Genomic DNA, 144,179 nt, shown 5'->3' on the forward strand with positions numbered 1-144,179 from the left:
GCATGGGTTGGTACTGACCAGATACACTGGGCAAGAGACAGTGTCCTAGGACTGCTGTAAGACTAGCCGGGTCCAGGCAAAGCGCCTAACAGTGTGAAGATGTAACCCATCTGTAAAAGGTGGACGGGGGGTGGTGGTTTCAGCTGGTTGAGCTGACTCTTTGTTTTGGCACAGGTCCATTCACCTGGCCCATTCACCTGTGCCTGCATGTGTTCTGTGGTGTGCTCTTTATCTCTCTCTCTTTCAAATAAATAAATCAAAAAAAAAAAAAAAAAAAAAAAAAGGAAGTCAGGAAGGATCAGGAGACCTGCTGTGAAGGTCCCAAAGATTCCACCCTCCTCAACTAGCCTCCGGAAATAAAGTAAGTGGATGCCCAGGAGCCTCCTGGACACAAAACTTTCCAAAGCAAAGCTTTCAATTTCATACTGGAGAAAAGGTTGCTGTGCAAATTCAAGACAAAAAAGCCGGCCATGGTGGGGTGGGTTTGGACAGGGTTGGTCCTGTAGGGCTCTGGCCACTAAATGCCCACTGCCCAAGCCAGGAGCCTGGAGTCTGTGCAGCCAGTGCTTCCCGAGGCTTCCACATCATAGCCTCACTCCGAAGTTTCCTCCTGGAAGCTCCTTACCCAGGGAGGCCACCTGTGAGCACCCCCTCACACACACCCCAGCTTCTGCCCCTCCATCCAGCTGGAGTGAAGGATCCCCAAGCCTGCTCTCTCTGGTCTCTCCTGCACAGAGAGGAGTATGTGCCCCGGAAAGGAGGGTCCCTGAGGATACCTGAGTCCTTGGCCCAAAGACAGCTGGCTTGAGAATGTGGGGTTTCGGTGCTCTAGGCACAGCAGTTCCTAGAGGAAACAGGGTAGGGAGCTCCAAGGTGGAGGGGAGTCCCGGGAGTCTGGGATCACAGATGCCAGTGGCCCCCAAGTGGAAGGGTTTCAGTAACTCCAGAGGTGAGAGGGGCCAGGGGTCAGGCCTGGAGGTGGACAAGGACCTGTGGGGTAGGGGGCCGGAGATGGAGGTGATCCCAGGGTGGTTGCAGGCCGAAAGTAGAGGTGTGGGGTGGGGGTGGGGAAAGGGTTCCATGGGCCAGAAAAAAATGGTATCCTGGGGCTCCTGGGTAAAAGGCACTTGAGGTGGAGGGGACCCAGTGGGGCCCAGGCTGCGCGGGCAGAGCCAGCGCCTCTCAGGCTGGGGAGCCCAGCGATTCTGAGGGACAAAATTTTCCATCAAGTTCTGGAAAAGAAGCCTGTCAGCACAGGCGTCTCTCCGGGGTCCAGACGAGCCCAGTGGTGCTGGGCCCCTTGATGTCAGTAGGGTCCCACGGGTTCCCTGGATACCGAGAAGTGGAGCGAGGGCTGTGGGGCAAGGGCTATGGGGCGTAGGAGCACCAGGCCGCCAGGAACTTCTCCGCCAGGCCCCCTCCCGCTCCCTTGGACGAAGGAGCAGGTGGCAGCGGGCAGCAAGGCCCCAGTCTCCCTCTCTGCCTAGCGCCCCTACCCCTCCCCAGCCCCTCAGTACCTGAGTCAGCGGGGCACCGATGCACTCCCCCGCTCCTTGCCCAGCCAGCCCAGAACCCCTGCCTTCCCGGGAGGCGCTACTTGCACAGTGAGTTTGCTGGGCCCACAGCAGGTGGTGGGTGGGGCAGGCAGGTGCGGGCGAGCTGTGGCGGGTGGGGGGCGGCAAACAGCAGTGCAGGCCTCTCTGCAGGCCCGCGCGCCCTCGCCCAGCCTCCTGTTCTGTCCTGTCCGGTGAGGGGGCTGGCTGCGCCCCCTGCTGGTTCCCGCTGCTCTTCTGCTGACTCCAGGACCACAGTCCCCAGCCCAGTCCTGGCCTCCCTGCAGCTCCCTGCCACTGCTTGAGCTCCAGGCTAGGCCCGCTGCTGCTCCTGGGCGGCCGAACTTTGGCCCCGGTGCGGTGTGGCTGGCCCTTTTCTCTCCCCAGGGCACAGTGGAGCCGCGAGGGAAGGCCTGAGGGGATCTTCCGTCTGCTCAGTGCCCGTGGATACTCTCCAGGGGCCTCTCTACCTGGTGGGCTCCACCCATGGCCATCTTGGAACCCCTGGAATCCCATTCAGAGACCAGGTGAAGCCCTCCTTGGGGAATCCAGGCTCCTGGGACCAAGGCGAGTTGATCTTGTGTACTGCTGGGTTTGTTCCCTGGCCTGGCATGGATTGACAGTTGCTGAATTGATCTATTCTGGGGTCATCAAGGGCAGAGCAAAGAGTTCAGGGCTGGGATCCCCAGGCCTGGGGTCCACACAGGCTTGGAGCCCTCTTGGCTGTCCCTGACAGAATGACCAAAGAGGAACCCTCAGAAACATGGATCTTCCTTGAACTGGCAGAGCCTTCAGTGACAGGAAGGGGAATGTCTCCTTTGCAGAGTATCTGGAAGCCTGCAGTGGAAGATGGATTTGTCTGAGCCATGGTCATTAGTGTTGGGCCAAGGAACCCCTGGCTTGCTTCTCCTACCTGCATCCTATGTCTAAAAGGGTCTCTGGGTGGCTCCCTCAGTGCAGCATCTGTCCAGGGTCCTGGGATCCAGCCCTGCATCTGGCTCCCTGCTCAGTGCAGATCCTGCTTCTCTTTCATCCTCTCCCTCTACTTGTGCTGTCAAATAAAATTAAAAAAAAAAAAGTTAAGTGGGGGGACAAAATGGCGCGGAAGTAGGAGGCGTCTTTTCAACTTGTACCCCAAAATGAGCTGATTACCTACCAATCACCCATGAACTCCAATCACCCATGAAATCAGCCTGATATCAGAATTATACACATGTGGATCTCTACAGGGGGAGAAGAAGCCAGTGGGCAGGTAAAGCGGAGTGGGAACTGTGAACTGATATCAGAAGATAAACAAAAGGGGGAGGGAGCTACCAGAGGCAACCAGTTGGAAAGTAAAACCCCAATACAAGCGAGAGTGCCCTGCGTCTGGGGACCAGCATTAACTCGGAGACTGGTTGAAAGCACTCCAAAAGAGCAAAGCATCTCTGGGGAAATTGTGGGAATCGGGGCGGCTAGGGACAGGGGCTTAAGTCCCTGGTCCCAGGACAGCCTCCCTTGGCACTGAGTCAGAGAGAGTGCGGCAGAGAAACCAGCTCTTGGTCCCTAAGCTGCCAGCGCAAGGAGAATGCATGAGGTCCGTTTCCTGTGAGGGGATGGGAGCCACACCAGGCGGCAGAATGCAAGAGTCCTGCTATAGAGCCTGAGATACTCCCCTGAGAGAGGTATAAAGGCCCAGCAGGTGCCCTTTGATACACGCCCTTGTTTCAGAGCCTGCACCAAACTTTCCCCCCAGAGAGGTGCACGAAGGCCCAGCCTGGTCTCTGGGACCTGTGCCCCATTCTCAGAGCCTGAGACCCGCGCGCGAACCTCTGCCTTCCTTGAAATTGGTGCATGTAAGGTGGGCGCTCTTAGACCCAGAAAGACCGGGCACTCGCAGCCCGGGCCAGCGGGAAAATCTCAGTGTGCGATTGCTGCTTGGAACCTCTCTAGCAGTCTAGAGGTGCCCAAAAGCTGCTGCCGTGCTTTTGGGTACAAGCAAATGATCCTCCATCCCCAGGGACAGCGACTTCGAACCTGCTCTGCCAGCAGCCAAGGGGGAACTTATTTGGGCTCTGCAGCCAGACTGAGGCTTCTCTCTGAGAGGGAGATCAGGGTGCGGTTTGTTTTCCTCTAAAACTACAAAAACCATCAAAAGCGGTCAAAGTGAGAAAAAAAAAGTGAACAAACAAAAAACCGCCAGAGAACAAAAGCCTGAAAAAAAAAAAAAGTTTCCTCAGAGCCCACCCCCTTGAGGGGGGCGGTAGGACTTAAGTCAGGGAACATCATTGACTGAAAACCCACATGGCAGGCCCCTTCCCCAGAAAACAAACCAAGAAAGAAAAAAAAAAAAAAGAGAGAGAGAGAGAGAAAAAAAGTACTACAAGAGAACTACCGCTACTACATAGGACACTTTTATCTTTCATTCATTCCCACTATTCTGGTTCTTTTTTTATATATATAGGTAATTTTTTTAACCCCAGCAGGATGGTGGAAGGGGTACATGGCTGAGTGCCTCACGGGTCTGACCCTGTGTGACGCCACCCGGTGCCTGCAGCTGCCCTCTGGAAGGTGTTGCTTTAGTGGCAGAGCCGGAGGGCACCAAGCGTGTGTGTGTCTCCAAAGTCCTGGGTACCACATCACAATGCCTTCCTGAGAAGCAGAATCAAGGACAGTTGCTGATCTTCATTCCTTCCTACCAAAGGTATCTCATACACCATCTTTGGAAGTTGGAGCCAGGGGGCGCATGGGTGGCTCAGTTGGTTAAGTGTCTTTCTTCAGCTCAGGTCATGATCCCAGGCTCCTGGAATGGAGTCCCACACATTTGCCTCCCTGCTCAGCTCCCCTGAGCCTGCTTCTCCTTCTCCCTCTGCCATTCCCCCAACTTGTGCTTTCTGGCTCTCTGTGTGTCAAATAAGTGAATAAAATCTTTTTAAAAAGTTTGGGCCAGGGGGTGCCTGGGTGGCTCAGTGGGTTAAGCCGCTGCCTTCAGCTCAGGTCATGATCTCACGGTCCTGGGATCGAGTCCCGCATCGGGCTCTCTGCTCGGCAGGGAGCCTGCTTCCCTCTCTCTCTGACTGCGTCTCCATCTACTTGTGATTTTTCTCTGTCAAATTTGCCACCTCCCTGAATTTACCTGCATCTTTTCCAAAATCTACTTATCTTCCTGCCTTCGTGACCATAATGAGTCTATAAATTTTCAATAGACAGTGTGAACTCACATTGCTAATATTTGCATAACATGCACCTCTTTCAATCTCAAAGAAAAGCTTCACACCACAATGGTCTCTAATCTCCAATTAGTTTCTGTTCTGGGATCCCACTGGAATTCTATGCGCCTGTCCCCTAAGATCCCGTAAATTGTGGTCCAGTTTCCCAGCCAGCCAAGGAAAGCACATGGGAAATCTTGCTGAAGTATGAGTAAGAGCCAACGAAAGGGAACATATTTATCTGCCTCGAATGCTGGGACCTGAGGAAAGCAAGTTTCATTACAGACAAATCAGGAAGGAGGTGCAGATTGCTTTTTATGTCACTCTGGAGTGGAGGTCTGCTCACTCACAGAAACTCAAAATCTTCACAAAGGACAATGTCCCCCACCCCCAAAGTCAGCTGGGGATTCTCAGGAAAACTTTAATTGAAAGTATTACGGATTCTCCAACTTCCCAAAATGCAGGAGGAACATCTACAAGCAAGACTGTCACCACTTTTAGGCAATTACACTTATTTACCTTTTTTCTTCCTAGAAAATCATCCCCTCTCCCAATCCATGATCTTCTTTTTGTAACAGTTTCCTAAAGAAGGAAACAGATGTCCTCCCATTCCAGTTCCATCCAAAATAATAAAATAAAAATCTTTAAAATTTAAAAAAAAATTGTGATTTGTTGAGACAGAGCACATATGCAGAGGGACAAGCAGACTCTCCCACTGAGCAGGAAGCCCGATTTGGGGCTCGATCCCAGGACCCTGAGACCATGACCTGAACCGAAGGCAGATGCTTAACCAACTGAGGCACCTAGGAAGCCCCCAAATAATTCAATTTTTAATCACTTTGCCATAGACACTTTTGGGTGGCTTTGAAACACCAGAATCTCATGGACTTATCAGTGTCCTCTTCACCATCTCAGAAAAGGACTGGGTGCCTCTCAGAGGCCTCTCTCCCCTCCTGACCCAGGTCCCAGCCAAAGGTCCTTCACATTAGAGTATGAGGAACTGAGCGGGATGGGGTGTGGAAGCACCCTGGGGTGGGGGGCTCTGGGGCCCTCCCACTCCCAACTTCAAAGACAGCGCCTGCTTTCCCCTGCCTCATATAGGTACCCTGGGTTTGCCCTCTTTAAGGTTCCTGGTTGCTGCAAAGGTCTGAAAATCTCCTAAGTAGCACAAAAGCCATCATGTGCATTTTGGCCACACAGGACAGAGGGAGTTTAAAGGAAGAAAGATAAAGGTCCCCAGAATGAGCCAGCAGCTCTGGGCTTCCCCGCACATCTTTCCTGACCTTCAGAACCCTGGGAAGGAGCCCCTTGGTGCAAAGTCACAGGGGGAGCCCACGCACAGCCCAGGCCTCCTGCCCCAGGTCCTCTCCAGCCATAAACTGACCCCCTAGCCCCTTCCAAACCATCTACAGCCTCAAACCACTGACGTGCGGTTCAGCACCCATCTCCAGAGCGCAGGATGCACGTGGCTTCCCGGCACCCTTCCGTGGCCGCTCCCAAAATCACCGTGGGAATGTCGCAGCAAGGAGACAGGGAATCGATTTTTATCCTCTGGGTTGTCTTCCCTCGTAGCCCCTCAGGAGTCCCCACGCAGCAATGCCGTGTGGGCCCTACTGCTCTGAATCCACTTCCCTGGAGGAATCCGCTTTTCTTCAGCGTCTGTGTCTGCAAACCTGGCTCCTCTAACACCCCCCACCAAACGTACCAAGAACCAACGGGGGAAGAAGTTCATTTCTGGCCGAAAAGCCTTTAATCCCTGAGAGCTGTGGCTGATGCAGGAGCAGCTTTTCTCCAAATGGTGATTTCGATACGAGGTCGTTTTACCTGCTGGCCCCCAACATCCCTGACGTGTGGCTCCCAGGGGCCTCCCCGCGGCCAGGCCTGAGAGTGGAGCCCACCCTTGGGCTCATTTTCCACTGCGCTGAATCCAGGCAGCGGTCCCGTCTCACTACAAAGGGTGCTGAGTAATGAGGTGCTGCCACCAGGAAGAGAGGCAGCAGGTCAGACAGATCTGGAGAATGACACTGGCCTTCAATGGCCCCTCACAAGGGAAATACCATTAAGTAGCAGATCTGAACAGATATACTGTGTTCCACATTCACGCCGTAAGGATGGGGTTTCCTCGAGCCCTAATCAAAGGAACTCTTTCACCTGAGATCACTTGACCAATCGGTGACTCAGTTTCCTTATACTAAAAATGAGGATAACAATACATCACAAGATTGTTTTGAGGAGTACACACGTTACAAAGTGTTTAGAGGCACCTGGGTGGCTCAGTGGGTAAGCATCTGACTTCAGCTTAGGTCATGATCTCATGGTCCTGGGAGAGGGCCGTGTCAGGCTCCTTGCTCAGCGAGGAGTCTGCATGTCCCTCTCCCTCCCTCTTCACTTCCTGCCCTCTCTCTCTCTCTCTCAAATATATAAATAAAATCTTTAAAAAAACCGAAGTTCTTAGAACACTATATGCACATAGTACAGGACACACAAGCACTTGTTAAACAGATAAAAGGGTACAAGAGGCTGGCTTCCCTTCAGATTTCTAATAGGCTCCTGTCTGGGGGTCTCTAGCTCTTAGGAAGTGGGGAGGCCACAGAAGCCCAAGATTGTAGAGTTCCTCCGAGGCCAAGTTCAGTTTTCTATGCAGGACAGAAAACCTGTAAAACACATCCCAGACTTGCTTCGCTGCCTTCCTAGTAGGGAATCCGTTCCCTCAAGAGTGGTCCAACCTCTCTTCCACTATTTGGGATGTAGAAAACGTTTAGACATTTCTCCATTGGTGCTCATTCCATCCTCATTTTTAACAATCTAGCTGTGTGTTCATCTGGTCTTCTGTTAGTTCCTTTATCCAACAAACATAGAGGACTCACCGTGTCCTAACTGTGACCAAGACATCCAGCATCTCATCCCACAAAGGAAACATATTAGCAAATGTGGCAGCAAAGAGGGATGGGGTAAGGCAGTGACATCTGAATCAAGATCAAACTAACAAGCAGAGCCTGCCATGAAGAACATTCCAGGTATGGGCCCCATAGGCATGAAGGCGGAAATGAATAGATTATGTGCAGACAGCAGGACAGGGGACTAAGGGGACACTGGAAAGGAAGGCTGCGGAGCAGCTGTTGGCATTGGAGGCCTTGCGAAGGACTCTGGAATTCCCTTTGGTTTCAGCCAGAAGCTACATGAAGGTTTAAGCAGGGAATCATCAGATTAGCGTATATTTGTAAAAGATCGCTCCTCTTCCACAGAAGACATGGGGATGGGGTGGGGGTGTCCACGAGCCTAGAAGCTGGAAATGGAAGCAGATGAAGTTTCCAATATCCTGGCCAAGGAGTGAGTCTGTCGCAGTGAGAGTGTCAAGATTTGCAGTTCTAAACTTTTTAGTAAAGTGGCTTATTAAACACACAGCTAACTATTGCCCGGGGTTCCTACTTTTGTAATAAGTTTTTTCTGAAACTCAAAAAGGGGAGAGGGGCTCTCTGCACCACGTGCCAGTCGGGGCAAAACATCATCGTCACATTACAGGGTGTTTTCAGAGCCTGTTATCCTTTTAGTACGACATCCCTCCCACCCTGAGACAACACCGTGCCTCTTTCCGCCAACAGAAGTTGAGTTTTTCCCTTTCCCTCTTCCTTCTTTCGAGGGCAGAGCTCAGGGCTTCTCCAGAGATTCCATCCTAAGTTCATAGATCTCACCGAGCCGACCACATTCCCATCCCTGTGGGCGCCAGGAAACACTGTAAACATCTGTATCTGCACCTGAACATGGGACCTTGGATCCCAGCTACAGTTACTTGTGCTGTGGTAACAAGGACATCATGTCGTGTTTCAGGACATTTTCGTATATAAGGCCTCGGGTCGGGATGCTCAGGGTAGGAAAAGGGTGGGTTCACACCTGGGCAGAGTTGCATACCTTCTCTCTCCTCCTGGCCTTTGCCCGAGTTGGAGATGCCCTGTTCCTTCCTCTTCACCTGAGTAATCATTATCTCTGCTTCCAGAAGCAGCTCAGGGGGCCACCTCCATCCGAGGGGCCACCTCCTCCCCAACCCCGCTGGACCAGGTGACCCTCCCCAGAATTCCATATAAATCCCTGTTAACGTTGATCCCACTGCTTCCCAGAGGCTCTTTCTCCTTGTCTTTACTTTGTCTCTCCTGCTGGACCCCAGGAGACAGGTCTCACTCATCATTTTATCCCAGCAGGGTTCAGTATGTTGCTGAATTAACACATGGCATGTCCCGCACATCGCTGGCAGCTGGATGAACTGGAACACAGTGTGGCAGCATGTACTGAAGCAGGGGTTCTCAGAGCACCAGGGGATTCAGTCGGTGAAGCATCTGCCTTCGGCTCAGGTCATGATCCTAAGGTCCTGGGATCCAGGCCTGCACCGGGATCCCTACTCAACAGGGAGTTGGCTTCTCCCTCTCCCTCTGCTTCTCCCCTCCCTCTCAAATAAATACATAAAATCTTTTCAAAAAATAAATTTTAAATAAATTTTAAGAAAATTAAGCAGTTGTTCTCAGCTGCAGGTGATTTGGCTCCCCAGGGGACATATGGCAATGCCTGGAGAAACGTTTGGTTGATGTAATTGGAGGAAAGGGCGCCACTGGGCATTTGGTGGGGAGAGTCCAAATGGAGGTGGCCAACATCTGGCCATGCACAAGACAGGCCTCAGCAAAACATCACCCAGTCCACGAGGTCGACAGGGGAGACCCGCATCTAATCTAGGACCTGGAAAACCTTTTCCTAGCTTTACATGATCAAGGGAAATGTATCTGTCCATCAAAACCACAGGAATGTCTAAAGCAGCTTATCCTCGGAAGCCCCAAACTGGATGCCATGTAAAAGACCATTAACAGGAGAACGGATAACTGACTACAGTACCTACGTGATGGAAGACAACAGACGATAACGAAATTTAAGATGCCACATACGCGACAACAAGAAGGAATCCACAGATGTCCTGAGGAACTGAACCACCAGAGCAAGGTAACAGGCAAACTTGATCGCTGGTGATGGAAGAGAAGCAGGGGGCAGGGAGTGACTGACTGGGAAGGAGCAGGAAAGAACCTCTGGTGTGCTCAGTATGTTCCTGATCCTCATCTGGGTAGTAGTTACACACAGCGTGCCGCATGCTAGGACTCATGTGCTGTGTGTGTGTATTACACCTCAGCAAGCTTTACCAAAGGCAACGGTCCTCCAAGAGCCCCGGCGGGCAGGATTCACACACTGGAGCAGGTCCTCCGAGCATGACTTTCTAAGGATTTCGGTGCACAGCCGGCAGGAGCATTGTAGATATGTTTATGGAGACCTATTTCACCACAGACACCAAAAACCTTACAGTGGGTCCTTGATTCAATTCTGCTTCGGTCATTTTCTGCTAAGGATTGTGCTACAGATGTGCACACAGACTTAGGTTTCAAGAATATTTATCACAGCAGAACAAATACAAGAGGGAGGCAGCAACAACACGGACCCAGAGGAAACTGTGTGATACCGCGGACTCATTAAAATCGACATTTAAAAATGTAAATGGAAAACGACTACAATATATTAATTACAATTAAAGAGCAGGTCACCCAACAAGCTGACACCTAAGATATATGAAGAATATACTCAATATGATTAACTATGATTAGCTAAGGTCATGAGGGGTTATGGGATTTCTTAAAATTTTATCATTTTCCCCTAAAATGTACATATATTACTTATTAATAAGAAAAAATACACAATCACACTTCTTAAAAATAAAGGTGAGTTTTCAACTCTAAAACTGAGTACCAGGGGCGCCTGGGTGGTTCAGTGGGTTAAAGCCTCTGCCTTCGGCTCAGGTCATGATCTCAGGGTCCTGGGATCGAGCCCCGCATCGGGCTCTCTGCTCAGCAGGGAGTCTGCTTCCTCGTCCCTCTCTCTGCCTGCCTCTCTGCCTACTTGTGATCTCTATCTGTCAAATAAAATAAATAAAATCTTTAAATAAATAAAATAAAACTGAGTACCAGACCCCACACAACTCCCAGATTCCCCATGGATTCAGAGCCCTGCTGCCTGCAGAAGCGCTCTATCGACGCTCATCACAGTGGCTGAGACAGATTAAATAAAGAGATAACATTGCAGATTTCCTGTCTCTTATCCGACTGTGCAGATTGGTTAAACAAATCCAAATCCATACATGCATTAGATCTCACTGAACTGCATACGCCCTGAGAAAAAGACCCTGTAAAGCAATTCCCTGTAAAAATACGAAAGTATTTCTGACAGCAAAAGTTTTCAGATTGCTGTAACGAAAAAAAAAAAACTAAAAAGGCACGACCTTCCCTGATTAATAAAGTCTCCCTCGAGAGAAGGCTACCACTTCCCCAGGTAATCTCATCGCCTCAGACGAATCCATGTTTCTCTGTGAAGTGGAGGTGATCGCGGCTCTCTCGGAGTACTCACAAAGGTTTGGCGTGATTATGAAACGGAACATTATGACCGGGGCCCGCTGGTTGTGGTCACCGTCATGCCCACAGCCTGAACACCACCTCCCTCCAGGAAGCTCCCTTCTCTGAATACTGTGTGGTAGGGGCACGTGGCTGACTATTAGGGAGCACTGCATAAGGCGTACCCTGTCGCTCGCCCAGACGCACAGCTCCTCCCGGAGCCACCGAATGCCATACAGAGCTAAAGCTGGGAGCAGTGGCTCACCGTGGACACCAATGATGAGGGCTCAGGTACCTCAGCTCACAAACCCATTACAAGCATATACATTTAACTCTAACTTTAAGATGTTTCTCCTCTTACTTCTCAGTCAAAAAAGACTTTAAGCTGAGTAAACCAACAACAAACCCTAAGATAAAACATTTAACCCTGTTAACTTCCTAAGGCCTACGGTCGTCTTCAGCTTCTCAAGGTCACACCACCCTGCTGAATGATTACTGAGGGTTGCTGACACGGTACACAGAAAAAAAAAAACTCTTAGGATGTCCAGCCTCTAAGAGAAAAAGCAAACAGCTCAGAATGCAGCCAGCCATGGCAAAGGAACCACCGACAAAGCCAAACACAGAGGGGCCCCTGAGCATCTGGGAAATCTGCCTGTTCCTTTGCCTCCTCAGAGGAAACGAGTCACAAGACTGCTCAGAATGGGAAATGAGAAGGGCAGAAGCCCAGAAACCAGCGCGTCCTGAATTTCGTGCTGCTTCCAAGGAGTGAGCCCGCCTGCTGTGCTGCTGTGTCAGTTATTTACACAGTGGGCAGGTGAGGCTGACAGCTTGAAGGGGTTATTTTAGAGGGAGAGCTGTAAGTCTGATCAGGAGAAGGTTCTGGACCCTGGGGTCCCAGCACGCATCTCCAGCTTCCAAGCTGACCCTCCCTTCAGACAGGGTTTAAGAGGCAGCAGGGCAAGCATGGTCTTTGTATTTAAATCACCTCAAGGGGGCCCATATCTCCAGGCACAACCAGAAGCCAGGGAGGAGAGGGAAGGGGGAGAGGGAGAGGGTACCTCCACTCCTATCTGCTGGCTGCACTTCTGGAGCGCCTGATCCAGGAAGCTAAATGTGTGGACAGAACAGAAGGAAGAATCTGGGAAGACTGGAAGACTAGAAGAGCTGTTCGTGGACTAGTCTCAACCTGAACCACAGAAACACCTCTGCCTCCCTGCCCTCCTCCCCTCGGCTGGGCACCAGGTGCCTCCCTACTGCACTCCAGATGCAGATCCAAGCTCAGGGGTGCCCAGTGCCGATGCCTCTCTCCGGCGCAAGGACTCTAGGGCATCAGCGGGACTCCTAGACAGCACCTGTGATCTCTAATTTAAAACCAAAACCAAAATCCCCAACCAGCCCAATCCAGCACAAGCAATACATATTTATGTGTAAGACACCTATGCACACATACACATTCACTTATCTACACACACACACACACACACACACACACACACACACGCTTTTGCAGCAGAAGGCAGGCATGAAACCTGTTCCCTAAGTCCTTTGCTTTCCTCATCTGCTTCTAGCAGCAACAGCCATTTCTGCTACGGATTTTCCTATTCGAGGGTTGCTCACAGATCCAAATGCCACCATCCTGTTTGCCACCCTTTCCTACCCCACCGGCCCACTGACGTCTGTCAGTGAACCAGGGAACAAAGATGGAAGACAGGCCCAAGCTGCCTTCCTAAAGTGGGGTTATATTTGACACTTTAATAAACCTCAGAGCCTGAGCCTCTCTGCTCTCAGACTGGCCAGGGTGCAGCTCTCACTCTTACCAATCCCGTCCATCTCTCCTCCCCCCACCGCGGGGCACAAGGGTTTTCTCTGCCCGGCATCTATTTCCAGGCCCCATAAATCATATCCCATTGTTCCAGGCCATCTGAACTCATGCTTAATAAACCATCCACCTCACCCTTCCGCCACCACCCCGAATTTCCCACAGGGAAAGACTGTTTCAAGAAGAAAAGGAAATTCTTCATTAGGGCTGGATTTTAAAAGCAAGCTTCCACAAAAAACCAGAAAACAAAATTGGGTATAAATACCATCCAATAACCACTAAATGTCTTTGGTTAAAGCACCTGCCTGCCTGTGATTCTCAGGTCCAGATGTGAGCTCAGTGCACATCCAAAGGAAGCAGAATTTGAACCTGATGCTAAATGACAAATGATCCTGAACTTCATGACCATTTAAGTGCCACAGTGGCTAGACTAAATTGCTCTGATGCAGAATTTCTCCCAAGTATAGGTTACTGAGAAACAGAATATTGCTTGAAAATGTATTTAGGTGCGCTCATCCTTCTCAGACCAACACTCATGGGCTCTTAGTCATAACCAGGCTTAAGCTAACACGATTCCCCTATTTTCCCCAGAGAGGGAGGGAAACAAGAGGACATGTCTCTCATGTTCCAAGATCAAAAACTGGATCACAGCACTCACAGCATCAAGTCTGCCAAACCAGAGCTCTGGGTACGTACAATTCTTAAAGAGCTAATTGAATGGAAAACAGCCATCTGGGGCTGGAAACCCTTATGACATTCTGGGAAATGTATGGGCTTTAAAAGGATTATGCAGGGTGATGGGACTTTCAAAATTCCCAAACTCTGAACTGAAGCCTAAATGAGAATATGTTAAATTCACCCATTCCAAAACACAGCACAGTTGACTCGGACCCTAGAGCCCAGCTGTAGCTCAGGGTGTCCACACTGCAGCCTGTCTGTGGGAGGTCTGCAGACCACTCCCTGCTGAGAGAGTCCAGCCAACCCAATCAGCCTACCAGCAGGCTGTGGCACAAGGTCCAGATCCTAGCCCAGGCACCAGCCAGGGTTCCCTTTGGCCTGCCCTCTTATGGTTGAACAACAATCATGGAGAGCCACAGGGAGAGCGGCATTGGGTCCAGTATGGCCACTCCCTGGTCCTCCACAACACTGGTTGCACACTCTTCAACACAAGAAAATGGTGTGCAGAAACAAGGGCCTGCCACAGTAGGCTGTCGAGCAAGGAACAGAAAGCATCAGGGGACAGGTGGGACTGCTGGCTGGTCTCCACCTCTCCCAGAGGGCAGAGGCCGCAGAGCTTCTGCAGGCTAAGCAGAGACGTGTCAGAATTACCTTCCCAAAAAGTAGGCAGTAAAGGAGGATTTCAAGCAGCCACAACCACCAGCAGGCCTGCGACCTCCAGATATCAGGGGCTTGACCATGACCGTGTCGGTAAGCAGAACACACAAGTGCCTTCTGGAGCGAGAGAAGACAGCTTAACGCTGATAACTGGTCCTCTCACTCTTCTCTGCTCTCAGCAAGTGATCCTGAAAGGGATGGACAAAGTTGGTCAGATTCACTGGAGAAAACACGAGCCAGTGAAGACGTCCCGGCTCGCACTAGGCCTCCCTCCAAAGGCTGGCTGCCCCACCCCTGGCACCTGGGTAACGCTGCTCTGGGGCCATCCACACAAAACGATTTACGTACCCCCCACCCGCAACAAACAGACACACAGACACACACACACACACACACACAAGCTGCATCGGGCTTTAGGAACCTAACTCAAACGCACCCCTAACAACAACCCCACAGGTGTGACTGGGTTGGACACTCCCAGCAAGGGAGGAAAGGCCCTCCCCTTGGGTCCTTGCCAGCGGCAGGGTGCCACCTGGGCCTCCGCCTCATCCTCTCCATCCGCGAAGAAGTCGGAGCGGCCCCCACCAACCACCACCACGCAACCAGATTCTCGCACTTCAAATCCCCGCTGCCAGGGCCCCATCTGTGTGCTGACCGAAAAGCCGCCCTCAAGCAGCCAGCCCGCGGAGCATCCGGAGTTCTCCCAGCCCCGCGCTCACGCCTCCCCAGGCAGCCCCCGCACCCGCGGGCCGCGCCTTACCGCCAGTGTCGACGAAGCGCGGGGGCGGGCGGTCCCGCAGCGTGGCACTCCAACCCGCGCTGGCCTCGTCCTCGTCGGACTCCTGCCCTTCGGGGGCGTCGGGAGGCAGCAGGGGGCCGGGGCGCTTGTGTTTGGCGTCCGAGGAGGCGGCGGAGGAGGAGCGCGAGACGGCGGACGTGGAGCGCGAGGCGGCGGACGTGCTGTAGAAGGCGTTCCCGCCGCTGTCCGGGCCGGACTCGCCGAACACTTCGTCCCAGATGTGCAGGCTCTCCTGGCGCGCGAGGGCCGCCTCCAGCAGCGCCGGCGCCCTCCTCCGCGCGCTCCCGCCGACCTGGGCCCTGGCCCCGGCCGCCGCCCGCGCGCCCGCCCCCCAGAGCGCCTCCCAGCCGCACGCGCTGGGCACCGGGCCACGCCGCGGCCCGCCGACCCCCACCAGCGCAGCCCGCAGCACAGCGCCTGCCGCCCCACGCCCGGCCGGCCCGCCATCTTGGCCGCCTCGGGCCCAGCGCCCTCGGAAGCGCCCTCGGAGCTCGGGCGCCGCAGGCTGCAGGCCGCGGAGGGACGCAGGGCGCGAGGGCGGGAGGCAGGGGCTCCGGCCGGGCCCAGGTGCCGCCGCTACCGCCGCCGCTGCGTCTCCTCCGCACCCGCTGCGTCCCCGCGCGCCCTCCCGCCGCACCCCGCGCTCCCTGGCAGACCTTCCCGGGCTTGAGCCGCCAGAGACGGCCCCGCCTCCTCGCACATCCGGCCGCCCGCCGGCCAATGGGGAGCAGGCCGGGGCGGGGCCCGCGCGGGGCACGCCCCACACCCCTCGGCCCAGCGGGGCAAGGAGAGCAGGTGCGGCGCCGGTGGCGGCAGGGGGGAGGGCGGCCGGTGGCTTCCTCGCCTGCGGGTCGTGTGGCCCGGGACGGCCACCCGCAGGCCCCGCGCGGCCCCGCAGGGGGAAGGGAGGAACCGAGTGGGTGTCGGGTGTTGGGGGGGACGCAGCCGGTCTTCCCGCCGCCCCAGCCGGCTCACGGAGCGTGAAGCCCGCGCTCTCGGTCCCCTTCCGCAGTCGGCACCGGCGGCGGCGGGGAGCTGTCCGCCCCGGTGGTTCTGAACCAGGCGCTGCGGAAATTCCAGGTAGGCGCCGGGCCTGAGGGTCACGATTCCCGTGGCTGCTGTGGCTGCTGCTGCTTCGGTGCTCCACAGCCGGCTGTACCTTGAGCTCTTGCAAGCACAAGGGCTATCTGGCTTCCGGGAGCCTTGCTCTAATAAGGAGCCCTCCTCGCTGGTTCATTCCTGGGGTCAGGTGGTGACTCAGTCTCGCTTCAATACCCCTGTAATTTGAGGGGGTCAACATCCAATCTTAGTCATTCCTTCCGTCTTTGACCTTTGACATCCTTAAACTCAAAATATTCATTCACATGACATTGCTTTGTATATGAATTGGCTGATATACGTGAAATTGTTTGCAAAGCATTTCAAATCCGTTGGAAGAATTGTGTCACAGAAAAGAACTGGTTTCCAGCACTTCTCTATACTGTGTTAACCAGGGAAAGATTCTGAAGAGAGTTCATACAGGTAATCAGACTTAAAAAGGTCATTGACACATAGATTAAAGACGAAAAGTAAGATTGCGTAGCTCAAGTTCAAATTCTGCAATTAGGAATTCTGTAATACTCCTGTAAAATTTAATGACATATATTTTAAAAAATAATTGAAAGGGATCAAAACACTGAAATACATAGGCAAGAACTCCTTCTCTTCTCCAGGCAGCCAATGAAAAAGTCAGCAGCTAAAGTGAGTATTTTAAAAACATTAGCTAGCTTTGCTACCCAGAGGAAGCAGGAAGTAGAGCAGTAACAGTTACAAGGATGGAATCAGTCTTCCATTGTGCCAAATCTGCATTTGTGTGGTGCTAATCCCAAAGAAACCTTGGAGTATTTGTGCTTATGAGCTCTCAAGTGCTTGTAGCTCACAGAGCATGCAACACTGGGAGAGGATTATATGGTCACAAAAGAAACAGACTGGCAAATCAAATTGTTATCCAAACCCTGGCCCAACAAAAATGAGATGGCTATGTCCATTTAGAATCAAGGGTTTAGCAACCAAGTGCTACTTTGTTTAAACAAATGTTTCCGACCAAGAACAGTAAAAATACTTCAGCCTTTAAAAACAGGTGGCTGATTCTCCTTGTGAAAGGAGGGGAGGAAAGGGAAGAAAACAACTGGAAAACAAAAACCAAAAAACTTTCCCATCTGCTTGGCAACCTCCTACTCGATGCAATGATTATGGTTCTACATCATTAAGTTTTACAAGTAATGTTTTCTGGGAGGATAATTATAGAACCAGCATTATACTGAGATCTTTTAACTTTGAGTCATTTAAACACATCTTCCAAATAATACAACTTTGTAATATAATTAATTTTAAATTTAATATTGAGCTTTTGGTTCATAGTCTGCACAAAAGGCTCCAGGGTAGTAAGAACGACCCATTTGTGTAGTAGATTCCTTAGGCTTTGTTAAGCCAGAGAGGTTCATGCTCTTGTGAAACTGGGGATAATAGCCATATTTCATTGAGTCTTGGCCTCCTTTCCTGGTATAGTTTAATAAGAAACAAAAAATGCTACCATTCAAACTATGATACAATGTTTTCTTTTTATTAATATTTTAATTTAAATGTATTCAAAAAGCTCTTTGGTAAGTATTTAGACAGATTTTTATTACATATGGCCTTAATGCATACATAAAATAAAAGTTAAAATTTTGGGTTAACGTTTTTCCAAACCTCACATTAAGAATCTCACTACTTTTATTTACTTTCTAACTGAGAGATTTCAGTGCCCAGATTTTTCTCACAATATGTTCCTCTGAGCCACCCAGAGCTTTTGTCATGCTGCACTTAAAAAATTATTATTAGACATATAGCTGACATTCAATGTTAAATTAGTTTCAGGTGTACAACATAGTAATTTGACAATTCTATACATTACTCAGTGATCACCACAGTAAGTATATCATCACGTCACCATATAAACTTATTATAATATCATTGGCTGTATTCCCAATGCTGTACTTTTCATCTCCAGATAAGAACAAGAAATTATTTTATTTATTTTATAACAGGAAATTTGTACCTCTTAATCCCCTTCACCTATTTCACCCATCCCCCATCCACCTTCCCTCCCATAACCACCAGTTTGTTCTTTGTATTTAAGAGTCTATTTCTGTTTTATTTTTTTGTCTGTTCACTTGTTTCTTTTTTTATATTCCATATAGACGTGAAATTACAGGGGCCCCTGGGTGGCTTAGTGGGTTAAAGCCTCTGCCTTTGGCTCAGGTCATGATACCATGTTCCTGGAATCGAGCCCCGAGTCGGGCTCTCTGCTCGGTGGGGACCCTGCTTCACCTGCCTCTCTGCCTGTCTCTCTGCCTACTTGTGATCTCTCTCTCTTTCAAATAAATAAATAAAATCTTAAAAAGAAAAAAAAAAGGAAGTGAAATCATATGGTATTTGCCTTTCTCGGTCTGACTTATTTCTCTTAACCTAATACCTTCTAGATCCAGCCATATTGTCACAAATAGCAAGATCTCATTCTTTTTTATAGCTGGATAATATTCCATTATATATCTATATACACCATATCTTTACCCATTCATCTACTGATAAACACCTGAACTGCTTCCATATACTGGCTATTATAAATAGTGCTGCAGAAAACCTAGGAGGGCATATATCTTTTTGAATCAAGTGTTTTTATTTCCTTTGGGTAAATATCAAGTACTAGAATTACTAAAGCATATGGTAAATCTATTTTTAATTTTTTGAGGAACCTCCATACTGTTTTCCACAGTTGCACCAATTTACATTCCCACTAAAAATGTACAGAGGTTCCTTTTTCTCCACATCCTGGCCAACACTTGTTCTTTCTTGTCTTTTTAATACTAGCCATTCTGACAAGTATAAGGTGATAGATCTCCCTGTGGTTTTGATTTTATTTTCCTGATGATGAGTGATATTGAGCATCTTTTCACATGTCTATTGGGTGTCTGTATGTATTTTTTGGAAAAATGTCTATTAAGTCCTCTGCCCATTTTTCAATTGGATTATATGTTGGGGTTTGGGTTTTTTGGGGGTTTGGTGTGTGTGTGTGTGTGTGTGTGTGTGTGTTCTTTACATATTTTGGTTATTAATTCTTTATTTTATTTATCATTCACCACTGTCTTCTCCCATTCTGTAGGTTCCCTTTTGGTTTTGTTGCGGGTTTCCCTTACTGTGCAAAAGCTTTTTATTTTGTTGTAGTCTTAATAATTTATTTTTGTTCTTGTTTCCCTTGCCTAAGCAGACATACCCACAAATAATGTTGCTAAAACCAATCTCCAAGTGATTACTGCTTATTGTCTTTTAGGAGTTTTATGGTTTCAGGGCTCTCATTTATTCATTTAATTTTTTTTTTAAGTAAGCTTTACACTGAATGTGGGACCTAAACTCACAGCCTCAAGAATAAGAGTCACATGCTGTAAAGGCTGAGCAAGACAGGCACACCTCACACTTCACATTTAGATCTTTGATCCATTTTGAGTTTCTTTACGTGTATGGTAAAAGAATGTGGTCTAGTTTCATTCTTTTGCAAATGGCTCTCCAGTTTTCCCAACACTGTTTTTGAGGAGACTTTCTTCTGTTACATATACTTGCCTCCTTTGTCAAAGATTAATTGACCATATAATTGTGGATTTATTTCTGGGCTCTCTATCCTGTTTCCGTTGATTTATGCGTATATTTTCTCCCAGTACCCTACTGTTTTGATTACTATAACGTTGTAGTATATCTTGAAATCCAAGAAATTGATACCTCCAGCTTTGTTCTCCTTTCTCAAGATTGTTTTGCATGCTACACTTCTTATAAAAGTATTCTGAGGTCATCCATTCTGCTTGGTTTGATGCTGGTAGGGTTTCTCTTTTTCTTTTTTCTTTTTTTTTTTTTTCCTTATCTGAGATTTTGTTCTCAAAATCTCTTGAGCTTTGTTCTCCTTTCTCAAGATTGTTTTTTTTTTCCTTATCTGAGATTTTGTTCTCAAAATCTCTTGAGCTTTGTTCTCCTTTCTCAAGATTGTTTTGCATGCTACACTTCTTATAAAAGTATTCTGAGGTCATCCATTCTGCTTGGTTTGATGCTGGTAGGGTTTCTCTTTTTCTTTTTTCTTTTTTTTTTCCTTATCTGAGATTTTCATATAATAACCAGTTTATTTTCTTTCTTTAAATGGTCCTCAAAAGGCCTGTGGCTTGGCATGCCAAGGGATGTAGATGATCAGTTGTGCCCTAGGAGCAGTAACCACATGGCACTGGGTCAAGCTGTGGTAACTTTATAGGGACTTCCACCTGCTCAGCCCCAACTATAAGACAATTCCTGACATTGGAGATGTGAAAGAAAATGGGAGGGGAGGGGCATCTTAAAATCCATAAAATATGGCATATTGTCTCCTGTTTGTACTTTTACAATTTCTGATTTTGCAAATAGCCAAGCTGCCGCAGGGAACAAAAATGAGGTCCTAAGGTGGCAGAGACTGACCTGGCCAGCCCTGTACTGCACAGGCTATGCGTTACTGGATCAGTATGAATGGAGAAAGCAGGGCTGAGTCAGGGAAGCTGCTGCTTCTCCCTACATTGCCTTCATCACTCACAGGGAGGGGGCCCAAAGCCAAGGAGGACCTCCTGGAACTGAGACAGGGGAGGGGAAAAGAAAGCTGAACGATGCCACAGCTGCTGAACCATGACCAAAATATGGGGGAGAAGGCTGGAGGCAAATGTGCATGGTACACCGTGACATTTGGAGTCCTAGGTGACATAGAAGCTTAAGGATCCAACCTTGCTCAAACTGATTTTACATGATGATTTTATCTACTAATCAACCCAGAGATGCAGAGGCTGAAATAGGGCAATACTATAGAAAATGCTTGAGAGAAATCTCTCTTATGATTGAGATAACCTGATATTTCCATTGATTCATTCATTCATTCATTCATTCATTCGTTCAACAATTATGTACTGAGTATTATGTATCAAATCCTCTTCTGAACACAGAATAAATAAGGAAAAAAACCCACAAATACCATTTTTATAGCACATGCATTCAAATAGAAGAGAGAGAACAGACAGTAAATAAATAAATATATAATATGTCAGCTGTTGATAAGAAGTCAAAAGTAGAGAGGGACAGAAACTATGTTGATTGTGATGGTGCTGGTGCTGGCTGTGTGTGCAGTTAGGGGAGATTACTCTGATAAGAAGACATTGGCAGATCCTTGAGTGGATTCAGAGAACAAGACGGGTACATTTAAGAAGAGGAAACAAGTGCAACGCCCCAAGAAAGGCACGCACTTGCTGTACTCTGTTAAACACTAAGGAGGCTGGTGAGCGGAGGCAGAGACAGCTGAGTGAAGAGGTAGGAGATGAATTGAGAAGGAAGTTGAGTGTTAAATTTTGTAAGACTGAATTTTGTATTGAGTGAAGTGGGGAGCCATTGGAGATCTTAGAGCAGAGAAATAACAAGGTCTGACTTTTGTCTTAAACGGATTGCTTTAACTGCTGAGTGGAAAATAAACTAGAACAGAGCAAAGATGGAATCCAGAAGACCAGATAGGAGACTATTACAATAACTCATAGAAGACGGTGTTTTGGACCACAGTGGGAGTAACTGAAATGTGGAGAACTGGTCAGATTTAGAATATATTTTGAAGATAGAATCCACAGTTTCTACCAAAGAATTAAACGTGGGCAGTGAAAGAAAGAGATGAATCAAGAATGACTCTACAGTTTCCTGTTTGAGCTATTGCAAGACCAGCAGAGCTCGAGAAGAATAAGAGCTTGGTTTTGAACATGTTGGGTTTAACTCATCTAGGTAGATCTGGAAAGCAGTCAGTGGAAGAAAGCTCAAAATCCAGGTCTGGACTGGAGGTGGAGATGTGGAGTCATCAGGAGATAGATGGTAGAAGAGGGACAGTCACCAAGGACTCAGTGTAGACAGAGGAGAAGTCTGAGGTTGGGTCCTGGAGCACATTCATACTCAGAGATCAGGGAAATGAGAAGAAATCCCAAGTGGAGGGGCATGTCCTCACTCAGAAGGGATTGGAGTAAGGGTTCCACCCAGGTAAACTTAGTGGGATTCTGTGGGTCTTCTTTCCTTACCGATTTTTCTTTTCAAGATTTATTTGAGAGAGAGAGAGAGAGAGAGAGAGAGAGCAGGAGCACACACTTGCAGGGGGAAGAGACAGAAGGAGAGGGAGAGAATCTCAATCAGATTCCCCACTGAGCATGGAGCCTGACATGGGGCTCGACTCCATAACCCTGAGCTCATGACCTGAGCCAAGATTCACACGCTTAACCACTTAGCAACCTAGACACCCACCCAGTTTGTTTTTCATTCTTTTTTAAAAATATTTTATTCATTTATTTATTTGACACAGAGAGAAAGAGAGAGAGAGAGATCACAAGTAGGCAGAGAGGCAGGCAGAGGGAGAGGGAGAAGCAGGTTTCCTGCTGAGCAGAGAGCCTGATGAGAGAGCCCGAGACCCTGAGACCAGGATCTGAGCTGAAGCCACCCAGGTGCCCTCAATTTACTTTTCTCAGTGAAGTCATCAGAATGGTCGGTCATCAGCTGTATCTGATGGAAGGTGTTCAATTCTCACTCTGAACAAAATGGCTGTACATTAGAATCACTGGGAGAATTTTAAAAGCACACTTATATCCAGACCCTAATTGGATATTAATCTAATTGGTTCTACACCAATTAGATCAGGTCCTTTGGAGGTGGGCACTCCTGTGTTTTAAAGTCTTCCAGGTGATTCAAAAGTGTGGCCAGTGTTGAGAAGCCCTGGCTTAAGGTTGGAGGAAAGAAGATGTGAAATAGTCAAAATATTTCACGAGAAGAATGGAGATTCTGTCGGTCAGAGAAACATACTTGGATTTGTGGCTGAGAATTTAATGTGAAAGGGGCGCCTGGTAGGCTCAGTGGGTTAAGCCGCTGCCTTCGGCTCAGGTCATGATCTCAGGGTCCTGGGATCGAGTCCCACATTGGGCTCTCTGCTCAGCAGGGGGCCTGATTCCCTTCCTCTTTTTGTGATCTCTTCCCTTCCTCTCTCCTACTGTGATCTCTCTCTGTCAAATAAATAAATAAAATCTTAAAAAAAAAAAAGAATTTAATGTGAAAGCTTCCAGCATTGTTGCTTTTCTCACCAACCACCTTCAGCTGCCAGGGGCAGACATAGGGTGGAAAGAAGGTTGGGTTTTTACCAGGGTGGGGTTTTATCAGGTATGTATGATGTATGATGGAGGTGAGAGTATGGGACAGGGATTATAGTTATGGGAGTGGACTCTGTGCCAGCTGCGGAGGCCTGTGAGAATTTGGGGTAAGGATCAAGAACCACAGAAAATGAAATAGGGGGATGCCTGGGTGGCTCAGTTGGTTAAGCAGCTGCCTTCGGCTCAGGCCATGATCCCAGCGTCCTGGGATCAAGTCCCACCTCAGGCTCCTTGCTCGGCAGGGAGCCTGCTTCTCCCTCAGTCTCTGCCTGCCACTCTGTCTGCCTGTGCTCGCTCTTGCTCCCTCACTCTCTCTGACAAAGAAATAAAATCTTAAAAAAAAAAGATTCTCTTCAAAAAAAGAAAATGAAATAGGTAAATGGATTCTTCTGAGTGACTTAGATAATTAATACTTCTTGAAATAATTTAGTGCAGCCAGACCCCTGCAAAGCAGCACAAACAACTCTGATGAGTGCTTCAATCTACCACTTCTTCCCAGGGCTTCAATCAATTGCTTTCAACAAGTGAACATTGAGATATTTAGAGCAAAGGAAAAAAAATAAATATTGGAAGTTCGCATGTTTTTAAGATTTTATTTATTTATTTGACAGAGACACAATGAGATAGGGAATACAAGCAGTGGGAGAGGGAGAAGCAGGTTTTTCCTCTGAGAAGGGAGCCCGATGCGGGGCTGGATTCTCAGGCCCCTGGGATCATGACCTGAGCCAAAGAGCAGATGCTTAACAATTGAGCTACCCAGGCTCCCCTGGAAGTTAGCTTTTTACATTCTTGGAAAATGGGATTTTGTACATTTATGTCCTTTTTCTGTCCCCTTGTGGATATTTTCCCTCTTGAAGCACACCCAACCCCTGCTCCACAGTTGTCCAGTAAAAGAAAGGGATCTGAGTGCCATCCCCAAAGTTCACTTGCGTTTAAAGGAGAAACAATCCTGGGAAGCTGTTTTACACAAAAGAGTAGATTGCTCAGTTGTAGAAACTCAGGTATTATAAGAAAACGGGAGAGATATTCGTTACTAGAAGGGGGACTTGCTCAGCGTTTCTAAATTCACATTGGTAGATTGTTGAACTGTTGTAGGCTGAGTGTTAAAATCACATCTTTCCCTCCGTTTTCTTACAGAGACAATGATGGTTCTTCCAAGATTGTCTGTGAAAGGCTAGGCACCTGCAAAACCACACATTTGACCTGAGCCATCACCCAAGTAGAATGTAATCCGCTCTCAGATCATAGGAGAAAAAAGAGAGAGAGAGAATCCCAAGAAGAAACACTCACGTCAGGATTTTCATCAAATTTAGTGCACGTCTCACCATTTATCTTCATTTGCGGTAATTTTTTAAATAAACACTAATGTCGAATTGCCCTGCGTTACAACGAGCAACTCAATTATCAGAAAATCACGAGTCTCCAACGTTTGTTCTAATTACTAAAGCAGAAGAGTGGACAGAGTTTAGAAAATTTTCAACAAGGCTTAAACAAGAGAGATTTTCCACTTTTTTCTAATCAGGTCAACATAGATACCACTTTCCCTACAACCTTGTAGGCAGTTGGTATTTTTCAGAGATATCATTTGGTTCTTTATAGAAGGCTTAAAGTTGGAGGTCCATAAAAACGATAATCAACTTTTGTGTGTGCCTTCTATAGGCCAGGAACTGTGCTAAATGAACAGTATCTAATTTAATCCTCCTAACAAGCCCTTTGAAGTCAATACTACTGACTATTCTCACTCCAAGGGGGGGGGGGGCAAAGCAGATGCTTCGAGAGTTGAACTCAGTTTTCCTAGTTCATACAGCTCGTATATGATGGAATCAGGACTTGAGCTCAGTCTAATGCCAGGTTGGACCCTCAGTGGCAGCTACTGTAGTTTTTTTGACCGTCACCTGCTTCCCTCCCCCACCCCCGCCCCCATCTCATTCCCATTTAGGGATAATCAGCCATACCTAAATGACAGTGGCCAGGCAGGAAGGGTGGCTACTGGGTTTAATTATTTATATCCAGGGGGAAGAGCCGCCTCGCCCCATACATTCTGCTTCAGCTCTTGCCCTTCCAGGGGAGTAGCCATCCTTCAAACCATCAGTGTTAATGGCTGGTGAGGGATGAATTAGGCGGCAGGGGTCACACAGAGTTTACTAGTCATGCATATTTCTTTCAGAATACCTAAGTACAATTCCCTTGAAGATGAGAAGAAATGATGGGAGGGATGTTAAAAGGGACTCCCAGAAATATTTCTGGACCAGTCATGATCACTAGCCCTTATGATACTCTTGGAGTCATTTTACTGGTTCTTGAAATGAGTGCACTTGCCCTAGGATGGCTTGGCCCCTCCCAGTAATCAGAAGCTCCCAGGATGGGTCAAAGATTACTTTATTTGCTATAATTCTGCAAGTTGAATGTATCTCTCAGCCATTTCCTGTGAATGCTATTATGGGGCAGGCACAGGGGGATGACTATGGGACAGAAACATATCAGGTGAGAGGGATCCTATGCTTTTGTATGAAGGAGAAGCCCATTCTCCTTGGTGATGGGAGTTTTCCTTCTGCTCTGACTCCTGCCCAGCCGGGATCAGTGGGGAGCCTCCTCCTTTGGGCGACAGGTCTCTTTCTTTCTAAATCTTCTTTTTTTGGGACAAAAAGCAAGACTACCCTTCTTTTCATCTTTCAGCTTTTTCATCCTGGCCAACGACACTCAAACACCCTCGCCCCCAATTTGGGCTGCTAGACTATACCAAGAGGCCACATACTGGATATATTACCTCAGGCCCAGTGTTTGGACTTCACTGAACCTTAATTGTAACATCTGATAAGGGTTGGGGAGGCGGATGTTGTGAGGATTCATTAAGACAATGTTAAATTTTTATCACGAATTCAAGAAAGATCTCTTGTTAGGAATGTGTTCAATCTTACCAGGATAGAGGGCAAAATAGCATTTTACATATATTTTTTTAATAAAGTATTTCTTTTTAAAAAATTATTTATTTGACAGAGAGACAGAGCAGGAATACAAGCAGGGCAGTGGGAGAGGGAGAAGAAGTCTTCCTGTTGAGCAGGGAGCCCAATGTGGGCCTCCATCCCAAGACCCTAAGATTATGATCTGAGTGGAAAAACGACGCTTTAAGGACTGAGCCACCCAGGTTCCCTGCAAAACAGCATTTTTTTAAAAGATTTTATTTATTAATTTGACCGACAGAGATCACAAGTAGGCAGAGAAGCAGGCAGAGAGAGAGGGAGAAGCAGGCTCCCCGCTGAGCAGAGAGCCCAATGAGGGGCTCCATCCCAGGACCCTGGGATCATGACCTGAGCTGAAGGCAGAGGCTTTAACCCACCGAGCCACCAGGCACCCCGGAAAACAGCCTTTTAAACAATATTTTTATTTTTATTTTATACATATATATGTAAACAGAGAATTGAATGTATACATATAAATATAACTTGTAAACACATTTGATATATATTTATGTTTATCCTAGGATGCAACACTGCCCTCCTGAGCAGCGCAAGAGGGTGGGTTTTTACAAAGAATCACCAAACAGCTTGACCCAACTGAACGGCCTGCCTTGCGCTGCTGCTTAAGAGAAAGCCTTGAGTTGGTTAAGGTTTGACAAATACTGAGAAAAACCAGTCAATTAATATGTTAAAAACACTACCCAACCACAGTATGAACCATTTAGACATATGGCTTTAATTTTGACTTTAGTCTCCAAAGCCTAGGGGTCCCTGGGGAAAGGGGGCAGAGGGAGAGAAAGGACCAGCTTCTCTGTGGGCCAGGTTTCTGGGGTTGCTCCCAGCCCTGCCCCCAGAGGGAATGCCCCCACCCAGGGCTTTGCTCCCAGAAGGGCCCCTCCCCCAGAAAGCCCCTTCCCAAATGGCCCTGACCTTTGGCCACACCCTCAGAGGTCCCATTATCCACCCCCAACCCCCTCACACCCCCCTACCCTGCCAAGCACCGCCCTCAGAAGGGTTCTAAGGTGAAGTCAGTGTGCTTCTCTCTCAATGTCTAGGAATTACTCAGTTTTATTTTTGACTTTGTGTTTTTTGAGCGAAGTGGGTGGTGTAAGGACCTACTTTATATTTTTATATTTTAGCCAGAGGCTTCCATTGAGGTTACACAATAACCTTGTTGTTTAACCCTTAAGCTGTCCCTGCTCCCCTTCTCCCAGGGGACTTACTTAAAAACAAGTCCCGGAAATCAACCTCAGGTAACAAAGCCCAAATACAAGGGTGGGTCAGGCCAGGTAAGACATCTGATCAGTGGAGGGCTGCATACTGTCTCCCTAGCTACCAAGGAGTATGGGTCCCGCCCTTTGTGAGTCTTTTGGGCGAAAATCCTAACCAAGGTGATAGGCTAGGTCAAATATCTACGAAAAGGTAAGTTGTAATTCAATTGGTCACCTAGCATCACTGTGCAGCTTTCTCTGTGTGTTACAATTTCATTGGCCACCTGTGCATGACCAGGCCCAACCGCATGGCCTATGTCCTTAAAAGCTAGTCTGTAAAGGAGAGAGGGGTTGACTTCTCTGTAAGAAAAGCGGCCCTGGCTGGTCAGTTTGATTCTTGATGCTTGGTGCAAAATAAAGCTTTGTTTGACCTTCGCTTTGTATCAGTCTCGCTCTTTTAATCATGAACCCATTATTGGGGCATAACAGGTGGGATAGTGGAGCATGTACATAGTGGAGGGGACAGCCCACTGTGGGTATCCACCATTCCTTGCCTGTACTGCTCATTTGCATGTACTGCTCGCCCTGCCCGGTGAGCACAGCATGGAAATGGACACCTCGTGAGTGGTGGTCAACGAGACTCACTGACCACGTGATGTCTATGACCGAGTCAACCAGAGCTCGCCTTCCCTACAGACCAGAGCTTGCTCTGAGCACCGGCAGGAGGCGGTGGCCTCTTGTGAGCAGCCCAGAACCCTGTCTTGTCCTTTCTCACTCATGTCACCTCCCTGTGTTAGCCAAGCCTTGGAAGTGGTGACTTAGGAGGGAAGGGAAAGAAAGGCAGCCCCTTGCTCCTGATCCTGTCAAGTTCCGTACTCATCAGGAAGCCGAGGGCAGCAGGGTTGGTGGAACAGGTGTGAGTCCCCAAGTGAGGTAAAGATGGCAGAGCTGGTCTTGTGCAGGATTTCTACGGTTCTGATAAGAAGAGGGCACGTGGGTGTGCCCCAGCTGTGGAATCCCTGTGTGAATTATTTAACACTGACATTGCACCCTGCGAAGATGAATGGCATAAATCATGCCCATAATCACATTATAAAATTTTTATTTGCTTGGAATGACATTAAATGCAAATAGAAAACAGCAGCCATGCCCCTTCAGAAGACAGATGGTGGAGAAAATGAGCTTTCTATTTTAGTACCTTTAATAAACACTTCCTCCCTGTTTTTGCCCAAAGGGCCCTATATCTTCATTTTGCATGGGGCTTGTAAATTATGTAGCCAGCCCTGGGGACAGCTGTGCAGTGTCTCAATGACCCAGTGCAGGGAATGGCAGGAGCCTCCCTCCTTGATACAGTAGTATTACACAAGCCCCTGAAGCTGAAACAGAACTTCAGGATAAAGTCTGGGGGGGAGGTCCTCAAATTTCTGAGTCATGGGCTGTCGTAAACAAAATAACAGCCGGGTGGCTTAGGCAACATACAATTTATTTTCTCATGGTTCTGGGCGCTGGAAGTCCAAGATCAAGGTGGCAGTAGGGTTCGATTCTTCAAATGTCTCTCCTTGGCTTGCAGATAGCTGTGTTCTCCACTCTGTCTTCAAACGATTGTCCTTCAGTCTGTACTGTCTGTGTCCTAATCTCTTCTTCCTTTAAGCACACCAGTCCTGTTGGCTTGGTGCCCACCCCCAGTGAGCTCGTTTTCCCTTTATCACCTCTTTAAAAATCCTGTCTCTGAATACTGCCACATTCTGAGATGCTGGGTGTTAGGACGTCAACGTAGGAATCTGGGGGCATCCAACTAAGCCCATAACAATAGTCAAAACTGGATCCGAAACTGAAATTTAGACACATTTTAAAATGCTAAAAGTGTATATATATAATTTTTGTGGTAGGCCTGAGATGGTTGGTAGGCTGAGATGTATTTGTAACCTTTGAGGGAAACATCCTTTGGAATGATCAAAGAGCGCTTCTATGTAATTCCATACATCCACAATTAAACCCCAGAGCTTTTTAATTTGGAATTTGGCTGTTTTGTGCTTGGTGGTAACCAAAACCAGCCTAGGGCTTTTCTTTTGTTTTGGCAGAAAAGTAGGAGGCAGAGGACTTGAGCATTTAGACATCTTGCTGCTCTTTGGTTTAATCATACTCTACTGAGTTGCCCGAAACTAATTAAGCTCTTGGCTCTGTAGAGGAGAGATGATGTTCCTTACATGTCATTGGCCACAATGTTCCTTTTTTAAATTGTTGTTAACATTTGTGTTATTTTTCAGTATAAGAGACAAGCTTTACCTTAGTTTGGGCTGATGTAACAAGAGCACCATAAACTAGGTGCTTTAAAGACATACTTATTTCTCTCAGTTCTGGAAGCTGGGAAGTCTACGATCAAGACCCTGGAAGATTCCGTGTCTGTTCAAGTGCCCACTTCCTGGGTCACAGATGACCATCTTCTCCCTATAACCTCCAAGGTGGAGGAGGCGAGGGATCTCTGTGGGGTCTCTCTTATGGAGACACTAATCTCGCCCATGAGGACTCCACCCTCATGACCTAAACATCTCCCAAGGACCCCATCTCCTAGTTATGTCCCTTTGGACATTGAGTTTTCAACTTATGAATCCTGGAGGGATACACTGTCTACAGTGAGCTTCGTCAAACATCTTTTATGTTCAAGGCACTGTTTTTTGGCAAAATTAATCATTTCCTACACATCCTTTGAAGCAAGAGTATTTCTGCACTTGCCTTCCTTTAGAACTTTTCTCTAGAGAGGATCCTAAAAAGTTCAGAAAAGATGCAGAAGAAACCTGCTGGTTAGCTCGTTTTTCACAGTAGAGCAGAATTCATTTTGAAGTAGGTTAATCTTAGAAATCCAGGCGAAGACACTTCGCTTGAAAATCATCTCAAATGATCAGTTAGTTTTGTTAGTAGGAGTAATAGTAACTATAAGATCAATAGAACAACTTTTTGTTCTACTGTGGGCCTACTGTGTGCTGGCTACCTCGGAGCACCTGAGTCGAACCATCTCGTGATCCTTTCAACAGCCCACTGAGGGTCACACTGTCTTCTCCTCCACGTTATGGATGAGCCTTAAGTCTGGGACAGAAATGACACAACTTTCCCAAAGCCATATTGCTACTGAGGGGCCAGCTGGGATCTACGCCCACTCTGGTGCCAGAGCCTGTGATTGCAAACGTGGGCTGCACTAGCTGTTCAGAACAAAGGACTGTTCATGGAGGTGACACAGCTAACCCGTGAGACCCACCACCCTTTTCCCTAAGGTCATCCCGGTACAGCCTGCAGTGATGGCCCGAGTTAAGCATTTGAACTTGGTGCTGCAGAGGGCGTGTTTTAGGGACAAGATTGGTGTTAAGGGGGTCTAATGAAGCCCAGAGGGAATGGAAGGAAACAGGACTTGGGGAAATATCTGGGTCCCTGGAGCAGTGATCTCCTTTTATTACTGTGCACCTCTCTTTCACAAAAATAAATACATACATACATACATACATACATACAAAAAATATTTGCGGACATAGCACAAATTTAAGCAAATTTTAAATTATAAACTCTACTACTCTACTAAATTATTATAAAAGGCATGCAAAAGCTAAACAGTTAAATGGATGACATGAAATATGAATAAAACTTATAATATTTTCTTCCAGCCCCTTACTGGACTATTTGTCAAACTCCCTTTGGAGAAGACTTTTTAAAGATTTGTTTATTTATTTATTGAGAGAGAGAGAGACAACACGTGTGTGCACATGTGAGTAGGGGGGGTGGGGCAAAGGGAAAAGGAGAGAAGCAGACTCCCCATTGAGCACAGAGGCCTCACTAAGGGCTCAATCCCATGACCCTGAGATCATGACTTGAGTCAAAATTTTGAGTCAGACATTTAATCAACTGAGACACCCAGGTGCCCTGGAGAAGACTTTTTAAGAAAGAGATAGGACACTGGATTTATAGCAATAATTCCTAGAATTAATCTTTAAAAGTGGGAAGATAGAAATGGTTTTTTTAATTTTTTTAAAGATTTTCTTTATTTATTCATAAGAGATGGGAGGCAGAGACAGAAGCAGGCTTCCCGCAGAGCAGGAAGTCCAGAGTGGGACTTGATCCCAGGACCTGGGATCATGACCCTAGCTGGAGATAGACGCTGGAGATACTGATAAACCAAACTTTAGGGAAAAATACTGAACTTTACTGGGAAGATGAAGCAGAACAACAGCATATGGCAGCAACATGAGTTTTAGATAGTTGTTGGTCGCCCAGAAGGCTTAAGGTGGAGAGAAAAACAAAAGGCTGTAGTGACCCAAAATTGTCCGAGTTGTGACCCAGGAACTTCCGGGTGACATAAAGATTTGTTTATTTATTACACGGACAGCGCCATGTGGGGACTGAGCGAGGGGGAATGAGAATTCCATACAAACGTGTGAGTGGCTCTTCTCCCATCTCCAGGGGGGAAGGAAGAGATTGGGTTTACTCCAGTAAGCATGGTGATGAGTTGGTGAGGTAGGTTGACTAGATGTCTGGACACCTGAAAAAGCCAGCTAAGGGGGCTTCCTGGCCATCTTGTCAGTGTCTTATTGAAAGCTTGTCATGTGCAAGACTTTCTTTTAACAGGTTGCCAGGTGAATTGATGTACAAATCAGACTACCGGCCGCCATGTGTCATTGCTCAGGTGGTCCATGACACAGTGCCCTGCCACTAAGGGGATGCACTTAGCATTACAGACATCGTTCTGTCTTTGTTATTTTGAAATTTAGAAAATATCTTATTAATTTGTTCACCCCAAAGAGGCAATTTATTGCTTACTATGACAGTCTTTTGGTAGAGGACACAAAACTGCTTTCTTTGTTATGAAAATCAATGTGTTACACCAATTTTCTGAAAGATAGAAATGAATTGCCTCCTTCCAGCTGGGTCAGGACATAAGTGTACCCTATGTACTGGTTTTTCAATAGATTCCATTTACAGATTGTACATGTCTCTCAATACAGAAGACATTTGCTCACATTTATGTGTAGAACATTCCCGAACCTGGTCCAGGTTGCGGATGAAACTGTCACTCTGACTGGCAAGGCATAACGAAGAAGAGTTTTCCTGTAAACAATATGTGGTCATGGAAGGAATCAGCACTGCAATTCGTGGCTGATTCCAAAGGCTCTAAGAGGTGGTAGATGCACAGGCAAAGTGGTGACTTTTGCAGAGGAAGCAGGCTGGGGAGAGATAGCAAAACAGAAGTTTGAGAGGGCCCTAAAATCTCCTCCTGTGGGATTATTGGCCATTGAGCTTGAGAAAGGCTATGGTGAAAACTTGAAAGAGCATCAGATCAAACCCTTGGCCACTGGAGGTTGAAACTGACATGAGCAGCACTATCTCTATTCTTGACCCAAGGCCACAGGATGACAAGCTTTGCTTTTTCAATGTGGTTTCAAGTCTCGATACTGCCCTATAAAGAAAATAATACAAATAAATTCTGAGAGTGTAAAGTGTAAGCAGAGCTCCCCTTGGCCATTTCCTAAGTTTTGTCCACTCCGAAGTGAGTATCACTTTGGTGAGTGCATTGCAGGAAATGGCCTTAATGATCAATGGCAGACCTCCACTCCAGAGTGACATAAAAAGCAATCTGCACCTCCTTCCTGATTTGTCTGTAATGAAACTTGCTTTCCTCAGGTCCCAGCATTCGAGGCAGATAAATATGTTCCCTTTCGTTGGCTCTTACTCATACTTCAGCAAGATTTACCATGTGCTTTCCTTGGGTGGCTGGGAAACTGGACGACAATTTATGGGATCTTAGGGGACAGGCGCGTAGAATTCCAGTGGGATCCCGGAACAGAACCTAATTGGAGATTAGAGACCATTGCGGTGCAAAGCTTTTCTTTGAGATCGAAAGAGGTGCATGTTATGCAAATATTAGCAAGTGTAAGTTCACACTGTCTATTGAAAATTTATAGACTCATTATGGTCAAGAAGGCTGGAAGATAAGTAGATTTTGGGAAAGATTCAGGTAAATTCAGGGAGGTGGCAAATTACCCCAGGGAAAGTAGAATGGCTAAAGAGTATGGCCCAAACTTTTTAAAAAAATTTTATTCACTTATTTGACACACAGAGAGCCAGAAAGCACAAGTGGGGGGAATGGCAGAGGGAGAAGGGGAAGCAGGCTCCCCGCTGAGCAGGGAGGCAAATGTGTGGGACTCGATCCCAGGACCCTGGGATCATGACCTGAGCTGAAGGCAGACACTTAACCGACTGAGCCACCCAGGCACCCCCTGGCTCCAACTTCCAAAGATGGTGTATGAGATACCTTTGGTGGGAAGGAATGAAGATCAGCAACTGTCCTTGATTCTGCTTCTCAGGAAGGCATTGTGATGTGGTGCCCAGGACTTTGGAGACAGACACATGCTTGGTGCCCTCTGGCTCTGCCGCAAAAGCAACACCTTCCAGAGGGCAGCTGCAGGCACTGGGTGGTGTCACACAGGGTCAGACCCAGGAGGCACTCAGCCACGTACCCATTCCACCATCCTGCTGGGTTTGGAAGAGCGCTATCTAAGTCCCTGCTGCTGAAGGACCATCCAGAGTGACATGTCCCATGGGGCATCCCGGCATTCCTTTACCCCTTCAGGTTGTTGTCAGCAAGGCTGGAAATTTTTTTAATTGCCTGGGAAAATGATAGCAAACAGCTCCAAAAAGGAGTTTCAGAACGCAGACTTCATACTATGTTTTGAGTACATTTCATTCATTTGGCAGGTACTGACAGGGTGCTTAAGTGCCAGGTGCTGCTGCATTAGAAACGGACTTGAGAAGTTAACAGGAGGGGGCTCCAGCCCTCAACCAGCACAAAGTTGATCAATGGATGCATGTGACAGACAGAGCACTGTGACGGGGAGTACTAGGTGCTGTCATAAGAAGGGTATGCCTGGAGTTAAAGGAACTCTCGGGGGGAGCCAGCACCAACACTCGGGGAGAGCTGTGGGAAATATGATGGATGCAGATGGCTCCAGGGGAAACCAGAGAACTGCTCAGATCCCTGCTTCTTAACAGCTCCAAGTGCCCGCCGCTTCAGAGTGGGGGCTGGGCGAGCAGGGAGCTGGGGTGGGCGCAGCGATGCCTAAGTTCCGACCTCAAGCCCCTGCGCTGTTTCACCTGTCCCTTTAGGAGTACAATGACATAGGATGTCACCAACGGAGGATCTACCCCTGCATCCTGGTACTGGGAAAGCACGCGAGGGCTGCGGAGCTGAAAGCAAGAGTTGGTAGTTCCAGTAATGTGTGCAGGGTTTTAAAAAACTATATACCGGAAAATATCCGGTCTTATTTGCATGTGTTTGTATCATGCACAATTTTTAACTGCAATCCTCCTTTTACCTTCTTCCCTGTTGTTAAGACTCTCCTCTAGTCACCGCTGCCTTTGTCCCTATAATACCTGTTGACAGCCTGGTGCTCATCCATGAGCTCATTCGCCTCTATCCACGCACGCATGGGGCTCTGTCACTGTTTAACAAATATGGGCTCATTTTATCTACCTCTTGATCTAGTGCTTCCCAGTTAATAATCCCTCCTGCATAACGTCCTTCTGTTTTTATCTTCATTTTTATAAAGAATGGTTGCTCACCTTTTATCAGGTGCCTTTATTTTTTTATCAAATGCATTTATTGCTATGGTCTTAAGAGTTTTTTCACAGTTAATTTAGTGATGAGGTAAATCTTATTGATTTTCTGGTCTTGAGCTCCCTTTATTTTCCTGGAATGAATCCAAGTTGGTCTCAGGATATAGTCCTTTGATAGATGCCTGACTTCTGTTATTTGCTAACATTAGTTCAGTTTCTGTTAACTAATCTGTCCTAAGCCAGATTTGTTAATAGCTTCCCCGTTCCTCCCTCTCAGGTTTGGGTATTAAAATTGTGCTCAGCTTCATCAAGTGAATTGACTTATTATTGTTTAATTGCCTGTTGCCATTTAACAGTAGAATGACAGTTATCCAGCTGCAAACCTGTCTGATCTTGGAACTCATCTTCTTAATTTTCCATTCTTGAATCATTTGGATGATTTTGTTTTCCTAGGAAATCATCGTTTCTTCTAGGTTATCAAATTGATTAGTATAAAGTGCCTTGCAGTTTAGTGATTCTTTTATATTATGCATTTGCTTTTATATCTCTGTTCCCAATCCTTATCTGTTTTGCAACTCTCTCCCTCTCTCTGTCCCCTCCTCCCTGAAACCCCCCTTTCCCCATTCCCCTTCCCTCTCCCCACCTCCTCCCACACCCCATCTTCCCCCTCTCTTATCCTTAATAGGGCATGTGAAGTTTTTTTTTATTATTATTATTTCATTAGTCTTTCATAGAAACAACTTTGAGTTTATTTGCCCCTGATATTTTTTATTAGTTTAAAAATTTATCTTTATTATAATTACTTCCTTTCTTTGGATTGAGCTGCCCTTTTCTGATGGGTTTAAATGAGTACTTTCTTTTATTTAAAAAAATGTTTGAAATTGAAGACATTTGACACTAAAGTCTCCTTAGAGTATAACTTCTGGTGTCTTCTGTAAGTTTTGGTATGAAATAGTCTCCTTTCCATTGCTTTCAAGATTTTCTTCAGTCGTCTTATGATTTCTTCTTTGACTGAAGACTGTATTTCTTAACTTGTATGTAGTTTCAATTTTTTGTTACCAGGTTATCTTATTCTGATTCTACTGGATTGTGATCAAAGAACTGTTCTTTAAATCTTTAATTTGGAAGGCTTGTAAAGGTTTCCTTTGTTGCCTAGTATGCAATTAATCTTTACAAATATGGCTTTCCTTAGGTGTAAGAAAGAAATGTTTTCCGAGGGAAATAAGGTAGTTTATTTTCTTTTTTTTTTAAGATTTTATTTATTTATTTGACAGACAGAGATCACAAGTAGGCAGAGAGGCAGGCAGAGAGTGAGAGAGAGGAGGAAGCAGGCTCCCCGCGGAGCAGAGAGACCGATGTGGGGCTCGATCCTAGGACCCTGGGATCATGACCTGAGCCGAACGAAGGCAGAGGCTTTAACCCACTGAGCCACCCAGGTGCCCCAGGATGTCTATTTTCTGTGTGTCCTTGTTTTTCCCTCCTTCTAGTAGATACTCCCATTTGAAAAGCTAAAATTTTACCTTGTTATTGCATTTTTAGAGTCTTCAGGTATTATGTTGTTAGATGTATACCTGCTTATACCTTTTACATCTTCTTTCCAAACTCTGCCTTTAAAAATGTCCCTCTTCATCTTAGTACCTATAACTTTATTTTTTTTTTAAAGATTTTATTTATTTATTTGACAGACAGAGATTACAGGCAGGCAGAGAGGCAGGCAGAGAGAGAGGAGGAAGCAGGCTCCCTGCTGAGCAGAGAGCCCGATTCGGGGCTCGATCCCAGGACGCTGAGATCATGACCTGAGCCGAAGGCAGCGGCTTAACCCACTTAGCCACCCAGGCGTCCCAGTACCTATAACTTTAGACCCAACTTGTCTGCGATGAATTTTGCCATTCCGGCTTTCTCTTTTGCATGGTATCTCCTCACCTGATACATTCTCAATCCCTTTTGCATTTTAAGTATGTTTCTTGAACAGCGTGGATCTGTAACCTCCTGATAGGCGCTTTAATAGAAAAAGTCAGTCTGTACACATTTAAATTAATGATAAACAGTCATAATTTTATTCCTCCCATCTTATTTTGTTTTTATTTTCCCCATTTTTGATGTTTTTAATCAAGTTCATTCTTTTTGTACTTGATAAATAGAGAAGTTCTTTGCATTTTTCGATGACAGCTTAATTGAGATATAATTCACAGGCCATACCACTCACCATCTAATGTGGACAATTTAATGGCTTTCACTATATTTAACTATACTATACTGAACTACCTACACATTTTCATCATCCTCAAAAGAAAACTTTAGCCATCACCACCAGTCTTAGGCAACCGCTAATCTACTTTCGGTCTCTGTAGATTTAGCTATTCTGGAAATTCCATATAAATCAAATTATGCAATACGTGGTCTTCTGTGACTGACTTCTCTCAATCAGCAGAATGTTTTCAAGGCTCCTCTGTGTCGTGGCACATATCAAAATTCTATTCCTTTTCAAGGCTGAATAATATTCCACAGGCTGGATGGATCACATTTTATTTATCTCTTCATCAGTTGATGAACATCAGGGTTGTTCTCACCTTTTCGCTATTACGAATAAACCCTAAACCTTCATGCACAAGTTTTTGTGTGGGCATAGTTTTTTTCTTGGCTCTATACACAGGAGTGATATTGGTGTGTCATATGGCAACTCTGTGTTCTGCATTTTGAGGAGCTACTAAACCATTTCTAATGTGGCTGTGCCATTTTCCAAGCCCACCAGCAATTTACAGGTTCCAGCTCTTCACATCCTTCCAACACCTGCTTTTGGGGTTTTTGATAGTAGCCATCCACGTGGGTGGAAGGTGGTATCTCACCATGGTTTTGATTTGCATTTCCCGAATGATTAGTGATGTTGAGCATATTTACACGTGCTTATTGTCCCATATATTTTATATATACCTTATATGTATCTTTAAATATATATTATATATTTCATATTTTATTTATATTTAAATACATATTTAAGAATGTAAATATATTTACATAAATATGTTTATATAAATATATGATCATGTAAAATATATTTATATATACATTTATATATTAATGTATACATTTGAATATTAGAGAAATGTATATTCAAGTTCTTTGCTCATTTTTTAAGAGATTTTATTTATTTATTTGAGAGAGATTTATTGAGAGAGATCACAAGCAGGCAGAGAGGCAGGCAGAGAGAGAGGAAGAAGCAGGCTCCCTGCTGAGCAGAAAGCATGGGGCTCGATCCCAGGACTCTGAGTTCAAGACCTGAGCGGAAGGCAGCAGCTTAACCCGCTGAGCCACCCAGGCGCCCCTCTTTGCTCATTTCTTAACTTGGTTGTCTTTTTATTTGAGTTGTAAGAATTCTTGTGTGCCTGGGTGGCTCAGTGGGTTAAGCCGCTGCCTTCGGCTCGGGTCATGAACTCAGGGTCCTGGGATCGAGGCCCGCATCGGGCTCTCTGCTCAGCAGGGAGCCTGCTTCCCTCTCTCTCTCTCTGCCTGCCTCTCCATCTACTTGTGATTTCTCCCTTTCAAATAAATATAAAAAAAAATCTAAAAAAAAAAAATAAGAATTCTTCACACAGTCTGAATGCATGTTCCTTATATATGACCTGCAAATATTTTCTCCCATTTAGTGGCTTGTCTTTTGACTTTGTCAATGGGGTCCTTGGAAGCACAAAACTGGGATATTTTGGTTGAGTCGCATTTATTTGTTTATTATTTTTTTTAAGTTGCTTGTACTTTGGTGTTTGGCTGAGGAGCCGTTGTTAGATTCAAGACCACTAACATTTACCTTTGTGTTTTCTTCTGAAAACTTTCTCATTTTACTTTATTTTTATTTTTTAAAAGATTTTATTTATTTGAGAAAGAGACAATGAGAGAGAGCATGAGCGAGGAGAAGGTCAGAGGGAGAAGCAGACTCCCTGTGGAGCTTGGAGCCTGATGCAGGACTCAATCCGGGATCTCCGGGATCATGACCTGAGCAGAAGGCAGCCGTCCAACCAACTGAGCTACCCAGGCATCTCGAACTTTATCATTTTAATGCTTACACTTATGTCTTTGATGTATTTGGGGTTATTTTCTCTGTATGGTGTTAGGCAGGACTCCTGTTTCATTATTTGCATGTGGCTGCTTGGGAGTAAAATACTGTTCTTACCCCCATTGAATTGTTTGGGAGTCTTGTCAAACATTAGTTGACTGTAATTTATTTTCCTTTTTTTTCCCCATTGAGGCATTTCACGTGCCATGTATATTATATTTCTAGGAAAAAGGAATCCCAGGATTTTCCCTCCTGCCTGGATTCTTCCTTCTTCATGGTGCATGATGCCAGAAGAATTTTTCCATGCAGTGAAACCAAACTGAGGGGATGGAAATATTCTGCCACTTTTCTAGATCTTTCAGTTATACAAGTCTAGGGCTGGTCATGCCACACTTGTTTAACTTGCCCGTGAGGTTCACAGCAGTTTTCCCAGCTCTGTGGTCATCAATAATTTCAAATTTGCCAATGTACTCATGCTTCGTCATCACAGTGAGGAAACGGGACGATGACTTTGGTGCAGGGCCTCCTAAGAACCTGAACTTCGCCCCCCCTTTCAGCAGTGTTAATGTTCTTGAGGGCATCTGTGGGACATTTGTTCACACTGTTACTGCGGCACGGAAAGATGGCAGAAAAAGCTTTTTTCCCTTTTATTAATATTTGGTCTTGTTCTCCTTCCCTTTCTCATAACCGAATGCGTATTTCCCCTTCGTCATTTGAAAACTGCATACTGTTCTCCAGCTGTTTTCCCCAGACGAGACCTTGTGTATCAAGAATCCTTATTTCACGGTTATTATACACAATCTTAAAGATTTATGACTGTCCGCTTATTTTACACATGCATACACACGAAGCACTAAATACGGACTTTATCTGAATGGCTAAATGTTGGCCAAGACAGAAGCCAGTTGTAGTGGGAACTGATAGGATAAAGATATAGTCTGAAGTTTTTGTTCTTTAAAAAAAGCCTTCATGGGTCGCCTGGGTGGCTCAGTGGGTTAAGCCGCTGCCTTCGGCTCAGGTCATGATCTCAGGGTCCTGGGATCAAGTCCCATGTCGGGCTCTCTGCTCAGCAGGGAGCCTGCTTCCTCCTCTCTCTCTCTCTGCCTGCCTCTCTGCCTACTTGTGATCTCTCTGTCAAATAAATAGGTAAAATCTTAAAAAAAAAAAAAAGCCTTCATGGGGCGCCTGGGTGGCTCAGTGGGCTAAAGCCTCTTGCCTTCAGCCCAGGTCATGATCCCAGGGTCCTGGGATCAAGTCCTGCATCGGATTCTCTGTTCAGTGGGGAGCCTGCTTCCCCCTCTCTGCCTGCCTCTCTGCCTACTTGTGATCTCTGTCTTTCAAATAAATAAAATCTTAAAAAAAAAAGGCCTTCATATTTTATTAAAAATTTTAGGTGTCCGAATTCAAAAGGTTAACAATATAGTATAATAATAATAATAATAATAATAATAGTATATCATCTAATAATAAAATAATAATAATTTCTCCTGCATAGTCACTGCTGCACACTAGTAAAATGAGATGTTTCTTTTCTCTTCTTTTTTAAAGATTTTATTTATTTTATTTATTTGACAGGCAGAGATTACAAGTAGGCAGAGAGGCAGGCAGAGAGAGAAGGAGGGAAGTGGGCTCCCCGCTGAGCAAAGAACCCGACGTGGGGCTTGATCCCAGCCAAAGGCAGAAGCTTAAACCACCCAGGCGCCCCGAGATGTTTATTTTCATTTGGGATTATGGAGGGGCAAGCTGTTTTTGGCTCTCCTGCTGAAGTAGGGACTCAGTCAGTATTGTCTCCACCTTTTTCCCTAATAGTAGCTCTGGAAGATGAAGACGTCCCTCCATCTCCCAGACATGAGGGTTTGACCAGGACATGGGATGTTATAAGCTCATTGACAGTCTCATGAACTAAGCCCTGGTTTATTGGTCACAGTCGTTCTCCAAGTATTTTCAGGAATAAACTTCAGGTGTTGCCCTTACTCTAATTTTTCTTTCTGAGATTTCTGACTGCAATCGCTACTTCCTGCAGTCACTCAAGGAGAAACGAGGCATGTGGCAGCGCAACAGTGTGTTTTTCTTTCAAGATGACAGAATCACTCTTGATTTCTGTACGCATCTCGGATTTTCATATAGGAACATGGATTTTGGTGTCTACCCTGAGGAGATAATACATATGGTGTGAGCTACACATGTATTCTCATGACACGTCACCTGGGTTACCCAGAACTTTCTGGGCCCGGCAGAAAGGCAGAAACCCAGGTGAATTCCTCATTGTTCCAGCAGGCTGTCAGCCCTCAAAGGCCTTCTGGATGTGTTTGTGCATCGCAGTGTCTGCTGTGTAAGATACAGAAAGAGCACAGTAGTTCAGGGGGAAAATATTTAGGAACACATTTTCCAGGAGGAACCAGGATTCAGTTTGGGTGACTCTTGACCATTTTTCATCTTCTGACGACTGAAAGTGGTAGTTAATCTACAGTCATGGTTTTAACATGCATTTCAAATGTAATGTGAGTTTCTATCAACATAAAACTATAAGAACTGCCTTCCTAAAGGGCATTCATGTAAGGCCCGTTATTTTCCAGCTTGATTAATGAAAACAAAATTTTTCTGTAATGCTTTCTTCCTACTCTGTATTAGTTTTCAGGACTGGATTGAAAGTGATTTATTGTGGATAGGGTTATACCTGCTCGTGGAATTTTTTTCTGTTCCTGGGTTTTTAAAGGTGGCAGAGTTGACTTTCTGATTTTAATTCATCTTCACTAGATGAAGAATTCACAAATAGGACTTTTTCTTGAAATAACCATAGCCTGGGGGCGCTTGGGTGGCTCAGGTCATGATCTCAGGGTCCTGGGATTGAGTTCCACATCGGACTCCCTGCTCAGTGGGGAGCCTGCTTCACTCTTTGCCTCCCCCTCTGCTTATGCTTTCTCTAATAAGTAAATAAATAAATAACCTAAAAAAAAAAAGAAGTTGTATTTGACTGGAGCTTCATGTGGAGTGACAGATCAACAGAAAGACAAAGGAATAAGAGACAGGAAGCAATGAAGGAAAACACAGAGGCGCACAGTATAGACAGATGTTCCTCGGCTTATGACGGCCTCGGCTTCTAATAAACCCATTGTTCAGCTGGAAATCTCTTTAGTTGAAAATGCATGGAAAACACCTAAGTGACTGAACATCAGAGCTTAGCCCCGCCAAACTTAAATGTCTTGAGAACACTTAAAGTATTGCACAGTTGGGCAAAATCCTCTAACACAAAGCCTATTTCACAATAAAGTGTCTGGTATCTCATGTAACTTACTGAACACTGCACTGAAAGCCAGAACAGGACGGTTCAAGTGTGTTGGTTGCTGACCCTCGTGATCACGTGGTTTGCCTGGGGGCTGTGCTCGCTGCCTCTGCCCAGCATTACAAAAGAGGACCCTACTGTAGATCGCCAGCCTGGGAAAAGTTCCAAACTAAATGCATATCACTTCTGCACTATTATAAAAAGTCAAAAAACCATAAACTGAACCAAGGTGAAGTTAGGGATCTTCTGTACCAGGTGTGTTAGGGAAGGTCAAGTGCTCCTGTCTGGCCAGGAACCATAGTGGTATGGGGGAAAGTTCCACAGTAGAAAGTTCTACAGCGGAGAACCACTAGGACTCAAGCACCAACGGTCACAGGTTACACCAGGAAGACTGGATGCTCTTCTGTGGGCGATGAGAAGCCACGAGCGACTCAGGAAGGCTGAAGAGCTCTGGGCAGGTGGGACAGCTGAGGGCTGCAATGAAGAGGGACAGGTGGAGCTGGGAGACCAGGTGGGGAGAGCCCGCTACCCTCGAACAAAAGGCAACAAAGGTCTGGACTGGGATGATGGAGATGGTGGAAGATAATGGGATATTCATGAAACAGAACTGGAAAGCCATGGAAATGAAATAAGAGAGGGAGGGAAAACCGTTCATGACTTTAATTGCCATCAGTATAAAACCTGTTGAATTAAAATGAATTGGTATTTCTAGACCGATGATGACATCACAATAATGGAAGGAAACCAATTTTGATTTTGAGCCTGGTTAAGGAGACAGTATAGACAAGAGAAAAGCAGAGTCTCTGGAGTCACACAAATGTCACCATTGAGATACGTCCCCACTCTTCATTCCCTTCCCTGTAAACCCAGGCAAGTGACACCTGCCTCACAGCACTGGTAACAAATAGGGAAGAGCACACGTTCCCACGTTCCTGGGTCAGACAGGACAGCCAGGGATCAGCGGCACATGAGGAGGTGACAGGTGGTCACTAAACTGAGCTCAGGTGCATACACAGCATTTTACGTCACCTTGAGATGGCTCCTCTTGTGACCTCTCGAAGAAGGTGGAAGTGGTGAGGAACAAACTCCAGGAGCTTATTAGCATACATGATCTTCAGGCCGTCTAAATGAGACTCAACGATCTGCTCTACAATCACCTAGCAGAAGGAAGAGCGTTTTATTTTTATTTATTTATTTGTGTGTTTGTTTGTTTGTGTTTTTGTTTGTTTTTAAAGCACCTAAAAGAGAAGTATGAACTATACACTACAGAGAAAAGAATCGTGTAAACCTTAAAAATGCACTTCGTCCTTCCTCCTCCCCACTCAGTATGCTTTCTAAACAGGAGGTAAGTAACATTGGCATGAAAATCTAGGTCCTGGGATTTGGGAATACTGCTCCAACCCTGGGGGACACAGAGGCTGAGGGACAGAGACTGGCCTGAAGCTAAAACATCACACACACTCATCTGCTTCCCTTCTGAGCTTAAAAGCAAAATACTGTATCTGCAGACAACAGCTCTGTATCATCTTCACCCTGGCCTTATCCTCTACCGTCTCCAGAACAGGGAAAGGGCTGAGATGGAAAGTGATGGAAGAAAACACATCTTATTTTGCTTTAGTATTTAATTTTTTTTGGTGAGGCTGAGTTGCAGGAGGTGAATGACAAGCATACAAACTTAAAATACAAACGTGGCCACAGTTCATTTAATGACATGGAAACGTAAAGTACTTCCCCAATTTAGCATATTAGATTCAGTTCAATGAAAAGGGCATAAATTAAATAACTAAAATATTTTCATTTAGTGACAAAGAATAATGTGATCTTTTTCACCCCCACAGAGAGAGCTATGAACTATAATAGGATACATACAAAGAACTGACAGATCATTTACTTTTAGTAGTCTTAATGAAGCTGAGAAGATTACTGAAATTAAAACTTCAATTTCATTTCTATCACTGGGATACTGTCTCGTTTTAAAACTGGAAGCCTTTCATCCTGAAGTCATGGTGGGTAGCTTTATACTTACCAGACAGAAAGAACACTCGCACTGGCAGGTGACTGGAAGAAAGCCCTCAAACGCTGAGACTGGCTTCATGACTTCTGTCCGCTTGAACTAGATGAAACCGACGCTCTCTAAGTTGGAAGCTGCTGATTGCTGGCGGCCTCACATGGTGCAGCCCATACTCCGGCCGCTCAGAGGCAGGATACACTGACTCCCTGTATGTTACTGTATCCTTATAGGTTAAGAACACTGGGTAACCAAGTTCTGGACTTAAGGTACTACCCCGCTAACTCGCCCTTCAAAGCCCTTTATCTTTGAATATTCCCTCCCTCCCACCTTCCTGGCCTGGCAAACTCCCCCATGGTCTTCAAGACTTAGGCCACATCAATTCTGCGAAGACGCTTCCCCTCATAGACTTTCCCTGCGCACAGAGCTGTCTTCCAGCTCCTCCAGTGGGCACGGGCGCCTTGGTGGGGTCACGCTTTTCGGCAACTTCATTAACGTATAACTTATGGAAATGGAAATTGACCTGAGAATGTTCTGATCCGTACCTTCTTCCTAGGCAAGTCCCTCACCCCTACTAAATTAAGATGATCCCTGAGTTATGGCATCACTGGAAGAGACCAGAGCGCATGCCTGATTCCTGCCATGCTGATGGGCACCAAGCGGGACCAACCTTTTCTTACAACCAGAAGAGCAGGAACAAAGAGCATCTTCAAGGAAGAGCCCTGAGCTCTCTCGCACCCAGTCAAGAAACAAAGCCAGATTAGATGCTCTGTGTTTGTGGAATGAGGTGCACGGGGGCACAAACCTCATCCATGTATTGTTTCACCAGTACTTGACCGACTAACGCCTCTGCATCCCGTGTCTTGTCAATTGTAGCGTAAGTCTGGAGGCAGTGCCGTATGATGTCCACATTGGAAGTCTGAAGCCCTTCTAGCAGCAGACCTCCCAGGGACTGCTGCAGCATGGCCGTAATGTGGGCTATACGCTGCAAGAACAGAGAGACCAGGAAAGAAGGTTCAGGTACCACAGTTTCTAAAAGCTCAAATATATGTGTATAATTTATATACATATGTGTTATATATATAAAGCGAGCCTCTAATTCTACCAGAATATATGTAAGATTAAAATCCCAACATTTCCTAGAGAATAACAATGAATCTCTTCTCCCCATGATTGCTTTCTTTCTTTTTTTTTAAAGGTTTTTATTTATTTATTTGTTGAGAGAGAGCACAAGCACACAAGGAGACACAGGCAGAAAGAGAAGCAGGCTTCCTGCCAAGCAAGGAGCCCAAGGTGGGACTCAATCCCAGGACCCTCAGATCATGACCTAAGCCAGAGGCAGTGGCTTAACTGACTGAGCCACTGAGGCGTCCCCTCCCTATGATTTCTTTGAAAGTAAGTCGGCTTCATCAAAGTGAAGTTCAGACAATTACGGAATGACAAAAAGTTATTTGCCTCTTAAGCTACGGAGTAAATCTGACAAACGTGCATTTAAACCCAGTCAAGGGCTTTGGATAAATGAACTCTGACTACATCATATGATGTGTCAAGTTACATGAAATTCAGAATTAATTTTACTTGCATAGTTTGGAGACTACGCTTGTGTCTTTACACAAAATCTATCTAGTGTGACATAATGGAAGCAGGGTCCCAAGCAGGAGACACTGAAAAAAAAAGAATTCAAAGCTAGCTTCAAAATCCTGTAGAGTAGCAATTATCAGGGGCAATGCTAGGTCAAACCAAAATCATCCAGGAAATTCGCAAACAGCAAATTGAAAATCGAAACCAACACTTGCTGGTCTTACTTTGTCCAGAAGAGGCATGCCTTTGCTCTGAACAGCATGAAAGTGTAACTGGTTAAATTCTGTGGCAATTCTCTCCAAAAACTGTCTAGTCCAGAGAGGGCTAGTAGAGACAATTAGAGAAATGTAATTCCCAAAGTTAAAAACCTGCCACCCCCACCGCCCCACATGCCTTACAGCGCTCAGGCACCTGCACCTGAACGCCATCAATTTTCATGACAAACTGTCTGTGCAGCAGGCCCCAGTGCAAGGGGTGAGGAGCGGGGAGGTCGTAGAAGCCACCGACGCAGCCTGGCCTGGGCCACAGGGCCCAGGCAAGGGGATGGAGCTATTTTAGGTCAGTGTGGGTACAACTGCATGATTCCTCCACGTTCCTCGGGCTCTCCCATTTGTGCCCTTCTTCTCCCTTCTTCTCCCATTCTCTAACCCACTCCTCTCTCTTTTTTTTTTTTTAAATATTTTATTTATTTATTTGTCAGGGATAGAGGAGAGAGAGTGAGCGAGCATAGGCAGACAGAGAGGCAGGCAGAGGCAGAGGGAGAAGCAGGCTCCCTGCCAAGCAAGGAGCCCGATGTGGGACTCGATCCCACGACACTGGGATCATGACCCGAGCCGAAGGCAGCTGCCTAACCAACTGAGCCACCCAGGTGTCCCCCCCCTCCTCTCTCCTGCCCTGTCCTACCGTTCATACCCGAAGCCCCCTCTTCTTCTCTGCCTGCCTCATTCTCCCTCCCAAGTACCTCCCCAGTACCAACTACTGCTGTCTCCTCAATCAGCTAAAACTGACCGCCTAGCAGCAACCTGGGAAATCGCTCAGAGCAGCGGACTCCAAGTTTAAATTTACCCAACGGCAGAAAGAGCAAGCTCGGTGCTCCGGGAGCTGGTGAGAAATCACTCACAGTGCATCTGCCATCAAGTGGACTGGATACACTTCCCTCTTGCCCCCACATTAGAAAGCGTCAACCCCATTCAAAAGGAAGTCGAATAGTGAAAGAAAAAAAAACACACAACAAAGGCCCCAAAGCCCCTGCTGGGCTCATCTACATCTGAGGATGGGCAGTCAGGTAGTAAGGAAACACACTGTAAGAAAACCCAAAATCGCTGGAGACCTGCCATGGTGTGCCCCGTCCCAGAGCATCAGAACTGGTGTGGAGGGAAGGCAAGCGCTTGGCATGACCAATGCAGAAGCCTAATCCCAACCTCTACTGACTGATCCCATGTGCATTTCCTATTTATCCTTTTCTCTGCATTTCTGGGCCTGGCAGAGCATGATGGATTTACTGTGCACTGACGCTGCTCTGGCTTTCCTGACTCTAGAGCTCAGAGCTGCTCTTCTGGAGAAAAAAGTCCTCCAAGGTAATTCTGAGCAAGAAAGCGCACAATGTCTGTTTATCAAGGACAGTGTTGCAAAGGGACAGGATTGTAGACACAGAGCTCACTGAGGTGTTTCTATCCGATGAGCACAGCAGCAACAGCAAAGACGGGAAGAACACTGGAGGGCCAGCTCCCCAGGGGCCGAACGTGGACATGGCTGGAGGGGCTGCAGGCGCTGCCAAGGGCCGCAGTGAAGCAGAGCCGCTGGAGACACACGGGCTGCAGAAGGGCCGCGTGCAGACTGTCTGCTAAGTGTGGACGAACGGGGCAGAAGCACGAGTGCAACGGGCTAGAGACACAAGCACAGTGGAGGCTGACCACTTAGTTGAATGCCTTGATGTGAAAGGGGACAGAGACCTAGGACCAGAGAATCGCTTCCTTTGGGATGTGTCCGTTCTTAATCTCCATCATGAGACATGCGGAGCATATGGTCTCTCAAGTTCCTTCCAAATCTAAAACCTTAATTCCTAAAATTTAGAAACCTAACTCCGCCTGCAAGGGGAGGGACTGTTAGCGTCACACAACAGAGCACTCAGGGCACCAGGCGACCTTGACGCAGGCAGCCCAGCTGGTATGTGTAGGACCAGCCCCGGCTACTCCCACTGCACCACTGTGCGTCTCACAGTGCTGACAGGACCTAACTACTCATTTTCTGAGTCACTCATCTACCCTGGATGATTGAAAATTCACACCAGGAAGGGAACAAGACAATCACAGTGTAACAAAGAGAGCCATCATCTTTTTCCTATTTCATAAGTTTTTCCTTTCCTGTTTGTAAATTTCAACTGGATATGTCCTATACTGTTTCATAATAATATAATGCTGGTGCAAAATACATCAATGGTAATACTCTGGGCATGTCTAGGAAAAAAAATGAGATGGAGAAAAACCAAGATGAATGGTAGGTATGCCTTAAAGATCAACAGGACTTTGCTAGTCCTCAGGGAAGGTGATTCCAAATATACTTTTACACTGCAAGCATAATGACGTGTTGGAACTGTGGTCTATAACCAAAGCGTTTATAGGAACGTGTTATAGATTTTACCATTTCATGCTCTCCACTCTCCTGGAGCTACATTCTAGCCACAAACCTGGATTTTCTTCTTGTTCAGAAATGAATTCTAACTAAGCCGTCCCCGCCTAATTAGATTGGATGTGAAGTATTAATTTATGTGCTACTTAGTTAAAAAAAAATGCTTACCTGCTTGCTTCTAGTGCAGAGGTTTCTTTCGAACTTTGTGAATTTAAGATTTTTTCATGGGTTTAAATGAGTACTTTCTTTTATTTAAAAAAATGTTTGAAATTGAAGACATTTGACACTAAAGTCTCCTTAGAGTATAACTTCTGGTGTCTTCTGTAAGTTTTGGTATGAAATAGTCTCCTTTCCATTGCTTTCAAGATTTTCTTCAGTCGTCTTATGATTTCTTCTTTGACTGAAGACTGTATTTCTTAACTTGTATGTAGTTTCAATTTTTTGTTACCAGGTTATCTTATTCTGATTCTACTGGATTGTGATCAAAGAACTGTTCTTTAAATCTTTAATTTGGAAGGCTTGTAAAGGTTTACTTTGTTGCCTAGTATGCAATTAATCTTTACAAATATGGCTTTCCTTAGGTGTAAGAAAGAAATGTTTTCCGAGGGAAATAAGGATGTCTATTTTCTTTTTTTTTTTTTAAGATTTTATTTATTTATTTATTTGACAGACAGAGATCACAAGTAGGCAGAGAGGCAGGCAGAGAGTGAGAGAGAGGAGGAAGCAGGCTCCCCGCGGAGCAGAGAGACCGATGTGGGGCTCGATCCTAGGACCCTGGGATCATGACCTGAGCCGAACGAAGGCAGAGGCTTTAACCCACTGAGCCACCCAGGCGCCCCAGGATGTCTATTTTCTGTGTGTCCTTGTTTTTCCCTCCTTCTAGTAGATACTCCCATTTGAAAAGCTAAAATTTTACCTTGTTATTGCATTTTTAGAGTCTTCAGGTATTATGTTGTTAGATGTATACCTGCTTATACCTTTTACATCTTCTTTCCAAACTCTGCCTTTAAAAATGTCCCTCTTCATCTTAGTACCTATAACTTTAGACCCAACTTGTCTGCGATGAATTTTGCCATTCCGGCTTTCTCTTTTGCATGGTATCTCCTCACCTGATACATTCTCAATCCCTTTTGCATTTTAAGTATGTTTCTTGAACAGTGTGGATTTGTAACCTCCTGATAGGTGCTTTAATAGAAAAAGTCAGTCTGTACACATTTAAATTAATGATAAACAGTCATACTTTTATTCCTCCCATCTTATTTTGTTTTTATTTTCCCCATTTTTGATGTTTTTAATCAAGTTCATTCTTTTTGTACTTGATAAATAGAGAAGTTCTTTGCATTTTTCGATGACAGCTTAATTGAGATATAATTCACAGGCCATACCACTCACCATCTAATGTGGACAATTTAATGGCTTTCACTATATTTAACTATACTATACTGAACTACCTACACTTTTTCATCATCCTCAAAAGAAAACTTTAGCCATCACCACCAGTCTTAGGCAACCGCTAATCTACTTTCGGTCTCTGTAGATTTAGCTATTCTGGAAATTCCATATAAATCAAATTATGCAATACGTGGTCTTCTGTGACTGACTTCTCTCAATCAGCAGAATGTTTTCAAGGCTTCTCTGTGTCGTGGCACATATCAAAATTCTATTCCTTTTCAAGGCTGAATAATATTCCACAGGCTGGATGGATCACATTTTATTTATCTCTTCATCAGTTGATGAACATCAGGGTTGTTCTCACCTTTTCGCTATTACGAATAAACCCTAAACCTTCATGCACAAGTGTTTGTTTGGGCATAGTTTTTTCTTGGCTTTATACACAGGAGTGATATTGGTGTGTCATATGGCAACTCTGTGTTCTGCATTTTGAGGAGCTACTAAACCATTTCTAATGTGGCTGTGCCATTTTCCAAGCCCACCAGCAATTTACAGGTTCCAGCTCTTCACATCCTTCCAACACCTGCTTTTGGGGTTTTTGATAGTAGCCATCCACGTGGGTGGGAGGTGGTATCTCACCATGGTTTTGATTTGCATTTCCCGAGTGATTAGTGATGTTGAGCATATTTTCACGTGCTTATTGTCCCATATATTTTATATATACCTTATATGTATCTTTAAATGTATATTATATATTTCATATTTTATTTATATTTAAATACATAATTAAGAATGTAAATATATTTACATAAATATGTTTATATAAATATATGATCATGTAAAATATATTTATATATACATTTATATATTAATGTATACATTTGAATATTGGAGAAATGTATATTCAAGTTCTTTGCTCATTTTTTAAAAGATTTTATTTATTTATTTGAGAGAGATTTATTGAGAGAGATCACAAGCAGGCAGAGAGGCAGGCAGAGAGAGAGGAAGAAGCAGGCTCCCTGCTGAGCAGAAAGCATGGGGCTCGATCCCAGGACTCTGAGTTCAAGACCTGAGCGGAAGGCAGCAGCTTAACCCACTGAGCCACCCAGGCGCCCCTCTTTGCTCATTTCTTAACTTGGTTGTCTTTTTATTTGAGTTGTAAGAATTCTTCACACAGTCTGAATGCATGTTCCTTATATATGACCTGCAAATATTTTCTCCCATTTAGTGGCTTGTCTTTTGACTTTGTCAATGGGGTCCTTGGAAGCACAAAACTGGGATATTTTGGTTGAGTCGCATTTATTTGTTTATTATTTTTTTTAAGTTGCTTGTACTTTGGTGTTTGGCTGAGGAGCCATTGTTAGATTCAAGACCACTAACATTTACCTTTGTGTTTTCTTCTGAAAACTTTATCATTTTACTTTATTTTTATTTTTTAAAAGATTTTATTTATTTGAGAAAGAGACAATGAGAGAGAGCATGAGCGAGGAGAAGGTCAGAGGGAGAAGCAGACTCCCTGTGGAGCTTGGAGCCTGATGCAGGACTCAATCCGGGAACTCCGGGATCATGACCTGAGCAGAAGGCAGCCGTCCAACCAACTGAGCTACCCAGGCATCCCGAACTTTATCATTTTAATGCTTACACTTATGTTTGATGCATTTGGGGTTATTTTCTCTGTATGGTGTGAGGCAGGACTCCTGTTTCATTATTTGCATGTGGCTGCTTGGGAGTAAAATACTGTTCTTACCCCCATTGAATTGTTTGGCACCCTTGTCACCATTAGTTGACTGTAATTTATTTTCCTTTTTTTTTTTCCCCATTGTGGCATTTCACGTGCCATGTATATTATATTTCTAGGAAAAAGGAATCCCAGGATTTTCCCTCCTGCCTGGATTCTTCCTTCTTCATGGTGCATGATGCCAGAAGAATTTTTCCATGCAGTGAAACCAAACTGAGGGGATGGAAATATTCTGCCACTTTTCTAGATCTTTCAGTTATACAAGTCTAGGGCTGGTCATGCCACACTTGTTTAACTTGCCCGTGAGGTTCACAGCAGTTTTCCCAGCTCTGTGGTCATCAATAATTTCAAATTTGCCAATGTACTCATGCTTCGTCATCACAGTGAGGAAACGGGACGATGACTTTGGTGCAGGGCCTCCTAAGAACCTGACCTTCGCCCCCCCTTTCAGCAGTGTTAATGTTCTTGAGGGCATCTGTGGGACATTTGTTCACACTGTTACTGCGGCACGGAAAGATGGCAGAAAAAGCTTTTTTCCCTTTTATTATTATTTGGTCTTGTTCTCCTTCCCTTTCTCATAACTGAATGCGTATTTCCCCTTCGTCATTTGAAAACTGCATACTGTTCTCCAGCTGTTTTCCCCAGACGAGACCTTGCGTATCAAGAATCCTTATTTCACGGTTATTATACACAATCTTAAAGATTTATGACTGTCCGCTTATTTTACACATGCATACACACGAAGCACTAAATACGGACTTTATCTGAATGGCTAAATGTTGGCCAAGACAGAAGCCAGTTGTAGTGGGAACTGATAGGATAAAGATATAGTCTGAAGTTTTTGTTCTTTAAAAAAAGCCTTCATGGGGCGCCTGGGTGGCTCAGTGGGTTAATCCGCTGCCTTCGGCTCAGGTCATGATCCCAGGGTCCTGGGATCAAGTCCTGCATCGGATTCTCTGTTCAGTGGGGAGCCTGCTTCCCCCTCTCTGCCTGCCTCTCTGCCTACTTGTGATCTCTGTCTTTCAAATAAATAAAATCTTAAAAAAAAAAGGCCTTCATATTTTATTTAAAATTTTAGGTGTCCGAATTCAAAAGGTTAACAATATAGTATAATAATAATAATAATAATAATAATAATAATATATCATCTAATAATAAAATAATAATAATTTCTCCTGCATAGTCACTGCTGCACACTAGTAAAATGAAATGTTTCTTTTCTTTTCTTTTTTAAAGATTTTATTTATTTCATTTATTTGACAGACAGAGATCACAAGTAGGCAGAGAGGCAGGCAGAGAGAGAAGGAGGGAAGTGGGCTCCCCGCTGAGCAAAGAGCCCGACGTGGGGCTCGATCCCAGCCAAAGGCAGAAGCTTAAACCACCCAGGCGCCCCGAGATGTTTATTTTCATTTGGGATTATGGAGGGGCAAGGTGTTTTTGGCTCTCCTGCTGAAGTAGGGACTCAGTCAGTATTGTCTCCACCTTTTTCCCTAATAGTAGCTCTGGAAGATGAAGACGTCCCTCCATCTCCCAGACATGAGGGTTTGACCAGGACATGGGATGGTATAAGCTCATTGACATAGTCTCATGAACTAAGCCCTGGTTTATTGGTCACGGTCATTCTCCAAGTATTTTCAGGAATAAACTTCAGGTGTTGCCCTTACTCTAATTTTTCTTTCTGAGATTTCTGACTGCAATCGCTACTTCCTGCAGTCACTCAAGGAGAAACGAGGCATGTGGCAGCGCAACAGTGTGTTTTTCTTTCAATATGACAGAATCACTCTTGATTTCTGTACGCATCTCGGATTTTCATATACGAACATGGATTTTGGTGTCTACCCTGAAGAGATAATACATATGGTGTGAGCTACACAAGTATTCTCATGACACGTCACCTGGGTTACCCAGAACTTTCTGGGCCCGGCAGAAAGGCAGAAACCCAGGTGAATTCCTCATTGTTCCAGCAGGCTGTCAGCCCTCAAAGGCCTTCTGGATGTGTTTGTGCATCGCAGTGTCTGCTGTGTAAGATACAGAAAGAGCACAGTAGTTCAGGGGGAAAATATTTAGGAACACATTTTCCAGGAGGAACCAGGATTCAGTTTGGGTGACTCTTGACCATTTTTCATCTTCTGACGACTGAAAGTGGTAGTTAATCTACAGTCATGGTTTTAACATGCATTTCGAATGTAATGTGAGTTTCTATCAACATAAAACTATAAGAACTGTCTTCCTAAAGGGCATTCATGTAAGGCCCGTTATTTTCCAGCTTGATTAATGAAAACAAAAATTTTCTGTAATGCTTTCTTCCTACTCTGTATTAGTTTTCAGAACTGGATTGAAAGTGATTTATTGTGGATAGGGTTATACCTGCTCGTGGAATTTTTTTCTGTTCCTGGGTTTTTAAAGGTGGCAGAGTTGACTTTCTGATTTTAATTCATCTTCACTAGATGAAGAATTCACAAATAGGACTTTTTCTTGAAATAACCATAGCCTAGGGGCACTTGGGTGGCTCAGGTCATGATCTCAGGGTCCTGGGATTGAGTTCCACATCGGGCTCCCTGCTCAGTGGGGAGCCTGCTTCACTCTTTGCCTCCCCCTCTGCTTATGCTTTCTCTAATAAGTAAATAAATAAATAACCTAAAAAAAAAAAGAATTTGTATTTGACTGGAGCTTCATGTGGAGTGACAGATCAACAGAAAGACAAAGGAATAAGAGACAGGAAGCAATGAAGGAAAACACAGAGGTGCACAGTATAGACAGATGTTCCTCGGCTTATGACGGCCTCGGCTTCTAATAAACCCATTGTTCAGCTGGAAATCTCTTTAGTTGAAAATGCATGGAAAACACCTAAGTGACTGAACATCAGAGCTTAGCCCCGCCAAACTTAAATGTCTATAGAACACTTACAGTATTGCACAGTTGGGCAAAATCCTCTAACACAAAGCCTATTTCACAATAAAGTGTCTGGTATCTCATGTAACTTACTGAACACTGCACTGAAAGCCAGAACAGGATGGTTCAAGTGTGTTGGTTGCTGACCCTCGTGATCACGTGGTTTGCCTGGGGGCTGTGCTCGCTGCCCCTGCCCAGCATTACAAAAGAGGACCCTACTGTAGATCGCCAGCCTGGGAATAGATCCAAACTAAATGCATATCACTTCTGCACTATTATAAAAAGTCAAAAACCATAAACTGAACCAAGGTGAAGTCAGGGATCTTCTGTACCAGGTGTGTTAGGGAAGGTCAAGTGCTCCTGTCTGGCCAGGAACCATAGTGGTATGGGGGAAAGTTCCACAGTAGAAAGTTCTACAGCAGAGAACCACTAGGACTCAAGCACCAACGGTCACAGGTTACGCCAGGAAGACTGGATGCTCTTCTGTGGGCGATGAGAAGCCACGAGCGACTCAGGAAGGCTGAAGAGCTCTGGGCAGGTGGGACAGCTGAGGGCTGCAATGAAGAGGGACAGGTGGAACTGGGAGACCAGGTGGGGAGAGCCCGCTACCCTCGAACAAAAGGCAACAAAGGTCTGGACTGGGATGACGGAGATGGTGGAAGGTAATGGGATATTCATGAAGCAGAACTGGAAAGCCATGGAAATGAAATAAGAGAGGGAGGGAAAACCGTTCATGACTTTAATTGCCATCAGTATAAAACGTGTTGAATTAAAATGAATTGGTATTTCTAGACCGATGATGACATCACAATAATGGAAGGAAACCAATTTTGATTTTGAGCCTGGTTAAGGAGACAGTATAGACAAGAGAAAAGCAGAGGCTCTGGAGTCACACAAATGTCACCATTGAGATTCGTCCCCACTCTTCATTCCCTTCCCTGTAAACCCAGGTAAGTGACACCTGCCTTACAGCACTGGTAACAAATAGGGAAGAGCACACGTTCCCACGTTCCTGGGTCAGACAGGACAGCCAGGGATCAGCGGCACATGAGGAGGTGACAGGTGGTCACTAAACTGAGCTCAGGTGCATACACAGCATTTTACGTCACCTTGAGATGGCTCCTCTTGTGACCTCTCTAAGAAGGTGGCAGTGGTGAGGAACGAACTCCAGGAGCTTATTAGCATACATGATCTTCAGGCCGTCTGGATGAGACTCAACGATCTGCTCTACAATCACCTAGCAGAAGGAAGAGCATTTTATTTTTATTTATTTATTTGTGTGTTTGTTTGTTTGTGTTTTTGTTTGTTTTTAAAGCACCTAAAAGAGAAGTATGAACTATACACTACAGAGAAAAGAATCGTGTAAACCTTAAAAATGCACTTCGTCCTTCCTCCTCCCCACTCAGTATGCTTTCTAAACAGGAGGTAAGTAACAATGGCATGAAAATCTAGGTCCCGAGATTTGGGAATACTGCTCCAACCCTGGGGGACACAGAGGCTGAGGGACAGAGACTGGCCTGAAGCTAAAACATCACACACACCCATCTGCTTCTCTTCTGAGCTTAAAAGCGAAATACTGTATCTGCAGACAACAGCTCTGTATCATCTTCACCCTGGCCTTATCCTCTACCGTCTCCAGAACAGGGAAAGGGCTGAGATGGAAAGTGATGGAAGAAAACACATCTTATTTTGCTTTAGTATTTAATTTTTTTTGGTGAGGCTGAGTTGCAGGAGGTGAATGACAAGCATGCAAACTTAAAATACAAACGTGGCCACAGTTCATTTAATGACACGGAAACGTAAAGTACTTCCCTAATTTAGCATATTAGATTCAGTTCAATGAAAAGGGCATAAATTAAATAACTAAAATATTTTCATTTAGTGACAAAGAATAATGTGATCTTTTTCACCCCCACAGAGAGAGCTATGAACTATAATAGGATACATACAAAGAACTGACAGATCATTTACTTTTAGTAGTCTTAATGAAGCTGAGAAGATTACTGAAATTAAAACTTCAATTTCACTTCTATCACTGGGATACTGTCTCGTTTTAAAACTGGAAGCCTTTCATCCTGAAGTCATGGTGGGTAGCTTTATACTTACCAGACAGAAAGAACACTCGCACTGGCAGGTGACTGGAAGAAAGCCCTCAAACGCTGAGACTGGCTTCATGACTTCTGTCCGCTTGAACTAGATGAAACCGACGCTCTCTAAGTTGGAAGCTGCTGATTGCTGGCGGCCTCAAATGTTGCAGCCCATACTCCGGCTGCTCAGAGGCAGGATACACTGACTCCCTGTATTTTACTGTATCCTTATAGGTCAAGCACACTGGGTAACCAAGTTCTGGACTTAAGGTACTACCCCGCTAACTCGCCCTTCAAAGCCCTTTATCTTTGAATATTCCCTCCCTCCCACCTTCCTAGCCTGGCAAACTCCCCCATGGTCTTCAAGACTTAGGCCACATCAATTCTGCGAAGATGCTTCCCCTCACAGACTTTCCCTGCGCACAGAGCTGTCTTCCAGCTCCTCCAGTGGGCACGGGCGCCTTGGTGGGGTCACGCTTTTCGGCAACTTCATTAACGTATAACTTATGGAAATGGAAATTGACCTGAAAATGTTCTGATCCGTACCTTCTTCCTAGGCAAGTCCCTCACCCCTACTAAATTAAGATGATCCCTGAGTTATGGCATCACTGGAAGAGACCAGAGCGCATGCCTGATTCCTGCCATGCTGATGGGCACCAAGCGGGACCAACCTTTTCTTACAACCAGAAGAGCAGGAACAAAGAGCATCTTCAAGGAAGAGCCCTGAGCTCTCTCGCACCCAGTCAAGAAACGAAGCCAGATTAGATGCTCTGTGTTTGTGGAATGAGGTGCATGGGGGCACAAACCTCATCCATGTATGATTTCACCAGTACTTGACCGACTAACGCCTCTGCATCCCGTGTCTTGTCAATTGTAGCGTAAGTCTGGAGGCAGTGCCGTATGATGTCCACATTGGAAGTCTGAAGCCCTTCTAGCAGCAGGCCTCCCAGGGACTGCTGCAGCATGGCCGTAATGTGGGCTATACGCTGCAAGAACAGAGAGACCAGGAAAGAAGGTCCAGGTACCACAGTTTCTAAAAGCTCAAATATATGTGTATAATTTATATACATATGTGTTATATATATAAAGCGAGCCTCTAATTCTACCAGAATATATGTAAGATTAAAATCCCAACATTTCCTAGAGAATAACAATGAATCTCTTCTCCCCATGATTGCTTTCTTTCTTTTTTTTTAAAGGTTTTTATTTATTTATTTGTTGAGAGAGAGCACAAGCACACAAGGAGACACAGGCAGAAAGAGAAGCAGGCTTCCTGCCAAGCAAGGAGCCCAAGGTGGGACTCAATCCCAGGACCCTCAGATCATGACCTAAGCCAGAGGCAGTAGCTCAACTGACTGAGCCACTGAGGCGTCCCCTCCCTATGATTTCTTTGAAAGTAAGTCGGCTTCATCAAAGTGAAGTTTAGACAATTACGGAATGACAAAAAGTTATTTGCCTCTTAAGCTACGGAGTAAATCTGACAAACGTGCATTTAAACCCAGTCAAGGGCTTTGGATAAATGAACTCTGACTACATCATATGATGTGTCAAGTTACATGAAATTCAGAATTAATTTTACTTGCATACTTTGGAGACTACGCTTGTGTCTTTACACAAAATCTATCTAGTGTGACATAATGGAAGCAGGGTCCCAAGCAGGAGACACTGAAAATAAAAAATATTCAAAGCTAGCTTCAAAATCCTGTAGAGTAGCAATTATCAGTGGCAATGCTAGGTCAAACCAAAATCATCCAGGAAATTCTCAAACAGCAAATTGAAAATTGAAACCAACACTTGCTGGTCTTACTTTGTCCAGAAGAGACATGCCTTTGCTCTGAACAGCATGAAAGTGTAACTGGTTAAATTCTGTGGCAATTCTCTCCAAAATCTGTCTAGTCCAGAGAGGGCTAATAGAGACAATTAGAGAAATGTAATTCCCAAAGTTAAAAACCTGCCACCCCCACGCCCCACATGCCTTACAGCGCTCAGGCACCTGCACCTGAACGCCATCAATTTTCATGACAAACTCTCTGTGCAGCAGGCCCCAGTGCAAGGGGTGAGGAGCGGGGAGGTCGTAGAAGCCACCGACGCAGCCTGGCCCGGGCCACAGGGCCCAGGCAAGGGGATGGAGCTATTTTAGGTCAGTGTGGGTACAACTGCATGATTCCTCCACGTTCCTCGGGCTCTCCCATTTGTGCCCTTCTTCTCCCTTCTTCTCCCATTCTCTAACCCCCTCCTCTCTCTTTCCCTGTCCTACCATTCATACCCGAAGCCCCCTCTTCTTCTCTGCCTGCCTCATTCTCCCTTCCAAGTACCTCCCCTGTACCAACTACTGCTGTCTCCTCAATCAGCTAAAACTGACCGCCTAGCAGCAACCTGGGAAATCGCTCAGAGCAGCGGACTCCAAGTTTAAATTTACCCAACGGCAGAAAGAGCAAGCTCGGTGCTCCGGGAGCTGGTGAGAAATCACTCACAGTGCATCTGCCATCAAGTGGACTGGATACACTTCCCTCTTGCCCCCCACATTAGAAAGCGTCAACCCCATTCAAAAGGAAGTCGAACAGTGAAAGAAAAAAACACACACAACAAAGGCCCCAAAGCTCATGCTGGGCTCTATGAGGCATCCCACATCTGAGGATGGGCAGTCAGGTAGTGAGGAAACACACTGTAAGAAAACCCAAAATCTCTGGAGACCTGCCATGGTGTGCCCCGTCCCAGAGCATCAGAACTGGTGTGGAGGGAAGGCAAGCGCTTGGCACAAACAGTGCCGAAGCCTAATCCCAACCTCTACTGACTGATCCCATGCGCATTTCCTATTTATCCTTTTCTCGACATTTCTGGGCCTGGCAGAGCATGATGGATTTACAGTGCGCTGACGCTGCTCTGGCTTTCCTGACTCTAGAGCTCAGAGCTGCTCTTCTGGAGAAAAAAGTCCTCCAAGGTAATTCTGAGCAAGAAAGCGCACAATGTCTGTTTATCAAGGACAGTGTTGCAAAGGGACAGGATTGTAGACACAGAGCTCACTGAGGTGTTTCTATCCGATGAGCACAGCAGCAACAGCAAAGACGGGAAGAACACTGGAGAGCCAGCTCCCCAGGGGCCGAACGTGGACATGGCTGGAGGGGCTGCAGGCACTGCCAAGGGCCGAAGTGAAGCAGAGCCGCTGGAGACACAAGGGCTGCAGAAGGGCCGCGTGCAGACTGTCTGCTAAGTGTGGACGAACGGGGCAGAAGCACGAGTGCAACGGGCTAGAGACACAAGCACAGTGGAGGCTGACCACTTAGTTGAATGCCTTGATGTGAAAGGGGACAGAGACCTAGGACCAGAGAATCGCTTCCTTTGGGATGTGTCCGTTCTTAATCTCCATCATGAGACATGTGGAGCATATGGTCTCTCAAGTTCCTTCCAAATCTAAAACCTTAATTCCTAAAATTTAGAAACCTAACTCCGCCTGCAAGGGGAGGGACTGTTAGCATCACACAACAGAGCACTCAGGGCACCAGGCGACCTTGACGCAGGCAGCCCAGCTGGTATGTGTAGGACCAGCCCCGGCTACACCCACTGCACCACTTTGCGTCTCACAGCGCTGACAGCACCTAACTACTCATTTTCTGAGTCACTCATCTACCCTGGCTGATTGAAAATTCACACCAGGAAGGGAACAAGACAATCACAGTATAACAAAGAGAGCCATCATCTTTTTCCTATTTCATAAGTTTTTCCTTTCCTGTTTGTAAATTTCAACTGGATATGTCCTATACTGTTTCATAATAATATAATGCTGGTGCAAAATACATCAATGGTAATACTCTGGGCATGTCTAGGAAAAAAAATGAGATGGAGAAAAACCAAGATGAATAGTAGCTATGCCTTAAAGTTCAACCGGACTTTGCTAGTCCTCAGGGAAGGTGATTCCAAATATACTTTTACACTGCAAGCATAATGACGTGTTGGAACTGTGGTCTATAACCAAAGGGTTTATAGGAACGTGTTATAGATTTCACTATTTCATGCTCTCCACTCTCCTGGAGCTACATTCTAGCCACAAACCTGGATTTTCTTCTTGTTCAGAAATGAATTCTAACTAAGCCGTACCCGCCTAATTAGATTGGATGTGAAGTATTAATTTATGTGCTACTTAGTTAAAAAAAAAATGCTTACCTGCTTGCTTCTAGTGCAGAGGTTTCTTTCGAACTTTGTGAATTTAAGATTTTTTCAATCTTTTCAACTGATCAAATAACTTGTATAAGCCTCAAAACACACATCTATAAAAATAAAAATTAAGCAAACAAAAAACTTCACCATCTTTACTCTTAATCATCTTTATTTCCCATGCTAAATGCAGGAAAATATAAGACCAAAAGTTAACTTCAAATATATAGGGCATGCTATATTTTGAATATTTCTATGAAACACAGACTTCTCAAGAATGCAAATCTTAGTTCTAGAATAAGCATACTTCCATATTCTATTGCAAGTTTATAGAGGAAAAAAAAAAAAACCCTAGATTTTGCTTTCTCATATTCTATACTCTTATTTCTTTTTTTCCCCATCCTGAATCTTTCTATGGGCATTTCTTTCCTATTTTTTTAAAAAAGATTTGTTTATTTGAGAGAGAGAGAGACTGCATGTGCGCGTGCAGGGGAGGGGCAGAGGGAGAGAGAGAATCTCGAGCAGACATCCTGCTGAGCACAGAGCTCAATGCGGGGCTCAATCTCATGATCCTGAGATCATGACCTGAGCCAAAATCAAGAGTCGGACGTTTAACCAACTGAGCCACCAGGCGCCCCTCCATTTGTTTTCTTATGGCCCTTTATTCATGTTTTAACTTTGGCTTCCGATTGTACTGGCCCTCTCAGTTTACATGTGCATATACCTATATGCCCAAGCACCAAATCATTAAAGACCTTTTACACTACAAATATTATCAAAGAGGTTGAGGGACATTATGAAAACTCTCATCCTTAAAGAACAAAAAAATACAAAGTCATCCATTCAATAAATAATAATAATAATGAACACCCCTGGGAGCTCGATATTCATTCCAACGGGGGGTGGGGGGGGCACGAGAAAATAAAGCAAGAAATACACCCTGCTCTCACAAAGCTTACTGTTTTGTCTGGAAGCGCACGACAAGCATTCTTTGGACAAAAGCTGTGAGGAGATCCAGAGGCGAATTAAACAGAAGGTCCCTCAAACAGGCTTCTCCCCACTGAGATTTTAACAAATATGCTAATAATACACATAGAAAACATTGTACAGAGCAGCAGGCGAGAGTCAGAAGCCCAGACTCCCAATGCCCGCTGTGCCCCTACATCGTTATGCTCATGAATGATATCGGGGACACTTGGAACTGGAGATAGCACTAAGGGGCACACTCCCGGGGTGAGCCCTCAGATGTACAGAGCCATTGCCTGTCTCACACACCTGAAACTAAGCCAAAACCGCATGCTAACTACTGGGAATTGAAAAAATTAAAGTGAACACCAGAACATAAAGAACACAGGATCAGAAAATAACAGCAAACCTACAGCAGAATCCTGAGTTTGCTTTGGAAAGCCCACTTCTCCCCTAGTCTTTAATATAGGCCTATTTTCTTTACAGGGCCGCTGACAATTTATACAGTCGTTAACTGTCAAGCGCTGCACCGACAACAGTTATCACTGTTTCTTGTTCTGGAAAAAGTGGGTGATATTGAGATCGTGTGGGTACCTCTGAAATTCTGTCTTCTTACTTCAGGTAGATAACGTGACATAATGCATAAAATGCACATGCGTGAGAACTTTAAAAAAAAGCTAAATTAAAAAAAAAGAAAAAAAGCTGAATAGTGCTGACAAGTTCACGGAGACAAGAGGAGAGGGCTTCAACTGGCATGCAGCATAAGAAATCTACTGGAGGGTACCTTTTTCTTCCTTATGTCCTCTTGTTACACATTCGTTCATCTACTGCCCGAATTCCTTCACTGACTGATGACCTGAGACTCTTTAAAAGAATAATAAAGAAAATGTATTACAGACACTGTTTTGTCACATTATCAATTTCCTACATCTCATTCAATTCCACAAAAATTAATACCTGTGCACCAGTACTATGCAGATATTGACAAAAAAAAAACATGATATACCAGACACAGTTACTGTTGAGGGGACTCATGACCTGGGGGCATAATGACACGAAGGCAGGGTCGCATGGCTAGAAGAAGAATGACATATACAGTGAAAGTTATGGGGATGAGGGGGCTTAGAATGGAGAACAGATAATATGAAGCAAAGTACAGGAGAGTCTGGAAATGCGACGGGGCTCGAATCGGACTCTGAAAGCCATGTGTACACAGCTGCCGAGGTGGGGAGGGGATGGGGAGCAGATGTAAGTGCACACACACTCAGGGGCTGGGTCAGACAGGCACACAGCCATGTGCACTGCAGGCTTCCTTCTGGAGAGAAGCAGAAATAGGAATGGAGGGCCAACTTCACTGAGATGAAGTCTTTAGATTCTGCATATTTTGGAGAACGAAAGAATGTCAAAGCACTGATGCATGATGATGAAATGTGGGTATGGAAATACCAGGAATCAAGAATGAAGAACAGAAGACCAGAAAAAGGCAGAGCACAGAGGTAGAGAAACATGTCCAGAAGCTAATGAATAAAGAGATAATTAGGAATTAGGGCCAAAACAAAGGTTAACAGAAACAACTAGAATGAAGTAGGCAGATCACAAAAATTCCACAGGAAGGTGAATTAATTCACTCCATCAACATTATGAAACACCTCCTGGACGTCAGTATTGTGGCAGCCTACAGGGATGCAATGAAGACAGATATAATCGTATCCCTCAGTGATCTGAGAATCTCACAGAACAGCTTCAGAGTTGGGACCAGAAAGGCAGGTCAGGCCTGTGGCTGAGCAGGACCAAAGTGGCCATAAAAACAGGCCATGGAAAAGGGAGGGTATATGGTGATGGCAGGGGGTGAGGTGGGACGGGAGCCTGTGTGAGTAGAGCAAATCTGCCTCCAGGGAGGGGGTTCGAGAGAAGAGTGGGAGGCCAAAGGAAGGCTAGGCTTGGGAAACAACACCACTATGAGGCCCCGGGAGGAAGAGGCACACCAAGGAGGCAGTGGGAGAGCCCCACAGCGGCTGGTGTGGAATCCAACAGCAGACCATGAAAATCCCTTCCATTCCAAGGAAAAGTATCTTTAACAAGATTTTGTAAAATTCAAATGAGACATAAACCATGGAAAGTATTGGCTACCTCAAGGCACAACTCAAGATTTTTTTTTTAAAGATTTTATTTATTTATTTGACAGAGAGAAATCACAAGTAGATGGAGAGGCAGGCAGAGAGAGAGAGAGAGGGAAGCAGGCTCTCTGCTGAGCAGTGAGCCCGATGCGGGACTAGATCCCAGGACTCTGAGATCATGACCTGAGCCGAAGGCAGCGGCTTAACCCACTGAGCCACCCAGGCGCCCACAACTCAAGATTTTTACCTTTTTCACGAACTCTTTCCTGCCTGCCCCTCCCCTAGACTTCTCAGCATTGATATTTCCATTACTTCGCATTTTTCTTGGTTCTAACCATGTACTGTGTCTTCCCTTAAATTAAGTTCTCCTTATATTCTCTGTTGGATGCAGGCACTGTCTTAGGGGAGGGACGCAAGAGGCCACTCAAGCTAGAGGAGACACACAAGGAAGGATGGTGTCGTTTATGACAAGTTTACGACAGGGCATCAGAATGAACAGAGGCCGTAAGTCAGGGCACCAGACACAGACGGGGGGGGGCGGCAGGGGAAACAGGGCAGCACAGTTTTCTGTTAGAAGTGATGCCACAACTGCCCCTCCACTGTTCACCAGGTGGAATTCCTATTCCCAATGGCTTAGAGGTGGGGAGTCCCATTCCCACAACAGAGATTTTTCTGAGAGAATATTCAAATGTAGCATTTATGAAGTATTACATTTTATTTATATTATCCTTCAGTTCCATTAGGGATTACACAATTTTTGTAGATCAGCCCAGGAACCTAACCACACGTAGATTACATGGGGTGGAGGGGGAAACTTTACAAGATTACAAACTGTTAAAATACAAGTCATTCGTAAGTTAGAAACCACTTACATATTACCAAAGTGGCATTAATAAGTTGAATTTGGAAATATGCTTCCTCTCCCCTGACATTTTAAGCTTGTCTACTCTGAGAATATGTCTTCTTCAAATCGAACATGTTTTTTTAGGTTGTTAGCATATGCAAAAACAAAATCATTTACAACTCTTCTGAAGGTGAATATTATAATCATGAACCGTTAAAACACAACCACCAGTACCAAAAAACTAACAGATGAAAAGAATTCTTAGAGAAAAGCCGACGAGGACAACAGGCGTCAGAGCAGACTGTTTTCATTAATTGGGGACTTACCAGAACTTCTCATAACTGTCGCAAAGGCACAGAAAGTTGATTGAGGGCTTTGTCCATGCCAACCTAAAGGGGAACTTCCCCTCTACCACTGTTGCCAGACTAACCTTACCTATCCTGCAGGGTCAGGTCGGCCTGGCCCTTTATCTGTTGCTCTCCTCTGAGTGGTTAGTTTTTCATAGAAACCGTGCTTTGCTTTTGTCAGGATTTACCCTGGATTATCAAAATCCTTTTCTTCTGCCAGTGAAGCCCAAGAAACAGTCCTAATGAGAGAACCAGGAACTCAAACAGATCATATTTATCCTGAATGTTCTGTCCAAAATGAAAAATTCATTTCTGAGGTGCCTCAAGATCTCTGAGAATGGAAGTTTCACCAACTCTGTCATGTAGGGCATCAATTCCGATTCTGTGTCAATTGTCCTACTTTCCCAGCTAGTAATTCTCTACCTCTCAAAGCACACTCTCAACCGTTTCCCCTTTCAAAGGCAGTTGCTCTTAGACTCTGCACAAGGCACTTGGGGCCTGCTGGTCATTGGCTACTGCCCTCTGTACCTTGGGTCTAACAGCTGCGGGGCATCAAGATGAGCACGTCTCTTGTTCTAGGACTTAATATAGTTTGGGGCACATGGTAAGCAATAATCACTTCTTTGGTTGATCCAAGTGTTGGATCTTTCTTAATTATTCTACTACCACAATTTACTTGTTTTAAGATTTGTCTGCCCCCCCATTTTAATATCTCTTAAGGTGGCACTCACCTTGCACTTGATGACATATCCTATTTTAACTGACAGCATTTCTCTATCTTAGTCGAACATAAACTATAGTGCATCTTACACTTGATAAAAGCTAGGATGCAATTAAATACTCTATTATGGTTACGATTCTGATATTTGAAATCCTCCGGTAGCTCCCTGTGCCCACACAGTGTAGTACCTCACCTCCTCGCCAGTGTATACAAACCATCTCACCCCCAGTGTTAAACCCGGGGCTCAGACTCCATCCCCAGGTGATGCTGCCAGATCAGCTGTCGGTTGTTATGAACTTGCTGTAGTTTCCCGAATGCACTGTGCTGCCTCCTGGCACTTTGAAACTTGACACACTCATCCTCATTCTTCGCTTTGCCCTTGTCTATCACCTCCCCTGAAAATCTGTTCCTAAGTGGCTTTTCCCAGCTCCCACCTACCCTTGGCAGTCTTTTATCTCCCTGTGGTAAAGCCTGTCACACTGCATTATGGACATGCCCGTTGTCTCCCTGAAAAGAGAAAAGGGACAATGAGGGCCGCCAGCATTTGCAGCTCTAGTGCAGAGCCCCATGCCTGGCTTGCAGGAAATGCCAGATCATGAAGACAAACGGAGATCATCCTCTGGCTAAAACCAGCACTTCTTTGCCTACCGCAGGATATGGATCAATAAAGAGCAGCCAGTTATTATTGCTGTTTTTCTAGGGATTCTTACCCCATATATTTCCCAGGTCTTTACTCGTTTTGTAGCACTTCAATTCAGGCTTCAACCACTTCCTAGTCAGATCAGGTGAAATCATTTTCCTTCCCATACCCTCGATGTATTTCACATCTAGTAATTCTTTTTTTAAAGATCTTATTTACCCATTTGACAGACAGATCACAAGTATGTAGAGAGGGAGGCAGAGAGAGAGGGGGGAAGCAAGCTCCCCGCTGAGCAGAGAGCCCGCAGTGGGGCTCCATCCCAGGACCCTGAAATCATAACCTGAGCCGAAGGCAGAGGCCTAAACCACTGAGCCACCCAGGAGCCCCCATATCTGGTAATTTTTAACCAACGTGGATTTGCTGCATCAAATAGTTCCTTCATCTTCAAATATAAATATATAAATAAAGTGATCAAGTCACTCGCATGTCTTAGGAGAATGTCATACCTTTAGTAGCAAACTTGAAATCTTGGCCATTGGTTTTGATTTTTGTTTTGGTTAGATTTGGTTCGGTTTTTGTCATTTTAAAAATCCCTCCAGCCCTTGGCTCTGTCTGACCTGATTGCTTTCAGCTGTTTCTGCAACAAAATTGTCCCGGCAGCGAAAACTCTCATTGTTTACAGTGGCGACCCTTCTGAACACTTTGTTATTGAAAAGCTTTTTTTGTTTGTTTGTTTGTTTGTTTGTTTTTGTTTTTTGGCTATGGTAAATGTGGAACAACAATGAGGTATTTCAAAGAGGTGAACCACAGATAAATTTCTCTAAGTGTGGGTCAAGGTTACTCAAAAAGGAACTTGACAAGGCTTTTAAAGATATCGACAATCATTATAACATAACGTGACTGATTGTTACCGTGCTCTTAACTGGGCAAACACTTGTTGGCTTCCAAGAAAGACTAACATAGTTGAGATGGTTCTAGCGGCCTTCTAGCACAGTGTCTCATGAGGCAGGGATTCTAGCCACTGGCTGTGCAAGGCATGAGGCCTGTTAGTGATTCTATTTTTTCCTCTGCAGAATAAGTCTTTCTACATTCCAGGTACTTTCTACTCCAATAAATAATGCGGCGATTCTCTCAGTGAGTTGTACTATTGGTTTAAATAGCCAACTGTCTCTTTAAAAGGACTTTTGATTAAATTCCTTTAATAAAAAAGTCCTTTCAAAGAAATCTTTTTTCTTTATTTTTTATTTTTTATCCCATATGTTTACTCTGATCATGGAACTTTGTCATTTTGACATTCTCTGCTGATTAAAATATTCTTAAATCATCAGCACCTACTGCTCTCCTCTCCTGGTGGTCTCTCTGGAAAGGGTCTTCTCTAGCTCTTCTAGCAGGAGATGGGCACTTCCCCTCTACCCCTGTTGCCAGACTAACCTTACCTATCCTGCAGGGTCAGGTCGGCCTGGCCCTTTATCTGTTGTTCTCCTCTGAGTGGTTAGATTTTTAAAGATCCCGTGCTTTGCTTTTGTCAGGATTTACCTGGATTATCAAAATCCTTTTCTTGTGCCAGTGAAGCCTAAGAAACAGTCCTAATGAGAGAACCAGAAACTCAAACAGATCATATTTATCCTGAATGATCTGTCCAAAATGAAAAATTCGTTTCTGAGGAGCCTCAAGATCTCTGAGAAGGGAAGTTTCACCAACTCTGTCATGTAGGGCATGAATTCTGATTCTGTGTCAATTGTCCTACTTTCCCAGCTAGTAATTCTCTACCTCAGAAAGCCCACTCTCAATCGTTTCCTCTTTCGAAGGCAGTTGCTCTTAGAGTCTGCACATGGCACTTGGGGCCTGTTGGTCATTGGCTACTGCCCTCTGTACCTTGGGTCTAACAGCTGCGGGGCATCAAGATGAGCACGTCTCTTGTTCTAGGACTTAATATACTTTGGGGCACATGGTAAGCAATAATCACTTCTTTAGTTGATCCAAGTGTTGGATCTTTCTTAATTATTTTACTACCACAATTTACTTGTTCTAAGATTTGTCCCCCCCCCATTTTAATATCTGTTAAGGTGGCACTCACCTTGCACTTGATGACATATCCTAGTTTAACTGACAGCATTTCACTTTCTTATTCGAACATAAACTACAGTGCATCTTACCCTTGATGAAAGCTAGGATGCAATTAAATACTCTATTATGGTTACGATTCTGATATTTGAAATCCTCCGTTAGCTCCCTGTGCCCACACAGTGTAGTACCTCACCTCCTTGCCATAGTATACAAACCCTCTCACCCCCAGTGTTAACCCCGGGGCTCAGCCTCCATCCCCAGGTGATGCTGCCAGATCAGCTGTCGGTTGTCATGAACTTGCTGTAGTTTCCCGAATGCACTGTGCTGCCTCCTGGCCCTTTAAAACTTGAAACACTCATCCTCATTCTTCGCTTTGCTTTGTTTATCACCTCCCCTGAAAATCTGTTCCTAAGTGGCTTTTCCCAGCTCCCACCTACCCTTGGCAGTCTATTATCTCCCTGTTGTAAAGCCTGTCACACTGCACCATGGACATGCCCGTTGTCCCCCTGAGAAGAGAAAAGGGACAATGAGGGCCCCCATCATTTTCAGCTCTAGTGCCGAGCACCATGCCTGGCTTGTAGGAAATGCCAGATCATGAAGACAAACGGAGATCATCCTCTGGCTAAAACCAGCTCTTCTTTGCCTACCGCAGGATCTGGATCAATAAAGAGCAGCCAGTTATTATTGCTGGTTTTCTAGGAATTTTTACCCCATATATTTCCCAGGTCTTTACTCTTTTTGTAGCACTTTAATTCAGGCTTCAACCACTTCCTAGTCAGATCAGGTGAAATCATTTTCCTTCCCATACCCTCGATGTATTTCACATCTAGTAATTCTTTTTTTAAAGATCTTATTTAACCATTTGACAGACAGATCTCAAGTAGGTAGAGAGGGAGGCAGAGAGAGAGGGGGTGACGCAGGCTTTCCGCTGAGCAGAGAGCACGATTTGGGGCTCCATCCCAGGACCCTGAAATCATGACTTGAGCCGAAGGCAGAGGCCTAAACCACTGAGCCACCCAGGAGCCCCCATATCTGGTAATTTTTAACCAACGTGGATTTGCTGCATCAAATAGTTCCTTCTTCTTCAAATATAAATATATAAATAAAGTGATCAAGTCACTCGCATGTCTTAGGAGAATGTCATACCTTTAGTAGCAACCTTGAAATCTTGGCCATTGGTTTTGATTTTTGTTTTGGTTAGATTTGGTTCGGTTTTTGTCATTTTAAAAATCCCTCCAGCCCTTGGCTCTGTCTGACCTGAATGCTTTCAGCTGTTTCTGAAACAAAATTGTCCCGGCAGCGAAAACTCTCATTGTTTACAGTGGCGCCCCTTCTGAACACTCTGTTAATAAAAAGTTTTTTTTGTTTTTGTTTTTGTTTTTCGGCTATGGTAAATGTGGAACAACAATGAGGTATTTCAAAGAGGTGAACCACAGATAAATTTCTCTAAGTGTGGGTGAAGGTTACTCAAAAAGGAACTTGACAAGGCTTTTAAAGATATCGACAATCATTATAACATAACGTGACTGATTGTTACCGTACTCTTAACTGGGCAAACACTTGTTGGCTTCCAAGAAAGACTAACATAGTTGAGATGGTTCTAGCGGCCTTCTAGCACAGGGTCTCATGAGGCAGGGATTCTAGCCACTGGCTGTGCAAGGCATGAGGCCTGTTAGTGATTCTATTTTTTCCTCTGCAGAATAGGTCTTTCTACATTCCAGGTCCTTTCTACCCCAATAAATAATGCGGCGATTCTCTCAGTGAGTTGTACTATTGGTTTAAACAGCCAACTATCTCTTTAAAAGGACTTTTGTTTAAATTCCTTTAAAAAAAAGTCCTTTCAAAGAAATCTTTTTTCTTTATTTTTTATATTTATCCCATATGTTTACTCTGATCGTGGAACTTTGTCATTTTGACCTTCTCTGCTGATTAAAATATTCTTCATCATCAGCACCTACTGCTCTCCTCTCCTGGTGGTCTCTCTGGAAAGGGTATTCTCTAGCTCTTCTAGCAGGAGATGGGCACTTCCCCTCTACCCTGTTGCCAGACTAACCTTACCTATCCTGCAGGGTCAGGTCGGCCTGGCCCTTTATCTGTTGTTCTCCTCTGAGTGGTTAGATTTTCATAGATCCCGTGCTTTGCTTTTGTCAGGATTTACCTGGATTATCAAAATCCTTTTCTTGTGCCAGTGAAGCCTAAGAAACAGTCCTAATGAGAGAACCAGGAACTCAAACAGATCATATTTATCCTGAATGATCTGTCCAAAATGAAAAATTCGTTTCTGAGGAGCCTCAAGATCTCTGAGAAGGGAAGTTTCACCAACTCTGTCATGTAGGGCATGAATTCTGATTCTGTGTCAATTGTCCTACTTTCCCAGCTAGTAATTCTCTACCTCAGAAAGCCCACTCTCAATCGTTTCCTCTTTCAAAGGCAGTTGCTCTTACAGTCTGCACATGGCACTTAGGGCCTGTTGGTCATTGGCTACTGCCCTCTGTACCTTGGGTCTAACAGCTGCGGGGCATCAAGATGAGCACGTCTCTTGTTCTAGTACTTAATATACTTTGGGGCACATGGTAAGCAATAATCACTTCTTTAGTTGATCCAAGTGTTGGATCTTTCTTAATTGTTTTACTACCACAATTTACTTGTTCTAAGATTTGTCCCCCCCCCATTTTAATATCTGTTAAGGTGGCACTCACCTTGCACTTGATGACATATCCTAGTTTAACTGACAGCATTTCACTTTCTTAGTCGAACATAAACTACAGTGCATCTTACCCTTGATGAAAGCTAGGATGCAATTAAATACTCTATTATGGTTACGATTCTGATATTTGAAATCCTCCGTTAGCTCCCTGTGCCCACACAGTGTAGTACCTCACCTCCTTGCCATAGTATACAAACCCTCTCACCCCCAGTGTTAACTCCGGGGCTCAGCCTCCATCCCCAGGTGATGCTGCCAGATCAGCTGTCGGTTGTCATGAACTTGCTGTAGTTTCCCGAATGCACTGTGCTGCCTCCTGGCCCTTTGAAACTTGAAACACTCATCCTCATTCTTCGCTTTGCTTTGTCTATCACCTCCCCTGAAAATCTGTTCCTAAGTGGCTTTTCCCAGCTCCCACCTACCCTTGGCAGTCCATTATCTCCCTGTGGTAAAGCCTGTCACACTGCACCATGGACATGCCCGTTGTAGCCCTGAGAAGAGAAAAGGGACAATGAGGGCCCCCATCATTTGCAGCTCTAGTGCCGAGCACCATGCCTGGCTTGTAGGAAATGCCAGATCATGAAGACAAACGGAGATCATCCTCTGGCTAACACCAGCTCTTCTTTGCCTACCGCAGGATCTGGATCACTAAAGAGCAGCCAGTTATTATTGCTGGTTTTCTAGGGATTTTTACCCCATATATTTCCCAGGTCTTTACTCTTTTTATAGCACTTTAATTCAAGCTTCAACCACTTCCCAGTCAGATCAGGTGAAATCATTTTCCTTCCCATACACTCGATGTATTTCACATCTAGTAATTCTTTTTTTAAAGATCTTATTTACCCATTTGACAGACAGATCTCAAGTAGGTAGAGAAGGAGGCAGAGAGAGAGGGGGGAAGCAGGCTTTCCGCTGAGCAGAGAGCACGATGTGGGGCTCCATCCCAGGACCCTGAAATCATGACCTGAGCCGAAGGCAGAGGCCTAAACCACTGAGCCACCCAGGAGCCCCCATATCTGGTAATTTTTAACCAACGTGGATTTGCTGCATCAAATAGTTCCTTCTTCTTCAAATATAAATATATAAATAAAGTGATCAAGTCACTCGCATGTCTTAGGAGAATGTCATACCTTTAGTATCAACCTTGAAATCTTGGCCATTGGTTTTGATTTTTGTTTTGGTTAGATTTGGTTCGGTTTTTGTCATTTTAAAAATCCCTCCAGCTCTTGGCTCTGTCTGACCTGATTGCTTTCAGCTGTTTCTGAAACAAAATTGTCCCGGCAGCGAAAACTCTCATTGTTTACAGTGGCGCCCCTTCTGAACACTCTGTTAATAAAAAGTTTTTTTTGTTTTTGTTTTTGTTTTTTGGCTATGGTAAATGTGGAACAACAATGAGGTATTTCAAAGAGGTGAACCACATATAAATTTCTCTAAAGGTGGGTGAAGGTTACTCAAAAAGGAACTTGACAAGGCTTTTAAAGATATCGACAATCATTATAACATAATGTGACTGATTGTTACCGCGCTCTTAACTGGGCAAACACTTGTTGGATTCCAAGAAAGACTAACATAGTTGAGATGGTTCTAGCGGCCTTCTAGCACAGGGTCTCATGAGGCAGGGATTCTAGCCACTGGCTGTGCAAGGCATGAGGCCTGTTAGTGATTCTATTTTTTCCTCTGCAGAATAGGTCTTTCTACATTCCAGGTCCTTTCTACCCCAATAAATAATGCGGCGATACTCTCAGTGAGTTGTACTATTGGTTTAAACAGCCAACTGTCTCTTTAAAAGGACTTTTGTTTAAATTCCTTTAAAAAAACTCCTTTAAAAGAAATCTTTTTTCTTTATTTTTTATATTTATCTTATATGTTTACTCTGATCGTGGAACTTTGTCATTTTGACCTTCTCTGCTGATTAAAATATTCTTCATCATCAGCACCTACTGCTCTCCTCTCCTGGTGGTCTCTCTGGAAAGGGTCTTCTCTAGCTCTTCTAGCAGGAGATGGGCACTTCCCCTCTACCCCTGTTGCCAGACTAACCTTACCTATCCTGCAGGGTCAGGTCGGCCTGGCCCTTTATCTGTTGTTCTCCTCTGAGTGGTTAGATTTTCATAGATCCTGTGCTTTGCTTTTGTCAGGATTTACCTGGATTATCAAAATCCTTTTCTTGTGCCAGTGAAGCCTAAGAAACAGTCCTAATGAGAGAACCAGGAACTCAAACAGATCATATTTATTCTGAATGATCTGTCCAAAATGAAAAATTCGTTTCTGAGGAGCCTCAAGATCTCTGAGAAGGGAAGTTTCACCAACTCTGTCATGTAGGGCATGAATTCTGATTCTGTGTCAATTGTCCTACTTTCCCAGCTAGTAATTCTCTACCTCAGAAAGCCCACTCTCAATCGTTTCCTCTTTCAAAGGCAGTTGCTCTTAGAGTCTGCACATGGCACTTGGGGCCTTTTGGTCATTGGCTACTGCCCTCTGTACCTTGGGTCTAACAGCTGCGGGGCATCAAGATGAGCACGTCTCTTGTTCTAGTATTTAATATACTTTGTGGCACATGCTAAGCAATAATCACTTCTTTAGTTGATCCAAGTGTTGGATCTTTCTTAATTATTTTACTACCACAATTTACTTGTTCTAAGTTTTGTCCCCCCCCCATTTTAATATCTGTTAAGGTGGCACTCACCTTGAACTTGATGACATATCCTAGTTTAACTGACAGCATTTCACTTTCTTAGTCGAACATAAACTACAGTGCATCTTACCCTTGATGAAAGCTAGGATGCAATTAAATACTCTATTATGGTTACGATTCTGATATTTGAAATCCTCCGTTAGCTCCCTGTGCCCACACAGTGTAGTACCTCACCTCCTTGCCATAGTATACAAACCCACTCACCCCCAGTGTTAACCCCGGGGCTCAGCCTCCATCCCCAGGTGATGCTGCCAGATCAGCTGTCGGTTGTCATGAACTTGCTGTAGTTTCCCGAATGCACTGTGCTGCCTCCTGGCCCTTTGAAACTTGAAACACTCATCCTCATTCTTCGCTTTGCTTTGTCTATCACCTCCCCTGAAAATCTGTTCCTAAGTGGCTTTTCCCAGCTCCCACCTACCCTTGGCAGTCTATTATCTTCCTGTGGTAAAGCCTGTCACACTGCATCATGGACATGCACGTTGTCCCCCTGAGAAGAGAAAAGGGACAATGAGGGCCCCCATCATTTGCAGCTCTAGTGCCGAGCACCATGCCTGGCTTGTAGGAAATGCCAGATCATGAAGACAAACGGAGATCATCCTCTGGCTAAAACCAGCTCTTCTTTGCCTACCTCAGGATCTGGATCAATAAAGAGCAGCCAGTTATTATTGCTGGTTTTCTAGGGATTTTTACCCCATATATTTCCCAGGTCTTTACTCTTTTTGTAGCACTTTAATTAAGGCTTCAACCACTTCCTAGTCAGATCAGGTGAAATCATTTTCCTTCCCATACCCTCGATGTATTTCACATCTAGTAATTCTTTTTTTAAAGATCTTATTTACCCATTTGACAGACATATCTCAAGTAGGTAGAGAGGGAGGCAGAGAGAGAGGGGGGAAGCAGGCTCCCTGCTGAGCAGAGAGCACGATGTGGGGCTCCATCCCAGGACCCTAAAATCATGACCTGAGCCGAAGGCAGAGGCCTAAACCACTGAGCCACCCAGGAGCCCCCATATCTGGTAATTTTTAACCAACGTGGATTTGCTGCATCAAATAGTTCCTTCTTCTTCAAATATAAATATATAAATAAAGTGATCAAGTCACTCGCATGTCTTAGGAGAATGTCATACCTTTAGTAGCAAACTTGAAATCTTGGCCATTGGTTTTGATTTTTGTTTTGGTTAGATTTGGTTCGGTTTTTGTCATTTTAAAAATCCCTCCAGCCCTTGGCTCTGTCTGACCTGATTGCTTTCAGCTGTTTCTGAAACAAAATTGTTCCGGCAGTGAAAACTCTCATTGTTTACACTGGCGCCCCCTTCTGAACACTTTGTTAATAAGAAGCTTTGTTTAATTTTTGTTTTTGTTTTTTGGCTATGGTAAATGTGGAACAACAATGAGGTATTTCAAAGAGGTGAACCACAGATAAATTTCTCTAAGGGTGGGTGAAGGTTACTCAAAAAGGAACTTGACAAGGCTTTTAAAGATATCGACAATCATTATAACATAACGTGACTGATTGTTACCGTACTCTTAACTGGGCAAACACTTGTTGGCTTCCAAGAAAGACTAACATAGTTGAGATGGTTCTAGCGGCCTTCTAGCACAGGGTCTCATGAGGCAGGGATTCTAGCCACTGGCTGTGCAAGGCATGAGGCCTTTTAGTGATTCTAATTTTTTCTCTGCAGAATGGGTCTTTCTACATTCCATGTCCTTTCTACCCCAATAAATAATGCGGCGATTCTCTCAGTAAGTTGTATATTTGGTTTAAACAGCCAACTGTCTCTTAAAAAGGTCTTTTGTTTAAATTCCTTTTAAAAAAAAAGTCCTTTAAAAAATTTTTTTATTTTTTATTTTTAAATCCCATATGTTTACTCTGATCGTGGAACTTTGTCATTTTGACCATCTCTGCTGATTAAAATATTCTTCATCATTAGCACCTACTGCTCTCCTCTCCTGGTGGTCTCTCCGGAAGGGTCTTCTCTAGCTCATCTAGCCAGAAATGGGCACTTCCCCTCTACCCCTGTTGCCAGACTAACCTTACCTATCCTGCAGGGTCAGGTCGGCCTGGCCCTTTATCTGTTGTTCTCCTCTGAGTGGTTAGTTTTTCATAGATCCCGTGCTTTGCTTTTGTCACGATTTACACTGGATTATCCAAATTCTTTTCTTGTGCCAGTGAAGCCTAAGAAACAGTCCGGATGAGAGAACCAGGAACTCAAACAGATCATATTTATCCTGAATGTTCTGTCCAAAATGAAAAATTCGTTTCTGAGGAGCCACAAGATCTCTGAGAAGGGAAGTTTCACCAACTCTTTCATGTAGGGGCATCAATTCCGATTCTGTGTCAATTGTCCTACTTTCCCAGCTAGTAATTCTCTACCTCAGAAAGCCCACTCTCAACCGTTTCCTCTTTCAAAGGCAGTTGCTCTTAGAGTCTGCACATGGCACTTGGGGCCTGCTGGTCGTTGGCTACTGCCCTCTGTACCTTGGGTCTAACAGCTGCGGGGCATCAAGATGAGCACGTCTCTTGTTCTCGGACTTAAAATAGTTTGGGGCACATGGTAAGCAATAATCACTTCTTTAGTTGATCCAAGTGTTGGATCTTTCTTAATTATTTTACTACCACAATTTACTTGTTCTTAGCTTTATCCCCCCCCCATTTTAATATCTCTTAAGGTGGCACTCACCTTGCACTTGATGACATATCCTAGTTCAACTGACAGCATTTCTCTTTCTTTTCGAACATAAACTATAGTGCATCTTACACTTGATGAAATCTAGGATGCAATTAAATACTCTATTATGGTTACGATTCTGATATTTGAAATCCTCCGGGGGCTCCCTGTGCCCCCACAGTGTAGTACCTCACCTCCTCGCCATAGTATACAAACCATCTCACCCCCAGTGTTAACCCTGGGGCTCAGCCTGCATCCCCAGGTGATGCTGCCAGATCAGCTGTCGGTTGTCATGAACTTGCTGTAGTTTGCCGAATGCACTGTGCTGCCTCCTGGCACTTTGAAACTTGACACACTCATCCTCATTCTTCGCTTTGCCCTTGTCTATCACCTCCCCTGAAAATCTGTTCCTAAGTGGCTTTTCCCAGCTCCCACCTACCCTTGGCAGTCTATTATCTCCCTGTGGTAAAGCCTGTCACACTGCACCATGGACATGCCCGTTGTCCCCCTGAGAAGAGAAATGGGACAATGAGGGCCCCCAGCATTTGCAGCTCTAGTGCCGAGCACCATGCCTGGCTTGTAGGAAATGCCAGATCATGAAGACAAACGGAGATCATCCTCTGGCTAAAACCAGCTCTTCTTTGCCTACCGCAGGATCTGGATCAATAAAGTGCAGCCAGTTATTATTGCTGTTTTTCTAGGGATTTTTACCCCATATATTTCCCAGGTCTTTACTCTTTTTGTAGCACTTTAATTCAGGCTTCAACCACTTCCTAGTCAGATCAGGTGAAATCATTTTCCTTCCCATACCCTCGATGTATTTCACATCTAGTAATTCTTTTTTCAAAGATCTTATTTACCCATTAGACAGACAGACCACAAGTAGGTAGAGGGAGGCAGAGAGAGAGAGGGGGGAAGCAGGCTCCCCGCTGAGCAGAGAGCCCGATGTGGGGCTCCATGCCAGGACCCTGAAATCATGACCTGAGCCGAAGGCAGAGACCTAAACCACTTAGCCACCCAGGAGCCCCCATATCTGGTAATTTTTAACTAACGTGGATTTGCTGCATGAAATAGTTCCTTCTTCTTCAAATATAAATATATAAATAAAGTGATCAAGCAACTCGCATGTCTTAGGAGAATGTCATACCTTTATTAGCAACCTTGAAATCTTGGCCATTGGTTTTGATTTTTGTTTTGGTTAGATTTGGTTCGGTTTTTGTCATTTTAAAAATCCCTCCAGCCCTTGGCTCTGTCTGACCTGATTGCTTTCAGCTGTTTCTGTAAATCTTACCCTGAATCTAACAGTGACCCGACCCTGACCTGAACACTGAACCTGACCCTGACTGTGAGCCTGACCCTAACTCTATCCCTAAACGTAACCCTGACCCTGACACTAACACGGGCCCTGACCCAAAACCTAACGCTGAACCTAACCCTAAAAGTAACCCCTAACATTATCACTGACCCTGACCCTAACCTGGTCTAACCCTAGCCCTCAACCTACCTCTAACCCTAACCCTAACCCTAACCCCACTTTAACAATAATCCTGACCTTCTCCCTGAACCTGATCATAACCCTAACTCTGAACTTTGCCTACGTCAGACCTTAACCTTAAACCTGACCATGGCTTTGACCTTAACACTGACCCTAACCCTGACTGTAAACTTAACTCTCACCCAATCCATGATCCTGACGGAATCATAACACTAAAGCTAACCCTGATCCTGAACCTACACATAAAACAGAACGTAAACATAAAGCTGACCTTACCATAACCATGAACCTAACCCTGAACCTGAACCTAACCCTGACACTAAACCTGTCCCAAACCTAACCCTGACCCTCACATGAACCTTGCCCCCAAACCTAAACTTGAACCTGACCCTAAATCTGACCATGACCCTGAACCTGAACCTAAACCTAACCATCACTAACACTGACCCTGACCCTGACTCTGACCATAACCTTAACCGTGACCCTACTGTGAGCCTGACCCTAAACCTAACCATGAACCTAACCCTAACCCTGACCCCTACCCTAAGCCTTACGCTAACCCTGACCCCAATGACGTCTAACCCTAACCCTGATCCTAAGTCTTTCTTAACCCTAACCCTAACACTAACCTAGTCTATACCCAGCTCTGTTGCCTCCAGCGGGGAGAACAGCTGCACCCAGGTCTCCCAGGAGCTTGGGGGAGGCTGTATGGGGGTCATTGGATTGGCACTGCATTAAGTGGCGGGTGAGCCTTGAGCAGCTTGGGACCGGTGGCTCAGGGAGCTCTGGTGAAGCAGGAAGTTTGGTAAGGAGCCCCCAGGCAGTGTTGAACTCACTTACCTGACGACAGAACCCAACAGAATTGGAACCTTTGTATCCAGGCACGCCATTACAGAGAAAATCCCCCATCCAAGCTCATTTCAAAGCAAATCCTAAAGGAAGCGACATGTTCTTCTGCTGTACTGAAGCCGAGAGGATGCAGGGAGAAGAGAGCACGCCCGCCAGATACATCCCCTCCATGGCAGTTCATATCAGGTTTCCCCAACGCCCAAGGCCCTTTGGCTAAAAAAATTAAAAGGTGACACCAGGGGGCTCAGAGACAGAGAGTCCCACACCTTATGATCAACCAGTGTAGACCTAGGTCTCCTCCAGATCTGTGTGTGTGTGTGTGTGTGTGTGTGTGTGTGTGTGTGTGCCTCTGGGTGTCCGTGTGTCTGTGTGTAAAGAGGACCTGGCCATGCCATCGTGGGTGGAGATGCCAAAAGCAGGATCAGGCTGATGAGGGTTTAGATGTCTGGTGGGCAAGTTATGTTCACACCCCGGTTTAAGGCTGGTTAAGGGGGATCGGGTGGAGGGTCTACACCCTTCTGCCCAGGGTTTATCCTGAGACCCTGAACGGATGGGTCCATGACCCAGGAGCGGGGCTAACCCTAACAGTAACCACTAATCCTGACCCTGACACTGACTATGAGCCTTCCCCAAACCCTAACCCAAACCTTGACCCTGACCCTGACCCTATCTGTGATCCTGACCGGAACCCTAAACCTAAACCTAAGCCTGACACTGGCCCTGATATGGTCCCTGAACCGAAACCTAACATTGATATTACTCTAACCAAGACTCATAACTAACCATGACCCTGACCATGACCCTAATCCTAACCCTGATGCTGACATAACCCTGACCCTAACCCTACCCATGACCGTGACTGTGAGCCTGACCCTAACCCTAAACCTAAATGTATCTCTAACCATGACCCTAATACATACCCTGAACCTAAACCTAACGCTGACCCTGACCCTAACACTAACCCCTACCCTAAACCAAATCCTAACCCTGACCTTACGTTGTCTAATGCTAACCCTAACCATAACCCTACTTCTAACTCTAACTCTAACCCCAATCCCAAACGCTACCGACAAACCTAACTGTGACACTGAACCAAACATTGACCCTATACCAAAGCCTGACCCTAAACCTGACCCTGGCCCTGACCTTCACCTGACCCTGACCCTGACCCTTATCCTAACCATGACACTAACACTGACCACTACACAATCCTGTCCCTGACCTGAATGTGGACTTTAAACCAATACCTATACCTGACCCTAAACCTGACACTGGCGCTAAACTTCACCATGACCCTCACCCAGACCATGACCATAAATCTAACCCTGACGCTAACAGTGACGCCAACCCTGACCTGAACACTAAACCTGACCCTGACTGTGAGTCTGACCCTAACACTAACCCTAAATGTAACCCTGACCCTGACACTAACACGGGCCCTCCCCCGAATCCTATCACTGGTCCCAACCCTAACACTAACCACTAACCCTACCACAGACCCTGATCCTAACAAGCTCTAACCCTAAACGTCAACCAAACGCTAACCCTAACACTAACCCTAAATTTAACAATAACCCTGACCCTATACCTGACTATGATTATAACCCTAACCCTGAACTTTGCCTATACCAGACCCTGACCCTATACGTGACCCTGGCCCTGAGCCTAAACCTAACCATGACCCTAACACTGACCACTACATAACCCTGTCGCTGACCTGAATGTGGACTTTAAACCAATACCTGATCCAGACCGTAAACCTGACACTGGCCCAAGACTTCACCCTGACCCTGAACCAGACCATGACCATAAATCTAACCCTGACCCTGGCAGGGACCCTGACCCTGACCTGAACGCTAAACCTGACCCTGACTGTCAGCCTGACCCTAACTCTAACCCTAAATGCAACCCTGACCCTGACACTAACACGGGCCCTCCCCAGAATCCTATCACTGAACCCAACCCTAACACTATCCCTAACCCTACCACGGACCCTGATCCTAACAAGTTCTAACCCGAACCGTCAACCAAACGCTAACCCTAGCACTAACCCTAAACTTTAACTTTAACTTTGACCCTATACTTGACTATGATCATAACCCTATCTCTGAACTTTGCCTATACCAGACCCTGACCCTATACCTGATCCTGGCCCTGAGCCGAAACTTAACCATGACCCTAACACTGACAACGATATAACCCTGTCGCTGACCCGAATGTGGACATTAAAACAATACCTGATCCTGACCGTAAACCTGACACTGGCCCTAGACTTGCCCCTGACCCTGACCCAGGCAAACACCAGAAACGTAACCCTGACCCTAACAGTGACCCTGACCCTGACCCTAACCATAACCCTGACACTGAATGTGAGCCTGACCCTAACTCTAACCCTAAACGTAACCCTGACCCTGACACTAACACGGGCCCTGACCCGAAACCTAATGCTGAACCTAACCCTAAAACTAACCCCTAACATTATCACTGACACTGACCCTAACCTGGTCTAACCCTAACCCTCAACCTACCTAGCCCTAACCCTAACCCCACTTTAACAATAATCCTGACCCTCTTCCTGACCCTGATCATAACCCTATCTCTGAACTTTGCCTATGTCAGACCTTAAACTTAAACCTTACCCTGGCCTTGACCTTAACACTGACCCTAACCCTGAATGTACACCTAACTCTGAACCAATCCAAGATCCTGAACAGAATCGTAACCCTAAAGCTAACCCTGATTCTGAACCTACTCATAAAACAGATTCTAAACATCAAGCTGACCTTACCATAACCATGAACCCAACCCTGACCCTGACCCTAACCCTGACACTAAACCTGTCCCAAACCTAACCCTAACACTGACATGAACCTTGCCCCCAAACCAAAACTTGAACCTGACCCTAAATCTGACCATGACCCTGAACCTGACCCTAAACCTAACTGTCACCCTAACACTGACCCTGACCCTGACTCTGACCGTTACGCTAACCGTGACCCTACTGTGAGCCTGACCCTAAACCTAACCATGAACCTAACCCTAACCCTGACCCCTACCCTAAGCCTTAAGCTAACGCTGACCCCAACGACGTCTAAACCTAACCCTGACCCTAAGTCTTTGTTAACCCTAACCCTAACACTAACCTAGTCTAAACCCAGCTCTGTTGCCTCCAGCGGGGACAACAGCTGCACCCAGGCCTCCCAAGGGCTGGGTGGAGTCTGAATGGGGGTCACTGGATGGGCACTGCATTGAGTGGAGTGTGAGCCTGAGCAGCTTGCGCACCGGTGGCTCAGGGAGCTTTGCTACAGCAGGAAGTTCGGTAAGGAGCCCCCAGGCAGTGGTGGCCTCACTTCCCTGACGACAGAGCCCAACGGAATTGCAACCCATGTATCCAGGCAACCCATTACAGAGAAAAAACCCCTGCCCAGCTCATTTCTAGGCACATCCTAAAGGAAGCGACATGTTCTTCTGCTGTACTGAAGCCGGGAGGATGCAGGGAGAAGAGAGCTCACCCGCCAGACACGTCGCCTCCCTTCAGGTCATATCATGTTTCCCCAATGCCTCAGACCCTTTGGCTAATAAAATCAAAAGGTGACACCAGGGGGCTCAGAGTCAGAGAGTCCCACACCTTCTGATCCACGGGTGTAGCCCTAGGTCTCTTCCCCGTTTCTGTGTGTGTGTGTGTGCCTCTGGGTGTCTGTGTGTCTGTGTGTAAAGAGGACCTTGCCATGCCATCGTGGGAGGAGATGCCCCAAGCAGGATCAGGCTGATGAGGGTTTAGATGTCTGGTGGGCAAGTTATGTTCACACACCAGTTTAAGGCTGGTTAAGTGGGATCGGGTGGAGGGTCTACACCCTTCTGCACAGGGTTTATCCTGAGACCCTGAACGGATGGGTCCATGACCCAGGAGCGGGGCTAACCCTAACAGTAACCACTAACCCTGACCCTGACACTGACTGTGAGCCTGCCCCAAACCCTAACCCAAACGCTGACACTGACCCTTACCCTGACACATTATGCCCCGCCAATGCTTAAGTACGAAGAGGGCACAAACTCGCATTGTGACCCTCAGCGTGAGTCCTGTCCTCTAGTAAGTCCTCTCAGTGGCTGGACCATTAGACGTCATAATGGGCTTGCCATGCCCCTAGGCCCCAAGTTTTAACCAGCTTTCTGGTTGTCCCCTCGCCCCTCCCCAGGGCTCTGCTCTGGAAACTCTCTTTTGGTGGGACACCTGAGGTAAAAACAAAAGAAAACCAACTCCTCCCATCTCAAAGAATAACCCCAAACTCTTCGGATCGGGCCAAATGCCCAGAGAGGAAGACTCGTCCATGGCCCATGAGGCCACCCGGACATTCCACGGCCATCAGTGAAACAATATCCAGAGACAAAATCTTGAGCAAGCGTCTCACACTTGCCCCCTTGTTCATATCCTGAAGAGTTCTCCTCACTGTCTGTAGATCAGTCCTGCAATACCTACGACCCGAAACCTAAGCCGAGTTTGTGTTTTCAGACAACTGTCCCCACAGCCCTGGCCCACAAAACCTACAGGCACAGGTTCTTGGAGCCAAACCTGAGGACTGTACCTGGGAATTCTGCACATTTCATTGGCCACAAACCTAGAAATAGGATGATAAACCTCCAAAGTGCCCGGGGCCATCCCAATAGTGTTGACTGCCCAGGAAAACAAGGGCGGTCTGACACCAGCTGAGCATCTACCTGCACTTAGACCCGTGGACAGATGTCCCCAGAGGTAAATTGCAGTGAGCAGGCCCCTAGATCCTAATCGGATCCATTGCTTTGTTGTCCAGGCCTCTCTCCTCAGAGGCCTGGATTCCAATAGCAGCATATGGCTGTTTCTTGAGGCACCCATCAGAAGAAATCTCGTCTCCACGTGGGAATCTTGCACGTTGGAGCTGAGTCAAAGCCTCTGGTTAGGAGAACCCTTCAGGGACCCTGTGCCACTGCCTCATTCCAAGTTCTCCATGGACACAAACCCACATTAGGACCCATCCACAAGAGAGTCCATTTCAACTCAACCCTATCAGTTTCTCCCCCTGATCCAGCATATCTAACCTGTCTTGTCACTAGGACACAAGAGGAATGAGAGTCGGGCTTCCCAGCCATCCATCCTTAGAAACCTACTCGGAATCGATCCGTATGAGAAGTCCTGGAGCCAACCAACAGGTCTCAATCGCTCTGCAGAAGAATCTTTACGGTTTGGAGCATCTCACAACTCCCATCGTGGGAAAAATTCCATGGCCTCGTGATCCACCACCTCTTCATGAAGAGGGCCATAAGGGACAAATACTCCAACCTGAGCGTTTCTCAGATCCTCACCTGATTTCAAATGCACGAGATCTTGTTTCATCTGCAGAGCGTACCTGCCATGCCCTTGCCCAGACCCTAAGGTTGCTTGTGTTCTCAGACTTCTGTCCTCAACTCCTGGCCCACAAGCCCTCCAGTTTGGCAATTCCAGAACTACAATGCAGCCCTCTGCCTGCCCTCCAGAAGAAAAATCATTGCCCTCTGGGGCTAACCAGAAACCCCTGAAATATATGGGGGAAATATCCCTAGAAAAACAGCTATAATAACTGGCTGTTCTTTATTGATCCAGATCCTGCGGTAGGCAAAGAAGAGCTGGTTTTAGCCAGAGGATGATCTCCGTTTGTCTTCATGATCTGGCATTTCCTGCAAGCCAGGCATGGGGCTCTGCACTAGAGCTGCAAATGCTTGGGGGCCCTCACTGTCCCTTTTCTCTTCTCAGGGGGACAATGGTCATGTCCATGGTGCAGTGTGACAGGCTTTACCACAGGGAGATAAAAGACTGCCAAGGGTAGGTTGGAGCTGGGAAAAGCCACTTAGGAACAGATTTTCAGGGGAGGTGATAGACAAGGGCAAAGCGAAGAATGAGGATGAGTGTGTCAAGTTTCAAAGTGCCAGGAGGCAGCACAGTGCATTCGGGAAACTACAGCAAGTTCATGACAACCGACAGCTGATCTGGCAGCATCACCTGGGGATGGAGGCTGATCCCCGGGGTTAACACTGGGGGTGACATGGTTTGTATACTATGGTGAGGAGGTGAGGTACTACACTGAGGGGGCACAGGGAGCTACCGGGGGATTTCATATATCAGAATCGTAACCATAATAGTGTATTTAATTGCATCCTAGATTTCATCAAGGGTAAGATGCACTATAGTTTATGTTAGACTAAGAAAAAGAAATGCTGTCAGTTAAACTAGGATATGTCATCAAGTGCAAGGTGAGTGCCACCTTAAGAGATATTAAAATGGGGGGCAAATCTTAGAAAAGTAAATTGTGGTACTAGAATAATTAAGGAAAGTTCTAACACTTGGATCAACTAAAAAAGTGATTATTTTTTACCATGTGCCCCAAACTATATTAAGTATTAGAACAAGAGACGTTCTCATCTTGATGCCGCGCAGCTGTTAGACCCAAAGTACAGAGTGCAATAGCCAACGACCAGCAGGCCCCAGGTGCCATGTGAAGACTCTAAGAGCAACTGCCTTTGAGAGAGGAAACGGTTGAGAGTGGGCTTTGAGAGGTAGAGAATTACTAGCTGGGAAAGTAGGACAATTGACACAGAATCGGAATTGATGCCCCTACATGACAGAGTTGGTGAAACTTCCCTTCTCAGAGATCTTGAGGCTCCTCAGAAATGTTTTTTTCATTTTGGACAGAACATTCAGGATAAATATGATCTGTTCGAGTTCCTGGTTCTCTCATCAGGACTGTTTCTTAGGCTTCACTGGCACAAGAAAAGGGTTTTCATAGTCCAGGGTAAATCCTGACAAAAGGAAAGCACGGTATCTATGAAAAACTAACCACTCAGAAGAGAACAACAGATAAAAGGCCAGAATGACCTGACCCTGCAGGATAGGGAAGGCTGGTCCGGCAACAGGGGTAGAGGGAAAGTGCCCATCTCCTCCTAGAAGAGCTAGAGAAGTCCCCTTCCAGAGAGACCACCAGGAGAGGAGAGCAGTAGGTGCTGATGATGAATATTTTAATCAGCTGAGAATGTCATAATGACAAAGTTCCACGATCAGAGTAAACATATGGGATTAAAAAATAAAAAATAAAAAAAAGATTTTTTTAAAAACACTTTTTTAAAGGAATTTAAACAAAAGTGCTTTTTAAGAGACAGTTGGCTGTTTAAACCAAAAGTACAACTCACTGAGAGAATCGCAGCATTATTTATTGGGGTAGAAAGGACCTGGAATGTAGAAAGACCCATTCTGCAGAGGAAAAAATAGAATCACTAACAGGCCTCATGTCTTGCACAGCCAGTGGCTAGAATCCCTGCCTCATGAGACCCTGTGCTAGAAGGCCGCTAGAACCATCTCAACTATGTTAGTCTTTCTTGGAAGCCAACAAGTGTTTGCCCAGTTAAGAGCACGGTAACAATCAGTCACGTTATGTTATAATGATTGTCGATATCTTTAAAAGCCTTGTCAAGTTCCTTTTTGAGTAACCCTCACGCTACCCTTAGAGAAATTTATCTGTCATTCACCTCTTTGAAATACCTCATTGTTGTTCCACATTTATCATAGCCAAAAAAAAAAAAAAAAAGCTTTTTATTAACAAAGTGTTCAGAAGGGGGCGCCACTGTAAACAGGGAGAGTTTTCGCTGCCTGGACGATTTTGTTGCAGAAACAGCTGAAAGCAATCAGGTCAGACAGAGCCCAGGGCTGGAGACATTTTTAAAATTATAAAAACCGAACCAAATCTAACCAAAACAAAAATCAAAAATCAAAACCAATGGCCAAGATTTAAAGTTTGCTACTAAAGGCATGACATTCTCCTAAGACATGCGAGTGACTTGATCAATATAGTTATATATTTATATTTGAAGAAGAAGGAACTATTTGATGCAGCAAATCCACGTTGATTAAAAATTACCAGATATGGGGTCTCCTGCGTGGCTCAGTGGTTTAGGCCTCTGCCTTCGGCTCAGGTCATGATTTCAGGGTCCTGGGATGGAGCCCCACATCGGGCTCTCTGCTCAGCGGGGAGCCTGCTTCCCCCCTTTCTCTCTGCCTCCCTCTCTACCTACTTGTGATCTGTCTGTCAAATGGGTAAATAAGATCTTTAAAAAAAGAATTACTAGGTGTGAAATACATCGAGGGTATGGGAAGGAAAATGATTTCACCTGATCTGACTTGGAAGTGGTTGAAGCCTGAATTAAAGTGCTACAAAAAGAGTAAAGACCTGGGAAATATATGGGGTAAAAATCACTAGAAAAACAGCAATAATAACTGGTTGGTCTTTATTGATCCAGATCCTGCGGTAGGCAAAGAAGAGCTGGTTTTAGCCAGAGGATGATCTCCGTTTGTCTTCATGATCTGGCATTTCCTGCAAACCAGGCATGGGGCTCGGCACTAGAGCTGCAAATGCTGGGGGGCCCTCACTGTCCCTTTTCTCTTCTCAGGGGGACAACGGGCATGTCCATGGTGCAGTGTGACAGGCTTTACCACAGGGAGATAAAAGACTGCCAAGGGTAGGTTGGAGCTGGGAAAAGCCACATAGGAACAATTTTCAGGGGAGGTGATAGACAAGGGCAAAGCGAAGAATGAGGATGAGTGTGTCAAGTTTCAAAGTGCCAGGAGGCAGCACAGTGCATTCGGGAAACTACAGCAAGTTCATGACAACCGACAGCTGATCTGGCAGCATCACCTGGGGATGGAGGCTGAGCCCCGGGGTTAACACTGGGGGTGAGATCGTTTGTATACTATGGCGAGGAGGTGAGGTACTACACTGTGGGGGCACAGGGAGCTACCGGAGGATTTCAAATATCAGAATCGTAACCATAATAGAGTATTTAATTGCATCCTAGCTTTCATCAAGGGTAAGATGCACTATAGTTTATGTTCGACTAAGAAAGAGAAATGCTGTCAGTTAAACTAGGATATGTCATCAAGTGCAAGGTGAGTGCCACCTTAACAGATATTAAAATGGGGGGGTTGAATAATCTTAGAACTATAAATTATGGTCCTAGATTAATTAAAAAAATGTTACAAGAACACTTGGATCAACAAAAAAATTGATTATTGCTTACCATGTGCCCCAAACTATATTAAGTATCCAAAAATTTTATATCATTTGATAGGTCAGATATATATAAAATTACATTTATAGTTTTAAAAATATCAGCAAATATTTTCATTTAAATGCAAATTTCAACGAAAATCTACTTTTCCAAACACGACTTTTTATCCTTTTGTTTTTTAATTTTGTTGACAACTGATAAAATGTTTAGCGAGACTATAAATGTTTGATCGAAAAAAATGATTAATAGATGTAGGTTCAAATTATTATGTTCCATTAAAAATGATTTAGTATTTGATGAACATCTGTTTGGTAATATGTTGTATCCAGATATAGTAAATTAATGACATATATAAAATTATAGGGAAATGACACCTTCCGTTCCATTATGAGTAGAGCTTTTAAAAAGCTATTTGTCACAACCTGTCATCTTGTCATTATGTAGCATTAGGTAACATTTAAAAAATGTATACTCTTCACTTTGAAGTCTTTTAGAAATCTAAAATATGACTTTCTATTTTTTGTGTTTCCATATTCCTTTATTGCCAGTTTGAACAAATCCACATGCTTTGATTCAAAGGTAATAAATTCCTCTTATTTGGAAAAATGATGTTTATTTTTGTTCTCTCACCCTTAGCAGGTGGTTTCATTTTAGCACACTTCAGAGTTATAATTTCATGCTTATTAAAAACATTTATTATGATCTATGTAGATGAATGAAACTTTTATTTATTAAAATATTTGCCAACAAAAATCTGTTATTTTTAAAAATGTATTTCCTTTGAAGGGTTATTTTAGAGCATTCAGAGAGGATCTAGGAGTGGGGTATTATGCAGTTTTTAAGTAGGTATGAAATGGTTATTTATATGATTGTTTCTTTAAGGCTTATGTATATTGTCCATTATATGCTATAAAATATTTTGAAAGTAAATTTAAGGTATGTTTTACATAGTTTATTTTTTGAAAAAAAATATTGAAATGACTTATGAAATTCAGTATACTCTCAACATTATTTTTTTCTGAAATTTACAAATTGTCTACTGAACCTATTATATGGCAGATATTTTCCAAAGTGGTGGTATCATGATATATGCCAACAACAGTTTAGATTGCTTCTCAATCTAGCTCAGACGAAGTACAATTAGCCTTTATAATTTTAGCCATTCTAATAGATATGTAAGCATGTCTCATTATGATTTTAATTCGTATTTCTTTAATGTCTAAATGTTGAGAAATTTGTCATGTGCTTATAAGCCATCCATATCCTTTTGGTGACATGTCTCTGCAATAATTTTCTTCACATGTAAAATTGGATACTCTGTGTGGTTATTAGTAAGGTTTTTTATTTTTATTCATTTTTTTAATAATCAGAGTAGATGTCCATTATCAGATATATAATTTGCAAATCCCTTCTCCATCTTTACGGTTTCTCAATGGAGCTTTGATAGCTGTGTCTTTCAAGATAGTGCTACTTCTTTCCTGGTACACGGAGGAATGACTAGAACATTATCAATGTTGACCTTTGCAAAGAAAATCATGGCTTAAGATATATGTAGTCTGCGGTTGTTGGGAGTGTTCTGTAATATCAAGCATATCTAGTTAGTTGATAATTTTGTCCAAGTCTTACATATCTTACCAATTTGATGACCATTTGTCTATATAATCTTAAAATAAAGGTGTTGAAATTTTTTTCCATTTCTCTTCTAAGGTAGAAGTTATGATTTTTGTTCTTAGTTTTTCCCTATATATCCCCAAATCTGTTATTAAGTATTAAAAGTCAAGAATTATTATACTCCCTGAGGAATTCATCCTTTTACTATTCTGTAATTTTGACTTGATCTTTATGTCTGATAATGAAATTTGCTTTAAAATCACTTTTCATTATCTTGATATAACCACCAAAGTTATAGTGTGATTAGTGTTAATATAGCATATTTTTTCTTTTACTTTTTAAAGCACTTCTATATTTAATCCTGACAAAAAAAAACAAAACAGCTTTTTAGCTCTGGAAGCACATTTCTAAATTATCTTTTTTTTTTTAAAAAATGAAGCAGTAGCAATTTTTGTTAAGGGACCTAAACTGAAAGTAGGTTTAGAAATTTATTTATTTATTTATTTATTTATTTAAGAAAAGATTTTATTTTGTTTATTGACAGCAAGAGAGAGAAAGAGAGAGAGAGAGAGAGAGTGGAAGCGCACAAGCGGGGGGAATCACGTGCAAAGGGAGAGGAAGAAGCAAGCTCCTTGGGGTGCAAGTAGTCCCATGCAGGGCTGGAGCCCTGTACACTGGAATCATGACCTCAGCCAAAGGCAAACATCTGCTTAAACAACTGAGTCATCCAGGCACCCCTAGAAAATTTTTTTAAAAAAAGACCTTTTAAAAACATTTTGTTTCTTCCTTTTTTTAAAATATTTTATTTATTTGAGAGACAGAGAGATAGGAAGAGGAACTATAAGCAGGGCAGAGGGAAAAGGAGAAGCAGGTTTCCCACTGAGCAGAGAGCCTGATGTGGGGCTCCATCCCAGGACCCTGGGATCATGACCTGAAAAGAAGGGACACTTATGGAGGAAGCCACCCAGACACCTCTTTTCTTTGTTTTTAATATATGGCAACTGATGCTTCCCAGCCACGAGGAGCATATTACCCATTGATTAAGTCTTTGATAACAACCTATTTAAAAAGGTGTGTAAATATATACTTACTCAGATTTATACACTTTGTGTTTTCTTCATAGTTTGGGGCTGGACCCCATGGTCACAACACTGCTTTCAGCCTTTGCCTTCCCATCTTTGGATACCAGATATTTGGTCAGCAAAGCAAATTAGTATCAAAATTCATAAGCCCTTGGCACCATATCTCTGGAGAAGGGGTTGCTCTTAGCCAAGGCCCACAGCAGTTGACCTCCCCTCGCTAGTGCTATAGCCCCAAGGACTAGGTCCCTGCCACCAGAACACAGTCTTACATGTTATGCTAAGCAGACAAAACCAAAACAGGAAAGCTCCAACAGCTTTGACTGGCATGCCTCATCTCCCACTCCCTCGACGTCCAGGCAGTACCAGATGCCAGGGAGGGGTCTTGGTCCAACATATGGGCGGGAAGGAAGTAGCCACGAGCAAGTACCTGCCTCTCTGTGCCTTTCTTTCATGAGCAGGTTGTAAGGAGGAGGAAGAGGAAGGGGAAGAGAGGTGAACTTCAAGGGGTGAAGGCCTCAGGTAGGCAGCTGGCTCCTGCCAGTAGGAAAGGGACAAAGGAGAAGGCAGTGAGTCTTGCAGGGAGGGTGGGGGGTAAGGGTTACAGCTTATGACGGAATCTGGACAGGAGTAATAGGGATACTAGTCATTTGAGTCCACCATTGGCAAGCTGGGCTGGGTGTCAGGGCAGATAGGCCTCCCTGGGCAACGGCACATGAGAGAAGGTGGAATTCTTCTCTGAGGAGCAGGTTGAGCTTCAGGTGTTGGGAAAGCATAGACAGTATTGTTCCAGGGCCAAGGACAGGTCCAGGTACTCCTGGTTGGAGGTCAAGGCCACAGTATGATCCAGGTCTTCTACCAGCAGCTTGAAGGAACCACATGCCAGCCACCCCTCATTATTGTGTATAACTCTCTGGTGCACTTATTGGCTTATCCATCAAATGACTCCTTCAGCAGCTTGAAAGCCACCTCCACAGGCACTCCAGGATATGGGAGGCTTCCAGATTGAAGATTTTGCACAGGATCACCCCAAAAGACCAGAAGTCACTCTGGTGGATGTAGCTCTGGTCAAACATGGCCTTAGGGACCATCCACTTCACAGGCAGTCCACTGTTGGTTGTCTTTTTATAGTAACTGATGTGGTGATATCTCTGGCAAGGCTGAAGTCTGAGATCTTTATCATGTTGTCCTTTGTCACCAGCACTTCCCTGGTGGCCAGGTCTTGGTGTATGCACTTCTTGGAGGCAAGGTACTCCATGCCTCAGGCTACCTGATAGGCACAGGATACCAGGTCCTTGGAGAAGAGTTGCTCTGCTGCATTGTGGCTGATATTGTAACAGTACTCCAGGTCAGGAGGCCTCTGGGCCTGCAGGTACTCCTGTATGTTGTCTTTGGAGGCATATTCCATGAAAGTGTACGAAGGACCATCCTGTGTGCAGGACCCAGCAGGATGATGGTGTCCAATCATCTTCATCATCTCCATTTCTGAGATTAGGTTTAACAGGTCTTTCTCTGTTGCATCTGACTTCAACATCTTCACAGACACTTTAGTCAAATGGTTGGATTTGTCTTTGTCCAGCCCAATGGCCTCCTCCAACACCACCTGCCCAAAGTAGGCCTGTCTTAGGGGTCTGCCTAAACTGCCTACAACCAGCCTGTCTCAAGGCAGTTATGAACTCTAGATTATCCTCAAAAACATTAAACCACAAGCTAAAAATTCTATTCACTAGGTCTCTCTCGCAGTTTTAATTTTCTTATCTTTCATCATTTATCTTTTTCCTAATTCTTATTTTCAGTATAGTTTATTTTGCTTCCAGGTGTTTCCACTGGTTTCTGTATGCTGTTTCATAGGGAAGAATTATCCTGTCATAAAATTATTTCTTGAGCATTCATTACATCTCTCAGTTAAAATGGGTTCTTTTATGGTATTGATTCATTTGAGTTTTCTCAAAATGGGAAGAATTTTCAAAATGGTGTTTTCCTCAAGGTTCAGAGTATGTCTTAGCCTCATCTTTAAGCTTTTTGAAATTCACTTTACAAATTCTTGTCCCTCTTTTTATCTTTTTAAAATCAAATGTTTTATTTTTACTATTTTTTTATTTGAGTATAGTGATATTCAGTGTTACATTGGTTTCAGGTTTTCAATATCTCCATACATTATTCTATGATTTCTATAAATATAGCCACCATCTGTCACCATATAACACTATTATAATATCATTGATTATATTCTCTACACTGTCCCAGATCTCTTTTTAAAATCTCTAATTTTTATGTTTTCTGTTATTCCAATTTTCAACCATCATTTTACATGGTTACTTTAATAAAATATGCCTGATTACACACTCTTTGCTGTAAACCTCTTTTTTTAAAATTAACATATAATGTATTATTAGCCCCAGGGGTACAGGTCTGTGAATCGCCAGGTTTACACACTTCACAGCACTCACCACAGCACATACCCTCCCCAATGTTCATAACCCCACCACCCTCTCCCTACCCTCCCCACCCCCGGCAACTCTCAGTTTGTTTTGTGAGATTAAGAGTCTCTTATGGTTTGTCTCCCTCCTGATCCCATCTTGTTTCATTTACTCTTTTCCTGTCCCCCAAGCACCCACATTGCACCTCCATTTCCTCATATCAGAGAGATCATATGATAGTGTCTTTCTCTGGTTGACTTATTTTGCTAAGCATAATACCCTCTAGTTCCATCCATGTCATCGCAAATGGCAAGATTTCATTTCTTTTGATGGCTGCATAGTATTCCATCGTATATATATATATATATATATATATATATATATATATATATATATATACCATTCATTTGTTGATGGACATCTAGGTTCTTTCCATAGTTTGGCTATTGTGGATATTGCTGCTATAAATATTTGGTGCACGTGCCCCTTTGGATCATATACTAGTCTTCTTTACCTCTATCAGAAGCCCAGGAAGCTTTATTTATTTATTTACTAACATAAACACATGATCCAACACAACGTTTTTTGTTGTTCAAATGTATTATAATGTCTTACCGCCTAACACTATGCTTACTGTTCTCTTTCACTGTCTGACTAAATCCTCATCATCACTATGCCATTTAATGACAAAGAACAATTGAACTCAGAGTTCTCTCCATATCAGGGAATGAAGACTCCACCCTTCTGTTTGTGCAGCTAAAATAAATGTTGATATTGTCTGTCCTGCACATACCCCATCCTGTTCACCGGAATATTCACCATCAAAATATATACAAAATAAAAACCATACCTCACCACTTCTATTACCACCCAGCATGCTAAAAACACCATCATATGTTCCTGAATTATTGACTTGATTGATAGCCCCACTTCCACACATACTGCACTCCTTTCTCCCTGCAAATTTATTTTGGTACAGCAACTTAACCTAAAAATCAAGTCAGATGATTTTATTCTGCTGTTGAAAGTCTTTTGGTATCTTCCCCTTTCACATTAAATAAAAACTGAAGGCGTTTCAATGTACTAGAAGGTACAATACGTTCTTCCTCTCTCCACCACTATGAACTCCTCATTGGCCTCCTTGCTTTTCCTCAAAAGTAACAGACAAGCTGTTCACACAAAGTCTATATACTTACTTGCTCTGCCTAGAGCAATCTTTTCCTTTAATATTTGTATAACACCCTCCTTCACTTCCTGGGTCTTTGTGCAAATAACATCTCCTAAATGAGATATAACCACCCGACACAAAATAAAATTAACTTTCATCCCAGCATTCTCCAATGGCTTTTACCTTTCTTGTATTTCTTTGTAACACTTATCACCATCAACCATCAATCATTATTCTATTACTGGTTTATTTCCTTATTTGAGACAGAGAGAGAGAGAATTGGGAGGGTGCGCAGAGGAAGAAGAAAACACCCCACTGCCTAGAAAGCCTGCTGGGGAGTTACATCCCAGGACCCTGAGATCATGACCCAAGCCAGAGGCAGTCACTCAATGGACTGAGCCACCGAAGCGCCCCTCTATTATTGGTTTATTTCACTATTATATTTCAAAAGAATGTAAGCTCTTTGTGGTCAGCTATTTTATATGTTTTATTAATTGAAGTATTCTCAGAAAGGTAGCTGGAAGATTGTAAGGGATCACTAAACTGTATTTTGTTGTTATTATTGGGCTCCTTTATGGGCTTTACCTCTTACGCTAGAAGTCTATCCTTCAGATGTAAGCAATAAGAATAGAACCCTGCTGCCGGGTTCAAATGAGTAAAAGGCCTGTATTAAGTGGATATTTTAAAAGCTAAATGAATGGCTTACTAGTTGTATATAGGGAGAAAGGGAACATATTTTCCACAGTTTAGAAGTGGAGTTCTTTTATAGAGTTCTTGTACAAGCCTACACTATTGAACGATAATGGGCAGTTGTACATTACAATTATACAAACACTTTGGTATTTATATCATTTTTTTGTAATTCATGACTGGATCATTTGATTCTTTAGGAGCATTACAGCATTTCAACTTTTCACGTTCAATAAACTTATTGGGGTTGCTACCTTTTTTATTCAAATGGAGAAATAGTTATGATTTAATCTAAATAAAGTGTTATTGATTGTGTTGTTTTCTAGGAATGAGTCGCACATGCTAGTTTAAAAGTTTTGTTAAATTCCCAAGTCTGTCACCGATAAAAGCCTTTTGTAGATTAGTAACTTGATCAAAACAGAAAAGTTATGTAACACTCAATTGTTATACTATCTTTGTTTCCATCTTGCATTGTAATAACGCCCATCTTAACTCTAAGACAAGTCATCGACAGATGGCTTTCTGGCATTGATGGCATGATATGAAATCTAGTATAACTAAAAGTTTTTGGTTTTAGTAGCATATAAATCAATTTAGAAAAATATATGTATTTGAATATAAGATAAAGTTTTAAATTATTTGGCAATAGTAAACTAAACTTTTTTTTGGTACATTTTTATTTTCTAAAATTTCATTGAGCTCTTTTGCATATTGAAACAAGTTACAAAAAGTTAAGGTTTATTTACCCCAATTCAAAATTATTAGGAATATAATCATAGAGGTTGAAGTATTTAAAATATTGAGCCCAAAATATTTTATTAGGTAAATTCATGAATGCTGAGCATTCACTGTTAAAATATACTAATACTATTGATAGGCTGGTAGAAGCCTAAAATCAAATATTTATTAAATATTTATATCCATATCTTTTCATGGCTTGGTAATTCATTTCTCTAGAATTAAATAATATTCCATTGTTTGCATGTACTACACTTTATTTGACCTTTCACCTGTGGAATGATATCCTGGTTGCTTCCAAGCTTTTGTCAGTTATGAATAAAACTACTATAGACCTCTTTGTGGGTATAGATTTCATCTTCTTTGGATAAATACCAAGAACTGCTACTGCTGAATCATCTGGCAAGAATATGTTTAGTTTTGTAAGAAACTGCCAAGTTTTTTCCATTCTTTATTCTCAATAGACATGGAAGAACATTCCTGTTGCTCCACATCCTCACCAACATTTCGTGTTCTGTTTTCAGTGTTTTGAATACGGGTGTCTCTTTTTTGTTTTAATTTGCATTTTCCTGATGACATATGATGTGAAGCATCTTTTTATATGCTTATTTGCCATCTGTAATATTTTCTTTTGTGAGGTATCTGCTAAGGTCTTTGGCTCGTTTTTAATCAGGTTTTTCCCCCATTGTTGAGTTTTAAGGGGTCTTTGTGTATTTTTGATTAACAGTCCTTTGCCAGATGTGTATTTTGCAAATTTTTTCTCATAGTCTGTGCTTTGCCTTTTCATTCTCTCGGCATTGTGTTTCACAGAGTAGACATTTTAAAATTCAGTGCTTGTGCTTTTGTAGCTAAAATTATTGCCAAAACCAAGGTCATTTAAATTTTCTCCTATATTACCTTCTACATGTTTCATGTTTAGGTTTATAATCCAATCTGAGTTAATTTTTGTGAAGAGTGTATGATATCTGCCTGGATTTATTTTATTTTATTATTTTATTTTATTTTATTTTATATTTTTACATTTAGCTTTACCATTACTCCAGAACCATTTGTTTAAAAGATTGTATTTTGCTCTCTTGTATTGCTTTTGCTTTTATATTAAATATAAAATATAATTGATAATATATATTCTGTTCCTTTAATCTAGTCTTTCTGTGGTATTACAATATCTTGCTTACAATTATCATTATGGTCAACTTTTTTTAAAAAAGATTTTATTTATTTATTGACAGAGAGGGATCACAAATAGGCAGAGAGACAGACAGAGAGAGAGATGAGGAGAAGCAGGCTCCCTGCTGAGCAGAGAGCCCAATGCAGGACTCGATCCCAGGCCCCTGGGATCATGACCTGAGCCGAAGGTAGAGGCTTAACCCACTGAGCCACCCAGGCACCCCATTGTTATGGTAAACTTTGAAGTCAGTCCTCAGTCTTTGTTCTCCTTCAACACTATGTTGACTATTGTGAGTCTTTGCCTCTTCATATAAACTTTAAAGTAAGTTTGTTAATATTAAAAAACAAAGAACTTGCTGGAATGCATTAATTGTATAGATAAATTTGGAAACCAGTGACCTCTTGAGCTTAGCAGGAGATAGACCATGGTCATCAGTTGTCACAGTGGTGCCTCTGGCAGAACCTTTTGCAAATCCCTAGGTAAAATGAGACCTCAAGGATCTGAGAGATGTCTAAGAAGTACTTGATACATCCCTTGGGTATGGTTTATTGAAGTGTCCACCTGTCTGAAAGCTGGGGAATCTAGATAAGGGAGGGAAAATTAGTTATGATAAAACATATCAACAAACATGAATAAATTTTGTAAAACTAATTGTCATGGCTCATATACAGTATGACCAACAGAGGGACAATCAAAAGGAAAGCATCAGTTATGTTTATTGTGAAATTTTTTTATTCAAAATAAAGCAATGTGAGGGGAACACACTATGAGAAAATTACCATTTTTAAATGGTAAATATCTTACCAAATGGAATAGGTTTTATATTCTAAGTAGTATATTGAACAGTAAAACATTGGGGCGCCTGGGTGGCTCAGTGGTTTGGGCTGCTGCCTTTGGCTCGGGTCATGATCTCAGGGTCCTGGGATCGAGCCCCGCATCGGGCTCCCTGCTCCGCAGGAAGCCTGCTTCCCTCTCTCTCTCTCTCTGCCTGCCTCTCTGCCTACTTGTGATCTCCATCTTTCAAATAAATAAATAAAATCTTTTAAAAAAAAGAAAAGAAAATTAAAACATTAAAACATAAAATTTTAATTTAAAAAATTATGTAATTTTTAAAAAAGGTTACAAATAGCAGAACCATTTTTCTTATAACTGGAAAATACATTGTATATATATCTATCAAAAATAACTTGTAATGGGGGCGCCTGGGTGGCCCAGTGGGTTAAAGCCTCTGCCTTCAGCCCAGGTCATGATCTTAGGATCCTTGGATCGAGTCCCACATTGAGCTCTCAGCTCAGCAGGGTTCCTGCTTCTTCCTCTCTCTCTGCCTGACTCTGCCTACTTGTGATCTCTGTCACATAAATAAATAAAATTTTTTATAAAAAAAATTAAAAAAAAATAACTTGTCATGTCTGGAATCAGGAGCATATGGAAAAAAAATAATATCTGAGGACAATACTTCTGCCGTTTTGTGCCTTGTTAATATTTTTAAACAGTCAGGCAACTTTTAGCTTTATTGAAATACCTGCTAAGATACCAGCAGTGCCTTTTGGAGCCCTATGACTATAAAAATTAATTGCAAATATTCAAAATGTTTACTATGGTGTCACTATTTAGGGCCACCACCAAGTATGTTTCAGAAGTAAGCATAACTGTTACTCTTCCGTAAGGCAAAAGGCATATTTTCAGGAGTTCCATCTGCTGTACCAGGAGGTGAATCAAGTAATGATTTTGTCTATAAAATAATTCACTTTTCAATCTAACATTCCTTATTCCACATTATAATAATAAAAACTAGGAGGAGACTAAAACAAACAAACAACTACAACTACAACAACCAGCTTTTCCTTCAGTGGAAAAGTAAATAGAACCTTATGAGTAGCCTGAAATTTATTTTTAAATATTTTTAAGATAAACGTTTTTGTTAGAAAACCATATATTTTATATTACTAAGAAATAACAGGCAAAGTTTTATTAACTTCTAAAAAGTCTAGTTACTTCTATTTATCTATTAACTCATCTCTTTTTGAAGTAGAACATGATCACACCTTTGGTTATTTTATGTTTGCTATTTCCTTGCTTAATTTTTACAATATTTGATACATAATAGTATCTTTAAGTCCATCGATGGTTTCACAGAATTTGTTTGAACTTCATAAAAATGTACCATACTTTTTGCACTGCCCTTGTTTTACTTCTCTATTAACTTTCCAAGATTTATTCACTTTAGAGTGTGTAGCTATCATTTATTTTTATTCCTCCATAATGCTATGTTTACAAATTTGTATTTATCTGTACTTTTAAAATTATCTTAATTATAAACCATTTCTCATCTCACGTAACACTCATGTTACTTCTACACTTATCAGATATTATGTAACTGAAAACCACAACTCAGCAACAATATAGCACCATTTTTCAAAATTAAATGGCTTACCAGAATTCTTTAATTCTATCCTTTATTTGTATTAGATGACCCTTTATTCTGGTATTTGGCATTGTTCATATGGAGGAAAGCTTATAAGTTGATATTCCATAAATAGAAGGATTTATTATGATTGATTAATTATTTTCATTTAGAATGCATAGAATATGGTTGATTTAATATTTCTTTCTTACTCTCTGCCTGGAACATAGTGCTATCTATGTAATAGCCACTAAAATATTAAGTTAATCACCTAGACTTTAAACTGCATATTAATAGGAATAACATACAGAACTCTTCTCAGATTGGGACACCTGGGTGGCTCAGTCAGTTAAACGCCTGAGCCTTTAGCTCTTTGGGTCCTGGGACTCAGTTCTGCAACAGAATCCCTGCTTAGCCGGGAGTTTGCTTCTCCCTCACCCTGCTGCTCCCCCTGCTTGTGCTCTCTCTCACTCACAAATAAATAAAATTAAAAAAACAAATTCTTCTCAGATAGCTAATATAGAATATCTTCTTTGTATTCATCAAAGGGAAAGTGCCATATAATAATGAAATTCAGACTACTTCAAATTAATTTTTTAACCAGTAAGAAAGTACTGGAAACAAGCCAAAAATGTCTTTAATGAATCAAAGAAATAGATTGATTTTCAATATCTTAATGTTTCTAAAATAAATTGCAAGATTTTTATACTAGATATCACTGTAAATATTCATTATACAAGGATATTCTAAAAATAAACGTGAGAAAACTACTTGTCATATATGATGACAAAAACGAGTTTGACAAAAGTCAGTTTGGGTAAAACTTACAACACCTACCACCTGAAACTCTTGTTCTATAATTTAATTATTTTAATTTACAAAAATACAAAAATAATATATCAGAGTAAGTCTATTGATAGCTTTGAAGGTATGCTCTGGTTGTGCACTGTTTACTATTGAAAGGGGAATCAAATATGTGATGCTTATGGTGTGACTATATTAAAATTCAACAAGTTCAGAAGCATGCGAGGAATAGAATAAAGACAAAAGATGACCCTTACTTATCCTAAAGATAGACAATGGTATATATGTGCTAGTTGGGGAGAGAATCCAGTCAGTAGATGGAGGATGTGGTAGTGGAAAAAAAAAAAGACACAACGTTTTGGTTGAACGTTTAGCACTATATTTAACAAAGTGAAATTGTGAGTTAATAGCCTTGAATAAAATCCAAAAAATATTTTCAATTCATTGAAGATTATTTAGGAAAAACTTGAAAAATACAACTTGATAAGGATTCCAATAAAAGATTCATAAGCAATACAAGTTTCAGAATTTTTAGTATATTTTCCCTAAAAAGCCATTTGATTTAAATTAAAAAGAATTCTATTTACCTGCCACTTAAATAAGAGGAAATTATTTGGTTTTGTAATAAGTCCATAAAATAAATTAACATATCTTTAGAAAACAGATATGCACACTAATTTAAAAATAATAGTGCTTAAGCTGTTCAGCAAACATTTGTAAAATTCCTTGCCATCAGCTAGCTCTGGAGTTCTGCTAGGTGAGTAAGGCCATGTATGTTACTGCTCAGAGTACTGACGCAAAGCAATTGTCCCCTTCACATCCATTTTTTGCTGTTGATAGGTCATGCTATGTTGTTTAGAGATACATAGATGGCCCTACATGAAGGTGACTGTGATTTAACTTTCAAATAAGATGGCTCCTGATTTACAATGATTCAACTTACAATATATTTGGCAATGATGTGAAAGTGAAAGTGATTCAGTAGAAACTGTACTTTGAATTTTGAATTTGGGTCTTTATAAAAAAGGGCTAGTGACATGTGGTATGGTGCCGTCTTGTGATGCTGGGCAGGGGCAGTGAGCCACAGCTCCCAGTCAGCTAGAAGATTACAGGGGTGAACACCTGATATTCTTACAACCATTCTATATATAACCATTCTTCTTTTTTGTAGTGTAATATTTAATAAATTGCATGTGATATTTGATACTTTGTTATAAAATAGGCTTTGCTTAAGATGATTTTGCCCAAATGCAGGCAAATGTAAGTGTTCTGAGTATGTTTAAATAAGCTTAAGGTAAGCTATGATATTTGATAGTTTAGGGGTATTAAATGAATTTTCAGTTTTTTATGTGTTTCTCTGTACATAGCCCCCTTGTAAGCTGAGGAACATCTCTATATGTATATGTAACCTTGGTATGGCTTACATATTATTGGCATGAAACATCTAGAACAGTACGTGTGCCATATAATTGTCTACAACATCCAACAAGTTTCTTGAAAACTTGTGCCAAAGGGGTTATGTCTTTAAGGATTCTTATTTCAGAAGGGTTCTCTCAAACGTAAGATTTTTCAGAAGTTAAGTGAAAATCTGACCAAACTAAACATTTTTCCATTTTCCCTAGTGAGCAAAGATAGCTAAAATCTATCTGCCATTTTCAACACTGTACTCAACGATTGTAATTCTAATTTAAGAACAGATGATTTATATCAAAACCACATGTTGGCCTAATCTTATACAATATTCATAAATCTCACTCAGAGCCTTGGACATTTTTTTTTAAAGATTTTATTTATTTATTTGATAGAGAGAGATCAGAAGTAGATGGAGAGGCAGGCAGAGAAAGAGAGAGAGAGCGAAGCAGGCTCCCTGCCGAACAGAGAGCCCAATGTGGGACTCGATCCCAGGACCCTGAGATCATGACCTGAGCCGAAGGCAGCGGCTTAACCCACTGAGCCACCCTGACGCCCCACCTTGGACATTTTTATTTGTTGAGTCTATATGGTACTACGGACATTCATCTTTTTTGACCTCATAGCTTCATGTATGTCTATACTTTTGAAAATACATGCATCATAGTTCCATTGTTAAATGTCTGGGTTATAAAATGTGCTATGCTATCAAAATGGTAATAAGAACATACAAATGACCTGATGTAATGAACTGGACCAGATTGCCAGATATCATATTTCATACCAGAAAGATTCAGTGGTAAGTTTTAAAATGGCCAGCTATACTTCGACTGAATTATAACTCATTTAACTTCTTTCTTTGTGTACAGTATTATACATTAGTCAGTATTATAGTAAATAAGTACTTTGGACAGATGTAAATATGCTGTAATAAAAAATGTTTTTCTTCTTTCTTTTAGTCCTTTTTACTTGTAAGACTAGCCACAAATACCATGCCTCCCCCCAAATAATTTGCAATCCAAATTTATCTCTAAATGAATTTATTGCACAGAAAAAAAATATATATATATATACACTTACAGTAGACATGTTTAAAAATAGTTACACAACAGCAGGGCCCTAAATGTAAGCAGTATAGTTTCTTTGTTTTGTTTTGTTTTTTTATTTTTTTTTTATAAGTTTTTTTCTTTTTTTTATTTAAGATTTTATTTATTTACTTGAGAGAGAGACAGTGAGAGAGAGCATGAACGAGAAGGTCAGAGAGAGAAGCAGACTCCCCATAGAGCTGGGAGCCTGATGCGGGACTCGGTCCCAGGACTCCAGGATCATGACCTGAGCCGAAGGCAGTCGTCCAACCAACTGAGCCACCCAGGTGTCCCTGTTTTGTTTTTTTCTTAAAAAAAAAAAAAAGAGGTTATGTGAAATACTGGAATTTTATTTCCAGGCCTAGTATTTCAAGACAGTTAACCACACTTACAGTGTCAACAGCCTCTTGTTGGCAGTATGATTTTATTGGCTCCATGGAATAACAGCAAGAATTTACTATTGCTTCTTTCTTTTATTACACACACAGAAAAAAAAAATTGACACATTTTCTCAAGACCATCCAGAATCATTTTAACCTATCAAAATTGATGGGAGGCCTTCACTGCCAAAGTCACTGCTGGGTTTTCACAATTCATTGCAGACAATCTGCTACTCCCATTATGATAAAGGAGAGAAGAGTCATAATCAGGGAAGAAAGCTAGATTAATACTTGTAATTATCATTGAATTATTTAGCCTGCTATAGGATTATTATTATTAGTGTCATTTGATAATTTTCTCTCATTTTATTAAACACAACTGTGAGTAATGACCCTACCTAATATTTCTCTGTATTGGCTGACTAGCTAGCAAACATTCATGAAAATATCCATTAGCCACACACATAAAATGCTGCATTATGATGCTGTTGAATCAGAACATACCACTACCTGATCCTGTAGCTCTTTGAGGATTTGCAAATCAATTAATTCTATGTTTCTTGGATTCTTCCCATACAACTAGAAAATTTATAATAGAGTCCATGAACATTATTAGTTTTACCATTTTAAACCAGCAATCACACTTTGATTTTTACAACAAAAGCAGAAATATAAACACACACATTTGGGTCAGTTTTCTGTTAGTCTGTCTGGACTTCAAAATTCTATTCCTCAAGATAATGCACACCAAAGTTCTGGATTAAACAAGAAATTAGATGGCACCTGAACACTTGGTTTCATATTCTCAAAAGGACTATGCAACCTATTTCTTACATTATGACATTGTTTTACAAAGATCCACACTTTTATAATGTACTAACATTATTTTTAATCATGATTAAAAATCAAACATAAAAATTTCTACTTTTTGCTTTTAGGCTAGTGCCTTCAGCACAGGAGAGAGGAGGCGACAGGATCCCTGCACCAGGCCCGTTCACTTGGATGGGGAACTGTGGGGGACAGTCTCCACTCCTTCCCCGCACACCCCCTGCCACCCACATCGCTGCCACATCTTGGTGGAAGACGGCATCTGACTGCCCGTTTCTCCATGGGGTTGTTTCTGTGAGTTGCGGGTATGGCACCTGGTGGCATGCCCAAGACTGCCCTTGGGACAGGTGGCCAAGGAGATGCTGTCCCCTTGGGTCCAGAGGCACAAGACAGGCCTGCCTTTTGCCCAGACTCCTTCCTCAGAGGGGAGCACACGCCCCTGCCCTAGTCGTCCCCTCATGTCTCCTTAGCAGCCAGGCTTCCATCTCTCCGCACAGGGAGCGGGTGAGACTTGTCTTGCCACCGGCCCGCTGTTCCTGCCAGGGCCAGCTCTCCAGCTTCGGGACCATTTCCCGACCACAAGGCCAACGGCTCCCTCTCTTCTCCTGTGCAGCTTGCTGCACTTTCCCCAGACAGGCTCCTGGGGAGCCCAGTGACAGACATGTCCCCTTCCTTAAGGCTCTTTCCACAGGCGCAACCATGGTTCTCTCTCAGGCAGTGGGGATGCCCAAGCAAAGAGGATTTCGCTCCATGCGGGTTTATTACACTGTGCTGTTGGGTCTTGCTTAGGCAAGCAGCAGCAGCATCCCACAGACCCGACTCTGATTTCCCAAAAAATGCTGTGCTTTCCCAGAGGAGATGCCCAGGCAAAGACCCTTTCACTGTATGAGGGTTTCTCCCGCCGTGCTGCGAATACTAGGCTAAGGCAAGCAGCAACAGCAGCCCACAAAAACGACTCTGATTTCCCAGCGACTGCTATGCTTTCACAGAGGTTTTCAGCTTGGCGCGAACGGCACTTCGCTGCTGCTTCCTCAGCAAGGCTTTGGGTGTTCGCTCTGTCGCATCAGGGAAGAAGAGCTGCGGGAGAGCTGGTCCCTCTTGGGCCTTGCTTTCCCGGGCTCTATGTTGGCACCCTGGGTTTACCCTGCCAGTCCGAACTAAGCAGACACAGCCACAACGCTGCAGCAGCGTGCGTGGCCTAGGATGGCACTCAATGCACACTACATTCTCCCAGTGTAGGCAACGCTTGGCCTTTTGCACAGGCCCTCAGGCGGACTCGCGGACAAGGCCAGTGCCTTCCACACAGGAGAGGAGAGGCGACAGGATCCCTGAACACCGCCCGTTCACTGGAATGGGGAGCTTTGGGAGATTGTCCCCACTCCTTCCCCGGCAAACCCCCTGCCACCGAAAACGCTGTCACATCTTGGAGGAAGATGGCATCTGACTGCCTGTTTCTCGAGGGAGCTATTTCTGCGAGTTCCGGGTATGGCGCCTGGTAGCTAGCCCAAGTCGGCCCTACGGACAGGTGGTCAAGGAGATGCTGTCCCCTTGGGACCAGAGGCACAGGACAGGCCTGCCTTCTGCCCAGACTCCTTCCTCAGAGTGGAGCATGCATCTCTGCCCTAGTCATCCCCTCATGTCTCCTTAGTAACCAGGCTTTGTCTCTCTGCACAGGGAGCGGGTGACACTTGTCTTGCCACCGGCCTGCTGTTCCTGCCACGGCAGGCTATTCTGCTTCCCGACCTTTCCCGACCACAAAGCCAACGTATCCTTCTCTTCTCCTGGGGTGGCTTGCTGCACCTTCCCCAGACGTGCTCTTGGGGAGTGCAGTGACACACGTGTGCAACCACGCTTCTCTCTCAGATCTCAAATACCCAACATAACCCTACACCTAAAGGAGATGGAGAAAGAACAACAAAGAAAGCCTAAACCCAGCAGAAGAGGAATAATAAAGATCAGAGCAGAAATCAATGAAATATAAACAAATAAACAAACAAATAAAAACCACAAAAAACCAACAACAACAAAAAAAAACAATAGAACAAATCAATGAAACTAGGAGCTGGTCCTTTAAAGAATTAATAAGATTGATAAAACTCTTTCCAGACTTATCAAAAAGAAAAGAGAAAGAACCCAAATAAATAAAGTAATGAATGAAAGAGGAGAGATCACAACCAACACCAAAGAAATACTAACAATTATAAGAACATACTATGAGCAACTCTACGCCAACAAATTCAACAATCTGGAAGAAATGGATACATTCCTAGAGACATATAAACTACCAGGAAGAAATAGGAAACCTGAACAGACCCATAACCAGTACGGAGATTGAAACAGTCATCAAAAATCTCCAAACAAACAAAAGCCCCGGGCCAGATGGCTTCCCAGGGAAATTCTACCAAACATTTAAAGAAGAATTAATTCCTATTCTCATGATACTGTTCCAAAAAAATAGAAATGGAAGGAAAACTTCCAAACTCATTTTATGAGGCCAGCATCACCTTGATCCCAAAACCAGACAAGGATCCCATCAAAAAAGAGAACAGCAAACCAATATCCTTGATGAACACAGATGCGAAAATTCTCACCAAAATACTAGCCAATAGGATTCAACAGTACATTAAAAGGATTACTCACCACGACCAAGTGGGATTTATTCCAGGGCTACAAGGTTGGTTCAACATATGCAAATCAATCAATGTGATACAACACATTAATAAAAGAAAGAACAAGAACCACATGATACTCTCCATAGATGCTGAAAAAGCATTTGGCAAAGTGCAGTGTCCCTTCCTGATTAAAACTCTTCAAAGTGTAGGGATAGAGGGCACATATTATCAATGTTATCAAAGCCATCTATGAAAAACCCACTGCAAATATCATTCTCAATGGAGAAAAACTGAATACTTTTCCGCTGAGGTCAGGAACACGGCAGGGATGTCCGTTATCACCACTGCTATTCAACATCGTACTAGAAGTCCTAGCCTCAGCAATCAGACAACAAAAAGAAATTAAGGGCATCCAAATTTTGCCAAATTGGCAAAAGAGAAGTCAAACTATCCCTGCTTGCAGACGATATGACACTGTATGTGGAAAACTTAAAGGACTCCACTCCAAATCTGCTATAACTTGTATAGGAATTCTGTAAAGTGTCAGAATATAAAATCAATGCACAGAAATTGGTTGCATTTTTTTAAACCAACAAGACTGAAGAAATAGAAATTAAGGAGTGAATCCCATTTACAATTGCACTCAAAACCCTAAGATACCTAGGAATAAACCTAACCAAAGAGACAAAGAATCTATACTCAGAAAACTCCAAAGTGAGTACTCATGAAAGAAATTGAAGAAGACACAAAGAAATGGAAAAATGTTCCATGCTCCTGTATTGGAAGAACAAATATTGTGAAAATGTCTATGCTACCTAAAGCAATCTACACATTTAATGCAATCCCTATCAAAATCTCGTCCATTTTTTTCAAAGAAATGGGACAAATCATCCTAAAATATATATGGAACCAGAAAATACCTCGAATAGCCAGAGGAATATTGAAAGAGAAAGCCAAAGTTGTTGGCATCACAATTCCAGACTTCAAGCTCTATTACAAAGTTGTCATCATCAAGATGGTAGGGAACTGTCCCCAAAACAGACATAGATCAATGGAATAGAATAGAGAGCCCAGAAATACACCCTCCACTCTATGGTCAACTAATCGTCAACAAAGCAGGAAGGAATGTCCTATGGAAAAGAGACAGCCTCTTCAACAAATGGTGTTGGGAAAATTGAACAGCCACATGCAGAAAAATGAAGTTGGACCATTTCCTTACACCATACATGAAAATAGACTGGAAATGGATGAAGAAGCATAATGTGAGAAAGGAATCCATCAAAATCCTTGAGGAGAGAACAGGCAGCAAACTCTTTGACCTCACCAGCAGCAACTTCTTCGTAGGAACATCGCCAAAGGCAAGGGAAGCAAGGGCAAGAATGAACTCTTGCGATTTCATCAGATCAAAAAGCTTTTGCCCAGCAAAGGAAACAGTTAACAAAGCCAAAAGATGACTGTCAGAAGTTATCTGGGAGAAGATATTTGCAAATGACATACCAGATAAAGGGCCAGTATCTATCCAAAATCTATAAAGAGCTCATCAAACTCAACACCCTAAGAACAAATAATCCAATGAAGAAATGGGCAGAGGACATGAACAGACATTTCTGCAAAGAATACATCCAAATGGCCAACAGACACATGAAAAAATGCTCCACATCACTCGGCATCAGGGAAATACAAATCAAAACCAGAATGAGATACCACCTCACACCTTTCAGAATGGCTAAAATGAACAAGTCAGTCAATGACAGATGCTGGCAAGGATGTGGAGAAAGGGCAACCCTCCTACACTGTACGTGGGAATGCAAGCTGGTGCAACCACTCTGGAAAACAGCGTGGAGGTGCCTCAAAAAGCTGAAAATAGAACTAGCTTATGACCCAGTGATTGCAGTACTGGGTATATACCCTAAAGATACAAACGTGGCATTCTGAAGGGGCACATGCACCCAAATGTTTATAGCAGCAATGTCCACAATAGTTAAACTATGGAAAGAACCTAAATGTCCTTCAATAGATGAATCAATAAATAAGATGTGGTATATATGTACAATGGGATACTATGCAGCCATCAAAAGAAATGAAATCCTGCTATTTGTGATGACGTGGATGGAACTAGAGGGTATTATGCTTGGCGAAATAAATCAATCTGAGAAAGACAACTATCCTATGATCTCCCTGATATGATGAAGTGGAGATGCAACATAGGCGGTTTCGGGTGTACGAAAAGAAAAATAAAAGATGGGATTGGGAGGGAGACAAACCATAAAAGACTAAATCTCACAAAACAGACTGAGGGTTGCTGGGGGGAGGTGTGTTGGGAGAGGATGGTGGGGGTATGGACATTGGGGAGGGCAGGTGCTATGGTGAGTGATGGTGAGTGCTGTGAAATGTGTAAACCTGGTGATTCACAGACCTGTACCCCTAGGGATAAAAACACATTATATGTTTATAAAAATTTTTAAAAAAATAATTTAAAAAAATCCATTAAAGAAAAAACACATATTGCAAGCCCAGAGCTAATCTCATATTCAATCAAAAAAGTTTGAAAGTTTTTCCCTTAAAGATCAGAAAAAAGACAAGTGTGTCCACTTTCACTACTCTCATTTGACGTAGTACTGGATGTCCTAGCCAGAGAAACAAGGAACACAAAGAAATAAGAGACTCCAAATAAAAAAAAAAAAGGAAGAAGTAAAATTTTCTTTTTTTGGATAACATGAACTTACATGTAAAAAAATCCTAAAAACTTCATAAAAATTTTTGAATAAACAAATTTAGTAAAGCTGCCAAATACAAGATCAATATATAGAAGACAAGAATTTTGTTTTTGTTTCGTTTTTTTAATAGTTTTTCATGTCATCCTTGCTCAGTGATCACGCTAATCTTCTCTGCATCATTCCAATTTTAGTATATGTGCTGACAAAGTAAGCACAAGACAGGAGCATTTTAACACTCTAATGATGAACTATCTGAAAAAATAAAGAAAACAATCTAATTCACACTAGCATCAAAACTAATATAATACTTAGGATAAGATTTAACTAAGACTATGAAAGATCTGTACCCCATAATCTATGACATTGATAAAGAAATTGAAGGAGACACAAATGGAAAGATAGCTCATATTTATGAATGGTAAGAATTAACATTGTTAAAATGTCCATACTACCGAAAACCATCTGTAAATTCAATTCCTATCAAAAATCCAATGTTAGAGGCACCTTGGTGGCTCAGTGGGTTAAGCTGCTGCCTACGGCTCAGGTCATGATCCCAGGGTCCTGGGATCGAGCCCCGCATCAGCCTCTCTGCTCAGCAGGAAGCTGCTACCTCTTCTTTCTCTGCCTGCCTCTCTGCCTGCTTGTCCTCTCTCTCTCTCAAATAAATAAATAAATAATTTTTTTAAAAAATCCAATATTGTGTTTTTACAGAAGTAAGTAAAGAATCCTAAAATTTATATGAGACCATAAAAGACAACAAATAATCAAAGCAGTTCTGAGAAAGAATGAAGAAGTGAAATTACACTCTTGATTTGAAACTATACTACAAAGCCCTCATGCTCAAAACAATAAAGCATACTGGCATAAAAACAGACCAATAAACAAGTAGAACAGAATTGAGAGTCCAGAAATAAATCCTTTCATACAGTCACCTAATATTTGACAGGGGCCAACATATGTAATGGGTAAAGATAGTCTGTTCAGTAAATGATATTTAAAACTGAATAGTCACATAAACAGTATGAAACTGGAACCTTATATCACTCATAAATCTTAACTTGAAATAGATTAAAGACTTAAATGTGATGCATGAAACTAATTTCCTAAAGGAAAACATAGGAAAAATTCTCCTTGACATTGGTCTTGCCAATAGTTTTTTGGATACCAGACCAAAAACACAAGCAAAAATAAATAAATGGTATTACATCAAACTAAATTTTCTGCATTGCCAAAAAAAAAAAGGGGGAAATGAAAACACAATCCACAGAATGGAAGAAAATACTTACAAAACTTATATCTGAAAAGAGGTTAATAACTAACAGATACAAAAAGAAAAAAATATATAATTAAAAAAATAGCAAAAGGATCTCAATAGACTTTTTTTTCAAAAAAGTTATATAAATGACCAACAGGAGCATTAAAAAGTGCTCAACGTAAAAAACTCAGGGCAAAGTCATTATGTTGTTGTTTTTGTTTACCTCTGAAAAACAGCAAGATATTACTACCTCTTAGAATATATACTACCAAAAAATTAAAACTAACAAATTTTGGTAAATATTGGGGAAAATGGGGAACTTATGCACTGTGATAGGGATATAAATTTGTATGGAAAACAGTATGGAGACTATTCATATTATTAAAAGTAAAATTACCATATGATTCAGTAATCCCACTTCTAGGGATATAGCTAAAGGAAACGAAGTCACTATTCGAAGACATCTCTGCACTCTTATGTTCATTATAAAATTATTAACTCTAAGCAAGAGATGGAAATAACTTCAGTATCCATTAATGGATGAATGAATAAAATAAGTATGGTAAATATATACTATGGAATACTACTTAACCATGAAAAATTAAGAAATACTGCCATTTACAATACCATGGATGGATCTTGAAGGTATTATACTAAGTGAAATATTTCAAAGATTTTATATATTTTTTAATTTATGTATTACGATATCCCTTACATACAGAATCTGAAGAAAAAGCAAACTAATGGAAACTTAGAGTTGAGTTGACAAGGGGTGAACCTGGGGTGGAATAAGGTGGTCAAAGGGTACAAACTTGCAACTATAATAGGAAAAAGTTCTGGGGATCTAATGTACAGCATGATGGTCATAGTTAATAATATATACATACTTTTTTAATTGTGCTTCCCTTTATTAAATTTTGCATATATCACATTCTTACAAGTTGAAAGTTTATAGCAATCTTGTATAAAATAGGTCTGCTGCCACCATTTTTCTAACACCATTTGTTCATTTTGTGTCTCTTTGTCACATGTTGGTAATTCTTGCAATATTTCAAGTTTTTTCATTATTATTGTATTTGTTATGGTGATCTGTGATCAGTATTTATGACCCACTGAAAACTCAGAACTAGTTTACTTAAGGTATATACATTGTTTTTCTTTAAAGACATAATGCTTTTGAACAGTACAGTATAGTGATTATTTTTTATATGCACTGGGAAACATAATTTTTTATTTGCACTGGGAAACCAAAAAATAATAATAATGATTTGACTTAGTTTATTGAAATAATCACTTTATTGAGGCGGTCTGGAACAAAACCCACAAGACCTCTGAAGTTTATCTCTACTGTACTATATACATAAAAGTTGCTAAGAGAGTAGATCTTAAAATTCCTTACAATACATGCATAAAAAACAGAGGCAACTATATGAGATAGTAGATGTATTAACATTTTTATGTAGATTATATTGCAATGCAGATGTATACCAATTTATCAAATGGTACAAAATTTACACAATGTTAAAAGTTTGCAGTGTTATAAGAAATCATTTCTTAAATTTACAAATTATAATATGTCAATTATTTTTCAATAAAGCTGGAAATAACCTTTTGTAGAATTAATCTATTTTTCAAAAGAGGAAATAAGGAAGTAGAAACTGCAACTAACTCTGAAATAATAGAATACAAAATCCATTTTAGTTATATACACACTGTGACAAACACTATTAGTTAGTTTACAATGAAGGAATACTTATGAAGCATGAAGGATGGTCTATAAATAAGGCTGAAAGAGCTCAGATTTAAGGTTTAAATTTAAAATCTTCTTTTGAAATACTAAACTGACCACCCAGTTTTCCAAACATAAATGTCTTAACTGCATGAATTTATTTCATACAACTCTATAATCTAGTTTCATAAGAAAGCAGCATGCAAATTTTGAATAAGACAGACTTGCTTAAGTTTCTTTATGTTCAACAGTAAAGGATACTTCCCTAAAAATAAATAGAAGAAAAATCAGCATATTTATCAAGATAATTATTATTCATAATAAGATTCATATTGAATTAAGGAATATATAGCCTCAGAGGGGGTAAAGTAAAATGAAATTTATTTTGGTAAATGTGTCTATGAATAGTCAATACAATGCCTCAATATAAATGAATATTACCATTTTGAACAATTTAATTACTATTATTAGAATTATTATAAGTATAAAAATAGCTATCATTTTAGCATGGAATATGAGACTCTCATGCTCCATGCTTCATCACATCCACACAACAATTCTGCATAATAAGTATTATCATCACCATTTCATGGGTGAAAAAACTGAGGCTAACACATTTAGATAACTGGTTTATGATTACATGGCTAGTAAAGATGCATCACACTAATTTAGGCTTTATGATTTTAGAATTGTACTCTTTCCACTGCACATTCTATTACTCTATTACTTGGCTTGTTTTTATTTAGTTCTTTAATTTTATTCATGTGGTGATGGCTTAAAGCTTCATTTAAAGAAAGCTTAAAAAAATTCATTTAACCAAAAGCTCCCAAGAATTAAAAATGTCATGGAGCTAATGTAGACATGGATATCATTAGTTAATGGGTAACCATATATTTTCCACTCTAGTGAGATAACAATCAGAGTATTTTTCTAAGTTTTAGTCTCTGAGTATTAAAAAGGACTTTGTTAAAATAGAAATATTTAGACAAAGGTGATCAAAAGTCTGGATCAGGTCACCTTAAGATAAATATTAGAAAACTGAGGAAACAAATGGAGATTCGAACACTGAGCTATGATATAATGAATGGTTTAAAGTATTTAGTAGAATATAGAAAAGCCCTTTAAAGCCTGGTCTTAGCCTAGCATTGCAGCTCCTGGGATATCTGTCTATCTATCTATCTATCTATCTATCTATCTATCTATCTATCTATTTAGATATAAATTTGAAGATTTTTTAACTTAAAGATTTTGAGAAATAGAACATAATCAGCACCATAGAAGATCTGTTTATGATAACAACCTAGCCCCTTCTCCCAGTTTGTTAATATTCTCTCTTATTTAATGTAACATTGTGCAAATAGACCACTGCTGATATGCCGTTATGAATGAAATAACTATAATCATCTGTTTTCATATCCTGGTGAAAATATTCATTTAGTTCCATGTTGTATTTCCAGGAATGGACAAAATTTTTTTTTAATTTTTAATTTTTCTAAATATTGTCCAACCTACCTCAAATGTTTTTATTATGGGCACTGTCATTCTTTCACATTCTTGCAAGACAGTTTTACTGTTTCCCAATATGGTAAGTGTGTAATAGTATGCCATTCTAGGTTTTAATTTATTTTTAATTTAATTTAATTTAATTCCAGATTCATAAAAAAGATAAACAGTTTTTACCTATGAGTGGCCATTTGGATTACCCTTTCTGTAAAGTACATGCATCAATCTTTTGATATCTTAACATTGTGTCATACTGACTTCTTTAAGAATAGATTTCCTGAATGAACTTTTAGCTGTGTAGGTCTTCTCTATTTTATTTTGAACTTGCTTTCATTTCAAAAACTTTATATTTATTTTCATAATCTGCTTTTATTTTGCTTTGTCTATTGTCTATTTATTTGCAAGCAAGAGAGAGCGAGCGAGTGAGAGCGCAGGGGAGGGATAGAAAAAGAAAGGAAAAGAATCTTAAGCAGGCTCCAGGCTCAGCACAGAGCCCAACTCTGGGCTCTATTTCACAAGCCTGACATCATGACCTGAGCCAAAAAGAAAGAAATAAAATAAAATTAAGGTGTTAAAAAAAAAAGGAAAAAGAATTGGAGGTTTAATTAAGTGAGCCACCCAGGCACCCCTGGGGTATCTTAAATTGGCTGTCATATCTTTAAAGTTCTAGAGTATCCATTTGGTTCATTTATAAAATCTTTCTCAATATCATTTTTTAGTTTCAGTTTTTTGTTCAATTTGCTTCCCCTCTCATTTCTTTGAGCAGAGTAATCAAGCCATTTTACAATATTTATTGATCATTTTAATATCATACTTAATCCCATTTTGTCTATCAAATCTTGTTAATGGTTTTTCTTTGTGTGCTTTGTTACATTTTGTTATGTTCAAGACATTATATTTGAAACTCTTATTGAGTAGGAATAATTAAGAGCTATAATAATGGTATGGTCCTCCTTGGCAGGATTTTCTCTTATATCTGAGACTTTACAAGACAATCATACTCCAAATTCAGTGGTTGACGTTCTCAGTTTACACAGAAGGCAAGGTAGGCTCTAGTCTTATTTCTGCTTCTCCTTGTGCTTTGGGGATCTCAACTTAAATTTGGGTTGTACCAAAGTCCTCAAATTTGATTGCTGCTGGATTTTGAAATTTTTTTCTCTAGTATCAAGTGTCTATTAAAAACACAGCTCAGGGCGCCTGGGTGGCTCAGTGGGTTAAGCCGCTGCCTTCGGCTCAGGTCATGATCTCAGGGTCCTGGGATCGAGTCCCGCATCGGGCTCTCTGCTCAGCAGGGAGCCTGCTTCCCTCTCTCTTTCTCTGCCTGCCTCTCCATCTACTTGTGATTTCTCTCTGTCAAATAAATAAATAAAATCTTTAAAAAAAAAAAAAAAAAAAAAAAAACAGCTCAGTGTGTTTTAGCAGTTTCTAATGCTCTCATAGCTAAAATGGCTTCAGGGCATATATCTCTAGGCTCTCATTGTGTTTCGTATTGGCCCAGTAATCCCTCACTTATTTTTATAATCATTCTGATATTTTTAACTTTAAAAGCTATTTTGTCTGGATTTTTAAGTTGTCTTAAGTAGGAGTTTTTAGATCACCATTACTAGAAGCAACAACAAATATACATGAAAATATCTGCAGTAGTTTATCACATCTTTATGGCTTTGAACTTCCATAAGCCGAGGCATCCTTCTCTAATCACTTAGGCAAACTCCAAGTTACCCTTTAAAACAACACAAGAATTGCTTCATTTAAGAACATGTTCAGGGATGACTCTTCCCCACTGTCCTTACCAACATTCCCACACACTCTTTGCTACCCACACCTTGTTTATGAACTTTCATTAGGTATATCAGCGGGACCAGAATTTTGCTCTATTGTATTTTTGTCCTTTAGAGCTTTAATTAAATATGAATTCCATAGAAAGTCTGTCCCTTTTCTTTCAAACCTGGGTTAGTTATTTCTTCTCATTCTTTGTCAGAAGTTACTTTATTAGAGAAACTTACAGCTGTATTGTGACTTTGGAGCCTTTACAGTTTTTTGACTGGAAAAATCACCCATCCCTGAGATTTTTACGCAGCTTCCTGGCTGATATTATTCAGAAATCTGTTCAAAACAGACTTTTTCAGGGAGGCCCTTTCAGACCACTCAGTTACAAAACCTCTTCTCAATCACTGCTCTTATTAAAATGTGCTTATTTAGTTCAAATATGCATCACTATTAAAGAAAAACCAGTACGATTTTTTTTTCTTTTTAAAGTTGGCTTACCTATTATCTATCTCTCCCATTAAAATGATTCCTCTGGGCTGGGGTTTTGTTGTGCTCATCTTAGGCCAGGCATTCAATAAATTGTCTCTGAATGATCGAATTGTTTGACTCCCTTGCTAGATTCTCAACTTCATGAGGCCAAGGATTGTTCTATTCAGTCCTTTATCCTCAATGTCTGTTATATTGCAGTCACTTATGTGACTAATGGGAAAAATCACAGAAAGAAAGAGTTAAAACTACAGAAAAACCCCGTAGGTTCAATAACACAAAGCTTTCTAAAATTATTTAGCCCAGGAATTGAATACTGGCTGCACTTTTGATTTTTTTTAAATGGTATTGAATTTAATTTAAATGGAAATACTTGAATGGTAGAATAATAAAAAAAAATTATAAAAGCAACTTGCTCCTTAAAGTAAGAATTATATAGGGCATCTCTTCTAGAAGCAAAATTTTCAAATGTCAAACATCTGAAAGCATAGAAGGAGAAGTAAGAGTGTGAATTGTACTTCAATGCTCTTTTCTTTATATTCAGCAAACAGCTTCATTCACACCTTTCCAATTTTTTCAACTCTTTTGACAAAGCCTTCAGAGGAGTTACTGCTGATGACAACCATCACAGCCTAACAGGAGAAATTTTATGAAGAAAAATAATAGCGTGTTTTTCCCAAGTTGTTAAGGATATGGTGAAGCTCTGTCAGATTCAAAGGAGGAATGTGCAATTCCATGCTATATATAATAATAACTTATTTTAATAATGGCTTTGCAATTTTTCAGATATATCCATTTACTGAAAGCACTATCAAATAAACAAAAGCAAACAAATTAACAGGGGTTCGAGACAGGAATTATCTAATCTAAAAATAGCACATGTTCACAGAATACACAACACATATCCCAAGTACTACTATAGGTTTCAAGTAATAGTCAAAACAATAGTAAACATGATTCAGACCCTACCAGACAAATCATAAATGGGATATTAACTGTAAATCCTTATCTTTAGATCAAAGCGGGTAATTGGGTGCTGAAGATACATTATAGAACTAATATGTTATAGAACTCCTCTGAAATGAGTCATTTATTCCATCACTTTTCCTGCACAGCTGCTGACCCATGTTTTGGTTCCTGGAAATAGCTGCTACCCTGTCATACTTCTTTAAAGCACCTATATTGATAACTCTACTCACTCCTCCATTCCTCTGTGACTGTCACTGTGTTAAAATGGGGAGTCAGCTGACTCACTTGTGGTGGTAATAAAGTAGATGAGTTTGCAAAGTATTTTGTTATTTCTAAAAATGCAAAAACCAAATTACATTGAAATCATACGCGGTGTTTCAGGGAGAGCTGTAGGATGTGGTTTCTTGTGTAATCCACAGAGATTAGCTCCAACACATATTTAAACTCTCCTCTAGGAGCAACCTTAGAGGTAAAGCAAGAAGATAAACAGATGTATACACACCCTGGCACAAAAGTATCACTTATGTTTGGCTTCCTAGTCTCCTCGTGTTACTTATTTATCTTAACTTCTCTCTGAAATCAGGGAACACAGAATATCAATCAGTTGATATTTTTCTACTGAATTACCCAATAGTCTGATCATACCCCTAAGACTTTTTAAAATTATTTCACTCCTAATCCCAAATCTGCTTTGCCACCTCAGCTCAGTACACTGTAATTTGATTTCAAAATGAGGACGGTTGTCAGTAATGCCACATTCATTTATCTATTTTACAATTCCATGTACTTAGAACTATGAAAATATGTTAATAACATCCATTCCAATAAGCCACCCTACATTTATTATCATGAAACAAGACCTCAAGAAAGAGAATTCAAAATCATCCATGTATTTGCAATTTATTGCAATAAAGCCTTTATCAATAGACTTCCCTGTGCACATGGTGGTCAAATTGCTGGAGAAAACCAGCCAGATCTATTACAAGCTTTCTCATGGCTTCTAGGTAATCCAAGTGAGCCTTTATTGATACTGGGAAGGGATAAAGCAGGGAAGGGATAAACAGTGATGTAAGAATTTGCTGGACAAAAGTAATGACTCTCATTACAGAGTGAGTATTTTAAAGCAAAAGAGCCTGTTGGGAATATTGTTTTATAAAATAGTGTTTTTTTTATTAACTTTTTAAAATCAATTAGTTAACATATAGTGTACCATTAGTTTCAAATGTAGATTTCAGTTATTCATCCATAGCATATAATAGCTAATGCTCAGTACTTACTGTTATAGCTTCTTGAAAGCAGAATTTTAACCCACTGAGCCACCCAGGCGCCCTTGAAAGCAGAAATTTAGATCATATATTCTGATTACTTCCATGAAGTACGACACTTTCCTGCTAGCAACCTTCAAAACATACTGTTTGTTAGAGGAATTTCTTTAATAATAAATAAATAGGAATTTATTTAAATTTATAAATATATAAAATAAATAGGAATTTATTTAAATTTACTTAAATATTGCACACTGTTTCATTGTTCATAAATAAGGTGATGATATTATAGCCATTAGTTGGTAGCTCTGATATATCACTTTCTTTTTACTTCTCAGTGCATTCTCTTTACACAAAATAGATATATATTTTAAAAGAATCTGAATCTGTGGCAAACTTTTAAAAACCCTATATAGTAAAGTTTATCATTTTAAGTAATCTCAATTATCTTCCTCAATTGTGATAGTATATCCTTCTATCTAGGCCAGATATTGTATGAGGGATTTGAAGAGACATACTTTTCTAAATTTCACTTTTCTCATCTGCAAAATGCTGATCATGATCCTACAATAAAATACACTTACTATTTTTTGATGAAAATTTATTTATTTATTTTAAGATTTTATTTATTTATCAGAGAGAGTGGGCGAGAGAGCAAGCACAGGCAGACAGAATGGCAGGCAGAGGCAGAGGGAGAAGCAGGCTCCCGGCCGAGCAAGGAGCCCAATGTGGGACTCGATCCCAGGATGCTGGGATCATGACCTGAGCCAAAGGCAGCTGCTTAACCAACTGAGCCACCCAGGCGTCCCTTTTGATGAAAATTTAATCTGTATAAACAATATATTTGCTGTAATGCGTGGTTCATGGAAAACATCTTATTTAATTATAAGCAACAACAGTATTAGAAATTAAGTAAATGTGTCTATAATATTTAAAGTTTTAACACAAAATTCCAGTGCTTTGCCTTATTTTCTCAAATCCCTTTACCACTTTCACTGACAGAGTCAAATGTACTTTTTCTACTAGTAGACAGCTCTTTGTCTTTTGTCAGAAAGATGCCCTTGTGAATTATTTATAATAGAGATATTAGCAATAATAATAATAATAATAAATAGCAATGAAATGTTAAAAAGTTTTCTTAACTAATTAGGGTTCTTAGACATCAATTAGAGGAACCACCTCTGGCAAGCAAATTAATCTGCAAGACATTCCCAGAATTAACAAGTCAGTCAGATACAGGGTTGTCCGTAGACTGAAAGGTGAAGCAAAAGGACTAGGTTTGGAAAATAGGTAAGGACAGTGAAAAAAATGATCAAATTTTTGGGCAAAATAAATTCTTAGGTGTCCTTTCAATGGAGTCCTGGGTATTATGTAGCAGAAACTCTGGAGATTATCTCAATCCATTGGAGTCACCCTGTTTACTAGCTTGCTATTGACAAAGTTATTTACAAACTGTAGAGCAAGAGGTTATAATGTAGAAAACTGATGGTAATGCACAAGATTCTTGTTAACAATAATGCAAGTTAGTGATATTTCATTAGAAAACATAAATTCTATAACCCAAATTATGGGCCCAGAGCACTTCTGCTGCACAACTCTGCTTATATCCCAAATAACCATGTGAACTAGTTTTAATATCTGCTTCTTATTAATTTTTGAATAAAAATTCTTGACACAAGTATTTTATAATTGTGTGATAATCATGCATTTAATTTCTTGAAGAACAAAACACACTTTAGCATAACTATGTTCGTTCACAGAATCAGCCTTGATAACACACTTCTACATGTTAGAAATGATATAAGAAATGTAGAATATTGGGCACTCGTTTGGTATTCTTTGCCATGTTTTGCACTATCTAAAAAGAGATCAGTGAACTTGGACTGGAGTTAGTAGACATGGAAGAAAATAAAATATTACAGAGAGGAATACTCTGTGGTCCACAACCTAAATGGGCTGGGATTCCCATCATTTGGATCCCTGTAGCTTTACAAAAATCAATTAAATGTTTGTATCTCCTATTAAAGTGGATTTCCCAGTACTTTTTCAAACATCTCTTGTAAAATATTGTTTCCCAGAAAAAAAGGGATTTTGCACATGTATCTGCCTTTGTCTCTGGTCATGATATCAGTCAGGATCCTGGGATCGAGCTCCATATCGGGCTTTTTGCTCATTAGGGAGTGTACTTCTCAGTCTCTCTCTGCATCTACCTCCCCCTGCCCCACTCATGCTCTCTCTCTCTCTCAAATAAATAAATACAATCTTTAATTTTTTAATTAAAAATAAGATAAATAAAATAAAATAAAAAGTCTGGTCTTACTGCCCCATTTAGCTCCTTTTTTTTTTTGAGTTGTATTTAAAGCAGCATGAGAGAACATGAGGCTCTCAAACTTAAAAAAAAAGGAAAAAATTGAGTTTTGTTAGGATTTAAGATCTTGTCTGCTAGAAAAAACGTTGGCTTTGTTAACATGTGAAAATTAACAAAAGAGAATAAGAGTTAAGGTCAAGGCCAGGGTCAGGTTTAAGTTTAAGATCTGACAAAGGCAAATTTCAGAGTTAGGGTTATGATCATGGTCAGGGAGAGGTTCGGGATTATTGTTAAAGTGTGGTTAGGGTTAGGGTAGATGTAGGTTGAGGGTTAGGGTTAGACCGGGTTAGGGTCAGTGTCAGGGATAATGTTAGGGGTTAGTTTTAGGGTTAGGTTCAGCGTTAGGTTTCGGGTCAGGGCCCGTGTTAGTGTCAGGGAGGGTTAGGTTTAGGGTTAGAGTTAGGGTCAGGCACACATTCAGTGTCAGGGTTAGTGTTAGGGTCAGGGTCAGGGTCACTTTTAGGTTCAGGGTTAGGTTTCTGGTGTTTGCCTTAGTCAGGGTCAGGAGAAGTCTAGAGCCAGGGTCATGTTTACAGTCAGGATCAGGTATTGGTTTAAAGTCCACATTAGTATCAACGACAGGGTTATGTAGTAGTCAGTGTTAGAGTAATGGATTGGATTAGGATCAAAACCATAATAGAGTATTTAATTGCATCCTAGCTTTCATCAAGTGTAAGATGTACTATAGTTTATGTTCGACTAAGAAAGAGAAATGCTGTCAGTTAAAGTAGGATATGTCATCAAGTGCAAGGTGAGTGCCACCTTAAGAGATGTTAAAATGGGGGTGGGGGACAAATCTTAGAACAAGTTAATTGTGGTAGTAGAATAAATAAGAAAGGTCCAACACTTGGATCAACTAAAGAAGTGATTATTGCTTACCATGTGCCCCAAACTATATTAAGTCCTAGAACAAGAGACGTGCTCATCTTGATGCCCCGCAGCTGTTAGACCCAAGGTACAGTGGGCTGTAGCCAACGACCAGCAGGCCGCAAGTGCCATGTGAAGACTCTAAGAGTAATTGCTTTTGAGAGAGGAAACGGTTGAGAGTGGGCTTTGAGAGGTAGAGAATTACTAGCTGGGAAAGTAGTAAAATTGACACAGAATCGGAATTGATGCCCCTACATGACAGAGTTGGTGAAACTTCCCTTCTCAGAGATCTTGAGGCTCCTCTGAAATGTATTTTTCATTTTGGACAGAAGATTCAGGATAAATATGATCTGTTCGAGTTCCTGGTTCTCATCCGGACTGTTTCTTAAGCTTCACTGGCACAAGAAATGGGTTTTGATAATCCAGGGTAAATCCTGACAAAAGCAAAGCAAGGTATCTATGAAAACTAACCACTCAGAAGAGAACAACAGATAACAGGCCAGGCCGACCTGACCCTGCAGGATAGGTAAGGTTGGTCTGGAAACAGGGGTAGAGGGGAAGTGCCCATCTCCTGCTAGAAGAGCTAGAGAAGACCCCTTCCGGAGAGACCACCAGGAGAGGAGAGCAGTAGGTGCTGATGATGAAGAATATTTTAATCAGCAGAGAAGGTCAAAATGACAAAGTTCCATGATCAGAGTAAACATATGGGATTAAAAAATAAAAAATAAAAAAAAAGATGTTTTTGAAAAAACTTTTTTTTAAAGGAATTTAAACAAAAGTCCTTTTAAAGAGACAGTTGGCTGTTTAAACCAATAGTACAACTCACTGAGAGAATCGCCGCATTATTTATTGGGGTAGAAAGGACCTGGAATGTAGAAAGACCCATTCTGCAGAGGAAAAAATAGAATCACTAACAGGCCTCATGCCTTGCACAGCCAGTGGCTAGAATCCCTGCCTCATGAGACCCTGTGCTAGATGGCGCTAGAACCATCTCAACTATGTTAGTCTTTCGTGGAAGGCAACAAGTGTTTGCCCAGTTAATTGCACGGTAAGAATCAGTCACGTTATGTTATAATGATTGTCGATATCTTTAAAAGCCTTGTCAAGTTCCTTTTTGAATAACCTTCACCCACCCTTAGAGAAATTTATCTGTGGTTCACCTCTTTGAAATACCTCATTGTTTTTCCACATTTACCATAGCCGAAAAAAAAAAAAAAAGCTTTTTTTAACCAAGTGTTCAGAAGGGGGCGCCACTGTAAACAATGAGAGTTTTCGCTGCCAGGAAAATATTGTTGCAGAAACAGCTGAAAGCAATCGGGTCAGACAGAGCCAAGGGCTGGAGGGGTTTTTTAAATGACAAAAACCGAACCTAATCTAACCAAAACAAAAATCAAAACCAATGGCCAAGATTTCAAGTTTGCTACTAAATGTATGACATTCTCCTAAGACATGCGAGTGACTTGATCACTTTATTTATATATTTATATTTGAAGAAGAAGGAACTATTTGATGCAGCAAATCCACGTTGGTTAAAAATTACCAGATATGGGGGCTCCTGGGTGGCTCAGTGGTTTAGGCCTCTGCCTTCGGCTCAGGTCATGATTTCAGGGTCCTGGGATGGAGCCCCACATCGGGCTCTCTGCTCAGCGGGGAGCCTGCTTCCCCCCTCTCTCTCTGCCTCCCTCTCTACCTACTTGTGATATGTCTGTCAAATGGGTAAATAAGATCTTTAAAAAAAGAATTACAAGATGTGAAATACATCGAGTGTATGGGAAGGAAAATGATTTCACCTGATCGGACTAGGAAGTGGTTGAAGCCTGAATTAAAGTGCTACAAAAAGAGTAGAGACCTGAGAAATATATGGGGTAAAAATCCCTAGAAAAACAGCAATAATAACTGGCTGCTCTTTATTGACCAGATCCTGCGATAGGCAAAGAAGAGCTGGTTTTAGCCAGAGGATGATCTCCGTTTGTCTTCATGATCTGGCATTTCCTACAAGCCAGGCATGGGGCTCTGCACTAGAGCTGCAAATGCTGGGTCCCTCATTGTCCCTTTTCTCTTCTCAGGGGGACAACGGGCATGTCCATGATGCAGTGTGACAGGCTTTACCACAGGGAGATAATAGACTGCCAAGGGTAGGTGGGAGCTGGGAAAAGCCACTTAGGAACAGATTTTCAGGGTAGGTGATAGACAAGGGCAAAGCGAAGAATGAGGATGAGTGTGTCAAGTTTCAGAGTGCCAGGAGGCAGCACAGTGCATTCGGGAAACTACAGCAAGTTCATGACAACCGACAGCTGATCTGGCAGCATCACCTGGGGATGGAGGCTGAGCCCCGGGGCTAACACTGGGGGTGAGAAGGTTTGTATACTATGGCGAGGAGGTGAGGTACTACACTGTGGGGGCACAGGGAGCTACCGGAGGATTTCAAATATCAGAATCGTAACCATAATAGAGTATTTCATTGCATCCTAGCTTTCATCAAGTGTAAGATGCACTATAGTTTATGTTCGACTAAGAAAGAGAAATGCTGTCAGTTAAAGTAGGATATGTCATCAAGTGCAAGGTGAGTGCCACCTTAAGAGATATTAAAATGGGGTTGGGGGGACAAATCTTAGAACAAGTAAATTGTGGTAGTAGAATAATTAAGAATGATCCAACACTTGGATCAACTAAAGAAGTGATTATTGCTTACCATGTGCCCCAAACTATATTAAGTCCTAGAACAAAAGACGTGCTCATCTTGAAGCCTTGCAGCTGTTAGACCCAAGGTACAGAGGGCAGTAGCCAACGACCAGCAGGCCCCAAGTGCCATGTGCAGACTCTAAGAGCAACTGCCTTTGAAAGAGAAAACGGTTGAGAGTGGGCTTTGAGAGGTAGAGAATTACTAGCTGGGAAAGTAGTAAAATTGACACAGAATCGGAATTGATGCCCCTACATGACAGAGTTGGTGAAACTTCCCTTCTCAGAGATCTTGAGGCACCTCAGAAATGAATTTTTCATTTTGGGCAGAACATTCAGGATAAATATGATCTGTTTGAGTTCCTGGTTCTCTCATTAGGACTGTTTCTTACGCTTCACTGGCACAAGAAAAGGGTTTTGATAATCCAGGTAAATCCTGACAAAAGCAAAGCACGGGATCTATGAAAATCTAACCACTCAGAGGAGAACAACAGAAAAAGGGCCAGGCCGACCTCACCCTGCAGGATAGGTAAGGCTGGTCTGGCAACAGGGGTAGAGGGGAAGTGCCCATCTCCTGCTAGAAGAGCTAGAGAAGACCCCTTCCGGAGAGACCACCAGGAGAGGAGAGCAGTAGGTGCTGATGATGAAGAATATTTTAATCAGCAGAGAAGGTCAAAATGACAAAGTTCCACGATCAGAGTAAACATATGGGATAAAAAATAAAAAATAAAGAAAAAAGATTTTTTTGAAAGGACTTTTTTTTTAAAGGAATTTAAACAAAAGTCCTTTTAAAGACACAGTTGGCTGTTTAAACCAATAGTACAACTCACTGAGAGAATCGCCACATTATTTATTGGGGTAGAAAGGACCTGGAATGTAGAAAGACCTATTCTGCAGAGGAAAAAATAGAATCACTAACAGGCCTCATGCCTTGCACAGCCAGTGGCTAAAATCCCTGCCTCATGAGACCCTGTGCTAGAAGGCCGCTAGAACCATCTCAACTATGTTAGTCTTTCTTGGAAGCCAACAAGTGTTTGCCCAGTTAAGAGCGCGGTAACAATCAGTCACGTTATGTTATAATGATTGTCGATATCTTTAAAAGCCTTGTCAAGTTCCTTTTTGAGTAACCCTCACCCCACCCTTAGAGAAATTTATCTGTGGTTCACCTCTTTGAAATACCTCATTGTTGTTCCACATTTACCATAGCCGAAAAAAAAAAAAAAAGCTTTTTATTAACAGAGTGTTCAAAAGGGGGCGCCACTGTAAACAATGAGAGTTTTCGCTGCCCGGACAATTTTGTTGCAGCAACAGCTGAAAGCAATTAGGTCAGACAGAGCCAAGGGCTGGAGGGGTTTTTTAAATGACAAAAACCGAACCTAATCTAACCAAAACAAAAATCAAAACCAATCGCCAAGATTTCAAGTTTGCTACTAAAGGTATGACATTCTCCTAAGACATGCGAGTGACTTGATCACTTTATTTATATATTTATATTTGAAGAAGAAGGAACTATTTGATGCAGCAAATCCACGTTGGTTAAAAATTACCAGATATGGCGGGTCCTGTGTGGCTCAGTGGTTTAGGCCTCTGCCTTCGGCTCAGGTCATGATTTCAGGGTCCTGGGATGGAGCCCCACATCGGGCTCTCTGCTCAGCGGGGAGCCTGCTTCCCCCCTCTCTCTCTGCCTCCCTCTCTACCTACTTGTGATCTGTCTGTCAAATGGGTAAATAAGATCTTTAAAAAAAGAATTACTAGATGTGAAATACATTGAGGTATGGGAAGGAAAATGATTTCACCTGATCTGACTAGGAAGTGGTGAAGCCTGAATTAAAGTGCTACAAAAAGAGTAGAGACCTGGGAAATATATGGGGTAAAAATCCCTAGAAAAACAGCAATAATAACTGGCTGCTCTTTATTGATCCAGATCCTGCGGTAGGCAAAGAAGAGCTGGTTTTAGCCAGAGGATGATCTCCGTTTGTCTTCATGATCTGGCATTTCCTACAAGCCAGGCATGGGGCTCTGCACTAGAGCTGCAAATGCTGGGGGCCCTCATTGTCCCTTTTCTCTTCTCAGGGGGACAAGGGGCATGTCCATGGTGCAGTGTGACAGGCTTTACCACAGGGAGATAATAGACTGCCAAGGGTAGGTGGGAGCTGGGAAAAGCCACTTAGGAACATATTTTCAAGGGAGGTGATAGACAAGGGCAAAGCGAAGAATGAGGATGAGTGTGTCAAGTTTCAAAGTGCCAGGAGGCAGAACAGTGCATTCGTTAAACTACAGCAAGTCCATGACAACCGACAGCTGATCTGGCAGCATCACCTGGGGATGGAGGCTGAGCCCCGGGGTTAACACTGGGGTGAGAAGGTTTGTATACTATGGTGAGGAGGTGAGGTACTACACTGTGGGGGCACAGGGAGCTACCGGAGGATTTCAAATATCAGAATCGTAACCATAATAGAGTATTTCATTGCATCCTAGCTTTCATCAAGTGTAAGATGCACTATAGTTTATGTTCGACTAAGAAAGAGAAATGTTGTCAGTTAAAGTAGGATATGTCATCAAGTGCAAGGTGAGTGCCACCTTAAGAGATATTAAAATGGGGGGGGGAACCAATCTTAGAACAAGTAAATTGCGGTAGTAGAATAATTAAGAAAGATCCAACACTTGGATCAACTAAAGAAGTGATTATTGCTTACCATGTGCCCCAAACTATATTAAGTCCTAGAACAAGAGACGTGCTCATCTTGATGCCCCGCAGCTGTTAGACCCAAGGTACAGAGGGCAGTAGCCAACGACCAGCAGGCCCCAAGTGCCATGTGCAGACTCTAAGAGCAACTGCCTTTGAAAGAGGAAACGGTTGAGAGTGGGCTTTCTGAGGTAGAGAATTACTAGCTGGGAACGTAGGACAATTGACACAGAATCGGAATTGGTGCCCCTACATGACAGAGTTGGTTAAACTTCCCTTCTCAGAGATCTTGAGGCTCCTCAGAAAGGAATTTTTCATTTTGGACAGAACATTCAGGATAAATATGATCTGTTTGAGTTCCTGGTTCTCTCATTAGGACTGTTTCTTAGGCTTCACTGGCACAAGGAAAGGTTTTTGATAATCCAGGGTAAATCCTGACAAAATCAAAGCACGGTTTCTATGAAAAACTAACCACTCAGAGGAGAGCAACATATAAAGGGCCAGGCCGACCTGACCCTGCAGGATAGGTAAGGTTAGTCTGGCAACAGTGGTAGAGGGGAAGTGCCCCTTTAGGTTGGCATGGACAAAGCCCTCAATCAACTTTCTGTGCCTTTGCGACAGTTATGAGAAGTTCTGGTAAGTCCCCAATTAATGAAAACAGTCTGCTCTGACGCCTCTTGTCCTCGTCGGCTTTTCTCTAAGAACTCTTTTCATCTGTTAGTTTGGTTGTATTTTAACGGTTCATGATTATAATATTCACCTTCAGAAGTGTTGTAAATGATTTTGTTTTTGCATATGCTAAAAACCTAAAAAAACATGTTCGAATTGAAGAAGACCTATTCTCAGAGTAGACAACCTTAAAATGTCAGGGGAGAGGAAGCATATTTCCAAATTCAACTTATTAATGCCACTTTGGTCATATGTAAGTGGTTTCTAACTTACGAATGACTTGTATTTTAACAGTTTCTAATCTTGTAAAGATCCTCCCCCCCCCCCACCGCATGTAAGCTACGTGTGGTTAGGTTCCTGGACTGATCTACAAAAACTGTGTAATCCCTAATGGAACTGAAGGATAATATAAATAAAATGTAATACTTAATAAATGTTACATTTGCATGTTCTCTCAGAAAAATCTCTGTTGTGGGAATGGGACTCCCCACCTCTAAGCCATTGGGAATAGGAACTCCACCTGGGTGAACAGTGGAGGGGCAGTTGTGCCATCACTTCTAACAGAAAACTGTGCTGCCCTGTCTCCCCTCCGCCCCCCCCCCCCCGTCTGTGTCTGGTGCCCTGACTTACGGCCTCTGTCCATTCTGATGCCCTGTCGTAAACTTGTCAAAACAACACCATCCTTCCTTGTGTGTCTCCTCTAGCTTGAGTGGCCTCTTGCGTCCCTCCCCTAAGACAGTGCCTGCATCCTAGAGAGAATATAAAGAGAACATAATTTAAGGGAAGACACAGTACATGGTTAGAACCAAGAAAAATGCGAAATAATGGAAATATCAGTGCTGAGAAGCCTAGGGGAGGGGCAGGCAGGAAAGAGTTCGTGAAACAGGTAAAAATCTTGAGTTGTGCCTTGAGGTAGCCAATACTTTCCATGGTTTATGTCTCATTTGAATTTTACAAAATCTTGTTAAAGATACTTTTCCTTGGAATGGAAGGGATTTTCATGGTCCGCTGTTGGATTCCACACCAGCCGCTGTGGGGCTCTCCCACTGCCTCCTTGGTGTGCCTCTTCCTCCCGGGGCCTCATAGTGGTGTTGTTTCCCAAGCCTAGCCTTCCTTTGGCCTCCCACTCTTCTCTCGAACCCCCTCCCTGGAGGCAGATTTGCTCTACTCACACAGGCTCCCGTCCCACCTCACCCCCTGCCATCACCATATACCCTCCCTTTTCCATGGCCTGTTTTTATGGCCACTTTGGTCCTGCTCAGCCACAGGCCTGACCTGCCTTTCTGGTCCCAACTCTGAAGCTGTTCTGTGAGATTCTCAGATCACTGAGGGATACGACTATATCTGTCTTCATTGCATCCCTCTAGGCTGCCACAATACTGACGTCCAGGAGGTGTTTCATAATGTTGATGGAGTGAATTAATTCACCTTCCTGTGGAATTTTTGTGATCTGCCTACTTCATTCTAGTTGTTTCTGTTAACCTTTGTTTTGGCCCTAATTCCTAATTATCTCTTTATTCATTAGCTTCTGGACATGTTTCTCTACCTCTGTGCTCTGCCTTTTTCTGGTCTTCTGTTCTTCATTCTTGATTCCTGGTATTTCCATACCCACATTTCATCATCATGCATCAGTGCTTTGACATTCTTTCGTTCTCCAAAATATGCAGAATCTAAAGACTTCATCTCAGTGAAGTTGGCCCTCCATTCCTATTTCTGCTTCTCTCCAGAAGGAAGCCTGCAGTGCACATGGCTGTGTGCCTGTCTGACCCAGCCCCTGAGTGTGTGTGCACTTACATCTGCTCCCCATCCCCTCCCCACCTCGGCAGCTGTGTACACATGGCTTTCAGAGTCCGATTCGAGCCCCGTCGCATTTCCAGACTCTCCTGTACTTTGCTTCATATTATCTGTTCTCCATTCTAAGCCCCCTCATCCCCATAACTTTCACTGTATATGTCATTCTTCTTCTAGCCATGCGACCCTGCCTTCGTGTCATTATGCCCCCAGGTCATGAGTCCCCTCAACAGTAACTGTGTCTGGTATATCATGTTTTTTTTTTTTTTTTGTCAATATCTGCATAGTACTGGTGCACAGGTATTAATTTCTGTGGAATTGAATGAGATGTAGGAAATTGATAATGTGACAAAACAATGTCTGTAATACATTTTCTTTATTATTCTTTTAAAGAGTCTCAGGTCATCAGTCAGTGAAGGAATTCGGGCAGTAGATGAACGAATGTGTAAACAAGAGGACATAAGGAAGAAAAAGGTACCCTCCAGTAGATTTCTTATGCTGCATGCCAGTTGAAGCCCTCTCCTCTTGTCTCCGCGAACTTGTCAGCACTATTCAGCTTTTTTTCTTTTTTTTTTTAATTTAGCTTTTTTTCAAAGCTCTCACGCATGTGCATTTTATGCATTATGTCACGTTATCTACCTGAAATAAGAAGACAGAATTTCAGAGGTACCCACACGATCTCAAGATCACCCACTTTTTCCAGAACAAGAAACAGTGATAACTGTTGTCAGTGCAGCGCTTGACAGTTAATGACTGTATAAATTGTCAGCGGCCCTGTAAAGAAAATAGGCCTATATTAGAGACTAGGGGAGAAGTGGGCTTTCCAAAGCAAACTCAGGATTCTGCCGTAGGTTTGCTGTTATTTTCTGATCCTGTGTTCTTTATGTTCTGGTGTTCACTTTAATTTTTTCAATTCCCAGTAGTTAGCATGCGGTGTTGGCTTAGTTTCAGGTGTGTGAGACAGGCAATGGCTCTGTACATCTGAGGGCTCACCCCGGGAGTGTGCCCCTTAGTGCTATCTCCAGTTCCAAGTGTCCCCGATATCATTCATGAGCATAACGATGTAGGGGCACAGCGGGCATTGGGAGTCTGGGCTTCTGACTCTCGCCTGCTGCTCTGTACAATGTTTTCTATGTGTATTATTAGCATATTTGTTAAAATCTCAGTGGGGAGAAGCCTGTTTGAGGGACCTTCTGTTTAATTCGCCTCTGGATCTCCTCACAGCTTTTGTCCAAAGAATGCTTGTCGTGCGCTTCCAGACAAAACAGTAAGCTTTGTGAGAGCAGGGTGTATTTCTTGCTTTATTTTCTCGTGCCCCCCCCCACCCCCCGTTGGAATGAATATCGAGCTCCCAGGGGTGTTCATTATTATTATTATTTATTGAATGGATGACTTTGTATTTTTTTGTTCTTTAAGGATGAGAGTTTTCATAATGTCCCTCAACCTCTTTGATAATATTTGTAGTGTAAAAGGTCTTTAATGATTTGGTGCTTGGGCATATAGGTATATGCACATGTAAACTGAGAGGGCCAGTACAATCGGAAGCCAAAGTTAAAACATGAATAAAGGGCCATAAGAAAACAAATGGAGGGGCGCCTGGTGGCTCAGTTGGTTAAACGTCCGACTCTTGATTTTGGCTCAGGTCATGATCTCAGGATCATGAGATTGAGCCCCGCATTGAGCTCTGTGCTCAGCAGGATGTCTGCTCGAGATTCTCTCTCTCCCTCTGCCCCTCCCCTGCACGCGCACATGCAGTCTCTCTCTCTCTCAAATAAACAAATCTTTTTTAAGAAAATAGGAAAGAAATGCCCATAGAAAGATTCAGGATGGGGAAAAAAAGAAATAAGAGTATAGAATATGAGAAAGCAAAGTCTAGGGTTTTTTTTTTTCCTCTATAAACTTGCAATAGAATATGGAAGTATGCTTATTCTAGAACTCAGACTTGCATTCTTGAGAATTCTGTGTTTCATAGAAATATTCAAAATATAGCATGCCCTATATATTTGAAGTTAACTTTTGGTCTTATATTTTCCTGCATTTAGCATGGGAAATAAAGATGATTAAGAGTAAAGATGGTGACGTTTTTTGTTTGCTTAATTTTTATTTTTATAGATGTGTGTGTTGAGGCTTATACAAGTTATTTGATCAGTGGAAAAGATTGAAAAAATCTTAAATTCACAAAGTTCGAAAGAAACCTCTGCACTAGAAGCAAGCAGGTAAGCATTTTTTTTTAACTAAGTAGCACATAAATTAATACTTCACATCCAATCTAATTAGGCGGGGACGGCTTAGTTAGAATTCATTTCTGAACAAGAAGAAAATCCAGGTTTGTGGCTAGAATGTAGCTCCAGGAGAGTGGAGAGCATGAAATGGTAAAATCTATAACACGTTCCTATAAACGCTTTGGTTATAGACCACAGTTCCAACACGTCATTATGCTTGCAGTGTAAAAGTATATTTGGAATCACCTTCCCTGAGGACTAGCAAAGTCCTGTTGATCTTTAAGGCATACCTACCATTCATCTTGGTTTTTCTCCCTCTCATTTTTTTTCCTAGACATGCCCAGAGTATTACCATTGATGTATTTTGCACCAGCATTATATTATTATGAAACAGTATAGGACATATCCAATTGAAATTTACAAACAGGAAAGGAAAAACTTATGAAATAGGAAAAAGATGATGGCTCTCTTTGTTACACTGTGATTGTCTTGTTCCCTTCCTGGTGTGAATTTTCAATCATCCAGGGTAGATGAGTGACTCAGAAAATGAGTAGTTAGGTCCTGTCAGCACTGTGAGACGCACAGTGGTGCAGTGGGAGTAGCCGGGGCTGGTCCTACACATACCAGCTGGGCTGCCTGCGTCAAGGTCGCCTGGTGCCCTGAGTGCTCTGTTGTGTGACGCTAACAGTCCCTCCCCTTGCAGGCGGAGTTAGGTTTCTAAATTTTAGGAATTAAGGTTTTAGATTTGGAAGGAACTTGAGAGACCATATGCTCCGCATGTCTCATGATGGAGATTAAGAACGGACACATCCCAAAGGAAGCGATTCTCTGGTCCTAGGTCTCTGTCCCCTTTCACATCAAGGCATTCAACTAAGTGGTCAGCCTCCACTGTGCTTGTGGCTCTAGCCCATTGCACTCGTGCTTCTGCCCCGTTCGTCCACACTTAGCAGACAGTCTGCACGCGGCCCTTCTGCAGCCCGTGTGTCTCCAGCGGCTCTGCTTCACTGCGGCCCTTGGCAGCGCCTGCAGCCCCTCCAGCCATGTCCACGTTCGGCCCCTGGGGAGCTGGCCCTCCAGTGTTCTTCCCGTCTTTGCTGTTGCTGCTGTGCTCATCGGATAGAAACACCTCAGTGAGCTCTGTGTCTACAATCCTGTCCCTTTGCAACACTGTCCTTGATAAACAGACATTGTGCACTTTCTTGCTCAGAATTACCTTGGAGGACTTTTTTCTCCAGAAGAGCAGCTCTGAGCTCTAGAGTCAGGAAAGCCAGAGCAGCGTCAGTGCACAGTAAATCCATCATGCTCTGCCAGGCCCAGAAATGCCGAGAAAAGGATAAATAGGAAATGCACATGGGATCAGTCAGTAGAGGTTGGGATTAGGCTTCTGCATTGGTCGTGCCAAGCGCTTGCCTTCCCTCCACACCAGTTCTGATGCTCTGGGATGGGGCACACCATGGCAGGTCTCCAGCGATTTTGGGTTTTCTTACAGTGTGTTTCCTTACTACCTGACTGCCCATCCTCAGATGTGGGATGCCTCATAGAGCCCAGCATGAGCTTTGGGGCCTTTGTTGTGTGTGTTTTTTTCTTTCACTGTTCGACTTCCTTTTGAATGGGGTTGACGCTTTCTAATGTGGGGGCAAGAGGGAAGTGTATCCAGTCCACTTGATGGCAGATGCACTGTGAGTGATTTCTCACCAGCTCCCGGAGCACCGAGCTTGCTCTTTCTGCCGTTGGGTAAATTTAAACTTGGAGTCCGCTGCTCTGAGCGATTTCCCAGGTTGCTGCTAGGCGGTCAGTTTTAGCTGATTGAGGAGACAGCAGTAGTTGGTACTGGGGAGGTACTTGGGAGGGAGAATGAGGCAGGCAGAGAAGAAGAGGGGGCTTCGGGTATGAACGGTAGGACAGGGAAAGAGAGAGGAGGTGGTTAGAGAATGGGAGAAGAAGGGAGAAGAAGGGCACAAATGGGAGAGCCCGAGGAACGTGGAGGAATCATGCAGTTGTACCCACACTGACCTAAAATAGCTCCATCCCCTTGCCTGGGCCCTGTGGCCCGGGCCAGGCTGCGTCGGTGGCTTCTACGACCTCCCCGCTCCTCACCCCTTGCACTGGGGCCTGCTGCACAGACAGTTTGTCATGAAAATTGATGGCGTTCAGGTGCAGGTGCCTGAGCGCTGTAAGGCATGTGGGGCGGTGTGGGTGGCAGGTTTTTAACTTTGGGAATTACATTTCTCTAATTGTCTCTACTAGCCCTCTCTGGACTAGACAGATTTTGGAGAGAATTGCCACAGAATTTAACCAGTTACACTTTCATGCTGTTCAGAGCAAAGGCATGCCTCTTCTGGACAAAGTAAGACCAGCAAGTGTTGGTTTCGATTTTCAATTTGCTGTTTGCGAATTTCCTGGATGATTTTGGTTTGACCTAGCATTGCCCCTGATAATTGCTACTCTACAGGATTTTGAAGCTAGCTTTGAATTCTTTTTTTTTCAGTGTCTCCTGCTTGGGACCCTGCTTCCATTATGTCACACTAGATAGATTTTGTGTAAAGACACAAGCGTAGTCTCCAAACTATGCAAGTAAAATTAATTCTGAATTTCATGTAACTTGACACATCATATGATGTAGTCAGAGTTCATTTATCCAAAGCCCTTGACTGGGTTTAAATGCACGTTTGTCAGATTTACTCCGTAGCTTAAGAGGCAAATAACTTTTTGTCATTCCGTAATTGTCTGAACTTCACTTTGATGAAGCCGACTTACTTTCAAAGAAATCATAGGGAGGGGACGCCTCAGTGGCTCAGTCAGTTAAGCCACTGCCTCTGGCTTGGGTCATGATCCCAGGGTCCTGGGATGGAGTCCCACCTTGGGCTCCTTGCTTGGCAGGAAGCCTGCTTCTCTTTCTGCCTGTGTCTCCTTGTGTGCTTGTGCTCTCTCTCAACAAATAAATAAATAAAAACCTTTTTAAAAAAAAAGAAAGAAAGCAATCATGGGGAGAAGAGATTCATTGTTATTCTCTAGGAAATGTTGGGATTTTAATCTTACATATATTCTGGTAGAATTAGAGGCTCGCTTTATATATATAACACATATGTATATAAATTATACACATATATTTGAGCTTTTAGAAACTGTGGTACCTGAACCTTCTTTCCTGGTTTCTCTGTTCTTGCAGCGTATAGCCCACATTACGGCCATGCTGCAGCAGTCCCTGGGAGGCCTGCTGCTAGAAGGGCTTCAGACTTCCAATGTGGACATCATACGGCACTGCCTCCAGACTTACGCTACAATTGACAAGACACGGGATGCAGAGGCGTTAGTCGGTCAAGTACTGGTGAAACCATACATGGATGAGGTTTGTGCCCCCGTGCACCTCATTCCACAAACACAGAGCATCTAATCTGGCTTTGTTTCTTGACTGGGTGCGAGAGAGCTCAGGGCTCTTCCTTGAAGATGCTCTTAGTTCCTGATCTTCTGGTTGTAAGAAAAGGTTGGTCCCGCTTGGTGCCCATCAGCATGGCAGGAATCAGGCATGCGCTCTGGTCTCTTCCAGTGATGCCATAACTCAGGGATCATCTTAATTTAGTAGGGGTGAGGGACTTGCCTAGGAAGAAGGTACGGATCAGAACATTTTCAGGTCAATTTCCATTTCCATAAGTTATACGTTAATGAAGTTGCCGAAAAGCGTGACCCCACCAAGGCGCCCGTGCCCACTGGAGGAGCTGGAAGACAGCTCTGTGCGCAGGGAAAGTCTGTGAGGGGAAGCATCTTCGCAGAATTGATGTGGCCTAAGTCTTGAAGACCATGGGGGAGTTTGCCAGGCTAGGAAGGTGGGAGGGAGGGAATATTCAAAGATAAAGGGCTTTGAAGGGCGAGTTAGCGGGGTAGTACCTTAAGTCCAGAACTTGGTTACCCAGTGTGCTTGACCTATAAGGATACAGTAAAATACAGGGAGTCAGTGTATCCTGCCTCTGAGCAGCCGGAGTATGGGCTGCACCATTTGAGGCCGCCAGCAATCAGCAGCTTCCAACTTAGAGAGCGTCGGTTTCATCTAGTTCAAGCGGACAGAAGTCATGAAGCCAGTCTCAGCGTTTGAGGGCTTTCTTCCAGTCACCTGCCAGTGCGAGTGTTCTTTCTGTCTGGTAAGTATAAAGCTACCCACCATGACTTCAGGATGAAAGGCTTCCAGTTTTAAAACGAGACAGTATCCCAGTGATAGAAATGAAATTGAAGGATTAATTTCAGTAATCTTCTCAGCTTCATTAAGACTACTAAAAGTAAATGATCTGTCAGTTCTTTGTATATATCCTATTATAGTTCATAGCTCTCTCTGTGGGAGTGAAAAAGATCACATTATTCTTTGTCACTAAATGAAAATATTTTAGTTATTTAATTTATGCCCTTTTCATTGAACTGAATCTAATATGCTAAATTGGGGAAGTACTTTACGTATCCATGTCATTAAATGAACTGTGGCCACGTTTGTATTTTAAGTTTGTATGCTTGTCATTCACCTCCTGCAACTCAGCCTCACCAAAAAAAATTAAATACTAAAGCAAAATAAGATGTGTTTTCTTCCATCACTTTCCATCTCAGCCCTTTCCCTGTTCTGGAGACGGTAGAGGATAAGGCCAGGGTGAAGATGATACAGAGCTGTTGTCTGCAGATACAGTATTTTGCTTTTAAGCTCAGAAGGGAAGCAGATGAGTGTGTGTGATGTTTTAGCTTCAGGCCAGTCTCTGTCCCTCAGCCTCTGTGTCCCCCAGGGTTGGAGCAGTATTCCCAAATCCCAGGACCTAGATTTTCATGCCAATGTTACTTACCTCCTGTTTAGAAAGCATACTGAGTGGGGAGGAGGAAGGACGAAGTGCATTTTTAAGGTTTACACGATTCTTTTCTCTGTAGTGTATAGTTCATACTTCTCTTTTAGGTGCTTTAAAAACAAACAAAAACACAAACAAACAAACAAATAAATAAATAAAAATAAAACGCTCTTCCTTCTGCTAGGTGATTGTAGAGCAGATCGTTGAGTCTCATCCAGACGGCCTGAAGATCATGTATGCTAATAAGCTCCTGGAGTTCGTTCCTCACCACTGCCACCTTCTTCGAGAGGTCACAAGAGGAGCCATCTCAAGGTGACGTAAAATGCTGTGTATGCACCTGAGCTCAGTTTAGTGACCACCTGTCACCTCCTCATGTGCCGCTGATCCCTGGCTGTCCTGTCTGACCCGGGAACGTGGGAACGTGTGCTCTTCCCTATTTGTTACCAGTGCTGTGAGGCAGGTGTCACTTGCCTGGGTTTACAGGGAAGGGAATGAAGAGTGGGGACGTATCTCAATGGTGACATTTGTGTGACTCCAGAGCCTCTGCTTTTCTCTTGTCTATACTGTCTCCTTAACCAGGCTCAAAATCAAAATTGGTTTCCTTCCATTATTGTGATGTCATCATCGGTCTAGAAATACCAATTCATTTTAATTCAACATGTTTTATACTGATGGCAATTAAAGTCATGAACGGTTTTCCCTCCCTCTCTTATTTCATTTCCATGGCTTTCCAGTTCTGTTTCATGAATATCCCATTACCTTCCACCATCTCCATCATCCCAGTCCAGACCTTTGTTGCCTTTTGTTCGAGGGTAGCGGGCTCTCCCCACCTGGTCTCCCAGCTCCACCTGTCCCTCTTCATTGCAGCCCTCAGCTGTCCCACCTGCCCAGAGCTCTTCAGCCTTCCTGAGTCGCTCGTGGCTTCTCATCGCCCACAGAAGAGCATCCAGTCTTCCTGGTGTAACCTGTGACCGTTGGTGCTTGAGTCCTAGTGGTTCTCCGCTGTAGAACTCCCCCATACCACTATGGTTCCTGGCCAGACAGGAGCACTTGACCTTCCCTAACACACCTGGTACAGAAGATCCCTGACTTCACCTTGGTTCAGTTTATGGTTTTTTGACTTTTTATAATAGTGCAGAAGTAATATGCATTTAGTTTGGATCTTTTCCCAGGCTGGCGATCTACAGTAGGGTCCTCTTTTGTAATGCTGGGCAGAGGCAGCGAGCACAGCCCCCAGGCAAACCACGTGATCACGAGGGTCAGCAACCAACACACTTGAACCGTCCTGTTCTGGCTTTCAGTGCAGTGTTCAGTAAGTTACATGAGATACCAGACACTTTATTGTGAAATAGGCTTTGTGTTAGAGGATTTTGCCCAACTGTGCAATACTGTAAGTGTTCTCAAGACATTTAAGTTTGGCGGGGCTAAGCTCTGATGTTCAGTCGCTTAGGTGTTTTCCATGCATTTTCAACTAAAGAGATTTCCAGCTGAACAATGGGTTTATTAGAAGCCGAGGCCGTCATAAGCTGAGGAACATCTGTCTATACTGTGCGCCTCTGTGTTTTCCTTCATTGCTTCCTGTCTCTTATTCCTTTGTCTTTCTGTTGATCTGTCACTCCACATGAAGCTCCAGTCAAATACAACTTCTTTTTTTTTTTAGGTTATTTATTTATTTACTTATTAGAGAAAGCATAAGCAGAGGGGGAGGCAAAGAGTGAAGCAGGCTCCCCACTGAGCAGGGAGCCCGATATGGGACTCAATCCCAGGACCCTGAGATCATGACCTGAGCCACCCAAGCGCCCCCAGGCTATGGTTATTTCAAGAAAAAGTCCTATTTGTGAATTCTTCATCTAGTGAAGATGAATTAAAATCAGAAAGTCAACTCTGCCACCTTTAAAAACCCAGGAACAGAAAAAAATTCCACGAGCAGGTATAACCCTATCCACAATAAATCACTTTCAATCCAGTCCTGAAAACTAATACAGAGTAGGAAGAAAGCATTACAGAAAAATTTTGTTTTCATTAATCAAGCTGGAAAATAACGGGCCTTACATGAATGCCCTTTAGGAAGACAGTTCTTATAGTTTTATGTTGATAGAAACTCACATTACATTTGAAATGCATGTTAAAACCATGACTGTAGATTAACTACCACTTTCAGTCGTCAGAAGATGAAAAATGGTCAAGAGTCACCCAAACTGAATCCTGGTTCCTCCTGGAAAATGTGTTCCTAAATATTTTCCCCCTGAACTACTGTGCTCTTTCTGTATCTTACACAGCAGACACTGCGATGCACAAACACATCCAGAAGGCCTTTGAGGGCTGACAGCCTGCTGGAACAATGAGGAATTCACCTGGGTTTCTGCCTTTCTGCCGGGCCCAGAAAGTTCTGGGTAACCCAGGTGACGTGTCATGAGAATACATGTGTAGCTCACACCATATGTATTATCTCCTCAGGGTAGACACCAAAATCCATGTTCCTATATGAAAATCCGAGATGCGTACAGAAATCAAGAGTGATTCTGTCATCTTGAAAGAAAAACACACTGTTGCGCTGCCACATGCCTCGTTTCTCCTTGAGTGACTGCAGGAAGTAGCAATTGCAGTCAGAAATCTCAGAAAGAAAAATTAGAGTAAGGGCAACACCTGAAGTTTATTCCTGAAAATACTTGGAGAACCACTGTGACCAATAAACCAGGGCTTAGTTCATGAGACTGTCAATGAGCTTATACCATCCCATGTCCTGGTCAAACCCTCATGTCTGGGAGATGGAGGGACGTCTTCATCTTCCAGAGCTACTATTAGGGAAAAAGGTGGAGACAATGCTGACTGAGTCCCTACTTCAGCAGGAGAGCCAAAAACACCTTGCCCCTCCATAATCCCAAATGAAAATAAACATCTCGGGGCGCCTGGGTGGTTTAAGCTTCTGCCTTTGGCTGGGATCAAGCCCCACGTCGGGTTCTTTGCTCAGCGGGGAGCCCACTTCCCTCCTTCTCTCTCTGCCTGCCTCTCTGCCTACTTGTAATCTCTGTCTGTCAAATAAATAAAATAAATAAAATCTTTAAAAAAGAAAAGAAAAGAAACATCTCATTTTACTAGTGTGCAGCAGTGACTATGCAGGAGAAATTATTATTATTTTATTATTAGATGATATATTATTATTATTATTATTATTATTGTACTATATTGTTAACCTTTTGAATTCGGACACCTAAAATTTTTAATAAAATATGAAGGCCTTTTTTTTTAAGATTTTATTTATTTGAAAGACAGAGATTACAAGTAGGCAGAGAGGCAGGCAGAGAGGGGGAAGCAGGCTCCCCACTGAACAGAGAATCCGATGCAGGACTTGATCCCAGGACCCTGGGATCATGACCTGGGCTGAAGGCAAGAGGCTTTAGCCCACTGAGCCACCCAGGCACCCCATGAAGGCTTTTTTGGTTTTTTTTTAAAGATTTTACCTATTTATTTGACAGAGAGATCACAAGTAGGCAGAGAGGCAGGCAGAGAGAGAGAGAGGAGGAAGCAGGCTCCCCGCTGAGCAGAGAGCCCGACATGGGACTTGATCCCAGGAACCTGAGATCATGACCTGAGCCGAAGGCAGCGGCTTAACCCACTGAGCCACCCAGGCGCCCCATGAAGGCTTTTTTTAAAGAACAAAAACTTCAGACTATATCTTTATCCTATCAGTTCCCACTACAACTGGCTTCTGTCTTGGCCAACATTTAGCCATTCAGATAAAGTCCGTATTTAGTGCTTCATGTGTATGCATGTGTAAAATAAGCGGACAGTCATAAATCTTTAAGATTGTGTATAATAACCGTGAAATAAGGATTCTTGATACACAAGGTCTCGTCTGGGGAAAACAGCTGGAGAACAGTATGCAGTTTTCAAATGACGAAGGGGAAATACGCATTCGGTTATGAGAAAGGGAAGGAGAACAAGACCAAATATTAATAAAAGGGAAAAAAGCTTTTTCTGCCATCTTTCCGTGCCGCAGTAACAGTGTGAACAAATGTCCCACAGATGCCCTCAAGAACATTAACACTGCTGAAAGGGGGGGCGAAGGTCAGGTTCTTAGGAGGCCCTGCACCAAAGTCATCGTCCCGTTTCCTCACTGTGATGACGAAGCATGAGTACATTGGCAAATTTGAAATTATTGATGACCACAGAGCTGGGAAAACTGCTGTGAACCTCACGGGCAAGTTAAACAAGTGTGGCATGACCAGCCCTAGACTTGTATAACTGAAAGATCTAGAAAAGTGGCAGAATATTTCCATCCCCTCAGTTTGGTTTCACTGCATGGAAAAATTCTTCTGGCATCATGCACCATGAAGAAGGAAGAATCCAGGCAGGAGGGAAAATCCTGGGATTCCTTTTTCCTAGAAATATAATATACATGGCACGTGAAATGCCTCAATGGGGAAAAAAAAGGAAAATAAATTACAGTCAACTAATGTTTGACAAGACTCCCAAACAATTCAATGGGGGTAAGAACAGTATTTTACTCCCAAGCAGCCACATGCAAATAATGAAACAGGAGTCCTGCCTAACACCATACAGAGAAAATAACCCCAAATGCATCAAAGACATAAGTGTAAGCATTAAAATGATAAAGTTCGAGATGCCTGGGTAGCTCAGTTGGTTGGACGGCTGCCTTCTGCTCAGGTTATGATCCCAGAGACCCCGGATTGAGTCCTGCATCAGGCTCCAAGCTCCACAGAGCTTGCTTCTCCCTCTGACCTTCTCCTCGCTCATGCTCTCTCTCATTGTCTCTTTCTCAAATAAATAAAATCTTTTAAAAAATAAAAATAAAGTAAAATGATAAAGTTTTCAGAAGAAAACACAAAGGTAAATGTTAGTGGTCTTGAATCTAACAACGGCTCCTCAGCCAAACACCAAAGTACAAGCAACTTAAAAAAAATAATAAACAAATAAATGGGACTCAACCAAAATATCCCAGTTTTGTGCTTCCAAGGACCCCATTGACAAAGTCAAAAGACAAGCCACTAAATGGGAGAAAATATTTGCAGGTCATATATAAGGAACATGCATGCAGACTGTGTGAAGAATTCTTTTTTTTTTTTTTTAGATTTTTTTTTATATTTATTTGACAGAGAGAAATCACAAGTAGATGGAGAGGCAGGCAGAGAGAGAGAGAGGGAAGCAGGCTCCCTGCTGAGCAGAGAGCCCGATGCTGGCCTCAATCCCAGGACCCTGAGATCATGACCCGAGCCGAAGGCAGCGGCTTAACCCACTGAGCCACCCAGGCACCCAAGAATTCTTACAACTCAAATAAAAAGACAACCAAGTTAAGAAATGAGCAAAGAGGGGCGCCTGGGTGGCTCAGCGGGTTAAGCTGCTGCCTTCCGCTCAGGTCTTGAACTCAGAGTCCTGGGATCGAGCCCCATGCTTTCTGCTCAGCAGGGAGCCTGCTTATTCCTCTCTCTCTGCCTGCCTCTCTGCCTGCTTGTGATCTCTCTCAATAAATCTCTCTGAAATAAATAAATAAAATCTCTTAAAAAATGAGCAAAGAACTTGAATATACATTTCTCTAATATTCAAATGTATACATTAATATATAAATGTATATATAAATATATTTTACATGATCATATATTTATATAAACATATTTATGTAAATATATTTACATTCTTAAATATGTATTTAAATATAAATAAAATATGAAATATATAATATATATTTAAAGATACATATAAGGTATATATAAAATATATGGGACAATAAGCACGTGTAAATATGCTCAACATCACTAATCATTCGGGAAATGCAAATCAAAACCATGGTGAGATACCACCTCCCACCCACGTGGATGGCTACTATCAAAAACCCCAAAAGCAGGTGTTGGAAGGATGTGAAGAGCTGGAACCTGTAAATTGCTGGTGGGCTTGGAAAATGGCACAGCCACATTAGAAATGGTTTAGTAGCTCCTCAAAATGCAGAACACAGAGTTGCCATATGACACACCAATATCACTCCTGTGTATAGAGCCAAGAAAAAAACTATGCCCACACAAAAACTTGTGCATGAAGGTTTAGGGTTTATTCGTAATAGCGAAAAGGTGAGAACAACCCTGATGTTCATCAACTGATGAAGAGATAAATAAAATGTGATCCATCCAGCCTGTGGAATATTATTCAGCCTTGAAAAGGAATAGAATTTTGATATGTGCCACGACACAGAGGAGCCTTGAAAACATTCTGCTGATTGAGAGAAGTCAGTCACAGAAGACCACGTATTGCATAATTTGATTTATATGGAATTTCCAGAATAGCTAAATCTACAGAGACCGAAAGTAGATTAGCGGTTGCCTAAGACTGGTGGTGATGGCTAAAGTTTTCTTTTGAGGATGATGAAAATGTGTAGGTAGTTCAGTATAGTATAGTTAAATATAGTGAAAGCCATTAAATTGTCCACATTAGATGGTGAGTGGTATGGCCTGTGAATTATATCTCAATTAAGCTGTCATCGAAAAATGCAAAGAACTTCTCTATTTATCAAGTACAAAAAGAATGAACTTGATTAAAAACATCAAAAATGGGGAAAATAAAAACAAAATAAGATGGGAGGAATAAAATTATGACTGTTTATCATTAATTTAAATGTGTACAGACTGACTTTTTCTATTAAAGCGCCTATCAGGAGGTTACAGATCCACGCTGTTCAAGAAACATACTTAAAATGCAAAAGGGATTGAGAATGTATCAGGTGAGGAGATACCATGCAAAAGAGAAAGCCGGAATGGCAAAATTCATCGCAGACAAGTTGGGTCTAAAGTTATAGGTACTAAGATGAAGAGGGACATTTTTAAAGGCAGAGTTTGGAAAGAAGGTGTAAAAGGTATAAGCAGGTATACATCTAACAACATAATACCTGAAGACTCTAAAAATGCAATAACAAGGTAAAATTTTAGCTTTTCAAATGGGAGTATCTACTAGAAGGAGGGAAAAACAAGGACACACAGAAAATAGACATCCTGGGGCGCCTGGGTGGCTCAGTGGGTTAAAGCCTCTGCCTTCGGCTCAGGTCATGATCCCAGGGTCCTAGGATCGAGCCCCACATCGGTCTCTCTGCTCCGCGGGGAGCCTGCTTCCTCCTCTCTCTCACTCTCTGCCTGCCTCTCTGCCTACTTGTGATCTCTGTCTGTCAAATAAATAAATAAATAAAATCTTAAAAAAAAAAAGAAAATAGACATCCTTATTTCCCTCGGAAAACATTTCTTTCTTACACCTAAGGAAAGCCATATTTGTAATGATTAATTGCATACTAGGCAACAAAGTAAACCTTTACAAGCCTTCCAAATTAAAGATTTAAAGAACAGTTCTTTGATCACAATCCAGTAGAATCAGAATTAGATAACCTGGTAACAAAAAATTGAAACTACATACAAGTTAAGAAATACAGTCTTCAGTCAAAGAAGAAATCATAAGACGACTGAAGAAAATCTTGAAAGCAATGGAAAGGAGACTATTTCATACCAAAACTTACAGAAGACACCAGAAGTTATACTCTAAGGAGACTTTAGTGTCAAATGTCTTCAATTTCAAACATTTTTTTAAATAAAAGAAAGTACTCATTTAAACCCATCAGAAAAGGGCAGCTCAATCCAAAGAAAGGAAGTAGTTATAATAAAGATAAATTTTTAAACTAATAAAAAATATCAGGGGCAAATAAACTCAAAGTTGTTTCTATGAAAGACTAATGAAATAATAATAATAAAAAAAACTTCACATGCCCTATTAAGGATAAGAGAGGGGGAAGATGGGGTGTGGGAGGAGGTGGGGAGAGGGAAGGGGAATGGGGAAAGGGGGGTTTCAGGGAGGAGGGGACAGAGAGAGGGAGAGAGTTGCAAAACAGATAAGAATTGG

Source organism: Mustela nivalis (genome assembly GCF_964662115.1).
Source record: "Mustela nivalis genome assembly, contig: HAP1_SCAFFOLD_143, whole genome shotgun sequence".
Taxonomy (NCBI): domain Eukaryota; kingdom Metazoa; phylum Chordata; class Mammalia; order Carnivora; family Mustelidae; genus Mustela; species Mustela nivalis.